The sequence below is a fragment of the Cupressus sempervirens genome, chromosome 11 (assembly GCF_028749045.1).
Source record: "Cupressus sempervirens isolate cs-2001-9-10 chromosome 11, ASM2874904v1, whole genome shotgun sequence".
Lineage (NCBI taxonomy): Eukaryota > Viridiplantae > Streptophyta > Pinopsida > Cupressales > Cupressaceae > Cupressus > Cupressus sempervirens.
The window spans coordinates 176556856-176701034 of record NC_143128.1 but is presented as its reverse complement, the minus strand read 5'-3'; the positions used below and the strand labels follow the sequence as shown (position 1 = coordinate 176701034).

The 144179-nt window shown below is 34.6% G+C and overlaps 2 protein-coding genes and 1 long non-coding RNA gene across 9 annotated transcripts; 1 reads left to right on the top strand and 2 right to left on the bottom strand.

Moving 5' to 3' along the window:
- The first annotated feature begins 9642 nt into the window (after positions 1-9642).
- Positions 9643-11567, top strand: LOC149528775 (UDP-glycosyltransferase 91C1-like). Its single transcript, XM_089810316.1, has 2 exons — positions 9643-11173; positions 11347-11567. The coding sequence occupies exons 1-2, from the start codon at positions 9765-9767 to the stop codon at positions 11366-11368; spliced, it is 1431 nt and encodes a 476-aa protein (XP_089666442.1). The 5' UTR covers positions 9643-9764; the 3' UTR covers positions 11369-11567.
- Positions 11568-37500: 25933 nt separating this feature from the next.
- On the bottom strand, positions 37501-134877 carry LOC149528773 (uncharacterized). Of its 7 annotated transcripts, XR_016358633.1 has the most exons (8): positions 134371-134871; positions 132864-132980; positions 132597-132713; positions 88167-88329; positions 87775-87882; positions 78093-78213; positions 77138-77878; positions 76793-77006 (listed from the first exon to the last, which is right to left on the bottom strand). It is a non-coding gene; the product is annotated as an uncharacterized LOC149528773 (long non-coding RNA). The 7 variants fall into 7 exon arrangements; XR_016358628.1 differs by having other exon boundaries at positions 77138-78213; positions 134371-134877; XR_016358634.1 differs by lacking the exons at positions 76793-77006; positions 77138-77878; positions 78093-78213 and adding an exon at positions 37501-37792 and having other exon boundaries at positions 134371-134818.
- LOC149528774 (uncharacterized) lies at positions 74700-76793 on the bottom strand. Its single transcript, XM_089809487.1, has 5 exons — positions 76718-76793; positions 76185-76582; positions 75852-76075; positions 75561-75748; positions 74700-75463 (listed from the first exon to the last, which is right to left on the bottom strand). The coding sequence occupies exons 2-5, from the start codon at positions 76410-76412 to the stop codon at positions 75312-75314; spliced, it is 792 nt and encodes a 263-aa protein (XP_089665613.1). The 5' UTR covers positions 76413-76582; positions 76718-76793; the 3' UTR covers positions 74700-75311.
- Positions 134878-144179: the final 9302 nt, after the last annotated feature.

Below are 144179 nucleotides of genomic sequence, written 5' to 3'. Positions count from 1 at the left end.
TCAAAGGTCTACCTAATATCAGCTTTTCTAAGGGAGAGTGTTCATCTTGTTTAGTGGATATGAATCTCAAGGAGAAGTATGATAAAGGGAAGTCTTCTCGAGCTCCAGTTGTTCTTCAACTAGTTCACATGGTATTAGCAGAACCCTTTGTCGTGACGTCAGTTAGCCAAGGCCACTACATACTCACATTTTTTGATGACTTTTCAAGATTCACTTGGGTCTTCTTCCTTCATCATAAGAATGAAGTGTTTCATAAGCTTCAAGACTTCAAGACTCTTGTTAAACACAAGTCAAGGAAAGCCATCAAAGTATTAAGGGTGGACAATGAGAACAGATATGTAGATAGAAGACTAAATTTTTTTTGTAGAATTGAGGGGATTGATCTTCAGAACTCACTAGCATTCAGTCCACACAAGAAAAATGTTGCAAGAATGAGGATTAGGACTCTCAAAACCATGGCAAGTTGCATGATAAAAGCCAAGTCTCTTGATACTACACTTCAATTTGAAGCCATTAGCAGTGTTACTCACATACTTAACAGATCTCCTCATCTAGCCTTAGATGGCAAGACTCCTTTTGAGGCATGGTGCGGCAGAAAACCAGTTGTCAGTCACCTTAGAGTCTTCAATTGTCCAGCATGGGCAAAACTTTCTTCCAGGAGTTGCAAGGCACCAGCATCTAGGCCTTGTACCTTTATTAGTTATGAAGACAATGTAAAGGCTTATAGACTAATGGATCCAGAGACTCATGAGATTTTTGTGGAGAAGGATGTTCAATTTGAGGAAAGTTCTCCCAGCTTGTCCTCTACTCCTCTCCACACATCATACAAAGTGGAAACTAATAGTGACACCAACGATAGTGCTTCAACAGGTTCAGATACGTGGGGTTCTTTTGATAGTTGCAGTGAGAGGTCACATCAGTTTAGTCCACATGCTTATATTGCAACAATGAAAGGTCCATCATAGCATGGTACATCTTGTCTTCCAGCTCTAGCTTCAGTTGACTTGGGAGATAGACTTGAGGACTTACATCTTCTCATTGATGATGATTCTTCTATAGTTGTTGCGAGGGCTCACTCTGACCCTCATGTCCATTCTCTACATGATCAATCTACATAGGTTGGCGTGATTGTGGATCCTTATGAACAGCAATTAGTGGAGGTCTCTTTGTCAATAGAGGAGACAGATGATTTAGTGGAACAGGTTCAACAAACATCCTTGCTAGATCTGCATTCATTATTTTTAGCACAGTTTGAAGGGGTGAACTTTAGCATCAATACAGTGATACTTAAGCAGGTTTTAGGGCGAGCACACATCTTTAGGTTGTACCTTTGCCATTGTTTCTTCCTAAGGGGAGGAACACCATTCTGCATTCTTGGACTAGCTTCTTCATCGAAGCAGCTTTCACTTATTGGCATTCTTTTTTTGGGGGGAGAGCCTATTCTGTCTCTCTTCCTTCTTTCATTCTCTTATGTATATAGTGGATGTATGACATAATGGGGGGGTCTTGATTACTCCATCCATCGATACATCCTTACTTATCTCTCTTTTTGGGGGAGGGTTTTTCCCATGAGGTTTTCCCTCTTTCCCCGATTTATGGGAGATTGCATCTTCATTATGTACATGGGTACCTAATATGGCCTAGTAGCCGGGACCCATTATGCATCTTCATCCTAGTTCGTAAGCTTAAGGTCATTCCCCTAAGTTGCACTTAAGGGGGGGTGTTGGTGTAAATGCGTACTTTACTATTTACACTTACTTAAGTTTACTTAAGTTTAATGCATTATTTTATTATTTTTATTTGTGAGACACTTAGGAGTTTGCGCACCTTTTTTGAGTTGTCATGTAGACAAAATAGGAGTACACAACTCTATTTTAGCACATGGTGTCTACAACACTGTTTTCCATATCATACCCTTGTAGGCTTATCCTCTCATCACCACGCTTACTTTCGTGCTTAATGGAGGATAACCCATATTTGGTGGACATGTGCTTTGTTGTATGACACATCATGGTGTTGATTATGAGACATTTTAGATGTATCTCAGAGGCCTTTATATACAAGCACTCCTAGTGTGCTTTTGAATGACATATTGAATACATTGTCATTCTGATCATACTCTCTCTCTCTTTGGTCTACTGTGTGCTTGTGTTTGAGTTCTTAGTTCCTAGGTGAATTTTTCTCTTAGGAAAATTCTTACACATATCAATAGTAATTTAGGTTTATTTTGTATTGAGTTGGAAGAATTAATATTAATATGATTTTCTGTCTTCAAAAAGAGGACAAATGTTCTCACTTGAAAAATCACTAGTGAGCTGATAGAATTTATAAATATATATTTAATAATGAATAGAATTGAAATTTTAAGACAAATAGAGAATGGACTTTGATATCGAAATGGAAGATCCATCTACTTTTATATTGAAAACTAACTTAACATACTCCATGTGATATATAGCATTGATGCATAGAATCATCTATAATCCCTCTTTCTAAGATACTTCATTTACTGTAAAGATAGCTTTCTCAAATAGTAATACTTATGTAGTGCTACATTTTTATAATGATACATAGAAGAGGCCATGCCATAAATAATTCTTGCTGAAGAATTTTGTACATGACAGATTAGTTTTACATTTGCCAGCACTTATGGTCCTCCTGCATCAAGTATATAATAAGTGGTGATATATGATGCTTTAGCCTAGCTGCTAGTTGAAGGTGAGGAAGATTGCATTAGTTCTTTGCCATCTCTTCCAATTGTTGCTTCCTTTGAAACCTATTCTAGCTGGGTTTTTCGGTATTATATTAGATTCACTCTTTGGATAGATAGACTTATCCATCTTTACTACTTCATTCATTCAAAATGTTAACCCTCACTGATGCATGCTAATCTACTTGGTAGGGAGAGCATCCATATCAAGATTTCAAAGAGACACCCCTTACATAGTACAATCCCACCAAGGTGCTTATGCACGCAGTTGAACAAAAAGTTATTATTTTATTAGGAAGATCTAGAAAATTTGTAAGCAATAATGTTATTATTACAAGAAGTTATATGATGACCCTCCCATAGCCATTACTACAAAACCTATCGATATATAGTAAATTTGTAATAAGCATCTTTGTTCTGAAGGATATAGATAGAAAATTGACAATTTATCCATTTGAATTTCATTTAGAAATGTTCAAGCATTTAACACTTATGACCATTTTGGGTATATATTAAACTCTTGTATTAAATTTCAAAATTATATAAAGGAAAAATTATTTGTGAATCTAATTATATTTTAATGCTTGAATATGTAAATAAGAGATCAAATTTCTTTTGTCTAAAATGATAGCTAGGAGCATAAGAATTACCCCTTCAACATCAATATGTCCAATCCACAAATAAGCACTATCAATCTTGAAGAGGTGGAAAAGCATATTAGTTTTAAACCAAATGGGGGAAATTTAGAAAATAAATAAGTTGCTCCATCACAAGTGGTGGGTGGTCTTATTTACAAAAGTCTATTAATATGTAATTAGTTGGATCAAGTCCTTATAGATTAAAATGGTCCATGTAGTAAAGGGCCATGGCTTGTTCACCATTGTCTTTCAATGTGAAGGTATTTTTAGATGTAGTTTTCAATTCGATTTCTTATAGTCTCTTAGCTATAGTCACACGAGATTGTAACAACCTCTCAAACTGTATGAATAGAAGATTTATGAGGAATTAATGATAGATTAAGAAATCATACAAAAATTAAATGTCATATGTTTCTTCTGTATAACAAAAACAATAATGTAGAACACTAAAAAAAATGCGGCTTTACTTAAAACAACATAAAATTTATTTAAAAATAAATACCTCTTATTCAAACAAAAATTGAAAATAATTTCTTCATAAAAAGATGTTTAACATTTGAATTAAAAATAATAGTTAAATAATTCTTTAATTATAAGTTTGATTTAAACTAATGTTTTAAAAGTTAGCTATACCAATTTAAATTTATCATAGTGAAAAACGTTAAAAGAAATTTTTTTTTTAAAACAATGTTAAAGAGATAAACTCTTTCAAGAAATAAACTCTTAAATAAGACTCACTTTAGAACTCTTTAATTGAAAGTTAATTGAAAAGATTTTTAAGAATCATCCAAAAAAAAAACTAAAGATAAATTAAAAGGAGGCCCGCATAAGGAAGGCTTACAAATTCCTAGAGAGTTTGTATGTAAAAAAGAGAATTTGTATGTAAAAAAATTCACCTTAAAATGCCTTGAATGTAACTTTAATACGAAGCTATTAAATCTGCCACATGAGATTAAGTAAAAGCAATTTTTTTAGTAAATTAATTGCAACAAATTTCTACAATCCATTATAGTACGTTCAAGCTTTTGGGTGAGATTGTGTGTAACTTTTATTAGGATCAACATTTTAGATCATACTCAATGATCCATCATCGAGATGATGAGAGAGCTAAGAATGTAGAGAAATGATATGTTGCAGACTAGGCTTAATAAAAAGAAAAGAGAGGGGCAAGGAAGAGCAACATGCAAATCAATAGGGTTAATAACATTGTTCTTTCCTCTTTTCAATTTCTCTACTCTTTCCCCCCATTTCCCCCTTGTTTTCCTCATGCCCTTCCTTTGTGTGGTTCCTTCCCTCGCCCCCACCCCTTCTCCATAGTTTTATTTTCAGCTCTTTGTCTTTTATTTTTGTCCTCTTTCTCTTTCTCTCCCCCTTAGTTTTCTTCCATTTAAACTTTTTTTCAGAGTCTCTCATCCCCTTGTGTCCCAATTCGTTGTTCACACACACACACACACACACACACACACACACACACAAATACACATGTGTGTACATTAATACATATGTTTGGATGTATGTAGGCACACATGTGTACATATGTAGATATATGTGTGTATATATGTATACATACATACATAGATACATATATGCTTGCATATATTCTTTCACACACACACACACACACACACAAAGAGATATATGTACACATGCATACTTTTGTATGTATTTATAAATAGGTTCTTATTAGGTTCTCTTTTAATTGCAGTTCATACACTTTATTTTAATTAATATCTCATAGTTTTCATTGGTTGCCACTCCACTCACCTTTTAGATGTATTCTCTTTCTTTCTTTAATAAAAATAAAATAAAATAAATTTTATATATATATATATATATATATATATATATATATATATATATATATATATAATTAATTAATTTTATTTTAATTTTATTATATAGTCTTTATACTTTATGTCATGTTTTTCTTGTTTGGTCTTAAATAGGTTTTTCTTTAAGTTTGATGTTTTTGACTTGTTTTCATTTAATAATTGTAGGACTTATTGTCTTGACCTCTCTTTTCACTTCTTCTTTTTTTTTAAAAATAATTTTTTAATTTTAATTAATTATTTATTTATTTAAAAAAAATTATTTCACTTATCCTAATTTTGGTTTTATATTTTTTCTCTTGATTTGTGTGTTTGTCTTCCTTGTCTCTCTTTCTTTTCTTGTTATTAAGCCTAGGTCTGCAACATATCATTTCTCTACATTCTTAGTTCTCTCATCATCCTAATGATGAATCATTGAGTATGATCCCAAATGTTGATGCTAATAAATATTACACAAAAAGATTTAACGCAAATTTAGTAAAGTTAAAAAAACATAATGAGGTTAAAAGCTATTAGCAAGTGTCATGCTATGCATTCATAAAACCATTAGTTACTACCACGTCTAACTGTAATTTCAACTAGGTGTTTAATTGGGTTCTTCTAATGTGAAGTTTGCAATACTAAGGAGCTAAAATATGGAGTCTACAATAACCTTGGACCCATACAATGCCAAATTTAGAATAAATGTGATCACATTTCAAAAATTATAGCACTTTGCTAGTAATATGGAAAATCTTATTCAGAAAAATTCAATCACATTTTAGGAGATTCCTTGTTATTTATCAAGTTTTAGGCAACTCCTCTGCAAATCAACTGCTTATAGTTTTTTGATATTTTAAAAAAAAAATTGATAAAATGGTGCAATAATGGCTAAGTATTTGGCCAGAGCCATCACTCGGGCTACTTCCAACAGATGTTAGATACATGATCGACACAATTTGTGGCTCTTCTAGGCTTGATATCTAAAAGGAATTATGAGGTGAAATGATGGCCCTAAGACTAGATTGATGGATTTCCCTTTACCCTAAAATGAAGGATTTTGTATCCTATTTGACGAGTAGATGGGTGGGGAATGTGTGAGTCTAGTTTAAGAATTGCAAGGTCTCCAACTTGATATTTATGGGCTCCCATGCTCCTGCATCTTTCCAACAATATAAAAAGTAAATAACAGAATTCATTTCTTGCTCAGAATTTTAAAAACACCCACTAACTCACCAATCAAAACATGGTGTGCTGAACATTATCTAAAAAAGGTTTTCTGCATTTTATCTAAAAAGGGAAAAAAAATGTTTCCATTCCACAATCCATATTTCACACACAATTTTTAATGTTGCTTCATATACAAAATAAAGCAATCCTCATTATTATTGGCACAAATCAGATACTGATACAGATGGTAACAAGAGCAAAACTACCAAAAGGCAAGTTGCAGTGATTTGCAATCCTGACAGAAAAACCTGTAAATAGTTCAAACCCAAGTTGCACATGCCAAACAAATTTTGAAATGAATAACATAGAGAATTAATTAGTTGGCAAAGTCTTAAGATACCCATATGACCAACCTAATGCTAAGGGCCTATTGTGCATTGGTAGGAAAACCAAATTTCATAGCTAAAGAACTTAATTTTCTTAATTTGTTTTGAGTCTCAACCTCAGTAAGAGATAAAATTTAAAGGAAGGGAAACACGATTGTAGAGATTCACTATAACTTACAAAATTATTTTGATTAAGAAGGAAAAAAATCAAAAGATTTTCTATCTAGAGAAACTTAAACTAAAAGCTAAGTAGATCTGAATTTTATAATGCTAAAAAACAGAGCTAGGTAGTGTATGGGCGAAGGGAAGTATAAGATAGTATAATAATAATAAATGGAGAATAATAGAGGCATTGAAGCCTACTTGATATAGCCTTGCTAAGTGGAAAAGAATGGGAAGAGGGCATAATGGAATCATCGAGTGGGATGATAAAGCAGAGCTTGTTTGTGATGAGGCATGGAGAAAGGATGAACAACTATGATCCACATTGGGCCGAATCAGCGCCAAGGCCGTAGGATCCTCCTCTCATGGGCAAGGGAATATTGCAGGCATGGAGGACGAGGCAAAGGCTTAGAAGGGAAGGAGGAAATATAACTAGGGTGTTCTACTCCCCTTTCTTGCGCTGTCTCCAAACTACAGCCGAGGTAGTTATCTATATCTCCAGTGCTAGCACCTATGCTTGCATTGTTGATACACATCACCATGATTTCTGTTGACTTAATTAAACAATAAATTTGCGGAAAATGGTGCTTTATTATCTTTGTAACTTGCCTCATTAACATTATGATGCATGTATGATTTCTGGCAAAGACACCGACTAGCATAAATTATCAATAGAAACAGATCGATATTCAAATAGTTTGATTGTTTCATACAATTTTAAGTCAACCAGATACTAAAACAAAAGATCGATATTCAAATAGTTTGATTGTTTCATACAATTTTAAGTCAACCAGATACTAAAACAGAAGTGAATCCATAGTGACTGATTATTCAGTCAAGATATATGTAACATGTGAATTCTAACAATATTTTGTTGACTTAAAAACAATATTATGAATGGACGGGAGGATAACATGTGGACAAAATTTATAATACGGACTTACTTTGCAGTGATGCGACCATTGAATACTGTTTTTTTCGCCATGTGATGAGTACTAGAAAATTCGGGCTGTGGGCTTAATTTGCAGTGATTCGACTATTGAATGACGTGTTTTTTTGTCCTTTTGCTAAATGCACCTTATAATGAGTACAGTAAAATGTTAGTACGTCTAGCATCGATTATTGAATAAATGCAGGAAAAAGAGCGTCTCTCACGGACTCTACTCTACACTTACGTAGCTCATTAAACTTTGGGTCATCTACTGCTACAACAAGAAGGTAGTTGTTTTTTCTTTCGTCCCTCTTGCTCATTATCGAAAAAGATAAAACATAATAATAGAACATAGGGTTAAGGAGGAACACTCTCAAATTATCTATAGATTACCACAAGTGACATGGACTGAAGTGTTCTGATTTGCAGCAAATGAATCATTGTAAAGAGCTTTAGAATATTATTTCAAGAAAAAAGAAATGGGGATATAAAAAAGAAATCTCTTAGTAGACATTTTTCCGCAGTCTCTTATATCATGAGATCAGTTTGATGTCATCTCTAGACTAGAGTGAAATCGAACTACTTAAACATCACACACTAGGTTCAATTCCTAGACTAAAAGTGTTAAATAGTCAAAGTTGACTTTTTTTCCCAAGCTTAATTCTTCCCTTAGTGTGTGATGTTTAAGGGTCGCTGAGGGAAACTACTATCCTAATGGTGCCAAATATATAGTTTATATTTATATATCTTGATAAATGGAATGAATAGGCAAAACCATGGATCTCCTCATACTTAGCAACATATATGAATGGCCTTATATAATATCTATCTTGGTTAAATAAGAATTCCTTTTCCCATCTTTATGCTGCATATTAGGCTTATATGACTTTCCTATCATTACTAGAATGTAGATTAGTGTCATAGTTATAGATTAGAGGATAAAACATATGTAATAAATACAAAATATATTTATCTAGTACAATAGTCCCTTGATAGTAATTGCTTGAAGATGCAAGTAAGCTAGGTATAGGATAGTAACTTACTAAGATGTGAAGGGTCCTCTCTGAGTCATTTTATTTTCAGGGGGTTGCTAGTCATTGGTGCCAAATATAAAATCTTTATTTATATCTTTTTAAAAAAGAATTCAATGGACAAAACAATGGTTTTCTCAAATTTATATATATCGAAGGCAATTTAAAATATACGTCTTAGGATAAATAAAATGTTTGTTTTTTAATCTTTATACTACAAATCAGTCTTATAAAACTTTTCTATTGTAATTATAATGCAAATTTACATTATATTTATAGGTTATAAGAAGAAATGTATCCTATAAATATAAACTATACATTCCATCTACTACAATATTACTACAATATTTTCCAATAGTAATCTCTTGAAGTTTCATGTAAGGTGGGTATAAGAAAGTATTTATGAGAGAGAATATCTCATGATGAGAAGCGTTTTTATTTCCAAGTTGTTGATCACCACATTAATGGATGAACCTTCTATCTTCTACATTTTGATATATAAATATAATGAAATAATATTAAGATTAAACATTCAAGAAAACTTTCCTTGTATGAATATATTTAAGAGAATTACAAATAGACCATTTCGTAGTAAATATTTTAATAGTAAAAAAGTTCTCTTACTCACACCAAAAGAATGACTTTAGTATATATAAAATTAATTTAAAAAACTGTAATGACAAATTTTTATATTTCTTTAATATTAATAATTGAAAATTTCAATAAGTGAACAAGCAAGAAGTGAGGAATAAAAATGAAGTGACATACGCTTAACATTCAAATCCACCTAACAACAAGTCGATATCCTAATTGATAGCCTAATAACTTAATAATCAATATGGCCAGGTGAGTAGTGTTAATATATGGATAGGAAGCACGGACTGGCAACTTGTGTGGTTTACAATCATTCCTCGTCTGTTCCCTTATTATGCTGGATAATCCGCTGCATTTCAATCGACCAATGGAAGGGCCTTCGATGGAAAACATGCAATCTGATTTCAGTAGTATGGAAGAAGAGAAGCGGCAGCTCCATGTTATGATGGCTCCTTGGCTCTCAAAAAGCCACATCAGAGCCTTCTTAGAGCTGGCTAAGAAATTATGTGCTCACGGCATCAAGATTTCATTCCTCTCTACTCCCCTCAATATCAGATGGATCAGGCAGCTACAACCCCTGCCACAAATTGACCTGCTGGAGCTTCCACTGCCCTCCATAGATGGACTCCCGGAAGGCGTTGAGTCGACTGCAGATTTGGAGCGAGGAGGATCATTTGACTTGCTTATGAAAGCCATGGACGAGCTGGAGAACCCATTCGAAGCCCTATTGGAGAGGGTTTCGCCGGATTTCTTAATTCACGACATGACACTCTACTGGGCTTCTCCCATCGCCGCCAAACTGAGCATTCCGGCCATATTTTTCGTCATAACGTCTGCCTCGAGCTCAGCGTTCCTTGTAGGCCATCAAGCCATGGTAGAAGAGAAGAGCGTAACACTCCCAGATCTGACCGTCCCGCCGCCCGGTTTCCCCTCGGCGCATATTCGCCATTCATCCTTTGGAGCTCGGAGGCACGTCGGTATATTCCAAAAGAAGGAAGGACTCCTTAACATGGCGGCGCGGTGGAGCATGTGTTTTAAGGGCAGCTGGGCGATAGCCGTCAATTCGTGCGTAGAATTGGAGGGCAAATACTTGGAATATATAGAAAGAGCCACCGGCAGGCCCGTGCTTCCCGTGGGGCTTCAGATGCCCGATCTAACGCCGACACCGGCAGATGACCGTTGCTTGGCCTGGCTTGACTTGCAGCAGCCCCGTTCTGTTGTGGTGGTTTCCTTTGGCAGCGAATGTACGCTCACAGAACAAGAACTGGCAGCCTTGGCGCTGGGCGTAGAAGAGAGCGAGCTTCCGTTTCTCTTTATTCTTCTCCACGCGATGGCTGAAGAGTTGCCCAGAGGCTTTCGAGAGCGCACGCAAGGAAGAGGAGTTGTGGTGACGGAGTGGGCGCCTCAAGTGCACATTTTGGCCCATCCGTCTACAGGAGCGTTCCTCAATCATTGCGGTTGGATATCAGTGAGTGAAGGATTAAGGTTTGGGGTGCCATTTGTGACTCTTCCACTGCGCTACGAGCAGGGCTTAAATGCTAATCTCGTAGCACAGGAACTCAGGCTGGGTGTGGAGGTCAGTAAAAATGACCAGGATGATTCTTTTTCCAAGGAAGACGTGAGGAAGGCTGTTTGCAGGTTAATGAAGGAGGAGGAGGGCAGGGAGATCAAATCTAACGTTCAAGAGATTAGTAGAGTCTTGACCGACAACGACTGCCAAACCTATCGATCTGACATTCACAAGTTTGTTTCTTTGCTCAAAGAGAAAGCGTCCTACATTTAACAAACTATTTGAAGATTATGTAGCTTCTTCTTGTTTTTATTATTTCTAGTATCCGCTGTTACTAATATTTGGTTTGGGCTTGTCTACTGCTGTTATCGATACCATGGAAACTTTTATGATTGACATTGAAAAGACGGGTCGCAAGATTATACTAGCAGTCCACTCCTGGGAAACACAAACTGGTATCTACTGTGTTTCTTTTGAAGATCTGGCTAACAATTAAGTTTCAGAAGGAAACAACACATTTACTGGGTTCCCTATTATTACCTGGAATTGGTATTGGGTACAAATTTTAATTTTCCTTTTAAATAGCATACTGGCATGTTAGTTTGGCGAAGTTATGATTTTGCCTTACATTGGGTTGCAATTGTTTGTCTACCTTTAAATGATATCCAAGGTGTGAGTGTCTTCTGCAAGTTTGTATACTTGAATATCTAGTAGGAAGTTTTGCAAGAGTTGCAACTAATTTTTTTTTTAAATTGCAGTTTGTTTCAGTCTATTTAAAGAATATTAGATTTCTGTTTCTCTTACCAAGTAACAATTATAATTTTGTTTCCAATCTAATAGTTTAATTAATAAAATTAATTATTTTTATTTTTAAAACTGGTAGAAAATTAAGTTTATTTTTTAAAAAAATTATTAAATTTAAATTTAAAATAATAGATACATACATTTTGTATTTAAGTAGTTTGAATTATCACTTTAATTTAAAGTAGATATTTCGAGTAACTTTTTTCTCTCTTTAACTAAAGTCTCAACTTGAGCAAATAATCAAAATTTGCTTTGCTTTGATAGATTATGCAACCATCAATCATAATTGAACAAATAAAAAACACAATAATCATTTTCCCATTCTCATTATATCACTCACATTTTCACAAATAAACCTTCATTGTTGCTCTCCTTTCATGAGTTGGTTTTTATAAGAAAAAGCAACAAGAGGGTGCTGACCCCTGGTACAAATAGAGGACAAGCCCAAAGGGCCAACACTATATATAGTTAAACAACTTTAACAGCACTTAGTGTCAAACAATCTAGTAAAAGAACATCTTATGCCTACCCCTGTCAAAAACAAAGGTCCAAACCAGACACAACCCGCAATCATAAACCACATTATATAAGACAATCATCAGAGAAGCCCCCATACTAATCACATTGCTTACCCAAAAATAATAATCAAGCACCTAGGTGAGCCCTTCAAAACCAATAGAAAACACTTGGTGTAATGGACACCCTTGGATGTCCCAAAAAACTAAACCAAATTGCTGAAAGGAATTATGTCAAACAGTTTGCATTCAACTTCGTAAAACCCCTTATAACTCTGGAAATCAAACGTTTATTTGTTTGTTGTGTTTTGTGCATGGAATTGGTATCATACAACATAAACAAGAAATAAACTACAACAATATGCAAAGTGGAAATGAACTACTGTTAATAAAATGTTATTTTCAGAATTCATAAAACCAAATACATGGCAGATTTATCAACTCACTAATTACTTCCGCAATATTGTCATAATACTCCAGCCCATGCTTACGAACTTGCTGCTACAATACTTTGTCCTCCAATCAGTCCACTACCTTCATAATACCATTCCCTCCAAGCGGCATAAGCGTCAGACAAGTAGTGAAGAAGATATGAGCAAAATATCAAATCTGCCTGTAGCCAGAAATGCAACTAAACTGCCTGATAATGAAGCCAAAAACAAAGAATTCCAAAGGCCAAACCCCAAGGGAATGACGTCTAGAATGTTACAAGAGAGGATAGACGTCCTCAAATGCCAAGAACTGAGCTGCAACTCACATACCAATTTCTTCTCATATTCAACCTGCCTAATGAAGCCATAGATGCTTCCTTTTATTCTATTCCCATGGGTCCGCTCAACTCATATGGGCAATGTGGGATAAAAGATGTGTAATATAAAACATATATTAAAATACCCCTTATGTCTCCCTTGGGTACACATCACCATAAAATAAATATTAAAGTAACACTTTAATATTTTACAATTAAATTAGACGTTACTTTAATAAAACTTCAGGCATTAAAATGTATTAGCAATCGAACTCCGAATAATGCGAGTGATAGCTCATCGGAAAGCTCTCATCGAGGAGTATCGAATCCATTCACCAAAATTGACCTGCACTGTGTCCTGCTGACTTACTAAAAATAGTAAGTATGCCTGAAACTGAGTAAATCAACTTCGTTTTGGCCCAAACTGGAAATGACTAGGCCAAAACACTCCAAGATCCCATTAAACCCTTCGTTAGCCCTCGGGACCATGTAGAACAAGGCTAACACACACACACTTGGTCAACTGCTAAAATGGGAACATTACAGTCCGCCCCCCTTGAAATTGCTTGTCCTCAAGCAATCTCAGTCCAGCCTGCTGAATAACCTGCTCACTCTTCCATGTAGAATCTTCCTCCGGCAGGTCTTTCCATCTGACCAAATACTCCTTCACTATCCTGCTTCTAAGCTTCCTCTCTCTGGTATCCAGAATAGCCTCAGGTACTAACACAAGCTTCCCCTCCTCATCCAAAGGGGGTAAATCTGCAGAAGGCACTACACTCTGACCAATGGCTTTCTTAAGCCTAGACACATGAAACACATTGTGCACTTGATTGCCTTCTGGAAGCTCAAGCTCATAGGCGACTTTGCCCACTTTGCGAATCACCCTGTATGGACCATAAAATCTAGGTTTCAACTTTTCAGCTCCGCTCTTCTTGAGCGATGACTGTCTATATGGTTGTAGCCTCAAGTAAACCATATCCCCTACCTCGAAGCTGCGCTCTATTCGGTGCTGATCAGCATACAATTTCTGTTGATTCTGGGCCTATTGTATATTCTCTTTGAGCACTTTCAGGATGTCCTGATTATCCTGCAATAAGTTTTTGGCTTTGGGCACTCTACTGTGCCCCAAAACTAAATCCATGAAGCTAGGTGCTTCATAACCATAGAGTGCCATGAAAGGAGTCATCTTGATAAACATATGATAAGTGGTGTTATAACAATACTCTCCCATATGCAACCATCTGATCCAAGCCTTTTGTTGTGTAGTTACATAGTTCCTCAAATATCCTTCCGCCCATTTATTCACAATCTCTATTTGCCCATCTGTTTGCGGATGATAACTAGTGCTAGGTGTAAGATCTGTACCACACAACCTAAACAACTCTTACCAAAAAACACTCATAAACTTACTATCTCGGTTGCTGACAATGAATCTGGGCAACCCATGTAACCTGAATATCTCTTTAAAGAAAAGCTCTGCCACTTGTGCTGCTGTGTAAGTGGACGGAATAGCAATGAAGTGAGAAAACTTCGTCAAGCGGTCCACCACCACATAGATGCAATCCCTTCCCTGTACTTGTGGTAAACCAGTGATGAAGTCCATCGAAATACTTTCCCATTTCCTATCAGGAATGGGCAAGGGCTGTAATAAACCTGCAGGAAATGTGTGTTCTCCCTTATTCTGTTGACAAACCACACACTCCCTGACATACCTCTGAACATCATCCTTGAGCCCTTTCCATGAAAACCGCTCTCGGATCTGCCTGTAGGTCTTGAAGACCCCCGGATGTCCAGCTGTGGGTGCATCATGAAATGCCTTCAGTATCGCCTCTCTCAAATGTGATGATGGAATCAAATAAACCCTGTCTTGAACTCTGATCAATCCATCTATCACCTCATAGCGATCATCCTGTATGGTACCTGAAATCAATCCAGAAGCCCAAGCATCTCCGACATACTCTGCTATAATCTGATCTCTCCAATCTCCTGAAATCTCTGCCAGAGCACATAAGTGAGGTCTCCGAGATAAGGCATCAGCCACCACATTTTTCTTACCTTTGACAAACTCTATGTCAAAGTCATAAGCCTGCAATTTAGTCACCCATTTTTGTTGCCGGTCATTAAGATCACGCTGGCTCATAAAGTATTTAATACTGTTGTGATCAGTCTTGATCACAAAACGTCCACCTACCAAATATGATCGAAATTTGGCCAATGCATGCATTATGGCCAACATCTCCCGGTCATAGACATAATAACTTTTCTCAACTCCTCAGAGCTTCCTACTCTCGAATGCAATGGGATGCTTCTCCTGCATCAATACTGCTCCAATCCCATCAACAGATGCATCACAATGAAGCTCAAAAGGCTTCGTGAAATTCGGTAGAGCTAGTACTGGACATGAAGACATTACCTGCTTGAAATGCTCAAAACACCTCTATGCTGCCCCTGTCCACACGAAGGCTCCTTTCCTGGTAAGATCTGTCAAGGGTGTAGCAATCTGTGAGAATCCCTTAACAAACCTCCTATAAAAACCACATAAACCAAAGAATCCCTTAAGCTGTGTAAGGTTTGTGGGAGTAGGCCATTCTACAATAGCTCTAATCTTTTCGGGATCAACCCGAACGCCATCTGCACTAATGATATGCCCCAGGTAAAAGAGCTCAGTCATGCCAAACTCACATTTAGATTCCTTGGCATACAATGAATCTCTCTCCAGAATAGATAACACCTCCTCTAGATGATGTAAGTGCTCCTCCCAGGTCTTACTGAAGACCAAGATGTCATCAAAGAAGATCAAGACAAATCTCCTCAGCTGCTTCCTGAATACCTGGTTCATACAACTTTGAAATGTAGCAGGTGCATTGGTTAGACCAAATGGCATAACCATGAACTCAAAGTGGCCATAGTGACATCGGAAGGCTGTTTTCTCAATGTCCTTTGCTCTCATCCTGATCTGATGGTATCCGGATCGCAAATCAATTTTGGTGAAGAAGCATGCCCCATGCAACTCATCAATCAGCTCATCAATCCTAGGAATGGGATACCTGTTTTTAATTGTTTTCTTATTCAGTGCCTTGTAATCGATGCACATGCGCATCGTCCCATCCTTTTTCTTTACCAATACTACTGCTGAAGCAAAAGGGCTCTTACTGGGCCTGATATGCCCCATCTCCAACAAATCCTTAATCGCCTTCTCTATCTCATCCTTGTGTTTCTTAGGATGACGATAGGGAGTAATCATAACTGGTTTGGCTCCCTCCTCGAGCTCAATAACATGTTCCATCCCTCTGTCAGGAGGAACCCCATGAGGAATATCGCTAAATACTTTAGCGTGTCTATCGAGTATCTTCTGGACATCTAGTGGATGACTCTTTTCTTGTGGCTCTGGTGAAGTTGGCATAATGTGGCACTCTGCCGCCCACTCTATGTCATCATGACGAAAAAGTCTCTGCATTCTCCTCAAGGAAACTATTCTGCAACCTCCATATGAAAGCCCTCTAAGTACCACAGTTCTCCCCTCATGTTGGAATCTCATCTCCAATTTCACCAGATTGAGTGTGAACTCAACTAGTGAAGCCATCCATGTCATGCCGAGGATGACATCATAATCTCCCATGTCCACAACATAGAACTCATCCTCCAACTCGTAGCCATCTCCAAACCTGATGCGAAGATTAGATATCTTCCGAGTGCATAATAACTTATCACCGTTAGCCACCATGACTCTAAACCCATCATGCTCCTCTGTCTGTAACCCTCTCCTGGCTGCCAACTGTGCATCTGTGAAGTTATGTGTAGCCCCAGTGTCAATAAGAGATATCACTTTCTGCCCCTGGATAGTACCCCTGACCTTAAATGTGATTGCCTTTTGGGCCCCTGTCAAGCATGCCAACGATCTATCATCCTTAGGAATGTTGCTCTCCTCTATAGTGTTACCCTCATCTGAATCGGAGTGCTGATCCTCCCCTTCTGACTCTGACTCTTCTGCTGAAAAATACTCCATTTGATTTGCCTTAGCCTTGAGAGAACATTTATGAGATAAGTCCCAAGGCTCTCTACAATGGAAGCACAGCTTCTTCTTTCGAAGTTCATTCAAGGTTTCATTGTCTAGTCCTTTTGATCCTTCTTTGGGTTTGCTATACTCTTTCTGAAATGATTTTTTGTCTTTGTCCTTGCGGTAGGAAGAATCTGTTGAATGGTTTTTTCCTTTGTATACCGAAGGGGCTAAATCTCGTGCCCTTTTAGTTGCTTCAGCTAACGTGAGTGGATCATGTCCCTTCACCCAACCTCGTAATGGATCAGCAAGACCATCACAAAATAACACCACCAATCTCCTAGGAGAGATATCAGTAACAAGTACAGACAAGCGCTGAAACTCGGCAATGTAAGCATCCACAGAACCTGACTGTTTTAACTGTGCTAGCTCCTTGAAATGTAACTTGGGATCCTTAGTGTCAAATCACCCAATCAATGTTTCAGTGAATTCCTCATAGGATGTAATCTGATTATGCCCCAAAGTCACCATGCCATGATGCCACCATTCATGTGCAATGCCATCCAAGTGCATAGCCGCATACTTGATAGCCTCCTCCTCAGGCATAGGATTTAGCTGCAAGTATGTATCTACCTTCTGCACCCAAGCTCGTGCAGTCAACTTCCCTGAAGCATCATAATAAGGTAAAGAAAGTTTTCCAACTTTCTTCCTCAGCTCAAAGTTTTGATTCCTCCCTCCTGCTTTAGGCATGTGTCTCATCCTCAAGTCCATATAATCTCTAAGACAAATATTCGCCTGAAACTCTGGTCCACTAGCCTCCTAGTCCCTCCTGAACTGATCCTGTAACTCGATAATCTGCGGTTCGTTTACTGGATGAACTAGATCTCTGGGTGGAAAAGTGGGTAGAAGAGGTCTCGAGCTCGCAGTCCATGCTGGGCGTGCAACGTGTCTAAAGTTATCAGCCTCATTCCCATTATTGCCGTGTCCATTATTACCATTAATGTTATTCTCAGGACCATTGTTGTTGCCTTGGCCTTCATGGTTATTGTTTCCCCCGTTGTTATTGTTTCCCTCGTTGTTATTGTTTCTGTTGTTGGCATCACCTGGATTAATATTGACACCCATCTGTCTAGCCATGAGCTGCAACATCATGTCCATTCGCCTATTTTGCTCCTGCTGCATACGCTGCCCCTGCTCTAATGTATCCAGTAACTGTTGGAACAGTACCTCCTCCTGATCTGGACCAGCATTTCTGCCTCCGCCTAATCCTGTATTCCTGTCATCTCGATCACCCATATTATTGTCCTGATCACAGAATATCTCCTCTGTGTCTGTATGGTTGAATTCAATGTCCCCCTGCACGGATGTACTAGACTGTTTGCTTTGCAAGTCTGAAATCCTATTTTGTCTTGCTCTGGTATCGCGGAAATTATAAGACCCCTGTCGCATGCTCAAACATAAATGCTTAGCCTGTGTTTTTTACTTACTTTTTCCCTCTATCCGGCTGTTCCAAATTCCCTATAAGACCTCCACAGGATGGCAGGACTTATAGCTCTGATACCATTGTAATGGACACCCTTAGATGTCCCAAAAAACTAAACCAAATTGCTGAAAGGAATTATGTCAAACAGTTTGCATTCAACTTCTTAAAACCCCTTATAACTTTGGAAATCAAACGTTTATTTGTTTGTTGTGTTTCGTGCATGGAATTGGTATCATACAACATAAACAAGAAAGAAACTACAACAATATGCAAAGTGGAAATGAACTACTGTTAATAAAATGTTATTTTCAGAATTCATAAAACCAAATACATGGCAGATTTATCAACTCACTAATTACTTCCACAATATTGTCATAATACTCCAGCCCATGCTTACGAACTTGCTGCTACAATACTTTGTCCTCCAATCAGTCCACTACCTTCATAATACCATTCCCTCCAAGCGGCATAAGCGTCGGACAAGTAGTGAAGAAGATATGAGCAAAATATCAAATCTGCCTGTAGCCGGAAATGCAACTAAACTGCCTGATAATGAAGCCAAAAACAAAGAATTCCAAAGGCCAAACCCCAAGGGAATGACGTCTAGAATGTTACAAGAGAGGATAGACGTCCTCAAATGCCAAGAATTGAGCTGCAACTCACATACCAATTTCTTCTCATATTCAACCTGCCTAATGAAGCCACAGATGCTTCCTTTTATTCTATTCCCACGGGTCCGCTCAACTCATATGGGCAATGTGGGATAAAAGATGTGTAATATAAAACATATATTAAAATACCCCTTATGTCTCCCTTGGGTACACATCACCATAAAATAAATATTAAAGTAACACTTTAATATTTTACAATTAAATTAGACGTTACTTTAATAAAACTTTAGGCATTAAAATGTATTAGCAATCGAACTCCGAATAATGCGAGTGATAGCTCATCAGAAAGCTCTCACCGAGGAGTATCGAATCCAATCACCAGAATTGACCTGCACTGTGTCCTGCCGACTTACTAAAAATAGTAAGTATGCCTGAAATTGAGTAAATCAACTTCGTTTTGGCCCAAACTGGAAATGACTAGGCCAAAACACTCCAAGATCCCATTAAACCCTTCGTTAGCCCTCGGGACCATGTAGAACAAGGCTAACGCACACACACTTGGTCAACTGCTAAAATGGGGACATTACACTTGGTCACTAATAGAAAAGAAACAAGACACACTTATCAACAAAATTGTCTAGGCATCAAGTAGCATGTCCTTCCTTCACCATCATAAGCACATCTTTGAAGCAAACAAGACCATCCATTTAGATCATCATTTCCCAATAGCTTCCACCCTACTTCATGCTCCCTTCTCACCTCGATAGCGAAAGGATTCACCTCAATAGAAGTAGAGGAAGGAAAGATCACAATACCAAGGAAAGATCTATCAAACATGTCATCAATCTTCTTCATCAAAAATTCAAATATCTTCTTATAATCTAACCACTCTTATAGACCACAAAGACTAGAATAGAAATCCGCCAAACTACCCAAGCATATTGAAACCTTACCCCCCAACAATATGGTGGTAGCATCAGTGTTCTAGTCCCATCAAACTCATCCTAAGAGAGCTTCACATCAACCCAAGATATGGTGTAGGGATCAATAATGCATAAGGAAGGAAAAACACTTTTCTTCCCTCCAACTTCTCCAAAAGTAGAACACACATAGATCCAATCCACAAATAAGAACACTACAAATTTTCACACCAATCCAACAAAGCGTATGACCTAGCCTTCCACCAACAACCACTCTAGCACATAACATCACCCCATTAATAGGTGATGCCTTCACCTCTATAATAACTAAGCATTAAAGAGACAGGATAAAAAAGAAACCCTAAGCCTTGAAAACCTCCTGAAGGATCCAAAAAGGCCTAAGGAGAAACATCACCTCAATAGAAGCTAGCATGGGAGAAAAAGAAAGAAGTAAAGGGACCTTCCAAAGATGAGAACAATAAGAAACCAAACCCCATAAGGGGAAGAAACCCCATACCTGCAATTTTTACTAAGAAGAGCACCAAAAAACATAGGGTAGAGCCTCCTAAATTCACAAGCCATACTGCCACTCTTCAGCTAAGGATTTAGATCCAACCTAGGGTAGCCCAAACCAAAAAGAGTCTCCTCAACTAAATCTTCAGAATGATGAAAGGCAAAGACCATACCACTAGAGTTAGATCTCCCCTAGAGACCAATGACCCATAGAATCAAATATTTGGGTTTGACTCAACACTAGAAACTTCTCTAGAATCCCCATCATTGGGATTGCAATAGCCATCTAAATAGTGTCACCTGATCAAGCAGGTGCACAAAGAAAAGAGCAAGTTGTAGGAAGGAAAAACTCAGATCATCCCACAACCAAGGTCCCTCTTCACCACACCTTCCACTTGCTAAAAACCAAAACCTCTTGCCCTCTAAGAAGAACAAAAGGAAGGCAACCAAATCTTCCCAATCTACTAACTGTATGGGTCTGTATCCATAGAATCATTGCTTTGATCAGAAGAATCATCTACATTGAAACCCCTAGTTGCTCCTAGTCCCTTGCTTCTATCGTTCAAACAGTTCACTGCTCTCCCTCTCCCACCCATCTCCCCTATCAAGGTTGGAAAAGAGAAAATGAATTTTATTGTATATGCTATCCTTTCATGAGTTGTTTATGTAACATGTATTTTTTTAAAAATTACAACAATTTAACTATTGTCTTTATTTTATAATAGATTTATAATAAGCAAGTAATGTATAAATAATTCTAAGAGAAATTTTATATTTAATTTTATTTACGTGTATTGGATTAGATGATATTTTTACAAATATTATAGACATGTAGTAAGTATATGGTTCATCCTAATGAAAAATAGGTTCTTATCAATTGATAGAAAATGTAGTTAAAATAATGTTGAATCTCAACAAGAACTCAAACCTTTAAAATTCTTGCAAAAGTGAAATATACTTTTTCAAAAGCTAATGAGAAAGAAATAGTAAAAAAATGGAATAATTAGGACCCAAATAAGATTCATAGAAGGAAATTGTATAGCATTACATTTATAAAATATTGAAAGTATTACTTTTTTATCACATTTATTGTGCATTAAACATGTACAATAACATGCAGTATATACAATATTAATATTTAGTTGTGATAAAACTATTGTGGGAGGAACTAAACATAGATTCACATGTATTATAGTAAAATATTTAAAATGAAAGCCAATTATGACATATGGAATTATAAAATACTAATGTTCATTTTGTTTCAATGACATGTTTCTCTATTATGATTGGTGTAGCTGGGAACTCAATCTAGTAAGTAGTCATTTTCTAAATGATAAATATTCACGAGTTATACTTAAAGTCAAGACTTCCATAAAGTAACAAAAATGTTAGATAAAAAAACCTTAAGTTGAAATTGCTCAATAATTAGATTACAAAGAGGAATATCTCTTTAATTCTTTTCTTTTTTGAATCTACAATTAAAAATGTTATTATAAATGAGAACCTTCCATGGTTCATTCTCATTAAAAGATTTAACAATCCACTTTACCGCTAGAGCTACTCGTTGAGCCTTTATGTCTCTAATACAAAGACCTCCTAGTTTTTGGGAGTACAACACCATTTACAACTAACATGGTGTCTTTTGTTGTTTCCTAATCCATCAAACCTCATAATTTATCTAAGATTCCTTTCAATATTGTTAAAAGAATGATTAGAAAATGATACAAAAGAAGAATAGTAAATAGAATGGGAAGAAAGAGCCTTCTAAACAACCTCAACTCTACTAGCTAAGGAGAGCATATGAATTTTCCATTTCTATATTTGTTTTTCAATTTTTGAGTAAACACATTGCCACATATCTTTACAAGAAGGCTCAATGGAAAAAGGGACACCCAAATATCTCACAATGTTCTTAGGGCCATTCCAAATCCAACCATTATGAGAGATCCAATTATGGGGAAAATTAGACCAGCCAATCACAATAGATCTATGGAGAGCAATCTTAGAAACAAAGGTAGAGAAAATTAACTTAAGTTTGTGGATCACATTATCAAAATTAGATTCATCAAGTTCAAGAAAAAAGGTTGTATCAATTGCAAATTGGATATTGAGAAGATATTCTTTATTGGGAAGAGTGATGCCTTTAATGGGGAGGGGGAGGGGTGCTAAATCTTGATCTTTTAGAATATAGAACAGAGCATCAACAACAATAACAATGAGATAAGGGGCTATTGGACATCCTTTTCTAATAAACCTTTGAAGAACAATAGGGTCTAAAAACTCATAATTGATAGATCAATCATAGTGGAGGAATATTTAAATAGAATAGATATCTATCTACAAAAATATGCAGGAAAGCCAAAAGCTTCAAGCATACCTAACACAAATGTCCATTCAATTCTATCACAAGATTTTTCAAAATCTAACACAATAATGCCAACATTTTTCCTAGAATGTTTTTTTTCCAATGAAGAGCTTCCTAGCTAGTAATAAGATTCTAGAGGATATATCTCCCTTTGATGAAGCCATTTTGAGTAAAATATAAGATGATTTTAATAAGAATACACAAAATTCTATTGGCAATTATTTTGCCCATGATCTTATAATAAAGGATCATAAGGGTGATAGGGCACCAATATACTATTCTTAGGTAAGAGCTTGATAAGACCCCTATTAATGTTAGTCCCTAGAGTGCCTCCCCAGAAATATGTAGCATACATATTAAGAAGCATTTCACAAATCCAGTCTAAGTTTTGTTTGTGCAAATCAATAGGTTGACTATCAAGCTCAATAGACTTCTCATTCTCCATACTATTTTTAGAATCCTCAACTTCACTGATTTCAATCTTGGCATTCATCTTCTTAGCTTTTGAAAGAGAATTGTTTTTTGGAATAAGTTTAAGACAATAGTCAAGGGCTATGTTTTGAAGAGAATAACTCTTTGTAGAAGCTATAGAAGATATTTAGAATGACATTATTATCTCTTATAGTCTCACTATCAATCATAATTTTATCAATAAACTCTCTCTTTTTCCTAGCTCTAATTATATTAAAAAATATTTTGTCCCCTTGTCACCTTGTTTAAGCCAATTCATTCCAGTACTAGACTTTTTCCCTTGAATCTCATACTTTTGACAATTTGTCAATTCATTTCTAGCATACACAACATTGAGCTCAAGTTCTTTGTCCTCTTTATTACTTTGGATCAACCGTTGTGCATCAATGAGAACTTGTTGATAATTCACAATGTGGACCTTCTATACATGGCTTTTTTTTCCAACTATCTAAAAGTTTTCTTTTGAATAGGAGGTTTTTTTATTCTACACATCAATTTGCGAGAGGCCTTGGCACTTATTTTTGGTGATATAATCAACCATTTGAAAACCATAAACAATATCCCTATCTTTGAGCAAGGATACTTTCAACTTGAAATTATTCATGTTTTTGGGTTTAGTCCTCATGGCATTAATTATCATCAATAGATAAAATTTGTATTCCATGGTCAAAGGATGAGAAAAGTGTATGCCACATGTTAAAGATATTGCAAACACCTTAATGGGAGCATTAGCTTTAACAAAAGTATACATGCATCCACTAAAGAATGTTTCCACTATGAGATGCCATGACGAAGAGAAACATATCAAAGGAAATGAGCACATTAAAAAAAAAGAGAACACAAAGGGATCTACCAACTTTGTGGTTACTAAGTTCATATGATAACATGTAATATTATATCAAGTATGAAAACATCATCATTCCCCAAGGAAGTAGAAGTAGAACACCATGCACACAAGAGTTAAAAGAAGAGTCTTTTGGGACAATAATATAGAAACCAAAAATAATTTATGATACCATATCATAAGCAACCAAGAAGACTATACAAGTTCACTAGTATGAGTAATAGTACAAGTACAACATAACATGTAACAACATATAGAAGAAATAGATACAAATAGAAGAATGTATACAATAAGGCGATTATTTTAACCTCTTGAGTTCTACAAAAAAAAAGAATCATCTAAAGCAATCAAATAAAAACATATAACAAAAACACAACACAAGAACACAAAGACTACCATGATAGATGAAGCCACATCAAGTGTTTTGTTTGCTTCCTACCCCCCTCCCCCCATCTTAGGTTGAAATGCTAGGGGAAGGATAATGACTTGCTAGAGTTACAACATACATTACACTGGGAACCACAACCAACTCCAAGGAAGGAATTTGGGAGTCACTAAGCTCATTACTAAGAGTGATTGCAAGCTTTATAGAAAGTATGTTACAAAAATAAATATCCAGATATATTAATTATTCATCACTACTAACATGTTCATCATCTAAAGTATCCTCCATATCAAGGTTAATAGAATCTAAAATATGAACAAAATCATCATGTTTATCCATGTGCAAAGTGTTACCTTATTTAGCTTCCCCCAAAGAATTAGGCATGGTTGGATCAAAGGATGGAAAAGGGTGAGAAGAAGATGTAGGATGAGAAGAAAGAGAATGAGCTTTAGCCTTAGATTTAGCTTGACACTACTTCTGATTTTGACACACATGTTGATTATGAATAATGTTACAAGATATAATAGGAGGAATAGGATAAACTACCTTAGGTTCTAAAGATGGAACATCAAAAAATTTATAAAGTATCCAAAGGAACATATATAGAAGGTAAAACAAGTTAAAAAGTAGAGGGATCAGATGTAGTAGGAAAGAGAACCTATCATAACAACCCTTAAGAAGTCCAAGTTCCATGATCTTGGCTAGTTTATATTTTTGGTAGTTTTTATAGAGATGATTAGGATGAGTAGTCAGTTTTTAAAATGACATGGCCAATAAAAATAAATCTTAGTACAATTCTCTAGGACGCAATGGATTACAAAGAGAATGATTAGTAGTGATAATGTCTCCATTATGAGGAAATTTAAGGCATTTATGAATAAGAGAAGCTAGGGCTTTCATGGAAGAAAGCAATGGAATACCAAGCTTAATTTGAAATTATTCATAAGTAGGAATAATAAAAAGGTAATAAAATCCACTTTCCTTGATAGACTAATAGGTAAAGTTATAGAACCTTGAGGATGATAAAGAGTAGGGTACCATTAAAAGTTTGAATCCATATAGAAGTTGAATCATGGATATCTCTATGCAATCATTTTTTTTTAAAAAGTGTTATTTCATGATAGCATTCACAACAAACAAAGGATCAACCAAGGTACCATGAGAAGGAATATGAGCAACTCTAGTAGTAATGTAAAGAGGACCATTAGGTTCTTTAAAAGTATTAGACTAACTAAAGCTAATAATAGGTGTTTGTTTAAGTTTAGGGGTAGAAGAAATATGAGGTTGAGGTGCTATGTTAACATGATTAACCACATGATTTTCTTCTTATATAATATCATCATAATTAATATGTTGATAGGAGAGAAAAGGTTGATTTATAAAATTTAGTGAGTGTGAAGGTAAAGGATTAGCATAAATATGCATATTCTCATTAGGTAGTACAATACATTTATTTGTGTTATTTATTTGATCATCAACATATATAGACTTAGAATCAATAAGGTACTAAATAGTATTCTCCAAATCATAATACATTTGAATATCATGACTTAGTTGATGGTGACACTAACAAAAATAAGTTGAATCAAAAGACTTAAGCACTAGTTTACTAGGATCAATAGGATGGATAAGAGGAATATTAAGAACTTGAGCATGAATCAATTTAGTTAACAACTCAGATGATAGTTCAAATAATTGAGCGTACTGATGATTAGGATGATATATAGAAGAAATAGTAGATGTGCATCTAGATGTAGTAGCTACTTAATCATAAAATATATTTGTATACTTGATTTTGATGAAATTCTTAAGTTTAGAGAACTTGTTTGAATTTATGACAACATCATTCTTATCACTAGAAATAATAGTCATTGAAGTAGAGCTCTTGAGTTGAGTCACTTGTAACTATCACTGGTGAAGCATTGTGCATAGATATAAAAATGAGGTATACTCAATAAAGAGAATCTTATCTTAATGCTTCTTTGTAAAATAGATTTAAAGAAATGTTGAGTATCATGATCAGGCACACAATAAGAAATATGAGCATATAAATGTTCAAATCTACCAATAAATTTAATTACTTTCTCTTTAATATTCTTCTTGCAATGCATTAAATCATTTAAAGTAATTTTTGGACCAATATTATTTTGAAATTGTTAAATGAAAGCATCACAAGACTTTGAGAAGAATAAATAGAATAAGGGGTCAAAGAGCAATACCATTGCAAGGCTCTATCGTTAAAAGTATGAAGAATTTTTTCAGCTATAATCCTACAGTTGTAGGAATATTATACTTAGATTGAGTTAATAGAGAAAGTTGTTGTAAAGTAGTGATGGTTCGAATTAAAGTACTAATGGTAGGATTGAAAGATACACTAGTTGACATATGTATGCTAGATGGATTAAGAAATTTATAAGAAGTGGAAAGAATTTTTAGAAATAGGGATTACTATGGGGGAGGGAGGCGGGGGGGGAGTGGTGAATTAGTAATATCTAAAAACTTTAGTCACCAACTAGATATTATTTCTTACTTTAAACCATGCATATCAAAGCAATAAAATAATGCAGAATAGTAATAGTAACAATGCATAAAGATAACTCATAATACCATATTTTGTTAACTAGGGAAACCTTGGCCAAGGGAAAACCTCACTGGAGATGATACTCATTAGATAATTATATATATGTTCCTTGTTAGAGGATGGACACTATTAGGAGTCAATAAGAAAATTCGGTATAAGGATCCCCTATTAGGAGACTTTGAATCCCTATTAGGAGATTCCAACCCTGTTAGGAGTTGTGGTATAGTAAATGCATATTGAGCCCACTACCCAAACAAGTAATCAGACTTCTAGAATAGGTATTGTATCTTCTTCCTTGACTAGTCTCTAATCTTTACCTCAATCTCATATTACTAAATAGCTCATATAAAACTTTGCATATATCACTTTTAGAAAAGGTCACATTAGCACTTGCAAGCACAATCATAATTCACAATTCACAAATACTACACTTTCACACTTCTTATCGCAAAAAGTCCTTTGCATAAAAACCATGCCTTTACACAAATTTCTACTAGGTCAGGTAAGAGCACAAACCACTTTTCCAACTTAGAGTAAATATCTAGGATGTTGGCCCTAATTTGACAAGTAATTATTTTATAAACAAAATAAAATTTTCCTTCAATTTTGCTATCCTATTTCACTTCAAACATGATTATGTCTCTTTTGTATAGTCCATAGTTATTTTTGAGGTTATAAATGTCATCATCAACATGTATACTATCTTCATCTAACTTTTCTAGTCATAATATGATGTCGGCAACAAATTATAAACAAAAACAATATACTGCTATAAACCAAATTCTATATTTAGATAATTTTCTAATTACCAAACACTAAGTATCTTTATTTCTAATGTTTCCTATAATCATGTACATCATGTGTTGCCATAAATGACAAAATTTACATATCACTATTAGCCAATTGGCAACAATCTCCCCCTTTGGCATTGATCGCAATAGAAAAGGAAAAATTGGCTAATTGACAAAACTTAACACAACAAAAATAAATAACACCTTACATTACATCTAATACAATTTTTCCAACTTTACATATGCTCCCCCTTACAATATACTTTATAATATTCTCCCCTTTTTACAATTCTTCTCTTTATTCTTCTCCACCAAATGACTGATGAGTTGCCCAGAGGCTTTTGAGAGCACACACAAGGAAGATGAGTTGTGGTGACAGAGTGGGCACCTCAAGTGCACATTTTGTGCCATCCTTACATAGGAGTATTCCTCAATCATTGTGGTTGGATATCAGAGAGTGAAGGATTGAGGTATGGGGTTCCATTTGTGACTCTTGCATTGTGCTATGAGCAGGGCTTAAATGCTAAGCTCATAGCACAAGGACTCAGGCTAGGTGTGGAGGTCAATAAAAATGACCAAGATGATTCTTTTTCCAAGGAAGATGTGAGGAAGGTTATTTTCAAGTTAACGAAGGAGGGGGAGGGCAAGGAGGTTAGATCTAAAAATCAAGAGATTAGTAGAGTCTTGATCGATAATGACTGCTAAACCTATTGATATAACATCCACAAGTTTGTTTCTTTGCTCAAAGAGAAAGCATCCAACTACATTAAACAAGCTATTTGAAAATTATATAACTTATTGTTGTTTTTGTTATTTCTATTATCCATGGTTACTAATATTTGGTTTGGGATTGTCTACATACCATGAAATTTTTTATGATTGACATTAAAAAGACGGATTGTGAAAATGCAATAACATTAGAACTCACAGTCCTCTCCTGGAAAATTCAAATTGGTATCTACTTTGTTTCTTTTGAATATCTAGCTAACAATTAAGTTTCAAAAGGATTGTTATTTGGTACAAATTTTAATTTTCCTTTTAAATAGCATACTATATGGTAGTTTTGGCGAAGTTATGATTTTGCTGTAACGCCCCGCCAAGGGATCCAAAAGAATTAACCTAAAGTTTCACTAAGTTTGCTAAACATTTTTTTTTTTTTTAAAGTAAGAATGTATAACATACACATCAAACACATAGTAGCGGAAGCAATAACATGTAATCATCGACAAACATACATTGCAAGTTACATTTCTTAAAGATCCCAAGACGTTGAGTCACGTTTAAATTTAATTAAATCTAAGTCTAACAACTATCACATACATATGAAAGAATAATCAGAAAGTCCCATGTCCATAATATACATTTGTTCCGAATGCCTCTCGGCAAATTAATTCGGAATGCTCAATCATCCACTGTACAAGTCACAAGGTATGAAAGGCTTAAAAGAATATACATATGTAATAATAGAAATACATCAACCTTCATGAATCCATGATACAAAGTACAGTAAAGATATATACAAAACTATTCACCATACTTGATACGTCCATACATCCACAATGATAAAACATCTAACATAAAATCTAACCATCCATCATAATAATCCAAGGACATAGTGAAGGTAAATGCCAATCACGAAAACTCCAGCCACGGTGACCACGGAACAGATCTCAATGGTAAGAGTAAAAGCACTACCACCCGACCGCGTGGAACCTAAATGGTCCACTCCCACCGCGCTGAGGAGATAGTCTCAAGTCCCAAATAGGATAACAAAACCTATAATCATAAATACTCTCTAAGTCCAGGAAATCCTATAAGGATGCTAACTCAAGGGTTCCTAAAAAGATCGACATCTAAATCCCAGAGGTACCACAAGACACGTAGGAAACCTAATATGCAAGCGGGAAAGTGTCATCGCAAAAGTCACGTAGAAGTTACCCGAGCAATCCCTTAGGAATCCCGGGTCCCTACTGATCCCTGCGGCCACTAGTATCCTCTCGTATTGACGAGGCATACTATGGAATGCAAAGTCGTAACCAAGCGTTCTCTCTACCCCATCCTAGTCTGTACTAGCACTCAAGGCATGGGAGAGAACATACAATTATCTTGTTAGGTTCATTTTCTCCCATTTAGTGTAAATGTTTTCACTTATTAAATCAACTTACAATGGGTTACTCCAGGCAGCCTCTTAGGGCCCTGATCCCCATTGCAAGCCACTTCCCGACACTACACATAGATAACCTACCCTAGGCTCATGAAATCATAAATCAAAGAATCATAATAAAACCACTTCAGTCCTATACAAGCAACTGAAAAACATCACAAAAGATAAGCCACAAAATTACATCAGTTCTTCATGAGCAACAGATAAGCACCAAATAATAATCATATGACCACGACAGTTCTCTATCAGCAACTGAACGCATCAATTATAAATCACAAAATCCAATGGTTCTCCGATGAGCAACCAGAAAGTATCCCAATAGTAAATTACAATACTGATCGAAGACTCCAAAATGGTCAAGTCAAAACATGACATTATCAAGAACATAACCACCACTTCAGTCCTCTCAAGCGACCGAAAAGCAATCCAAATATAACTGATCGAGACTCAAAAATGGTTATCAAATATAACTGATCGAGACTCGAAAATGGTTAAGTTAGGTATCTCAAATACATACACCTCAGCTTCACACAAGGAAACTGGAAAACAATAACAAACAGTAAATACATCCATCATAGAGCATACTATCACATTACCTTGGTTGGTTTGAAAAGATCGAGAACAAATCATCATAACATCACATTCACAACCCCGAGCCTCTGGGGACAACCTAAACTGGTCAACGCTAAACCAACCCCATAACACTCAAACATAAACAATATATAGAAAACATCATAGTCTCACAATTGGTTTTGATTTGAAATATACAGTTGAGTTAAACAATAAGGTTTCAGTTTTCAATGTTTATTTTCAAGTAAAAAGTTTTATAGTTCAATTTGATTGATAATATACTATTGAGTAAATGTGAGGTTTCCATTTCCAGTTGAACGTATGTTTTAAACAGATAGAACCCATAGTTCACCTTTACAAATTAACCCGTTCCTATCTCCAAATGAAAACACCTAATTATCCCTAATTGATTTCAAGTCAAAGTCCTAAAACAATCTAAGGTAATAATTAAATTATTAATAATACTTGTTGAATTAAAATCGGTGTTATAGTATTAAACTTGCTTAAACAAATTTTTGATTTAATTAATCTTAATTAAGTCAAACTTTAAATAAGATTAATTAGTGATACATAAAGAATCATATTATATTTATTAATAATTTATTTATTTATAAAATTATTAATAAATAATAATATAATTTCAATATAATTTAAAATTTAATAAATTTTAAATTAATTAATAATAATATTAAATAAAATAATTCTATTTAAAACATTTTTTTTTTTTAATGATTTATAAAAATTTAAATCGATTCACTTCATTTAAATAAAATACGGCATTTTTAAAGGCTCGTCGGCCTGCCGTCCACCTGCGGCCGTAGGTGTTACTGCTGCCGCAGGTAGCAGTACCACCTGTTGCAGCAGCGTGGAAAAGCGTGTGGGGCGTGGGAAGTGGTGGCCCCGCCCCACCCAAAAATATTTAATTAATTTTTTATTTTTTTTAAGTTTAAATCTCTAACTTTGTTTTTTAATAAATGTATAAATAAATTAAGTTTATTTTAAATTAGATTTATTTAACAATATATATAAAATAATTAATGTTTATTTTAAAATTAATTTTATTTAATTTTTATTAAGACAATATCCTCCAAGGAATATATATATATATATATATATATATATATATATATATATATATATATATATATATATATATATATATATATATATATATATATATATATATTTTAATTAGAACTTTCAATTTTTACATTCAAAGCCCTTACTCAAATCTTAATTTCTTAATCTAGAAAACAAAGGTTCTAATAACTCTTCCAATCTCCATGAATACAGAAATTATTGACGAACAATTAATGAATTCACAATATTGAAAGGTTAAAACTTTCATCACAGAGAAATCCGATTTACAAACCCCAAACACGAAGAAGACAGGAAAGGATAATTGCGTAATAAATCGATAATCAATAACACAAGACCCTACCTGATCCTGATGCTATTATGCAATCTCCAGGAACTGTAATAGAATTCGCTCTTCTTAATAACCTTCTTCTAGAAAACTTTCTTGGTATCAACCTTCTGAAATTTGCTTCCAAAAGTAGTCTCCCCAAAAATTTCCGTCCAAATATGTGTATCTCAAAAATGAACCCCCAAAGTTGTGATAAGCAATTTCTCCTCAAATCGGGGCACTAATTGTGCGTTTACCTGAGAAGACTCTTTGCACAACTCAGTTAACTCCAAATTAACCTTTATTATCTTTTCTTTTATTTTGCATTCATCTTTCATGCACATTAAGTTGAATTATAAAATAACTTTATTTAATAATCCACTTGACTTCTATTTTAAATTAATTTATTACTTGAATCTCATGTGCACTTTATGAAATTAAAATAACGTTATTAATTTCTATTATTTAATCTTTTAATTTAATTCTCATATTTAAACTCATGCTTAGATCATGCGATCTAGAATTCTTAATAATTTTATATCTTTCAACTTTTAATTTATTTTAGAACTTAATTGATAACATATTTAATTAATTTAAATAACAATAGTATTTAGCATTTATTTAAAAATGAACTCCAAATATATTATTATTAAATTAAATAAATATTATCCTGTTCTAAATTTATCTTTGAACTTTAACCTTTAAATTTAATTCTTTTATTTAATTAATTTCTTAATTAATTAAATATTAAAGATATCATAATAATTCTCTATTAAATTAAATCATTAATTAATCTTTTTAATTAGACTTAATTAATAGAAAACACATCAAGGACTCATATAACAGCATACGAAAACCCATCATAGAAAAACACATACTAAATCAAAACAAAAAGGGTATAATCCCGAAATTACATCATTTGATGCATTCGGAGGGTACTTAACTCAAATACTTGTCCTAATTATCAATTAGAACAATTGGCTAAAGGGTTTAGGATTTGGACTTAAGAGTTTATCTCCCTTCTCTTACCATTGAGACAATGCGATAGGGTACACTCATCCTGGCAATTCAGGGAAGTCGATACCCGGTACCTGCAACCTACATAAAATCCACGCATGTACAAACACAATATTCTAAGCTAAACAGACAATGGCATGAAGTGGTGCATCGTGTAGATCCCGACTAACAGGTGACTACGACTCCCTTCCTTAACCACATCAGAAACACCATACATAAATAAAACAAACACGCACACCATACACATGCAGTATGGGGTAAGTATCCATAAGAAAGCACGTGTGGTAATAAACCATCTAACTAATCATCATCGATAACTGAAAACATTGAATAATCATCATACATGCATGGAATATATAGAGTACCAAGTAATCTCATCATATAATAAACTGAGTGTAAAACAACATCTGATAATCTCTAAAATAATAATACTAATCATCAAACATCAATTGGCCTAAAAGAGTTTGGCAATGATAACAGAAATGCGACTTAGGGGCAGGCACTACATTTGCATTACATTAGGTCACAATTGTTTGTCTACCTTTAAGGGCCCATTTGGCTGTAGGAATAGGAATAGGGGAACAGGAATAACTATTTTGGAATACTTATTCTAGAATAGAAAATGGGGCTACATATTCCCATTCTTTGTTTGGTTCAGCCAATATTTGATGGGGAATTTGCCGACCCCAAAATTTATGTTTTCTAAAATAAATAAAAATGGAATAGGAATACATATTCCAATAACACCTATTTGGGTGGAATTGCAAAATTTCATTTTTGGGCCAAAATTGGAATAGGTATTCCTATTTTACTTCGTATTCCAATTTTGATTTGGTGCATCGAAATGAAGAATTCAAAATTTTAAGAATTTACATATTCCTATTATGCTTGTATTGCCATTGCCAAACGGTCCCTAAATGATATCTAGGGCATTAGTGTCTTCTATAAGTATGTATACTTGAATGTCTAGTTGGGAGCTTTGCAAGCATTGCAAATATTGTTTTTCAATTGTATTGTGTTTCAATTGATTTAAAGAATACTAGATTTTTGTTCACCTTATCAAGTAACAATTATAGTTTTGCTTCTAATCTTATAGTTTAATGAATTTAATTGTTTTGTATTCTTTAAAATTTATTTCATTATTAATACTAATAGAAAATTAAGCTTATTTTTCAAAAAAATTGATTAAGTTTGAATTTAAAAGAATAGATATATACATTTTGTATTTAAGTCTCAATTTGATCTAATAATCAAATTGACTTTGATTTGATAGATTTTTCGATAATCAATCACAATTGTACAAATAAACAATAGAATAATCATTTTTCCATTCTATTATATCTCTCACATTTTCACAAATAAACTTTTATTATTGCTCTCCTTTTATGAGTTGTTTATGTAACATTGTTTTTTTAAAATACAACAATTTAACTATTCTCTTTATATTAAAATAGATTTATAATTAAAAAGAAATGTAGGAATAATTCTAAGAGAAATTAAAATTTTAAAAAAAAAATCTGCATTGCATTAGATGATATTATTACAAATATTATAGACATGCAATAAGTATATTGTTCATCCTACTGAAAATTAGGCTCTTATCAATTGATGAAAAATGTTGAATTTCAACAAGGACTCAAACCTTTAAAATTCTAACAAAAGTCAAATATACATTTTTAAAAGCTAATGACAAAGAAAAGGTAAGAAGTGGAGTAATTAGGACCCAAATAAGATTTAGAGAAGCAAATGCTATAGCATGATATTTATAAACTATTGAACTATTATTGTTTATCACATTAACTGTGTATTAAACATGTACAACAACATGTAGCATATACAATATTAATATTTAGTTGTGAGAAAAGTTTCGAAGAAACTACATTGCTTTATAGTCTTGTTTGGATATGTCATTTAATTGTTTATATCTATTATTTGTCTTTAGATGAACTAGTTAGGGCTATTATTAGTTCCTACCATAGACTAGAACTATAGAACTATTGTAAATATTTGTCTTAACTAAAATTAATTGTTTTAAACTTCAGATTTTCAATGATTTTTATGCAAAAAAAAAAAAACTTGAACAAAAATTGCTGAGATATTTATTAAAATAGATATATGTCTATTTAAATATTAATATTAATCATTATCAAAGCCTACATTAATTAAAATTATTTTCTAATTAATTAGTTTTACTTGTTAAGTTCGAATAAAATCAAACCCAAGACCTCTCATATGATAGATTGACAAGCTATTGTTTGTGTTGTAGTAAACATGTGACTTCTACTAAGATTTATAATTTTTTCCTTATATATAATTCAATTATGAAGAAAATAATGTTATCAAAATTAATTTTAAAAAAATGCTACGATAATATTATAATTCAAATCATCACTTTTATTCTTAAGAAAATAGACATCTAAAATTGTTTACAATAAATATAAATTTATGTAATTTATAAATTTAATTTACTCTAAATAAAATGGATTATTAAATTTAGAACTCATTTATTTACAAACAAATTTTAATTAAGATTGCCAACATTTTGTCAAGAACATATTTTCTTTGCATGCTTTTTATTATTTGTGTTTAGATGAACTACTTATTTAAATATATTATATGAATTACTAATGGATATTATTTTAGTTTTTAGGTGATATAACTGGTTGTGGATTCTAGAACAAAACACTAATATCACTTGGTCTCATATAAACAATATTCAAAATAGAATTACAATATTCTCATTACAAAAAAATATTTTTGCTTTATAATAATATAACTCATAACTATTCATTAACGACAAGTACTAGCCCCTATATAAGAGTAGGTGTTTCAAATTATGTAGTACATATATTATTTAAATGAGTTTATAATAAACCTAATAGCTTATGTATATAGATAGAGAGATTACTATTCAACTAAATGTTCCAAGGCAACAAAGTTTATTATCAAAATTCATAATTTATGTCGTGAATGTTGATAAATTATAATTGACATTTATAATTTTAGTATGTATAATATGAAAAATTAAAATTTAATATGTATAATCTTTAATCATTAATTGATAACATACTCTAATTAATTCACAAAAATAGACTTGTAAATTTAACTTTCTCTATCTTTGGTAGCTTTAAAAAGAGAACAACAATAAGATCGTTTTTTTCCTTAAATCCATTTAATTACTTTTAGAAAATAAATTTACTATGTACAATATCACATCCATAAACTATAACAATACTAATTAAATAAAATATTAAAAATAAAATGATCTAATAATTTATTTTTTATTGACAACTTAATGACAAAGAGACAATATATACATAAATAAAATATCTTTCTAAATTAGAATATATTCTAAATAATTAACTTAAAAGAGGAATAGAACACTACTATATATTTTTACATACATATTAAAACATTTCTATAATCTTTATAATTTTGTATGTGTAAATTTTGAAAAAAAAATTCCTAATTGTAGGTAATATTTTGATAAATTTACACACAGATATATATATACTAGATAATAAATTTAAAACAAAAATCTAAATAGAAATAGAACATGTGTAAATAGATTATAATTTTAAAATATGTAACAAAGATAAAATATGCTTATGGCTCAAGAGTGAGTAAAATGTTAATTTAAAATTGCAGAGTTTTTATTCGTAAAGATTATTTTCATACTATAGGAACACGTCTTGGCTAAGTAAAATATCAACTAATGTAAAACAATAGAAATAAAATTTTACTCCTTTGCCATAACCACCTTCTTCTTGCTAACCAGAAATGTTTTGACATAATAAGTAAAACATCAACAGTGACAAAAAGATTTTACTCCTTCCTTGTAAACTATTTGTTGAATCTGAAAATAACTAAAATCTGCTACAACTCCCATGGTGACCTAAACCAATCAGCTCCTACTCCTGTGGTTGGAAGACTTGGACTCCACACTCCCTAACTCTGTCCTCGCGTAAGGTAAAGACAAAATTATAAAGGAAACAAGAGGCAAGTTATTGAGGCTGATAAGAATCTCAAAATATCTTCTCGTCTTAACGTAAATACAGATGAGAGAAAGAGTCACGAAAAAAATGCAGAGAGGAAAAATGTTGTTTCAAATACGATTAAGGAGACTCTATTAAAAGGATTTGTTTGGCTCTTTGGTTACCTTCAGTTATAAAGAAAGCCATTCAAATGCTTCTCAAATCAATTTTTTTTTTTAAAAAGAAGTGAAGAGGGAAAGAATAAGTTGAAGAGTTTTAATTTATTATTTTATTATTATTATGCATTTTTATACACGTTCATGTATATGCATTGATGAAGTGACATCATTAGATTATAAACTTATAATTTATTGGTGTCACCTCATTTTTATATACATGTGTTCATATTTGAGGGTGTATAATAATGATTAAATAATAAATTCAATTAATAAATCTTCAAAGGTACGAATTTCATATTTTTAATTTTAAGTTTTATTATATTATTTTTCTAATAGCTCATGCGGTCCCATAATGCAACATGTTGTCAACTCTCTATATCCTTTCCAAGGTAGTCTTAAGTCAAACCTATTGATCCTGATGACTGGACCCATCAACTATCTCCTTCTGATGATCCCGTTTAACAATGCTTCCCCTCTCTTTAGTCTTCTTTTTGCAATCACTCAAACAAAGCATTCTTGCCAAGACATCAATTCAAAGATATATTAATCGTAAAGTCCAATCAAATAATTGTTGATCAACTAATGACAATTATAGATTTCATAACGTCTATAATAACTAACTCATTTCACATGATCATGAATGAAATAACTTATTATCAGCTGGTACAACGTTTATATTTATCTCTCTTCACATGATCGAGAAAGAATAAATTGATACAACATCTATAATTAACTAACTCGTTTCACATGATCAAGAAGAAAATAAATTGATACGTCTATAATTAACTAACTTGTTTCACATGATCAAGAAATAAATAGTTTTTTATACCAATGGCTATGATCAATTTAAAACTTAGGGCAAAATTTGGGATGTAACAGTTATGACTAGTTTAGGCAAAAAACTATTTTTGGAGTTTCTTAAATAGACACCTCAAACCACTTGAAATTCGTTGAAGAAGTTGTTACACAGATATTTAAAGACTTTCACATGCTTGGAAAGGCATATTTACAGATTTGCACGGACTGGTTTTGAGAAGAAGGCTGATAATCAATGAATAAATATCATTGTTTTGGTGCATTTTTTAGCATCTTCTTGTATGATTTGGAGTTACCCTTAAGATCCTTTATTACAAAGATATGTACTAAGGTCTACAACATCTGCTCCATTTTTTTTTAAATTCATTCCAAGGCCCATAAGGTTTTGATTTTCACATGTCTCTTCTTACAGGCTATAGAAAGTGCATTGTTCTTTGTGATTTTGAAGGTTTTAAGATGTATGGATCCATTCTATGAATTCTAGGGTCTAAATTTCTAGAATGGATTCCATTTGAGTTGTATTATATAATTAATAACCAAAAATTGCAGGAAGTGTGGAGTTAGAGAGTGTACACTATGAAGTCTAGTGGGAAATGTGCATGAAATATGAACCAAGGCTATACCAGCAACAGGCCTTCTTGAATAAGGGTGTTATTTAATGATTGGTGGTGGTTAATTGTGTCAAGGAGAAGGTGTAGTAACTTTGGTTAAGTTTCACAAGTGTTGGGAGAGGGGTTTTCTAGAAAGCCCTAATTTTGAAGGCAATTTGGCAAGGTTTTTATGGTTGGGTATTTAAATGGAGGCATAGGGGCAAATAACCTTGAAAATATTTAGTTTTTCACCAAAATACAACACTATTGAAAGTTTGGAAGTTTGGGAATACACCTAGATAGGGATTTCTTTGTAAAAGTTCCCTAGTTAGGCCTAAAATAGGTGGAATCAGCAAATTTTCTCTCAGTTGTTCCCAGACAACCAAAGGTAAGTTTGTCATGAGCCTGAATAATAGATAATGAGATAATGTTGTCATATTAAATATGATAATATATATATATATATGTAATTATTTCTCTACTATATGATGAATTTGAATATTAAATCGACAACACTACTTATGATGAACCAATAACCCAAAGAAAGGAGCAAACTATGGAAAAGGTGGTATTGGGTAAGGAAAGAGAAAAGGTGTCGCATTAATTTCCATAAAGTAAAGGTTTTATGAAGACCACTCAAGGGCATGCCATGGAGGCAAGAAATAGTGCCACATAAAGAAGAAGGTGAATAAATCATTTTATAATCTGCCATCATGGACTCAAATTGCAACTTGTAGGAGATAGTACTACATGGTCAAATCACTTTCGCATTGCCTGGCAATGAACTGATGGGTTAATGAGGTAAGGGGATAAGTTATATATTTTTAATATTATTATGGAATATTATTAATATGAAATATTATTTTATGAATTATTATTACTAACATATGAATTGTGATTAATATAATTTGTTCTTGTAATGAATATTAAATATGAGTACCTACTACCAATATTTAAAATTGATCGACATAATTCTTAAAGAGTATTTTCTAATATAGTTACGAATAAATATAAAAATAGAATTAGATATTGATGATGATAATAATAATAATAATATTAATTTCCAACAAAAAACCACAAAGGGTTTATGGGATTGAGCATACAAACAAAAGAGTTGGCCAAAGCAGGAGCACCAAATATTGGAATTCAAGATATTTTCTTCATGTTATAGATCAGATATTATTAACTCTATTCTTACTATTATTTAATTAAGATCTAATATAATTATAATTAATATTACTAATAAATTGTGGGTAAGTCTAAGATTTATTGTATTAGATATGTAGTGGATAGGGAGTGTACATAGGGGGACGAGTAAATCACTCACATTGGGGCTAGAGGACCCCACATAGATCATGTCTGAACTTGAGCAGCTGTAAATCTACCATCCATTACCAAATTTGATATATGGGGATTATGAACATTATCTAGAATTACTAACAGTATTTAGTGAGGATATTTAAGAGTTAACTTTAAATAGGATTAAATCTACCGAGTAATGAATTCTAAAGCATCTCATTTGCTCTTAAAGATCAATTTAAGTTGACCGAGGAGAAGGAGTCATTACAAAGTTTCTGATATGTTATAGTACTCCCAAAAGGGCTTCCAGATTAGTCATCTATTTGGCAATTGGCTTGAAAAGTTTTAGAGAAAACTAAAGAAATTAGGAAAAAGAGGGCTAATTGGGCTAGTAGACCTAGTTGATGGGAAAAATTGAGTTTGCATACTTGTTGAGTGGTTGGGATTTTGAAGTCTATTGTTTCACATCACATTAGGTTGGACGAAGTGATTGGAGGCCTTAGAATTGTTGAGCTGAGGTGGGTTTGAGGTTTTACCTTTTGGAGCCATAAGGTACATTGGAAACAATTAGTGAATACAAAAAGCTTGAAGCATTTAATAAACCTATTTGTCTTCTACCCCTAGACTACATCATTTTGGTAGCATCTCCCCTCTCCAATTGGGTTTCACACAAGGTTTGATTATCCAAATCCTCCTTCATCCCCAATTGAAGAACCCATGAGAGAAAAGATGATGAAATGTGAATATCCAATTTGAAGCAATGTTTTGTCGTCATAAGTTTTTTGTCAAAGATCTCATCTACTCACTTCCATAAGGGAGGATAATATATCTCTCATTCACTTCAAGCTAACTTTAGCCTCAAATCTTGCAACTAATTATGGCTATGTAGAGAGAGATTGGCTTCCATGTTTCTTCTTATTCAAAGCTCTATTCACCAAAGCACCTAGGAGCCCAAAACACTTCTACACAACAATAGGTACCAGGTGTTAATCCCTTTTCATCCCACAAACTGGCAAAACTTCCTCTAGACACTTCCAAAGCAATTATCAATGCAAAACATTTTTAACCCACTTCATCCTTGACATGTGCAACATTAATTTGTGATGTGAATTCAAATGATGTCCATGCAGTTACCACCTTAGCCTCCAAATGTTAAATGCATATCAAAATCAAATGTCCTTGAAATGATAGAAGATTATTCAAATTTAAATTTGAAATGAGCTTATAAAATGACAACTTTCAAGTTTAAAAGTCCACGACTCTCCACTAGGCCAAGGGATCCTACCTGCAAGCCACCTCTCCCTAGAGACTACATTGTAATTTCATGTCTCAACCAAGGTGCTTCCCTACTAGATTGCAAAATTCTTCTATCAACTCTTCCTTGCCTTGATCTTATAGTGAAAATCCAACTTTTGTAGTTTACAAAGGATTTTAAAAGGGATTTAATTAGTCTAACATGCTTAGTAAAATATCAAACTCCTAAGTCCCCTTTAATAATGGCATTGATTATTATTAATGAATTACCTTCTAGATGAAGCTTGGCAAAATTCAAAATATTGAATTTCCATGCTTGTTTACTAAAGGCAATGATTTCCCTCCTAACCATAGACAATCCATGATTGTCTCCATCTAGCACTACATATATTTAATAAGGCAAATCATATATTTTTTATCATTTCATCCATCTTCAAGAGAAGAAAATTACACTTTCTTTATACCAATCAAATGGGATTCACAATGGGATGCCACACTGTCAAAGTTTGGGCCCCTAATTAATTTAATACTTTTAATATATAATAATATAATATATGTTTAATAGAATTGCTATGACATAATAACATAAATAATTACATAATAAAATAATATAATAGAATTATTATTTGACATAATAACATAAATAATTATATTGAATATAATTATTATATTATTAATTAGAATAATCAATATAAATCACCATAATTATATTATCACAACCTTTACATTATTTATGTCACCTTGAAGAAATCCAACCATAGCTACCAAAATCAACACAAAACCCTTGTCATTTTTATGACAATAAGAGTAGCCACTACCGTTGCCTTGTTATTACTTCCATCCATCAATCTTCTTACAGTAATCACCAGTATGTTGAGCCCAACCCAAAATGGTCTCAAGTTGCCCTTTGAGGCTCTAGCAAACTTGTTTTTTATCCAGCCTTTACCAAGCGAAATCCATGACACCACCATGATCCTGAAGGAGGATGAATCCTCTGAGACCCATTAACAAGGCAACACATACAATGTCTTATTTTTTTAAGCAAAGTATTTTTTTTTATTTTCCTAATTATTATTTAAGAGATTTTTATAGTATTATCCCTCACTAATAGCAATCAAAAAATATACATAGGAGTGGAGACACAAATGGCCAAGTTCCAGTGCTATGAACACGGTAGAGTTTAAATGCCTTTGGGCTTCCGAAAGGTCCATGGAGGCCATGGTATTATAGTCAGCAAGTGAGAATAATTGAATGTTTTATTTATCTTTATTATGCACATTTCCACAAGTTTTTAGTTTAATGATGAAGCTTGGAAATCCATATGGATAATAATAGGTAGGTGGATGTAGACAAACCTATGGAAACTCATCATTTTTCACGTTCAAAGGTGTAGGCAATGTTGTGCCAATTTTTAACAAAGGCGAGACTTTATTTTTCATCGCTCATTATTTTCAGGAACTCCTCTGCCAAATTGAAGTCAATACATGGGCCCAAAACCTCCTTTTACAACACCTTTACCCTTTCACTTTCTGTATTATCTTTTGCATTTACTATTTTGTTTGTGCCCACCCATAAGAACAGTTGTATTTTCCCGATAACTATAACTAGATAGTTCAAGAGATTTTCAACGAAAGATGTACAAATATGTAAATAAAATAGAAAATGAAAATTGGAATTATGTCAAATATTTGATCTCAGTTTAGTACGAGAAACAATGCATTTTTAACAATTCATTTTTTCCTTTTATGTTTCATTAATTTTAACTAGTGCTTGCACCTAATAAGGTGCAATGATAACATCGATAGTTAAATATGAATTTAATAAAATATTCCCAATAAGTACAAGTAGATAGTTGAAAAGGTTTTCAACAAAACACGTACTAGTATGTAAATGAATTAGTAAACAAAAATTAGAACTTAGTATGAGAAATGATGTTTTTTAACAAAAAAAAATTATGTGTTTCATTAATTTTAACTAGTGCTTGCACTTAATAAGGTGCAATGATAACACCGATAGTAAAATATCAATTCAGTAATATATTGGAAGGTAGCAATCTCACAAAAAAATTATTATAACAAGCACACAATAGCAACAAAATTGATCAGCAATTGGGACAGGATCTCTGATAGAGATAGGATGTGATATCACTATATATAATTATGTTGCTTCAAAATAACTGACTAACTCGGAATGTATCTATATTAGATTGATACATGTGTCTGTCTGTAATATTATAGCTGCTTGTGTATACCTTTCTAATACTTGTAATATAAATCAGAAGAATGAATTACAAACGTATCAAACTGAACAATAACCTTGACTGCATATATATCTCTAAATGCTATTGAGATTGAATATTGCCATTGATTGATATCAATCTTCATAAGGCATTATCAATTATATATGAGAGATCATGTCCCTAGATGGATATGATCATTAGTAAATATTCAATTTACACAATCCCAATTAAGTTAGCATTCGGTAGTTTGCAATTAGATTTATGATAAAAGTTTAGTAAGATACTATATGATACACACACACACACACACACACACACACACACACACACATCCTTATGAGATATATATCAATTTTTATCAAGTATATGAGAATTATAATACAGAACAATGAGAGTGTGTATATATAGTAATCACAGATACATGTACTTAATATAATGTGTACTTCACTTCTACTGAAGCTATACTTCAATTCCAAGTAACCACTCCATCATAATTTACATTTGTATGTTACATGTTTGATAAAATTTACACTAAGTGTTGATTGATAGGTAAAGCTATAATTTTTAAAATTGAAAGCAATCATTGAATTATTTGCAAGTTGTTATTTTTAAAAGATCATACATCTTAATTTGCATGACAAAATGTTTCTGAATATCCCCTTGTTTTCAAAAAATAGTTGCAGCTTTTGTTAATAAAAATATTGATTTATTCTCAGTGTTCAACCAACTATTTCATTAAATGCATGTGAGCTAAAAATCAAAAAGTGGCATGTTCTTAAAAAATGATTGTAGGGACACAGATGCTACCTTTCCAACTTGTCTGTCGTTTTCCTCTCCTAACTAAGGTTCTTGCCCATCTCCTTTTGTAATGGTTGTGTTGGTGTGATGGTATTGCTTTAGACTTCATTTATGTGTAGCTTATCCTTCTATGAATTCAAATTTTCAATTTTTGTTAACTTTTCCCTTCTGATTCTGCGATTTCCCAATGTGTTTCTCTAAACGGTGGCTTGGTGATATAAGTACATTTGAGAACGTGGTGCACAAGTTATAGTGTTGGCTTCAGATATTTGGATGGGATTTGAACAAGGGTGTCAACATCGATATTGGAAAATATTGTTCAAGCATGCTCCTGTGACAACAAATGCATAGTTGTCCCATTAAAGAGTAAAAAAACAACAGCAACTTGCTCTTCGATACTAGCTTTGTCAGCATTTATATAATTGAATTTGTCACGAACAAATTCCTTCATTGTGTGCAGAGTGGGCGTCATGTTATCAGTAACATAAGTTATATTAATCTCATTTACAACTGTCACATTCTTCTCAAAAGCAATAGTTTAAGAAGTTGGAAAGGGGTCATGTGGTGGGGGAGAGTCCATAATAGATAACAGAGATAATTTATTGATTTTACGTAACTCCTAGACCTCTTCTCATAAAACACTATCATCCCAATAGAGAGATCATGGCACAAGAAAGGGATGACAGGGAAACATAGTAGAGACAGATTCAAAATCAAGAATAGAGTATTTTGGGAAGTCGTATCTATAAAATTTCAATCTATTAAAACATGTAAAGCCTTAGAAGAAACAGCTGAGACGATACAGAAAACCCAAGTTACACTGAGAGGGGAAAGGGTCAGAGGCTCTTGTTTATTAAAAGCCCCGTTCAATGATCTAAAGCAAACACTACAACTTTTGTGTCAACTTCCCAACTGTACTTATATCACTAAGCCACCATTGAAAGAAATAAATTGTGAAATTGCAGAATTGGGAGGGAGAAGTTAACATAAATTGAAAAATTGAAGTTAACATAAATTGAAAAATGAAGCTGGAGCAATACCATCACACCATTATAACCATTACGAAAGGATATGGAAAAGAACCTTGATCAGGACAGAAAAAAGAAAAACCAAGTTGTAAAGGTAGAAGCTCTGTCGCTACAATTTTTTTTGACAACTTACCACTTTTCTATCTTTAGCTCACATTTAATGAAACAATTGGTCAAACACTGAAAATCAATCAATATTTTGATTAACAAGAGCTGCAACTATTTTTTCAAAACAAATGGATATTGAGAAACATATTGTAATGTAAATTAAGATCCATGATCATTTAAAAATAGCAACTTGAAACTTATTCAATGAATCCTTTCAATTTAAAAAATGATAGCTTTATCTATCAATCAACAATCAGTGTACATTTTATCCATCAGGTAACATAAAAATGGAAAGTACAGTGGAGTGATTACTTGGAATCACTGATGATGTCCCAATAGTTGATTCTATTTAAACTACGGTGATCAATTTTTGTAGCTGTTGAGTGCTTGTTATAATAAGTTCTTTGTGAGATTGCTACCTTCCAATATATTGTTGAATTGATATTTTACTATTGGTGTTATTATTGCACCTTATTAGGTGCAGGTACTAATTAAAATTAATGAAACATAAAGAAAACAAAATCACAGTTAAAAATACATTATTTCTCATACTAAACAAACAACATACGTTTGACATAATTCTAATTTTCATTTCCAAGAGTGATTACTTGGAATCACTAATGATGTCACAATAGTTGATTCTATTTAAACTACAGTGATCAATTTTTGTAGCTATTGAGTGCTTGTTATAATAAGTTCTCTACATGATTACTACCTTCCAATATATTGTTGAATTGATATTTTACTATTGGTGTTATTATTGCACCTTATTAGGTGCAGGTACTAATTAAAATTAATGAAGCATAAAGAAAACAAAATCATTGTTAAAAATACATTATTTCTCATGCTAAACAAACAACGTACATTTGACATAATTCTAATTTTCATTTCCAAAGTCATTTACATACTAGAAAGTGTTTTGTTGAAAACCTCTTCAACTATCTACTTGTACTTATTGGGAATATTTTATTAAATTCATATTTAACTATCAGTGTAATCTTTGCACCTTGGAAGGTGCAAGCACTAGTTAAACTTAATGAAACATAAAAGAAAGAAAAAATCATTGTGAAAAATACATTGTTTCTCATACTAGATAAATGTCAAATATTTAATGTAATTCCAATTTTGATTTCCTAATTGATTTGCATACCAAAACATGTTTCGTTGAAAACCTCTTCAATCGTCTGCTAATAAAAAAAATACAACTGTCCTAATGGGTGGGCATGAACAAACAGTAAAGGAAAATGTTGATAGAGAAAGTGAAAGGGCAAAGGTGTTATATAAGGAGGTTATGGGCCGCTATATTGACTTTAATTCGATAGAGGGATTGTTGAAAGGAATGAGCTGAAGACAAATAAAGCCTCACCTATGTTAAAAATTGACTCAACATTTTCCACACCTCTAAATGTGGCAAATGTTAAGTTGTCATAGTTTTGCATCCATCCACCTACCTCTAATTATCCACATGGACTTTCAAGATTTGTCATCAAATAAGAATGTGCAAAAATAAAAACAAATAAACAATTCAATCATTCTCACCTGATGACTGTATTAACATGGTTGTCATTGACCTTTGGGAAGCCCTAGGTCTTTTAAACTATATAGTGTTGATAGCACTAGAACTTGGCCATCTGTCTCAACTCTTACGTACATTTTTTAGTTGCTATTAGTGAAGAACAATAAAATAAATAGCTCTTAAACTATAATCAAGAAAATGAAAAAAATATACTTTGCTAAAAAAAAAAATAAGATAATGTATGTGATGGCCTGTTAATGGGCCTTAGAAGGTTCTTCCTATGTTAAGGATCAAGGTGGTGTCATGGATTTTGTCTAATAAAGGGTAGATAGAAAACAAGTTTGTTGGAGCCTCAAAGGGCAATGTCATGTCCCCTTTTCAAATAATTAAAAAATAATAATCTTTGCTAAGGCAGGCCAGGCCCAAGAAAGTGAAGTTTCGAAAAAAGGGAGTTAATCTTTGGAAACCGTTGGACTAATAAATGAAAATTATTATTAAAATATGTTTCATTAACCTCTCTTGGACGTGAGTTACATTTATGCCCTCTTTTAAGGGGGTTTGGAGGCATTTTGGGCACATTCCAGAACTTGATTTTCGTTCATTCTTTGTTATTCTTCAGAGGCTGCCAAACCTGTGGAGAAGGAGACCCAAGAACGAGAGTTTGCAGGTTTTCAGAGAGACCCAAGAATAGGAGTTTGCAGGTTTCCAGGAAGGCTAAGGACGGGAGTTTGAAGCCATTCCATGTGCATGCTCATACAGAGTTTGCCTTTGTGCTGAACAGTGTAGATTTGTGGGTTTTGGGGTGTGTTTTTTGCATGAGTTTGGTGTTTTCAGTTGAGCATTTCATATCAGTTTGGGTTGCTGTTGTATTTCAGACTTTAAGGTGTTAAAATAGAGCTGAATATATGTATTGGGACATGATTAAACTTCTGAGATATATTATTAGTATTTTTGTGGTGTTTTCGGGCATTTTTGTGTTAATTTCGGGAGCCCGATGAGCATAGTTTTTGTCCTACATTTGTGAAATGTTGTGTAAAGGCTATACGGATCTGGAAATGTCATTTTGCAGGCTGTTATGCTGCTGAAATTTCTTTAAAAATGTCCATTTTCAGATTTATTAATAATCTATGAAGTTGTGAAGCTTTTGGCACTATTTTCAGCACACCCGATTTGGGATTTCTTGAGAAATTTGGTGGATCTTTGTGATATTAGTTGTTTGATCTTGAAAATTTGATTAGAGGCGTGAAATATCATACAAAATCAGAAAAGGGACATTTCAGTGGTATCAGAGCCATGATCTTGCCAGCCTGAGGGTTTGTAGAAGTTTGCAGGTCAGTTTTGACAACTACCCAGATCTTGCATTTCAGTTTTGAGAACTACCCAAATCTTGCATGTCATAATTTATGATTGCATGTTGCTTCTAATCAGCTGCATGTCAAAATTTATGGTTGCATGCTACTTCTAATCATTTTCATGTTAGTTCTTGGTGAATTTGGTGGTTGTAGAAGTTTGCATTTCAGTTTTGACAAGTACCCAGATCTTGCATGTCAGTTTTGACAACTACCCAGATCTTGCATGTCATAATGTGGTGGTTGCATGTTGCTTCTAATTAGTTGCATGTCAAAATCTATGGTTTCATGCTACTTCTAATCATTTGCATGTTAGTTCTTGGTGAATTTGGTGGTTGTAGAAGTTTGCATGTCAGTTTTGACAACTACCCAGATCTTGCATGTCATAATTTGGTGGTTGCATGTTGCTTCTAATCAGTTGCATGTCCAAATCTATGGTTGCATGCTACTTCTAATCATTTGCATGTTAGTTCTTGGTGTTTGAAGAAGTTATATCCTATTGGGGTTACACTCTACTTTATCTAGAATGGACAGGTATAGTACAGAGTCTCAGAGGAAACGATCTTGAACAATTGATAGCCAGAGTCAAAATAGTAGAAAGGATGGTTATTTAGACATTCGAGATAAACTTATGAAAATAAGCCATGACATGTCTAAACAGTTGGTTGAGCACCACCGTATAATGAATGACATGTTATCTGACCCAGCTAAGGTGGATAAGTTGACTAGATTTCTATTTGGCAGATTTTCTCACAGGACAGATGACACAATTCCCAAGAACTTGCATGAGGAGTTTGAGAAACTAGCTGATAGCCAGGTAGAGGTCTCAGATTCTACTCTGCCATAGGAGGTGGTGGGAAAGGATATTACACAGATTGATAGTAATGGTCAACTTGATACTCAAATTGAGACAATTGTTTACAGGTCGTCAAAGGGTGATGCCACAGGTATTCAGGATGGTATAGTTACAACAGGCAGTGACTACAGTGTAGTGGGTTTAGATGAGGATTATGAGGATGTTGTTCTGCATGATGGTGAGATACCTGGTGTGGATGAGCAGACATTGAGCATTCATGACTTTTCTGAGAGAGAGTACCAGGCACAGTTAGATGCTTCATCACATGAGGTTGAGGCTAGTAGTACTTCACATGATTTATCCCTCCAGCTGAAGGTGAGTGAAGACAGTATTGTCACTACATTATCTCATCATGACAAGTATGTGGAGTTAGTTGGTATTGGTCATATTACTCAAGTCAGGATTTTGCTTGAGTTACCAGCTAATTCTAGTTTACAGATATGGACTCGAGATTGTTATATTGACATTTGGGGTTCAGTTGACTGTAAATCATTAACACTTTTTGGTAGCAATGGTTTGGGTGCTACCATGGATTTGATTAACAAATTGCACAGTGTTGTCTTTTCTTGTGCCAGGAGCTTATCCGATGTTGGTATTAGTTTTTATACACCGGTGTTGGGCTTTGTTCATATATCCAGTCGACCATACTTGCTGGAATGTGTTGATGATATTTCATATTTGGCAGTATGTACAGATGAGTCCCAGGATCATATTGGCATTGATGACATCCAGGAGGATGCAGTGGGCAGTTTTGAAGACTTAGTTTCCTTGGGTATAGAGGAGTTGGACAGCAATGCTAATGTTTTTGATACTCCGTATGTTGATATGAGCTTTAGATTTGATTCACAAGATATGGATGGTAATACTCTAGAGACTAGTAACTTTGAGGATACTCCTTTAGACAATGCATCAGAGGAGATTTGTAGGAGACAATCAAGCCAGTGCCATCATGTGTCTAATCAATTGAGAGTTAGTGACCGAGACATTGCTATCACTTGCCAGCATTTCGATGCTGCTCGTCAGTTGTTAGCAGTTTATGGATGGGGTTCTCCTACTAGTGATGAGCAGGAAGGCAGTTATCTTTCCTTGACAGAGATCCACTCTTCATGGGAGGCTATTCAAATTTTGAGACAGAATTATATGCAGTTGGTAGCCGATAGAGATTATCTTATGAAGTGGGGTAGTACAGCATATGATGCATTGTTGGCCAAGGAAGATGAGGTGAGTGAGCTTACTGAGCAGCTTGAGGTGACTTCTGAGATTCTTGAGAGTACACGGTTGGCTTTCAAGGAGTCACAGTTTCATTTGGCTAAGGTGACCATGGAGTTAGAGCGACTACAGTCTTTACCTGATTCTATACAGTCACAAGCTGTGGTGTTTGGTGAACCAAGGATGACCATGGCCGAGATTGTCAGAGATAGTGGAGATGGGGATGCATCCATCCTTGATACTAACATTGGCATATCAGGTTCATTCCCACTAGAGTCAGGTTCAGTTGAGTTGGGTGTTGTAGCAGATTGTTGTATGCCTGACATGGTGGTGGCCTCTAGTACTGATGGCACAGAGACTAGAGATGTATCAAAGATCGTGTGTGATGTTGGTGAGTCGACAGTTGGCATGGTTCCTTCTAGTAATACTACTCCCTTGGTGATATCTTTGGAGGTAGTAGTCAGTTCCAACATGGTTAATGATCAATTGCAGTTAGTTTCATCTGGATTACAGTCTGAGCCACTGACTGAGATTGGCGCATTCTATCGGCATTACACTATGAGGTACGCTCATCAATTTACCTTTGATGACCATGTTGATGAGATTATGATACAGAGATGTACTTTGGTTCCTAGTGCTTATCATCAGTCATGGAATAGTTTGATGCCTCGGGATGAGAGTTGTGATTGTCACGACATGGCGATAGGTCCTGCAGTTGATAGCTTGATAATACATGACTTAGAGCAGGAGTTTTGGAGTGATGCTTCAGCAGGTGTTGTTATTGATTCTACTCCTTTGGCTATGACATCTCCTGACTTAGCTAGTGATCAGTCACAGTGGGTTATATCACTTGTTCATGGTGAGCTCTTGAATGAGGTTGGTTTTTTTAATCAACATTATATTGTAGGGTATGTACATCAGTTAGCAATTGATCCTTGTGTTGAGGAGTTGATGGTGGGAAAATTTGGTTTGGGTTCCATTTCTTGTTGTTTATCTTGTGATGGCTTTTCACCATCAGGGGTGCATGGGAGTTATGGTTATGAGACAGTGGCTGATGATCTACAGAGTTGTGTTGACTGCAGGAGTTGTACAGTGTGTGGATTCTTCATACTTGGTATAGTTTCATTTGAGAGCATTCACCATTGTTGTAGAGTTGGATTGTACATTCCGTATAGGCCAGTGGAATGCGTTGATGGTATTTACTGTGTTGGTAGTCCACTTTACTTGGGTTTTGATGTTCTAAGAGTTTGTGTCTCGTGGGTTTCTAACTGTGGAAGTTGTGATTTTGGAGTTTGGTTGAGCTATAATTGTCAGTTTGATTATGGATTCCTCTTGGTCATGTTGCAGAGGATATTGCAAGAGCCTGTGTTAATTGGTAGTAGTATAGTTCATGACTACATTTGGGATCCAGGTGGATTGATTGGTTTATTATTCAGCCATTGCTTGAGGACAAGCAATGTTTGGGAGGGGAGGACTTGTCATGTCCCCTTTTCAAATAATTAAAAAATAATAATCTTTGCTAAGGCAGGCCAGGCCCAAGAAAGTGAAGTTTCGAAAAAAGGGAGTTAATCTTTGGAAACTGTTGGACTAATAAATGAAAATTATTATTAAAATATGTTTCATTAACCTCTCTTGGACGTGAGTTACATTTATGCCCTCTTTTAAGGGGGTTTGGAGGCATTTTGGGCACATTCCAGAACTTGATTTTCGCTCATTCTTTGTTATTCTTTAGAGGTTGCCAAACCTGTGGAGAAGGAGACCCAAGAACGGGAGTTTGCAGGTTTCTAGGAAGACCCAAGAACGGGAGTTTGCAGGTTTCAAGGAAGGCTAAGGACGGGAGTTTGAAGCCATTCCATGTGCATGCTCATACAGAGTTTGCTTTTGTGCTGAACAATGTAGATTTGTGGGTTTTTGGGTGTATTTTTTGCATGAGTTTGGTGTTTTCAGCTGAGCATTTCATATGAGTTTGGGTTGCTGCTGTATTTCAGACTTTAAGGTGTTAAAATAGAGCTGAATATATGTATTGGGACGTGATTAAACTTCTGAGATAGATTATTAGTATTTTTGTGGTGTTTCCGGGCATTTTTGTGTTAATTTTGGGAGCCCGATGAGCATAGTTTTTGTCCTACATTTGTGAAATGTTGTGTAAAGGCTATACGGATCTGGAAATGTCATTTTGCAGGCTGTTATGCTGCTGAAATTTCTTTTAAAATGTCCATTTTCAGATTTATTAATAATCTATGAAGTTGTGAAGCTTTTGGCACTATTTTCAGCATACCCGATTTGGGGTTTCTTGAGAAATTTGGTGGATCTTTGTGATATTAGTTGTTTGATCTTGAAAATCTGATTAGAGGCGTGAAATATCATACAAAATCAGAAAAGGGACATTTCAGGCAACCTGACACCAACTGGGGTAAGGTTGAAAATCTTGGTGATTAGTGCAAGAAGATCAATGGGTAGAAGTCATAACAAGGCATTGGTACTAGCTTCTCTTATTACCATAAGAATGGCAAGGTTTTTTGTGTTGGATTTTGTAATCATTGATGGATTTCCTCAAGCTGACATAAATAACATTATATATAATATAATTATTAATAATAATGTTGATGATATAATTATTATATTATTGTATTATATAATTATTTATGTTATTATGTGATATAATAATTCTATTATAATATGTATTATATAATTATATATAATAATAATTATTATTATTATATTATAATATATAATAATGATTATATTAATTGGGGCCCCAAACTTTGGAAGTGTGGCATCCCTTCTTGAATCCCATTTGATTAGTATAAAGAAAGTTTAATGATAATCTTCTTCTCTTGAAGATAGATGAAATGGTTAAAAATATATGATATAGGTTATTAAGTAGATGTAGTACTAAAGGGAGACAAATGTGGATTATCTATGGTTGGGAAGGAAAATCATTGTCTTTGGTAAATAAGCACAGAAATTCAACATTTTCAATGTTGCCAAGGTTCAACTAGAAGGAAATTCATTAATAATAATCTAAGTTGCCGATTTAGATTCTAGGTCTGGTACGGATACAGGGTTCGAGTCCATGGGTACAACGATTTATTCCGCCCCTTGTGGATTTAGGTTAGTCCATATATGTATGTATGAATATTCAATCATCGAAGTTACATATATAAAAATAAGACTCATAAGTACATATAGCCAATAAAATAATAAATAAATAATTGTATTACTGATATTGATTCAGCTTATAAGCATTACAAATTGACATCAATCCGAACATGATCAATAAACACAACTATGGGCTCACTTTTACAAATCTATCAACAGTAATGTACTCAGATCTATAAATAAAAAAGAGAAATTCCTGACCTTCAAACGAATCGAAGTAGAATGTTGTTCACTACTGTCATAAACTACGGGCATTACATAGACTAATTTTGACTTGAATAATATTATCAAACTATTGCAAGACAACATCTAAAGCTGATACAAAGAGCATGCTGATGAACAAATCATAAATACATACATAAATTGACCTGCTGCCCTGTGGTACTTCCTGGGTGCCCAAGTTCATTGTGGGTCCTTCAGAATGCATGAAGTACCCATAAGAACCAATAACAAATCTGTACCAGTACCAGGACCTAGGCCTAAACAGCAAAACCCGGTAATTGAGATAATAATCAATGTCATTATTAAAGAGGAATTTGGAGTTTGATATTTTACTATGCATATTAGACTAATTAAATCCCTTTTGAAATCATTTCTAAACTTCAAAAGTTGTAGTTTCACTATAAGATCAAGGCAAGGAAGAGTTGATAGAGGACTTTTGCAAATTAGTATGGAAGAACATTGATTGAGACATGAAATTATAATTTATTCTCTGGGGAGAGGTGGTCTACGGGAAAGATTCCTTGTCCTAGTGGAGAGTCTTGGGCTTTTAAATTTAAAAGTTGTCATTTTATAATCTCAATTTCAAATTTAAATTTAAATACCCCTTCTATCATTTTTAAGACATTTGAAAAGTAGTAATCATGAATTGGAGAAAAATTTCTTAGTCAATGGGATGAAAAGAAATTAACACCTGGTTCCTGTTATTGTGTAGAAGTGCTTATGGCGCCTATGTGCTTTAGTAAATAGAGCTATTTTGGAAATATTCATGGTCAAGATGCTCTATTTTCGAGAGATTCATGGGGTGGGCTTCCTTCACCCGATAGCCTTAACTTACCAGCTAATATTAAAAATACCCTAATAAATCTATGGGGACATCATGTAAGAGACTACAAACATATTATTAATGATAACCGACATGTAGGTTGGAAGTGGGAATCCATTGAAGAGACAATTTTGACAACTCAGGAAAAATAAATTTATGAACAATTTCTCAAAAATAGACAAGTTAATTACAAAGATAGGAGGGATAAATTAATTCAGGGTTCCTGAAAGAGTGGAAAATATAGTGTCCAAAATGGATATGAAATGATTATTAATTTTCATCAATGGGAAAAGAAAGGCATTCCACTCAATCTCTTCTGGGACGCAGCATTCCCCCAAGGCAGGTATCTTTTTTTGGGTAGCTTTGCAAAAGAGAATTCTAACGGCTGGTAGGTTTACCAAGTTGGGATTTGAGAGGCCTTAAAGATTTTCTTTATGTGAAAATGAATCTGAAACTATTGAACACTTGTTGTTTCAATGCCCCTTTGCTAGAAAATGTTGGAAATGGTTATGTTAAAAGTGTAACTAGATAATAGCTTTTCCCGTAAACTTGAGGAATTTTCTAAATAGTTGGCTCAAACAAGGGTTTTCTAGGGTTTACAGTAATTTATAGAAAATTTCTCCATCCATATTTCTATGGGAAATACGAAAGGAGAGGAATAGAAGAATATTTGCCAACGAAAGTTTGGATTCAACCTTGTTTCTCAATAAAGTGGAAGCATACATTAGTGAGATAACAAATAATAGCCTCAAAATTTATCATAAGGAAGAAGGTTCTTTTTTTGAGTGGGATACAAAAATGTGCAAAAATTGGTTTAAGCTTATTAACCCACCTTTGATATATTCAAAAGCAACTAAACAAGCTAAGGTGGATTACAAATGGGAACCTCCTCTAGTAGGTTTGGAAAGACTTAATTTTGATGGGACATCAAAAGCCAATCTAGGTCTTCTTGGATTAGGATGTAGTATACATTCAGACACAAGCTCTTGGATAATCAAATGAACCAAGCCCTTAGGAGTACTCTCTAATAATGTAGCGGAAATAGAGGCCTTGATTGAAGGTCTAAATCTTAAGCTTAGAAATAAGCATTAGAAATTTAGCCATTGAAGGGGACTCAGAAATTATTCTAAATAAGGAAAAGAAGTACTCTTAATTGAATATTAAATTTCAAATATAGTCGATAAATTTGAAGAAATTAATATTAAACATATATATCAAGAAGTAAATAAAGAAGCAGATACATAAGCCAACAAAGGAGCAGATGGTGAGAATTCTCTCCTAAAGAATTATTAAGCCATCCAATCCTAATCTTACAACCTTAAAATAATACTCAAAAATCAATAATTCTATTATAATACATTCATACAAATCAACGCTCTGTATTACCACATGGATTAACATTTAATAAGATTATTAATATTGCCATTTTAAAGAAGGATAGGAACTTGAAGGTATTGTCTAATGCATGGATAATCCATCAATGGCTAAAATGTTGTTAAACATTAAATCAATTCAACTGATTATAATGAAAAAGGTGTAATTACAAATGATACCATGGTAATTAGGCAGGATATAATGTAATTGATAAAAAAATGAAAATGTCACTTATGATGGAATAGGCTAACAATAGGATGAACAATAAGTATATTACATTTTAAATTCATTTTCTTATTGTATCTATTAGCCTAAATGCAATACTTGAGTATAAAAATTAGTTATATGATTGATCACGAGAATCTTCAATTAAGAAAATATATTATGAACTATACATGATTAGAATGAGTTTATTTAATATAATACAAATATTACAACCTGATTATCAGGGTAAGGTCATGATCAAAATGCTTAGCCATCATAATGGAAATATATAGAAAGCTTCCTCTTTGAAGTAAATAAAATAGTTAACCTTTCGATGCATTTAGACTAAATTTCATGTATCATTTAGACAAAGATGGACATGTCATATGAAAAACATATTTTAATTCAGATAAATATTATAAAACTTTTTATCAATTTCTTCTAACGATCTTGGTCAAGAGGAAAGTGTATACAAGAAAAAAGTAGACAATCAAATACGAAGTCAAAGCAAAAAAGTGCAACAACTAAAAAGGAAATTGCAAAGAGAAATATACAAAGGAAAAGCTCAAATCAAGTGAATTGAGGAATAATCCTTATAAATTTCATAAATAGGGGAATGCCTCGATATATTTATGTATATTTAATGGACATAAGTCCTTGGGTGAGATTGGAGATTTTCTTGACTCCTTTCTTTCCTTTCAATGCCCGTTTGAATGGAGAAACCATAAATGAGCTTTATAAATTATTAATAAATTTTTTGGCTTCCGTCCTAGAAATACAATAGAGAAAATCATTACACATTTTTTTACTAGATAAAAAAAATAGTACTATAAAAATATTCTTTTTCAAAAGTATTTAATAAGAATTGTAAGTTATCTCTCTTTGGTTTAAATAAAAACATATAGAAATCTTTTATTTTTATCAAAATACAATATATTTCAATTCATATCGAAGTTAGACTTTAATATCTTTATACCTCCTTACAAAAATCTCGATACTCCTTTACGATGCTCCTCGAATAAAAATGTTTTATGTTCTTCTTTCAAATGAATCATCCCTTATTTATATCTTAGGTATAAGGTAATGCAAATTTTTAAATCAAAAATCACGTCTTAAAAAATGGTTCATACTTCTTCAAATAATAAAAGGTAACTAATATTTACTTTATTATTTTATTCTCATATGTTACCAAGCATCTTAATCGCACTTCTACCTCTTCATTAAATGCAATATTTTGCTAATACAACTCTTAACTGAATAAGTTAATTTATAACTCTGCTATGAAGCATTTCAATTATACAAGTGCTTGTTAAGTCAAACTGATTAAATCTTTTGTTGTTTCATAACCTGTTAATTACACATGGTCTTTCTTCTATTGCTTCATGCTGACACTAATCTGCATCTGGTCTTTATATCAAATGTCTCTACTACATCCAATATTGTTGAAGTTATTGGCTTTCATTACAGGGCCCTCCATCTTCAAAAATGTCATGGAAATATGATGTAGAGAGCACAACTAAGAAGCTTCAAATGGGTTTCCCACTCTTGAAATCAACCAACTGGCTATCAAATCTTTAACCTTATTACAAGGTTTCAAAACACTCCAATCCTCCAATGGATCAAAGAAACACACTCTCCAACTTCACCAAGAATCCAAGGACAAAAAACCAAACTTGCCCACTTTATGGGTTTTGCACCAATCCCCTGCAACTAGGTCAATACTAAGAAAAAACCCTAGAAGTTTTTCCCAAGGATTCTAAGAGGTTAAATTATCTTAGAGCACCTACTTACCATAGACTACACCACTGGTTTGAATCATATGCTTGCACAAAGCCTCCGATTTGGCCTAGTAGCCCTGTGAGCTCCTTTTAGCCCTCCTGGAATAACTTTTTGGATCTAACTTCACAAAGCTTCAAAAAAGACCCAAAAAAAATTAGGTTTTTGAATACCCTTTTCAAATTTACTTCAAACTCCAAAGCATCAAGTTCTAGCCCCACTCCAACATTCCCTTTCCTTCACAAAGCAACACAGAGCTAAGTAATCAAGTTAGGCTTGGTTTACAAAGCAACTAGTAGGAAACAGGATCATGGAAATGAACTCAATACTCAAGAATGATTGGAAACACTAAAATAATTTATTTCCAAATGCTCAGCCCTTCACCAAGTCCCAATTTTTGCCATTCACAAATCAGCACACTACAAGAGGTCAAATCCTTCATAGTACTTGACCTAGGGCTTGATTGAAAAAATCACAAAACACATCCTCTAGTTTTGAAACCCTAGAATCTTAAAATGGACCCTACCAACTACCATTTCCCAAGTGGCCATGAAATTCCAACCAAGGAAATTGGAGTTAGAGGCCCATTTTTGCTGTGCACCAAAATGCTATCCCAAAAACCTAGTTTCACTAAAAATACAATAACTTGAGTTAGAAAACATGTAGAATAATGAGACCAGAAGAAAAAGAAAGCTGATTCAAAGATCTATCTCAAATGTCCATCAAATCTAGTCTGAAAATATGCACAGTTCATTCAGTGTGCAAACAACAGTAAAAATGATGCCAAAACTGAATTTCCTTCTTTGCAACTTCTTCCAATACGTACATTAATACCCTCCAGACCTCACAAATGAAGTATATATCTATGTATATTTTAACAATAACAGCCAATATTTTAATAGTTATAACCCTTTTCCCACTAAGTTGCAATTCTGAGCAACTTTTACAACTTTCAACAATGAAACTTTGCACAAAAAGTGCATTTTTAACATTTTTCATTTGATTCTACTTTTAGGACTTGGAAAAAGTTCCAACATACCTAAAACCAATTAAAACACCTAATCCTAGGCTTTCTTGACCAAAAACATAAAAATCCTGAATTTGCCTACTGAGCTCAACTTTTGCTTATAAATTGCATAAAGTGCCTTAAGTGCATACAAAATGGTGTCTTTCTTTGACAACCATGGACTTTTCATCCAAGGTTTGTTTATTCTAGCATAAGTAGGTGAAAAAAAAACATGAAAACCAAAATATAAACCAAGTGCCTTGGTGCTCTACACCATACTCCCCAGGTGAAAAGAAACTCAAGTCTCTTGAGTTGGAATGTCTTCAAGTCTGCTCCCAAGCTTGATAATGTTGTTCTCTAAAAACCAACTTGCATCCTCTATTGGTTTATTTTCCCACTTGACCAAGTATTCATAATATAATTTCCTCCTTGTCTTTTGTGTTTGCCTTTTGTCCAAAATGGCTTCAATGGTAGGTTTAGGCACCTATGGTAGTTCTTGTAGTAAATATGATTCTTCTTGCTACTACACTGCCTCAACTTCCTCATTATCCTTTAGACCATTGAATGCATAGATATATGCCACATTAAAGATAGGAGAGACCCCTAAATCAATAGGCAAGTCAATGTGATAGGCATTGTTGCCACATTTCTTCAGAATTTTGAATGGTCCTCTCTTCTTCATCATTAACTTAGTATACTTCTCTCTTGGCAATCTCTCCTTCCTTAGGTGAATCATTACTATATCCCCTACCTGAAAATGTAAGTCCCTTCTCTTCTTATCAGCATGTGCCTGATACTTTCTTGCTGAAAGGTCCAACTTATCCTTAACTTGCTGATGGATGTCCTTCATAACCTCTGCAAAATCTTCAGCTTGTGCACTCCTCTTGTGACTATCTCCCAAGTCTCTCAACTCCAAGACTCCTCTTGGATGGCCTCCATATACAATCTGAAATGGAGTTAAACCTGTACTTCTATTCATTGAATCATTATATGAGAATTCAGTCTGTGGAAGAACAACATCCCAAACAAATCCATGTTCTTTGGTTAGACATCTCAGTAGGTTACCCAATGACCTATTGGTAACTTCAATTTGGCCATTTGATTGGGGATGTTATGCTGAAGAAAATGATAGTTGTGTGCCTAGCCTCTTCCGTAATGTTCTCCAAAAATGTCCAAGAAATTTAGAATCCCTATCTAACACAATGTTCAATGGTAATCCATGGAGTGACAAGCATCATGAGTTTGTTTACAAGGTACAAAGTGAGCCATCTTAGAGAACCTGTCAACAACAACAAATATGCTATCAAATCCACTTTTAGTCCTAGGCAACCCCATGACAAACTCCATGCTGATGGAGTCTCGTGGCTTAGTGGGTGTAGGTAAAGGAGTATACAGTCCAACATTGGATGATCTCTCTTTGGCCTTTTGACAAATAATACAGCATTCTACAAACTTCCTAATATCTGCTTGCATCTAAAGTCTTATCAATGCCAAAGTGTCCTACAAGACTCACAATGTTTTTCTTTGACAATGTTCTCCCTAATTGATCCTTTAGGTACACAAAGCTAATTACCTTTAAATAATAATCCATCTTGCACTATAAACTCAAAAAAATCAGTATGATACCTTTCATTCATTGTTTGACAAACCTCATATGCCTCCTTGAAGTCTTCATCTACTGCATACATGTTCTTCATGGCTTCAATACCAACACTACTCACTTGAATTTCTTTTACTGTCAAATTCCTCTTGCTAAGGGCGTCTGCAACTTTGTTTGTTGTCCCCTTCTTGTGTTTTATGGAGAAAGTGTAAGCTTGGATGAATTTCATCCACTTCATGTGCCTATGGTTCAGCTTTTCCTGTCTATTCAAGAAGCTAAGAGCTTGATTATCAGTAAACACAATAAATTCTTTGGGCAAGAGATAATGCCTCTACTTTTTCAAGGACTAAACCAAAGCATACATTTGTAAATCATAAGTTGAATACTTTTGTTTAGCTTCATTTAGCTTTTCACTAAAGAAGGCTATGGCCTTCCTTCTTAGCTTAACACTCCTATTGCCTTGTTACTAGCATCACATTCCACTGCGAACACCTTGCAAAAATTAGGTAATGCTAAGATTGGTTGTTAAGCAACTCTCCTCTTAAGATACTCAAATGACTTATCTGCCTAATTGGTCCATATAGATTTACATTTTCTCCCCCCTTTTATAGTATCAGTCATATGGGCACAAACACCACTAAAGTTCTTCACAAATTTTCTATAAAAACTTGCAAGACCATGAATTTTTTTTACCTCAGTAGCTATCCTAGGTGTAGGCCAATTCAGAATTGCTTCTACCTTGGATGGATCCATCTTTAACTGATTTTTGGAAATGATGAACCCAAGGAACACCAACTCTTCCTGCAAAAATGAACACTTCTTCAAATTTATCTTCAATTTCTCCTTATGTAACCTTTCAAGAACTAACTCCAAATGCTTTAGGTGCTCTTGCCTGCTCCTACTAAAAACAAGAATGTCATCCAGATAAACAACACAAAATCTGTTAATAAAAGGCTTTAAGACTTCATTCATAAGTCCCATTAATGTGCTAGGTGCATTACATAGGCCAAATGGCATCACAAGCCATTCATATAGTCTATCATTTGTCTTTAAGGTTGTTTTCCATTCATCATTTTCCATTATCCTGATTTGATGGTAACCACTCTTTGAGTCCATCTTTGAATAGTGACTTGCACCTTTCTTTTTAGGAGCTAGTACGACAGGTATAGCACAAGGACTAACACTCTTCCTTATGAAGCCCTTGGCCAACAATTCTTCAATTGTCTTGCTAATTCTGCATTTTGTTCAGGGGTAAGCTTGTAGAGGCTGCCTTATTAGGTAATGTAGCACCTAGTATCAAGTCTATGCAATGGCTTTTCTCCCTTTTTGGTGGCAAACATTCTATTTCCTTACTTGCAACAACACTCTTATATTGTTCCAACAACTCCCTAACCTCTCTAGGTCCTACTTGATGCTCTATGCTCTTGGCTTGGGGCATAACTTTAACTTCTTTCTTAGGTTTGACTATGATGGAAAAACATGGTGTTTTCTCCTCCTTAATGATCTGCAAAAATTCTTTACCTCTTACCATCATGACATTAGTCACCCTATGGCTTCCATCATTAGGAAGTGGCCTCATAGTGTAGGTTTCTCCACCCTTGGTTATGCTATAAATGTTTTGTTTCCCATCATGCCTAGCATCTACATCATACTGCCAAGGCCTCCCTAAAAGTAAATGGCAAGCATCCATTTCAGTCACATCACATAAAATTTTATCTTTATACTCCCCAATCTGAAATTCTACCCATACTTGTTCACTGATCAAGGCATGTTGCTCCTTGTTCAACCAAGACACTTTATAGGGGTAAGGATGAGCTATTGTTTGCAATCCTAACTTGTCTACCATCTCCTTAGAAGCCAAACTATTAGTTGAACCAGAATCAACAATAACTTCACAAACTTTACCACTTACCTTGCATCTGGTTCTAAACAATGGCCTTCTTTGTGGTGGCTCCTTATCAATGGGTACCTTCAAAAGAGTTCTTTTCAGCATGAGGCACTCTCTTGTCTCTGGATCTGTTGTCTTGGGATGAGAAATTGTACTTTGTGCATCCTCATCTTGCAACAAATTAATTCTTCTTTCACTTGGCTGCTCACTGATCCTTGCTTCTCTAGACACCTAAAAGATTGGTGACCCACTTGATTGCAATTCTAACACCTTCCTGTGAAAACACTTGTTCCCCTTACACCAAATTTGCCTCTTTGATTAGGTCTCCTTGCTCTAAAGGAACCTTCGTTGCTGCTATCATTCTCAGCCCCTTGACTGCTGCTAGCTTCCCCTTGGTTTCTTGGGTAGTTTCCTTTTCCTTGAAATCTACCTCTTCCTCTACTACTTTATTCACATTTTCTTTTTTGTTTCTCCTCAATCCTGAGAACAAGCTGATAACATTTGTGGACTGATTCTACTGTCACCAAGGTTAGTTCATCTTGTATATTACATCTAAGCCCACTAATATACCATGCAAGCTTTTGCTTTTTATTTTCATACAACTTAGCTCTAAGAGTCAAAGTATGAAATTCTTGAGTATAAGCACTTACATCCATGTCCTTTTGCTTGAGGTTATGCAACTTTTTTGTGAAGTATCACTTCATAATGCTCTGGGACAAATTGCTTCATGATTTCTAACATCATCCTCTTCCATGTGGAAATGGGTTGCTTCTCCTCTTCTACCCTTTCATTTTGGAGAAAGTTCCACCAACATAGGGTTGGTCCCTTCAACTTGGATTTTGCCACTTTCACCCTCTAATTTACAGGTATCTCCTCTACTTCAAAATGGTTTTCAAGAGCCTCCAACCATTTCATGCATGCCTCGGGTTCCAACTTTCCATCAAACATAGGTAAATCCCTTTTGTCTTTTCTTCCTACCCCCTGTAGAGTTGCTACCATGATCTTCTGATCTTCAGTCATGTTAGGCAAGTTATCTCCTCCTTCTTATTCAAACTCCTCATGGTCTCCTCTCTATACTTTCCCTTTCAACTTATCAATTTCTCTTTTCATCGCTCTATTTTCCTCTCTGACTGCCCTGCTCTCAGCCATTTGTTCTTTCACTATTTTTGCTAACTCAATGTTGGTTATCCTCAAAGGGATATCTTCTCCTTCTACCATTTTTCTTTCCCAAAAGATACTTTGTGGCTCTGATACCACCTGATGTAGAGAGCACAACTAAGAAGCTTCAAATGGGCTTCCCACTTTTGAAATCAACCAATTGGCTATCAAATCTTTAACCTTATTACAAGGTTTCAGCACACTCCAATCCTCCAATGGATCAAAGAAACACACTCTCCAACTTCACCAAGAATCCAAGGGAAAAAAACCAAACTTGCCCACTTTATGGGTTTTGCACCAATCTCCCACAACTAGGTCAATACTAAGAAAACACCCTAGAAGTTTGTCCCAAGGGTTTTAAGAGGTTAAATGATCTTAGAGCACCTACTTACCATAGACTACACCACTGGTTTGAATCATGCACTTGCATAGGTCCTCTAACCCTGATTTTGCCTAGTAGCCCTATGAGCCCCTTTTAGCCCTCCTGGAATGGCTTTTTGGATCTAACTTCACAAAGTTTTAAACAAGACCCAAAAAAAATTAGGTTTTTGAATACCCTTTTCAAAGTTACTTCAAACTACAATGTATCAAGTTCTAGCCCCACTCCAGCATTCCCTTTCCTTAACAAAGCAACACAATTTGGCATTGATGAAGCGTGATCCCGCCCGGAATCTCCTATTCCAGTTGATAAGTGATCAAGTTAGGCTCGGTTTACAAAGAAACCAGTAGGAAATGGGGTCATGGAAATGAACTCAATACTCAAGAATGATCAAAAATGCTAAAATAAATTATTTCTATATGCTCGGCCCTTCACCAAGTCTCAAACTCCTGCTATTCACAAATCAACACACTACAAGAGGTCAAATCCTTCATGGTACTTGACCTAGGGCTTGATTGGAAAAATCACAAAACACATCCTCCAATTTTGAAGCCCTAGAATCTTCAAAAAGACCCTACTAACTACCATTTCCCAAGTGGCCATGAAATTCCAACCAAGGAAATTGCAATTAGCGGCCCATTTTTGATGTGTGCACCAAAATGTTGTCCCAAAAACCCAGTTTCACTAAAAATGTAATAACTTGAGTTAGAAAACACGTAGAATGATGAGACCAAAAGAAAAAGAAAGCTGATTCAAAGATCTATCTCAAACATCCATCAGATCTGGTCTGACGATCCGCAGAGTTTGTGTAGCATGCAAACAGTAAAAATGATTCCAAAACTGAATTTCCTTCTTTACAATGTCTTCCAATCCGTACATTAATGCCCTCCAAACCTCACAAATGAGGTATATATCTCTCCTATGTCTATTTTAATGGCTACAACCAATATTTTAATAATTATAACCCTTTTTTGACTAAGTAGCAATTTTAAGCAACTTTTACAACTTTCAACAATGCAACTTTGCACAAAAGGTGCAATTTTTACATTTTTCATTTGATTCCACTTCTAGGACTTCGAAAAGGTTCCAACATACTTAAAACAAACTAAAAACACCTAATCCTAGGCTTTCTTGACCAAAAACATTAAAAATCCTAAATTTGCCTAATGAGCAACTTTTGCTTATAAATTGCATAAAGTGCCTTAAGCATACAAAATGGTGTCTTTCTTTGACAACCATGGACTTTTTCATCCAAGGTTTGTTTATTCTAGCCTAAATAGGTGGAAAAAAAACATGAAAACCAAAATATAAACCAAGTGCTTTGATGCTTTGCACCAAAATATGTAAATCTTCATTGCGATACTTGTTTATTATTCATGCTTAAGTATATTTAAAGATCATTGTTTATTGTCATCCAAATTTGATTTCATATACATACCATATATTCCAAAATAGCATATTCCCCACAACTGTTGTGCCAAGAACATTGAACAAAAACCTTCCAAGCTTGTCCCACATTGCTCCTATGTCTTTGCTGCACATACGCTATTGACATCACCTCTCTTGGTTGGCATAAACAATTGATTATTGTTTGTCTTGTATCCTCATTACAAAGGTTTCATTACCAACATTCAAAACTGTTGTCTTTCATTTCCAACATAGTCTACCTCCGAACCCATTCTTGTGTTGGACACGTAAGATATTGGGATATCATAAGCATTTGTTTTTTCTTAGTATCAAGTTCCTGGTGAGGATGTGAACGTGTCTTCACACTTACGCCTGCAGGTTTGGAATTCAACGCTATCAAATTCTCTTTACAGGGCATCCATTCATGCTGTTTGTCTTTGTATTGTGTCACTGGAATCTAGGGAATATGTGTTGCTGTTCATTTTCAGAATTTATTAAATTGACTTGTCTCTGTTCTGTAGAATATACACCATCAAAGCTTTTTAATATCAAACCCTTATTTCTTTGGCCCTTTTGTAATTAGTTTCAGATTTAAGGAGTATTTGTGGAGCATGCTTCAGTTTCGAGTCTCCAAGAAGAAACATGTATTGTGGAAACTTTTTAGGATCTAACCAGCACCACTGAGCAGTTCAAAAATAAATTAAAAATGAAATTTTTAGAATATCGCTAACTGTAATCTTCTGTAATTTAGGTGCTACAATCCTGCGCTCTTTTGAAAATTGCTCCATTTTCAGTTATGCCAGTCTACTGGGTTGTCTTTACTTGTTCTGATCTTTAGTTGCATGTCATAGTTTAGGTGATTGTCATTTTCAGTTGCTTCATATATTTTGCACACCCAGCACATACATTTCAGTGTCATTTTCTGTTTGAAAATGGTTAAAACAGAGTTGAAAAAATGTCTACAGTTGATAGGTCTATGCTTGAGTTGATGCAAGAATTGTTTGACCCTGGTTCTGCGAGCTCTTCATGATACTTTTAAAGTTAAAAAACTGATAATATTGTCAAACTGAAATACATTCATTGTCATATATTTATTCTATCTTCATCTTTCTTCACAAAAATGGAGAGCAAAAAATAGGGCTCCTAAGAAAGGAGACGGTATTGTTATTGTAAAATAAGGAGCAATAAGTTACAGTTGTTGGTTATCATTCTAATTTGCAGCTGCAAATGAGAAATTGCAAACTACAGGCAAATTGGCGCAAATCCCTAAAACCTGAAATTTTGTTTAAAAAATTCAAATAAATCATATGTGGTGCGTGTTTGCGGGTTGAGAGCTTGAAGGAGCAGGTTGAATCATTTTAGACATTGCTGAGTTTGACGAAATCATTTTCTTCAGCAGCTAGAGTACCTTCCCAGATTGTTTCTGTATGCATTTCATAGTCGTTTTGTGCTCATTTCTCTAGTAAACGATTGTCTGGATTCTTATATGTATCTCATTTGGAAAAAAAAATAGAAGTTGCAATGGCTGATCATATTGTTTCAGAAGTCAGATTGTTGCAAATTTGCTTTTAAATTCTAAAACCCTTAAAAATTAAAAAATCATAAACTTTCAAACAACAAAAGTCTGAAAAACACCTATAGCAGTTAGGGACTGATTGGGGTTCTTACATTGACCTTGTGTTGTGTATTTTGGAGCTCCTTCACCATTTTTAGAAGGTCTACTCCAAGTACTTGACTTGCTGTGATTTGCATTAAGCTGCTCTTTCAGTCATGCTTTATCAAATCTTGAGCATTTTCCTTTTTTGACATTATATTATCTCTACCATTTAATGACATTCTACAGCTCGAACACCATTGCTTCCTGGAAGCTTTTAAAAGCACAGGTATTTCACCATGAATGTTGAGTCAGGGTTACTTTGAAAATATGTTGTATATATTTGTTGTTTCTTGCAGGAAATCACACTTTCTCATATGGCCCGAATTTGAGAAATGCTTAAATCTCCTTTTGTAGAAGGCTGGAAAACGTGGGTTTCACTGTGTAATATTATTTGTTGTAGAATATCTGAAAAACCCTCTTTAAGATGGCTCGACCCCTTGTATTTTCTTCTATTGTGTTAAAGATGAAACCACTTTTTGGGCATTTCATGAAGTTTTTGTGTAGATTTGCATTAGTGTATTCTTTTCTGTATAATGCATGTTGCAAGCTAATAAACCCCTTTCTATTTCTTCCATCTTGAAACCCCACCTTAAATATATTTTTTTCTGGAAAAATTCTTTGCAAAGTTTACAAGTGAAGAACTTGATAAAATATTGAAGGAGAATCTGAAAAATGGGAATCATTCTTTAAATCTCTGTTCTCTTTTGATCCTCTTTGTAGAACGAAAGCTTCAATTCATGGGCTTTTTGATACTGATTGTTTGGTGAAAATCCATAAAAATTGTCAAACCCTTTCACTTATCTGCAAGTAACAATAATTTGCAGAGCCACAAGCTTTATTTTTGTTCTGTTGTTCATTATGCCATTTGATAAAGCCACAGATCTATAGCTATTTGATGAGGCTTATTGTAGGTTTTCATTACAGGTTTGGATAAAAACAAGAATATATGTCATGGCCATCTTATATCTCTTTATTTGATAACAAACTCCTGTTGAACATCTAGGCAAAATACAGTCAACAACCCACTTAAGATAATTGATCCATTTTGTAATTATTACATAACCAGCTACTGGTTTTATTGGATCTGCAACATTTTTAAGTATTTCTCTTTTTCTCATAACATTGTCTCTTGCATCAGGTTTTTCTCTTAGATATGTTTCTTCTTGATTTTAATTTTCCAGTTCTGACTACATGAAAATTTATTGAACTGTCCTCATGATGTTGTGTATGTTATTATGCATTTTAATAACCCCTTGCATCCTTTTGTCTCTAACATTGTGACTTTTGACTATTTGACAGAACATGAGTACTGAAATGTAACTTTCGCTTCCTTGTTTCATGCAGATATAACATTAAAATTATGAGCAATCTAATGTAGGTTTAGCACTTGAAATGACCCCATCTCTTCGAAATTCTAGGAATCTGATAACTTGAGACTGGGCATTCTTTTATTGGTTAGGTAAAACTCATACATTATTTGATGCTTGTCATATGTTACACTAGCACTTTAGGTCTTACACAACTGTGTCTAAAATGGATAACCATAGGTATTCCGAAACTCATATACACCATGCATTTTATATAGTATCTCATCTTTACATATTTGTCATTTATTTAATAGGACTAAAAATTTATTTCTTTTCCTTCAAAATGCTATGTAAATTGTTGATCACAGTATCCTCTTTAGCTGTTCCATTGATGAATATTGATTTTCTCCATTGAATGTTGTGTAAATAAGAGACACATCATTGTTGTCACCTCCATATTCATCCTTTCACTAGCTGCATTCATAATGTTGCCCTGGCAAATATGCTTCTGAATAAGGTTTGCAGCTCATTATTGATTTTTGATGTATGACTGTTGAGTATGAAATTTATGTGTTTTCTTTTGCAAAGAAACTTGTGCATATTTTCTTTACCAGCATGCTTGTTATGATACTTTTCCTTCTTACTGCTAATGAGAAATATATGAGCATTTTAGATCATCTACCTGCCTAAACTGTGATGGTCTCCCCTGCTATATTTTGTACCTTTATTTCTATATGTGGTTGTTCAATACCCATCTCATGATGCTATCTTTGCACTGAAATCTTTGTAGAAGCTTATTACTGCTATGAATAATGCTATTATTTTCCTTTTTTACTACTCTTGCAGCTTCTCTATAGCATACTCCTCTGCCTGTCGAAACTCCTGTGAATACCTTCCTTGCTCCATCCCTATTTTCACACTATTACGAACCTTTCCCCTGCTATTCTTTCTTCATGAAAATTTGATCTATGCCAACTCCATGGTATACTTTCCTTATCTTTCTGTTTTCTGTTGTGCAGTGAGACAAAAGGTTCCAAACATGGGAAGTTTGTCCCTCTAATGCTTCACTTTGTATCTTGAAAGGAACAATACAATTATCAAGAATGATATACTTCTTTGTGTTGGCATAACTGTCCTGAACCCTGAAGACAGACTGATAGACTCAATTATCAAAGGTATTGTCATTGATGTCAACACACAGGCAGGAACTAAGACTGGTATGGAGCAATGACGGCAAGGCACACAAATGTGCAGCTCTAAGTTCACAAGGGTGATCAAAGACAAGATGTGCAGGCCCAGCAGAGAGATGACAAAGGTGATCCACTTAGATAAAGCATGCTCAGTGAAGTCCATGAAAGAAGAAGGATGCCAAAGAGGAAAGGAAAGTAGATTGACCGATGAGAATACAAGATGGTTTGGCCAGGTCAGCAAGGATACCTATGATTGTCACGTCAAGAAAAGGGTAGGAGTGTACTCATCGTTGTACTGAATGCTGATGGGCTAGTATATCGAGGAACAGTCGGGAGAATTCAAATCTGAAATCTTTCCAACAAGATAAAGTCGTCAAGGACACATGACACCCGTGACTCCTGTACTAACACACTACATCTAACAAGGGTGGTTCACTTTTGCTACGGGAAGTCAAGCTAGCATTAGGGGTGAGAATTCAAATTTTGAATTCACAGATTAGGGCTTCGAAGCGAAGTAAGAAGGGAGTATAAAAGGAGACAAAGTCGAAAGAGAAAGATTATATTGTTGGGTGATTAGCCAAAGGGCCAGAAGACCCGAGCTAAGTGTAAAATCAAGGCATGAAGAAGAGTGACAACGAAGTCACCACTGAAGAGATAATGTGCTCAGGAGAAGCTAGTAAGCTCGAACGACACAAGTGTAATCGTGTGCAAGAGCAAGGAGAGCCAAGCACATGGGTGATTGAATTTTGAAGTAAGCAAAGCAAGAAGGAAGTATAAAAGGAGACAGAGTCGAACGAGAAAAGATTATATTGTTGAGTGGTTAGCCAAAGGGCTAGACGAGCCGAGCTAAGTGTAAAATCAAGGCATGAAGAAGATTGACAAAGAAGTCACCAATGAAGAGTTAATGTGCCCAAGAGAAGCTAGTAAGCCCGAACAACACAGGTGTTATCGTGTGCAAGAGCAAGGAGAGTCAAGTGCACAGGTGATCGGAGTCTAAAGTTGCAAAGCCAAGAAAAGGTAGAGCATGCTTCCAAACAGGTCAAGAGAGGTGAAGAAGGATCTATTTCAACCTAAGTGTAGCAGCTACATTATTAGATCATTCCCTATTGTTTACTAATCTTTACAACAGTAAATCCCATCGAGGGTAGACCTTAATAAGTTCATTGTACTAAATCCCTTAACAAGGTACCGCATTATGTAATAACCCTGTTCGGTTATGCTTCTAGCAATACCACTTATTCAGACATTTGACATTTCAACAAACACTTGGTAGACAATTCAACTATCACTAAATATATGGTATTTAAAATTCCAAAACACAGTATCAGAATTTGCAACAATTGTCCACAAATTCATTTGACCTTAGCCTTATACATTGTTCAAATAAATATCAAGCACTAGTATATAAATCTGCCATGTGAATTTGCACATTAAAATCTGAAACAACAAATGACTCACAACAAATTCTGAATTTATTCATTTAGTATGCTTTAGACAATTCCTGCTTGCAATCACATCAAGATTTTATCACTAGTAAAACCACAAACGTCCAGCCTTGAGAAATCCAAATAAAAAATTACCAAAAATTAGAGATATAAATTACCAAACTCTCCAAGATAGAATTGCCCTCTCAACCACAGTCAATACAGTAAGAGAAGACACTAAATTATTCCAACCAACAATCGCTTTTCAGCCACAGAGAATACAGTAGAGAAGATTCAACCAATATCCCAAAATATAGTTAAATCACTATACTTCAACACTTATTCAAAACAACTCTCAAAAACTAATTCACAATACCTCAGTTGTGAATTAAAAACCACTTCTAAGCATCAAAAACCTTAGGGTATGTGCAGGATCATGGTGTGCCAAAAAGTGGCGATCTGAAAAATATGTAGTTCTGAAATGCCTCAAAGAATTTTAAAATCTATTCCAACTTTTTTTCCACCCATCCTGATACTAAATGAAAACAATTAATACCTTTATAATTCCTACTATATCTTTCGATACCAACCTTATATGGTGATCTTTAAAACATCTCGAAAATGTGTTTTTGGCATGTTTTTATGTGTTTTTTACTTCAAGCATGTAGTTGACAACTTTTTTTTAACCAAAATTTGATGTAATGAAAAGGGTTTCTAAGAATGTTCTTAGATTTTCATAAATGTAAGGTTTGTCAAATTATGAGTTTAGTAAGTAATTATTACTTATTTTTTAATGGAGTTAGCTACAAAGTGTTGATTGACATACTGGTTGAAAAATAGCTATAACTTTCAAACCGTATAAGATTTGTGAAATCCAAAAGATGCGTCACATTCTATGCTTCGACTAGTATAAGAAAGAAAAAAAAGAAAAACTTAATTTTGATTTTTTTTGAACTAGTTAAGGTGGTCAGACAAGGGAGTTTTTTTATTCTGAAAACAGTATAGTAGAAAATTCATAATTAATTATTTATTTGGAATAAAAATTCCCAAAAATATGCGTCACATCCGGGCATGAGTCTACTTTTTATATATAAAATTATATTTAAAAATATTATCATTTGATTATGATTAAGGTGGTCAGACACACACCTACTTTTTATTTTCGCCCTGAAATTTTTGTAGTACTGCATTAAAATCCAAACTTTTGACCAATCAAATAATTTTTTCTCCAGATAAGGCCTTGTAGTTTAGAAATTAGATTCAATTTCCTACATATTATTTTCTTACAACTTTTTGATATAAAGTCCAGAACCACTTTAAAATTATGTGTCAAGTTGACATAACCCTGATTTGCTGGTTTTCCACTGCCACTTAAGGCCATAGTTTGGTACACCATGATCCTGCACATACCCCTTATACTTCAGCAAGGGCATCAAAAATCAGAACTCAGAAAAAGGTCACAAAGGCATCAAAAGCAAATAAAATATCCAAGCATGCTTTTTTCAACAAATGGGTTTGTATTTATAACCTCCAAATTCTCTTTTGTTGCCAAAATGTAACTTCACTCAAGAATCTTCACTACACAACATTAATTAAAAGCTTCCTATAGATTATCTCACTTGACTTGGCTTAACTAATTAATAAATGACACTTTCCAATGATAACTCAACTCTCAAGTGAAATTATAAAGTTAAATTATAACTTTATAATAAGCCATTTAATAATTAATAATAATTTGGCCACTAAAAATATAACAACTCCTGAAATACTCATCATTTAAACATGTCATCTGAAATAGGAGTCATACCTATTATTTCTCCATGTGACCAAATGCACTTTCCAAAAATAGAAAGGGTCCATCTCGATCAACACCAACTTATCACAAATAGTAAGTACACAAAACTAAGCCCAAACAAAGTCCAATCTGAGCCAAACGAAGACCAACCTGTAGTTTACTGAAATGTGGAGAAGATAAGACCCTCCCAAGCCAAGACACTGCCACAAAAGACCCTCTATCCACAATAATTAGCCTATGAGGATTACAATGATAGGCTAATCCCTGAAACTCCAATGCTGGGAAAAATGGTGACATTACACATTAACTTTTGTTCAAAAGTTCTTTAACCAATTTGCTCCTAACAGGGCAATACTTTAATACATCTTATGGAAATCCCTTAACAGGGTGGCACCTAACAATGTCTATGTGATTTTTTAACAGAGATAAGCTCTTGATTGGGCTCACTTCAAGAGAGTGCAAGTTTTGTGAGGATCGCCTCACACATTGTGGTTTTTACCCTAGTTGTATATCCATGAGATAAATAATGTGTTATGTGTTTCTACTTCCATTACCTTTATTTTTTCTTAATCCTAACTGGATAAGTTATAATCTGCACAAACTCGTAGATAAGTGTGAAGTGTGATAGAGAGTTAAAAGTTTGGGCTAGTATATTGACTCCCTCGTCCCCACGAGAATACTACCTAATGGTAGGATCAACAATTGGTATCAAAGCCTAGGTCCTCTAAAGTAACGAGTATAACGAGGGAAAAGATCAAGATGCTTAAGAGAGATGCACTGAAGTTTTCCAAGGAAAACTATAGCTCATAGTGAAGGAAGATGCACTTGCATCTACAAACTCTTTTTGATGCCTACTATACCAATGTAGAGGTCAAATATATTGTATCTATTGGTCAACTCAGCCCAGACTAGTTGAAGGAAAAGGAGATACACACAACCACAATAGATGCTCTAGCAAGCGCCATGTCATGCTCTAAATACAAAGATGTTGAAGACCTAGAAACAACATACGAGATGTGGGAGAAGCTCAAAATCATCCATGGCTGCAATAAGCATGTCATGAAGCCTAAAGTTGAGAGTCAAAAGGGAAAGTTTGATGACATGAGGATGCAAGAAGGCAAAGATATTGAAGCATACAGTGGGCAGGTGAAGAATGTCATGCTAGCCATCAAAGCATGTGGTGGCATACCACAAGAAAATAGGACATTATGTTGCCAGATGCCCAAAACCTAACAAGAAAGAGACCAACAATTGAAGGGAGAACAACAATTGAAAAGGAAGCAACAAAAAGTGGCCAAACTCCAAAGGAAAGGAGAAGAAGCAATGCTATATTGCTGAAGAAGGTCTGACTAATGAAGAGTCAACTAGTGATGATGATGAGGATGAGGATGTAGTGTCCTTTCTTAATATCATAGAAGAAAGGGTAGAGAGAGCCTTGATAACTAGTACCAATGCTCACAAGAACTAAATAATTAATAGCGGTTGCTCACACCATATGTTTGGTGACAAGAGAAAGTTGCACCAAGTCGAGGCCTACATTGGAGGAATGGTGAAGTTCAACAACAACTCACCATGCACAGTCATATGTAAGGGTATTGTAGCCCTGGATGAATCCACCACTTATGGAGATCCATATCTAGTGGAAGGATTGTAATATAACCTATTGAGTGTGGCCCAGTTGATGGACAAAGATTATAAGTTTGAATTTGACGAAGGGTTCTGCAACATATTTGACAAGAGAGGTGAACTCTTAGCTTCTAAAGAACAAAGAAGAGGCAATCTTTTCTACCTCAATATATCTGGAAACATAGTTGGAAAACTCGCCAAAGGCAAAAACTTGACAAGCCCCCAAAAGTTCAAACGGGAAAAACTCGGCGATTTGAAAAAAAAAACTCGGGAACCTTAAAAAACCTTTGAAATTAAATTAAAAATACATTTATTTTACAAATTTAATGAGAAGATGCATCTAATAAGTTATTTAAAGAAAATACAAAAGAAACAAGCAAAGTTTAGATATATATAAATGCATAGTGTGTACAAAATTGCATTCTCATGTGGAATGCTCATGGCAGGAAGCAAAATAGTAAATAGTTTTAATCTGTCAAACTTGAAGTAAATACTAAAAGTCTAAATACATCAATACAATCACATCTTCCTCTTTCCAGTTGCACTAATAGAAAGCGAGGGGGTCTAGTCTTCGAAGAAGTGCCCTGCACTGGGATAGGGCGTGAGCTACGTGACTGTGAACTCTATGGTTGTGCCTCCTCGTTCGACATCCCTACTAACTCGCTCGACATCCTAGAAGAGGATGCATCTCCTCCTATATGTGACACTGGTAATGCCTCATCCTCTAAGCCTGAATCATCATCGTCCTCGTCCTCATCCTCAATGTCATCCATTGTGAAATGAAAATCAGTTCCAACATCCCCCTCCATGGCCTGCCTCTCCAAATCAGCAATCTCATCTGGTGTAAAAAATGGACCTGGCTCTGTGTTGTACATTAGAATAAGGATCTATCTCATCTAGATTAAGTGGACCAGGTAGTGTTGAACTCTGTGTCTTTTTTATGTGCAACTTAAGATTATAGTGAAACAAGGTCATTAAGTTATTCTGTTTCTTTTCTTTGTGTGGATGGACTCAAATAAGCTCCAATTGCGCTCATAATGGGATGAGCTACAAGGTTGGCATAGAACTCTGAGAGCAAAATTCTTTAAATTGGGGGTATTGCCACCCCAACTTGCCCACCAAGAATCTGCAAAACAAAATATAAAAAGTTATAAATCAATAAAATAAGATAATCAGAAACACAACTTATCAATTAGAAAAAATTTTGAAGTTCGACGCTTTACCTGGGGCTTGAGTAGATCTTGTTCTCTTTGCTAGCATAGAAGAGAAAAAATTACCCCTCCATTCCACATAGACTTGTTGTTCGGCCACAATAAGGTCTCTCTCTACTTCATTGGATATCATTCTCTCAATGCATTTAGAGAGACCTTCCATGACCTCTCCATTAGGACCTGAGTAGGAATCATCAGCCCTAAAACAAATAGAAAATGATATCAAGTCTTACTACACAACCTTAAAAAGTAAAGTAAAATAAAGTCTTAGTAAAATCTCAACTTCAAGGACAATCATAGTACCTAAATTTGGGGTTGAGGAAGTAACCTATTGCATGAATGGGTTGGTGGAGCATATTGTTCCACCTCCTATCAATTATTTCCCAAATGGGATCAAATCTGAGACTGTCCCCATGATAGTAACTTCTAACAGCCTCTTTGGCCCTATCCATGGCCTCATAAAGACCTCCCATTGGGGATTGTTGCCCATCACATATGCGCAAGACTAGAACCAGGGGCAGAGACATCTACATTTGAAATTTTAAAAATATAAATTAGTTAATAGCATAGTAAGTTATGAATTAATAATGAAACTTGAATAAACTAAAAATATAATGTTTTGATTCTTGAAGTTACCTCCACAATCTCCTTAGCCTTTGCAAAAAAACTATCATCAAAAAATATGCGTGACATAGCCTCTCCTTCGGGCTTCTTTGAGTAAGATGAAGCAACCCAATCAGCACACACAAACATTTGTTTCAGAGCCAATATGTGGTCAAGAATACTTTGCAACGTCAAGAAGACCGTTGCAAACCTTATCATAGCAGGTCTCACCAAATCTTTGCCTTTAGTCGTCTTTCTCATCGAACTAAGAACCCATGGGTGATTATAGATATATTTGGTGACTCGCCTAGCATCTTCCACAATTGGACTCACCCAATCAAGTTTTCCTATGTCCTCCAAAAGAAGGTCAAGGACATGTGCTGCACAAGGTGACCAAAAAAGTGTGGGATGCCTCTATTGAAGAATTCTACCTAAAAGATTAGCAAAAAATCAATAATTAGTTACAAACTTTCCATACTTAGTATTTACATAAAATCTAAATTGAATAATACTATAGCATTACATTCATGATTCATATTGATTCGAACATAAAAAATTTAATTTACTTGCTGCCACATATGCTGTTGCATTATCTGTGATTATTTGCACCACATTCTCTACTCCCACCTCCATGACAACATTGAAGCCAATGTGTGTGCATTTTTCACTTTGTTGGAGGTGTCAATAGATTTTCAAAACACCACATCATCTTTGCAAGAAACCAAGAAATTAATAATAGTTACACTTCTTCCATCTATCCACCCATCAGATAAAATGGTGCAGCCATACTTCTTCCACTCTTTCCTTTTGTCTTCTATCAATACTCTTGCCCTACCAGCTGCATTGTCAAGCAACCTACAAAATTTAAGTGTAATAAAGTGTTAGTAAAAAACGAGAAATAAGTTATAACAATTAAGATTTAAAATATAACAATGAACTGAAGTGAATCACTATTATTTACAATTACTAAATAGTAAAATACTAACCTTCCACTCATATCCTTGCGATTAGGTGGCTTGTACCCCTTGCCTAATATTGAAATTGCATTCACCATATTGACCCAATAGGGACTATCAGCTGCATACATTGAGATATTGTTGAAAAATCAAAAATCAGCTGCCACAATATCAGTTTTCTCATGCACATCCTTGAACCATGCATTGCCCTCTAATGATGGTTGTGCTCCAGGTGTGTTCCTGGGCACAAAATAATTCCCTATTCCTAATGCGGATGGTGATGAAGAACTAGGACTTGTAGAAGAAGTGGAACCAGTAAAAGAGACATTTTGTTTGCAGATATGTGGGCCACGAAGAGATCCTAGTATGTTCTCAAGTGCTTCTTCTTCTTGCATATCAAAAGAAGCTCCTTGAGATTCAGCTATGGCTGCCCTCATAGCTAATTTTTCCCTCTCCCTATTCAATTTTTTCTCTTCAGAAACTGTAAGTAGGGCATTGATGAATCTTTTTTCTTATTTAGTTACTTTGAGACAAGGATTTGAATCATATTTCTTTATGCCTGCAAGGTGGTATTTGAAGCAGTTTATGCCTCCAGAAATAAGTCTCTCACATGGAATGCATATCACTTTCCCAACATCATTTGGAGCTTCATAGGCATACTGCCATGCCTTATCTCTTGCATTTTTAGGCCGAGTGCCTATATATCCAAATGGGTATGGTGTTTGAGGGCACTCATCTTGCAGCTTTGTCATATTTTTTAATGCTTGACCACTGCCCTACACATAAATTTATAGAAAAATGAATAAACAAAATTGGAACTTAGAAGTTAGAACAACTAGGGTTTCAAATGATTCAAACTTCAAACTTCAAACATAGAGTTAAAATGATTTTAAATGATTTGAAATCATTTAGAAACAACAATGAAAACAATCGAACATTTGTTAAAACTATAAAAAGTTTTCAAACTATGATAAAATGAACATACCTGGAAAGAAATTCATCTTCTAAAATCAGTTAGAATCCTCTAAAATCCACTCAAATCCGCCTTGAATCACTTGCAATCAGCTAAGAATGCCTCCAAACCTTCTTCTCTCCACACCTTAAGGCTATAGACAACACAAATGCAACAAACAATGAGAAAAAAATGACTTTTTGCCCTTTTAAACCATCACAAGACATGAGCTAGGCAAGCTGCGAGTTTTAACAAAAAACTCGTTGACTACTTGCTGAGTAATCGGCGATTAATTTCATCCCAGTCGAGTTTTTTTTTGGCGAGTTAAGTGGTCAAAAACTCACCCAGCCGAAAAACTCAGCAAGTGTTTGAAACTCGCCGAGTACTCGGTGAGTTTTCCATCTCACCCAGCCGAAAAACTCAGCAAGTGTTTGAAATCGCCGAGTACTCTGTGAGTTTTCCATCTATGTCTGGAAATACTTGTATGGTAGCTAAAAATGATAGTAGTTGGTTGTGGCATAGAAGGCTATGTCATTTGAATTTTGAATGCATTGTCAAAGTAGGAAGGAAAAACTATGTAAGGGGTTTACCCCCTATTACCAAACTTGACAGTGCTATGTGTAAAGATTGTCAATTAGAAAAGTTGGCAAGTTCTAGTGCTTCTAGCAAGTCACGTGGTTTTGAAAATGTTCTAGATCTAGTTCATACTAACTTGTGTGGTCCCATGAGGATGAAGAGTGTATCTGGTGATAGATAATTTATGTTGATTATTGATGATTTTTCTAAAATGATGTGGATTATCTACTTAAAGGAGAAGTCAGAAGCCTTTCACATGTTCAAAGTCTATAAGGAAAAAATGGAAAGGTAGACTGGTAGAGCATTGAAGTGCTTGAGATCAGACTAGGGAGGTGAGCTCACCTCACAAGAATTTGGAAGTTCCTACGAGGAGCATGGAATCAAAAGACAAATGTCAGCTCCTAGAACACCTGAACAGAACAATGTTGTTGAAAGAAGAAACATAACCATCATAGATTGTGTTAGAACACTAATGATTCAAAACAATGTTACAAAGATCTATTGGACATAAGTTGTAAGAATAGTTGTGTACACCTTGGATAGGGTAAAAGTGAAGAAGGGAACAAAGAAGACTCCCTATAAACTGTGGTTTAGTTATACACCATCCATCAGTTACTAATAGAATTCGGAAGAAAATCACTGCATCAAGAGGGATGAATACTAAGGAAAGTTTGAGTCTTAAGAGTGATGAGGATATCTTCTTGGGATAATCTACCAAGAGGAAAGCTTACCAGTGTTTGAACCTTTGGACAAACAAGATTGTGGAATATGCCAATGTAAAGGTGGATGAATTCTCAGAGGTATGAGGAAGATAGCAAGAAAGAACCAAAAGACTACAAGCAATTTGAGTACATCCCACCAAGTGATATAGTGGAGAGAGTATCGGTGGAGGAGGAACCTGTATAAGAAGTCGTATTGGCTCAGGCAGAAAGAGCTCAACAAAAAGAACTAAGAGTAGAAGCACCTGAAAAAGAACTGGTGCTAGCGAAGTATGTGAGGAGGCACCACTCAGCTGACCACATCATTGGAGACAAGGATGCTAGAGTGATGACCAGGAAAAAGGAGAGGGAGATAGTGTCTGCTCTCACACATGGAGCCCAAAGTAACAATGGAAGCTCAAAAACATGAAGTATAGAAAAAGGCCATGGAGCAAATGGACCAAATTGTGAAGAATGATACATGGACCTTGGTTGCCCAACTAGAAGACAAGAATGTCATTGGTACAAAATAGGTCTTCTAAAACAAGATAAATGAAGATGGAGAGGTAGTTAGAAACAAGGCTAGACTTGTCTACAAAAGTTATGCACAAGAAGTGGACATAGACTATAGAGAGACCTTTACACCTGTGGCCAGATTTGAAGGAGTCAAAATACTCCTAGCATTTGTAGCCTATAAGAACTTCAAAGTATTTCAAATGGACATAAAGCCTAATGTTCTAAATAGAGTTGTGGAGGGTAAAGTGTATATTGAGTAACTCGAGGGGGTTGAGAATGAACAAGGAAAATACCAAGTATGTAGAATGAGAAAAGTCTTGTATGGATTGAAACAGACACCCAAAGCATGGTATGAGAGACTGCACCCATACTTAATAATGATTGGGTTTATAAGAAGTGACAATTGTAATTTATACATGAAGCAAGAGATGTATGGAAGATTGTTGATTGCAAAAATCTTTGTTGATGATATCATCTTTGGAGGAGATGATTAGCCAAATTCTAAGTTCACCAAAGCCATGAAGAGAGAATTTAAAATGTCCATGATCAAAGAAATCATGTTGTTCATCGGACTTCAAGTATCCCAATTGAAAGGAGGGATACTCATAAAGTAGACAAAATATGTGAAGGAAATACTAAAGACATTTGTTATGGATGAAGCAAAATAGATGGGTACTCCAATGGTGACTTTTTACAAACTCTCAAAGGAGGATGCAAATCCTAAGTAAATGAAACACTTTACTGATCCATGATTGATAAACTGCAAAATGTTGTACATAGCAGGTCGGACATAGAACAAGCAATTGGAATAGTTGCCAAATTTTTTGCCAACACAAAGGAATCAGACATGGCAGCTATGAAGAGGATCTTTAGATATCTAAAGGGTTCTGAAGAATATGGCTTACGATATCCTTGCAAGGGAAACTTTGAGCTCAGCATCTTCATTGAAATTGACTGGGCGAGGAACATAGATGACTGAAAGAGCACAATTGGTGTGTATTCTTTCTTGGAGGAAGACTTATTGAATAGGATAGGAAGAAGAAGAACTGCATATCACAGTCAATAGCTGAGGTAAAATATGCTACTACAATAATAAATTGCACTCATGATGTTTGGATAAAACAAATGCTTGAACAAATTCAAGAGAAAATGGAGGAATCAGTAGTTATCAACTGTGATAACACAAGTGCAATAAACATATCCAAGAATTCGGTAATGCACTCAAAGACAAAGCATATCTCCATAAAGTACCACTTTCTAAGAGAACAAGTGCAAGCAAAATAGGCCAGGTTAGAATATGTACCAAGGAGAAACTAGTTATTATCTTCACAAACCCTCTTCAAAAAGATACCTTCAAGTATCTAAGAGAAAGGTTAGGGGTCTTACCCCTATCCAGCCTAAACTAAGGCCAGACAAGCAAGCATCAATCCATGATCAAGACACGGAGAAGTCTAATGGTAGAGTCTAAGAGCAAGGGACTACTCCACAGGGGAGTAGTCAAAAGAAAATAAGAAGAGAGAAGATGGTTGCCTTTGACATTGTTGTCAAAGGAGGAGAAGTTAAGAGTAGAAGAAAAAGAGAAAAAGGGGGGGCAACGAAACAAAAAAAGCTGAGAAGAACACAAGAAAGAAGATGAATGAAGTTGCAAGAAGAACGGACAAAGCATGTGGATGCATTATCTCAGAGGGAGATATTGAAAGAATTAATGAAATTGAAGGCAAGGCACCAAAACAATATGTTCCAAACTAAGTGTTCCCATCAATGCCAAAGGGGGAGATTGTTGGCATAACTGTCTAGAACCCTGAAGACTAGCTAGTAGACTCAATTATCAAAGGTGTTATCATTGATGTCAAGACACACAAAGGAACTAAGACCAGTAGGGAGCAATGATTAGCAAGGCACACTGAGTTCACAAGGGTGATCAGAGAAGAGAAGATGTGTGGGCCCAGAAGAGGCGATGACAAAGGTGTTGCACTAAGATAAAGCATGCTAAGTGAAGTCTATGTGAGCAAAAGAATGCCAAAGCAAAAAGGAAAGAAGATCTACCAATGAGCATAAAAGATGGTTTTGTCAGGTCGGCAAGGAAAAGATGGAATAGGATACCCATGACTACCATGTGATGAAAAGGGTAGGAGTGCACTCATCATTGCACTTAATGATGATGGGCCGATATCGAGGAATAGTTAGGCAAATTCCAAGAAGATCAAGTAATTGAGGACACATGACACCCATGATTCTTGTACGAACATGTTACATCTAACAAGAGCAGTGCACTTCTGCTACGAGAAGTCAAGATAGCAATAGGGGTGAGACTTCAAATTTTGAATTCACATATTAGGGCTTCTAAGTGAGGCAAGAAGGTAAGTATAAAAGGAGACAGTCGAAAGAGAAATGAAAGTGATTAGCCAAAGGGTCAAAAGAGCCGAGCTAAGTGTAACCTCAAGGCATGAAGAAGAGTGATAGAGAAGTCACCTCTGAAGAGTTAATGTGTTGAGGAGAAGCTAGTAAGCTCGAATATCACAAGTGTAATCGTGTGCAAGAGCAAGGAGAGCCAAGCACACAAGTGATCAGTGTCTGAAGTTACAGAGCCAAGAGAAGACCGAGCATAGTTCCAAATAGGAAGGATCTATTTCACGTTAAGTGTAGTAGCTACATTGTTAGATCATTCCTTGTTGTTACTAAGCTTTACAATGGAAAATCCCATTGAGGGTGGACCCTAATAGGTTCTTTGTACTAAATCCCTTAAAATGGTAAAATGTTAACTTGTGTCCAGAAGTCCTTTAACTGGTATGCTCCTCACACGACAAGACTTTAATAGGTCTTATCAAAATCCTTTAATCAGGTAGCACCTAACAGTGTCTTTGTAATCTTTTAAAAGAGATATGGTCTTGACTAGGCATACTTCAGGAGAGTGCAAGCTTTGTGAGGATCAACTCACACACCATGGTTTTTACCTTGAGGGGTTTCCGTGAGATAAATGATGTGTTATCAATTGCTAAGTTGTAGCATGCACAAACTTATTGATAAGTGTGAAGGGTCATAGAGAGTGAAAAGTTTGAACTAGTGAGTATAGTAATTCATTCCCCCCCCCCCTCGCCGCCCCTGTCAATATAATGACCTATGGTAGGATCAATACTTTGTTTTATTATAGAACAAAAGGTTACATGTGAGGTACATGTCCCTTTCATGCTCATATCTAGTTAGCAATATGCAGATTATTTTCATGCGGTTCTGATTTGACACATAATTTCTGACCTCTTGCTGATATTTCATTTTTATGAAAATGTACATGACTGTAGAGTAGGATGTATATACATGAGGTGAGGTACACACATTGCTTAAATCCATTGGATCTAACTCTTTTCTCTATGTATGCAGGATACAAAATGGGTGTACTTGGATTACGCATGACTCAAGGAAGTTGACAAAACGACACAACCAAGACAACACAACACAACCAGTCATTATAGGAAATGACTGGTTCTCTTTGACCCTCTCCATATAAGTTTTACTTTACTTTTATGTTTTTCACTTGTATATAATAGGAAATATTAATATGATAGAGGCTACTCTCACAACCTTGTGTGAGAGAAACATTCATATTCAACACACTATTTCATTTTTATCAGTTGTATAAAGAGATGTAAATATCATTGTGGATGTCTAATACCAAAAATATATGAGCTTTATTTTCTATATATATGAAAATAATTTACAGGAAGTACTAGCTGAATATAAAGGATAAAGGGATGTGTACCTTAGTGAAACATGGTGCGATGATCAAACTAAATAAAACATATGTGAAAATTTAGTAACAGTGCATTAGCCAAGAATCAGAAAAGCCCATGTGAACCACTCTGTTAAAGAGTATGGAGAGGAAGGAACACAAAATTGTATAGCCAATCTTGAAGAGTTACACCTAGAACCCTTGCTCGTCAACAAATCGACTGCAACTCATGGATCTGATAGCCTCACAAATGCTGGAGGAAGTGAAGAGGTCGTAGTGGATGTACTAATATTACTGGTAAGAATCTCAAGTTTTTGATATACTTAAATATTATTTAATATTTTTTTCTAATACTAATTTTAAAACCGGATCGTACAACTGAGGATTTATACATGTTCCTCCATAAGTGGTTTGAAATTTTTCTTGAATATTGAACAAATGGCTATGCAAGTAACAGTTTTGATTTGTTTTTCTATGTACAACCCTAAATCAAACAACCTCTTTTAAAAGCCAACATATTTAATTGTCCTTATTGTGTCAAGAAAATTTGATCCACAACTTGTAGAGCTCATACTAGATAAAAATAAAATGTCCTCCAAGAGGAGTTATATAAATTTTAAAGATTTCATGGTGAGTAACGCCGTCAAATGTATTGCTCAAATTTTATTACTTTTAATTTGTCATTAGGTTAACATATAGTATAAAATATTCAATGTAGGTGGGAAACAAATTAACTGATAAAGAAACTGATTGGTGAGGTTTTACAGACTATGTATGGAGTTATGCAATTGTATCCAACGAAACCCACCAACTCATTCTCCAAAATTGTAATTTTGAATCAAAATCTATTTAAAAACAAAACATGTAGGGATGCATTATCTGACATGTATGGTGAATACAACCATATAGACATTTCTATTCTTTATACTCCTACATGCTTTCTCAAGATCAATACAGATAGAGGGAAGATGGTAAGACTAAGTAAAATTTTTGAAATTTATAACATTTGACCTTTCCTTTTTTTAATTGATTAACCATAGTGTAATAGTTTTATGATACAATTGTTCTGACAGTCAAAGATAGTTGGATTTTTGAAAATTTTACAGTTCTTAAATTTGCAGTGTCGTTTTTCAGTTCTCTACGCAAATGATAAGGATGATGGTTGTTGTGGTGTTGTGTACACCCCTTGTAATGTTTTTGCCCAAGTTTATTACAATAGACATGATGTTCAGAAAGCTCTTCATGTCAATGTACCTTAAAATGTCAATAAATTTAATATCATTATTTTTTTAAAATCTCTCATTAAAATTTATATTAATAGATGAATTTTATTGAAATTTTTTTATACAATTTCAAATAAATTGCTCGGAATCTATTATATTCTTTTGAAAAATGATAAGTTGATTTCAAGTGTTCTTTTAGAAATGAATCAAACGATCTTTGACTAAAATGAATAGAGTTTTCCAAAAGGCAACCATGATATCCTCCAATGGGTGCACAGATTATCGCGACCTTGTATTGTCATCCTATCTTAAGCTTTTGGAGGCAAGTCACCATTTATGAGTTTACAAATATCTGTATCAATATAATAAATTTATACAAGTGGTACAATGACGTAGGAATTTTTTTTTTAGCAATCTCAATGATTTCTTCTTTACGAGTGCAAATTTATGAGATTAATGAAAAGAAAAGTCATCAATTCTAAACAAATACAATGTCTTGTTTTTTTAATCAATGATAAAAGTTTTTATATTAATAGTAATAGAAGTTTTACAAAATAGTTCGAAATAATACTTGTAATCCAGTCTGTCATGATATCTATCCCTACCTCCAAAATTACCTTCTGCTACTCGAACAATTGTTCTCTAAATATTCATGCCCAATCCTATACAAAATGGGTCAACTTACTCCAACTATGTGTGAATCATGCCCATGCCTATACAAAAAGTGCAAAGACTAACTGTCACCCTATTGTACAACTACAAGTAATAGTTCTATTGTTAACCTCTTAAAGCCAATATATAGGTAAATAAATAAAATCTAGATTTACACCACTAGATTTATTTAATGGAATAAAGCATCTAGAAAACTAGAAAAAAAAAAACATGTGCATGCACATAAGTGCTTTTGGCATATACCGTGCATGCATGTGTTTTTCTTTTCAAGTTGTCTAGTTTATTTATCCCATTAAATACATTTAGTGGTGTAAATATAGATTTGATCCATCTACTCAAATATTGAATTTAAGAGTTTAACAATAGAGCTATTACTTATAGTTGTACAATAGAGAAAGAGTTAGTCTTTGCAGGCATAGGCATGATTCACACATAGATGGAGTAAGTTGGCCTATTATGTATAAGATTGGGCATAGATATTTAGAGTAAAACACTGTTTGGAATAGTAGAAGGCACATTTGGACGCAGGGATAGATATCATGACCGATTGGTTATTGAGTATTATTTTGGACTATTTTGGAAAATTTCATTACTCTTAATATAAAACTTTTATCATCAATAAAGAAAAACACTATATGTGCTTAGAATTGATGGTTGTTCTTTTCATTAATGTCATAAAATTGCACTCATAAATTAGAAATCGTTGAGATTCTTAAAAAATTAAGTGTACATCATTGTATCACTTTGTATAAATATATTATATCGATGCAGATACACATAAACCCATATACGGTGAACTACCACTAAAAGCTTAATACAACACAACAATACAGTGTCTTAATAATTTATCCACACATTGAGAATGTCATGGCTGCATTTTGGGAAACTCTATTCACTTTAATTATAGATTGTTGGATAACTATTTCATTTCTAAAAGAACATTTGAAATCACCTTATCCTTTTTAAAAAGAATCTAATAGATTCTAAATAATTTTTTTGAAACTGTGTTAGACCTTTTTCAAAAAAAATTATCTATTAGTGTAAATCTTAAATGAGACAAAACTTAAAAAATAATGACAATATTTATTGATGTTTTATGGTACATAATTGGGTGTCACTATCAAAAGATAATCTTCCTTGAGCACTCTCCATTTTTGGAGTTTTGAGGCTCTGATAACTTGAAGAGCTTTCTGAACATTATGTAGATAAGCAATAACCATCATCCTCATCATTTGCATAGAGAACTGAAAAATGACACTGCAGATTTCAAAACTCTAAACTTCTCAAAAATCTGATTATCTTTGACTATGAGAATAATTGTATCATAAAAAAATTACACTACAGTTAATAAATTTAAAAAGAGAGATTAAACATTACAAACTTTTGTAACTTTACTTGGCTTTACCTTCTTACCTGCATCTATGTTGTTTTTGGAAAAGCATGTAAGAGTATAGAAACTAGAAATGTCTATATGGTTGTATTGACCATACATTTTAGACAATGCATCCCTACATCTTTTTGTTTTTAAATAGATCCTTTAATTCAAAATCATAATTTTGGAGAATGAGTTAGTGAGTTTCATTGGATACAGTTGCATGGCTCCATGCATAGTCCATGAAACCTCGCCAGTCATTTGCTTTACCAGTTAATGGGTTGCCCACCTCAATTGAATAGTATACACTATATGATAACCCCATGAGAAATTTTAAAAATAAATAAAAATTTGAACAATACACGTGATGGCCATACTTGCCATGAAACCTTTAGAATTTATATAACTCCTCTTGGAGGAGATTTTATTTCTATCTAGTATGAGCTCTGTAAGTTGTGGAACATATTTCCCTAACTAAATAAGGATAATTGAATATGTAGGTTTGTAGAAGAAATGGGTTAATTTAAGATTATACATAGAAAAACAAATCAGACCCCCCACCTACATAGCCTTCCCATATAATATAGAAGTTGTGCGTTCTATATTCAAAGAAAATTCAAGCCATTCATGGAGGAACCTATATGAATCCTCAGTTGTACTATCCAATTTTCAAATTAATATCAAAATAAATACTATGTAATATTTAAGGAAGTATATCAAAAACCTAATATTCTCGCCAGTAATATTATCTTGTAATCTCTTATAATATGATGATTTACTAGAATAGGAAAAACCAACTCCCCCTAGAGACTCCAAAAATAATAAGTTTGTGTTTGTTCATCAAACAATAGAATTGTGAGCAATGTTTCAGATGCATTAGACCTGAAAATATTTACTGCAAGAACATAAGAAAATCAACCTTAAAAAATACCTTTGTTCCATGAATATTCATTGAAGGAAAGTCTTGTGCCATTATCATTAAAAAGGAAAGGCCCAATCTCTTGTGTTGCTCCATAACCCACAGATGAGTACCCTAGACCTGTTGTAGCAATGTCATTTTACATTATTGGAATAAAGCCACACAAAAAGGAGTAGCTAATAAGCTAAAGCCAACACATCAATAAAATTAGGTACCCCTTTTGGATGAATTTGATCATCAATACATGGAAAATCATAACAAGCAATTGGTTTCTCTTGTCATCCAGCCAAACTAAATAACAAGTAATGCCCTACTGATAAAATCTTTTATATGTTGTCAGACTTATACTATGCAAATTGGCATGCTAGTTAATAGGCTACTATACAAATTGATTAAACTATTACCTCCATTGAGCCATAAGATGAGTGATTTCTTCAACTTTTTTCTGCCTTGTAGAACCAATAAAACAGAGCCTTGTGCAATGTAATTTTAATGTAAAATGCATAATGAGTGAAATTGACAAGGGGTTGCCCTGGTAAATTGCTCACTGTGGCTGGTTCTTTTCCTCTGCACCCATTCAAAAGTTAAACTTTCAAACAATTAAGCAAAACTTATAAGATGCAATATGTGAATGTAAATCTAGAGAAGGGAAAAAAATCAGGTGCTCATCACAATGATATTACCACTGCTATTATCTCCTATGCTCTCTTTCAAAAGCTAAAATTTTAAATACTTGAGAAAAAATGTTAAGATGCATTTTGTAAATTTCAATCTAAATAAGAAACATAACTTAGGTGTAGATCATAGTGATAATATGTAATTAAGCTGGGTGCAGACATATATATTGATGAATCTATAAATTAATAGAACAAATGCATTCAGAAAAAAATAATAACTCAAAAAAATATCAGTTTTATTTTAACACTTTGAAATTTAGGTAACAAAAGGAAAATAATTAAGAACAATGAAGTGAAATTCATAAAACTGTAAATATATCTTTTCCTTAGAGGTTTTATAAACTTTTAATGAATAGATTAAAAGGTATAATAAGAATAAGATCATTATTTTTTTTTGAAAATTTAACAAATATGGTAGAGATATAAAAGTAGAATTGATAGGGTCATTTCTTAGCATTTGAGATTTTTCTTGCTATCAACTGCTTGCATTTAGGCTAAGGATGGAGAGCATGCCTCCAACAAGTCTTTTCTTTGGGCCCTAATAGTGGCTCAGGAGTGCAACATAATTCATAGTGTTAAGCATGATCTTCAAAGATCAAAATAATCTAACACTCTACTTGCCCACCCAACCGACACCAAAGTGATTCTTGCAATGACGGTCAAGTGGTCAGCCAAGCTTCTGAGGTTTCAAAGGCTTCTAGTCATCTGTATGATTCCGCTAATCAAGTTATATTGAGGACAATCATACAAAATGGGAACAATGTAATGTTGCTCCTACAAGTAGAGTAGTTCGTGAACTTGGAGCTTTATCAGTTGAAACTTGTTGCCTTGATAATTAAACTAGTCAAAATTTCAAAATTTTATCATTTTTTAAAGTCAAAAAGGACAAAGGAACATTAAAGTTTTCAACGTAAAATGGTCCATTATTTCTTGATATTTTGGTGATCTAATGTTCCCACAACCTCCATCCATTCACTAGCTCCATCTTGCATTTCAAATTTCAAAAAATGGAACTATGAGTCAAAAGTTATGTCATTTCAAAGTTAGAGTACTAACTTCAAATAATTTAAAATTTAAAAATCAAAACCGTAACTTTTAAAATAAGGTGAAGAATTAGAATCTTCAGTTTTTAGAGTTCATGGTTCGGGGAGAAGCTTTTTCCTAACAATAGATCTTAACTAAAAAGTTAAGGCTCTAACTAAACAAGGTTGAGAAATTCAGAAATACAGTTCTTTCTCTAAAATCCTAACTTTTGAGAAGTTAGAAAGTTAAGGGTTTCAAAAATCTTAACTGAACTTCGGATTTGAACTTTTCTAAAGTGCAAAATGGTCCATTTCTTGTAGATGCGCCTGCAAATTTTGGGAAAAATGAAATAATAGATTCATGACTTCATTATCAAAATAGAGGATTGCAAATGAAGAGACTATGTTGTAAATACAATCAACGAAGGTTCAATTTGGGCACCAATATGAAGATTCTGAAACAAAATTCAAACATCCATCAAAGAACAAAGGAATGTTGTTCACCATGTGTGGGGATCATTGCTTGAGTGTATGTAGAGAGAAGGGCATGGAGAATGAGGTATCCTTCTCTGAGGTGAAAGTATTTCCCCTAGTGAATATAATTCATTTGCGTTGAAAATTGGCAGTCACAAAAAATACCATTTAAGAATAGATAACTTTGTTCGGGTTCCTATTAGATATTAAAGAAAAAGGTCTTCAAATACTTGATGTGACCTCTTTTACCAATGACAATATTTTCTATTTCTCTCATATATCCAAGGGTATGATAAATTTCATTATATTCTAGGCCTTGCTTTATGGCATATTTACAACACGTTTTGTTCCTAGTTGTTCAACTTGAATAATGGTATTATGTAATGACTTGGACATATTTGCCTACACGATATATATGTAAATTGAACTCCCAAGTTGAGTTGCTATCTAGTTGGGATTTGACATTTCTTCCTCTAGATTTGGATTAGGCAGACCCTTAGTGATCCAGGAGCATCCTGGGTTGCATTTCTATCCTGCATATTTACCGAGTTCTTAGTTGTTGCTGAGTTGCAATGTCTTGAATTGTCGAGTTCTCTAAATTTGTTGAGTTCTCTATGTTTGCCGAGTTCGCAGTTGCAGCCAAGTTATCCTTTGGTTGCCGAGTCAGAGTGGTTGTCGAGTTCTCTTTGGTTGCCAACTTCCTTTGAATGTCAAGTTCTTTTTGGTTGCCGAGTTCCTTTGGTTGTCGAGTTCATCGAGTTGCAGCGTTTTGTTTGTTCTTTCATTTGTCGGGTTGTACTATGTGCAGTTTCTTGTTGGAGCTGACCTTTTGCATTTAATTTTGTGGTAGGTATTTGTTGAGAGCCAACTTGTGGCTTGTTCTAGCATTTAATATAAGAGTTTTTTTTTTTTGCATTTGCAATAGGTCAACTTGTGGCCGAGCATGTATTTAATAAGGTTTTGGTAGAGTCTTGGGGTATCGAAGTTAGGAGTAAGAAGGAAACCTGAAAAATGCGAAGATTATCATTGTAGATTGAATCTGAATTTGTAATGTTGGCCATAACCCAAAAGGCCTTACAGTTGGGCATGTATTTGATGATTTGATGAATCTTTGAAAGCATTTGTTCCTCTATCTCCCATGTTTGTTGTTGTTTGTGTTCAGTTTTCGCTGTGTTTACTCTCGCACGTGGCTTGGATAGTTGGGTGTGCCCTTGGCCCTAGTTATTTCGGCCCTCCCTGCATCAGGTGGTATCAGTGGTTGAAGTTTGTCCTTGTGGAGATTGGATCATGTAGAACGCTAAGTGAATTTGGTTGTGGGGTTGCAAATCTGCAGATTTGACCTATAACTTGCTCATGGTAACAATCTTGCAAGAACCTAATTGTAAAGATGGTTTGCAATAGAGGAAATGTTGACAATGTCGTATTGGATATATTGAGACAAATTGCAGTCAAATTAGATGTTGTAGAGACAACCCAGAGAAGGGGAGCACATCTTGATGATGTAAGTGATCATGATGCAACACCACCAATCCTTAATCCAGAACCTGAAGAAGATCAAGATTAGTTGAGGTTGTTAAGAGTATTGTCTAGGGAAAATTCAAAGCATGCAGTAGAAGTTGTTCCTTATAATGGAAAATTGGATAACAATGTTGTGTTGGATTGGATCTCTGAAATGGAGAAGTTCTTTGACTATGAAAACACTCCTGATAATAGGAAGGTGAAAATTGCAGTTACAAGATTGAAAGGACATGTCTCACTATGGTGGGAGAATTTGCAGACTAATAGACGAAGCAGAGGAAAGGAGAAGATCAGACCTTGGTTGAAGATGGTGAACAAGGTAAAGAACAAGTTCCTTCTTGCTGATTGCCAAGTTAGCTTGTTGAGAAAGATGCAAAATTTGAGACAAACAGACATGACTATGAAGGAGTATACTGAGGAATTCTATAGATTGGTTATCAGATCTGGACATGTGGATGATGATGTTGAGAAAATTGCTAGGTATCTAAATGGATTGAGATCTAGAATTCAATATGAGGTAAGTTTTGTGAAATTGGAAAGTGTGGAGGAAGCATATCAATATGCCTTGAAAGTTGAGGAGATCTTGACAAAAAAACATGAACAAAGACAAAGAGGTAGAGGTGGTAGATTCCAGAGAGGCAAAGGTAGATCTTATGGAGAAGGTGGCAAATCTAAGAATTTTGTGCAAGATAAGGGCAAATCAGAATGGAAGAATGATGATAAAGGGAAGACCGAATGGAAAGGTGGTGATTCCTATCGAGGAGATACTGGTTCTTACCGAGGAAGAGGTAATTCTTATTCTAGAGGTGGTTTTTGTAGAAATTATTTCAGATGTGGTAAAGAAGGGCATAGATCTTTTGAGTGTAGATCCTCTAAAAGTGGGCAAGGTAACAGAAATGTTGTGGTTTAAGGAGACACTGAGGGTTCACCAAGTGGACCTGAGGCTGGAGAAAATCTGATGATGAGAAGAATCTGATTTAATAAGGTTAGTGATGAGGAACTTTTCATAAAGAGAACTCTTTTCAAGACCAAATGTAAGATGGTTGGAAAATGTTGCAAGGTGATCATTGATAGTGGAAGTTCTACCAATTTGGCATCAGAAGAATTGGTTAGAAAGTTGTAGTTACAGGGGTTGGAGCATCCTAAACCTTATCATGTTTCATGGATCAAGAATGAGCATAAGGTATTGGTAAGTGAACAATGTATTGTGAAGTTCAAGATTGGACATTATTTTGATGAAGTTCAGTGTGATATTATGCCTATGGATTGTTGTCATATTCTGTTGGGCAAACCTTGGCAATATGATAGATATGCTATACATGATGGAAGATTGAATCAATGTCCTCTTTGGGTGAATGGGAAAAAGAAAATATTGCTTCCTTTGATTGAAAGTCTAGGTGAGATTAATTGTACTACTGTGAAAATTTGCATGGTTAATGGAAAGCAATTTGAAAAGGAAATGAAAAACCAAATTTCTTTTGCCATAATTCCTAGGAGACCGAGTTGTGCCAGTAGCAGTCGAGCGTCAGAAACTAGTGCTAACTAAGTGCCAATCAGTAACAATCGAGTGACAGGAGGTAGTGGTAACCGAGTGACAGCAGAAACTAGTAGTATTGAGCCAGTGGAAATTATAGAATTGTTGAATGAGTACAAAGATATTGGTGCAGAAGACATAACTGATCGTTTACCTCCAATGAAAAGTATAAGTCATTGCATGGATCTAATTCTTGGAGCTAGTTTGACGAATAAAGCACCATATAGATTGACATCTACTAAAAATAAAAAACTTAACAGATAAGTGCATGAGTTGTTGCAGAAAGGTTTGATCGGAGATAGTTTGAGTCCATGTGATGTACCTATTGTATTAGCACCTAAGAAGAATGGAGAATGGAGAACGTGTACTGATTCTAGAGCTATTAACAAGATCACAGTGAAATGTAGGTTTCCTATGCCGAGGATGGATGACATACTGTATTTTTTGAGTGGAACACAATATTTTATCAGGATTGATTTGAAGAGTGGCTATCATCAGATCGAAATCAGAGAAGGTAATGAATGAAAGACTACTTTCAAAACAAAAGATGGTTTGTAAGAATGGTTTGTAATTCTTTTTGGTTTTTCTAATGCACCTAGTACTTTCATGAGGTTGATGAATGAAGTTCTCAAAAGATTCTTGGGTAAGTTTGGGATTCTTTATTTGGATGATATTCTAATATTCAATAAGACTAAGGAAGAACATCTTGAACATGTTAGACAAGTATTGCAGACATTGAAAGAGGAGAAGTTGATGCATAATCTGAAGAATTGTTCTTTTATACAAGAGGAGATTGTGTATTTGGGATTTTTTATTTCAGCTAATGGTTTGAAAATGGATCCTGAGAAGGTTAGAGAAATTTTGGAATAGCCTACACCTGAGAATGTGGGTGATGTAAAATCATTTCATGGTTTGGCTAGTTTTTATAGGAGGTTTATAAAGAGTTTTAGTTTTGTCTGTAATGGTATGACTGAGACAACGAGAGGAGATAAAAAGGAATTCAAGTGGACACATGGAGCTGATAATAGTTTTGAGACTTTGAAACAAAAGGTTTTTAAGTTACCTATATTAGCTCTGCCTAATTTCAATAAGGTATTTTAAGTTGAATGTGATGCAAGTGTTAGTGCAATAGGAGCTATATTAAGTCAAGAAGGTAAACATGTTGCTTTCTTTAGTGAAAAGTTGAATGATGCTAAAAGGAAGTATTCTGTGTATGATCAAGAGTTTTATGCTATTGTTGAAGCCTTGAAGAAGTGGATATATTATTTGATTCCTAAAGAGTTTGTGTTGCATACTGATCATAAAGCCTTATAGTACTTGAGAAGTCAACATAGGTTGAATCAAAGACATATGAAGTGGGTTGAGTATTTGCAGAGTTTCACATTTGTGATTAAACATAAGAGTGGAGTCACTAATCGAGTGGTTGATGCATTGAGTAGAAAAGGTTCTTTGCTGACTGAGATGAAGGTAGAAGTTCTTTGTTTTGATGAGATAAAGGAGTTGTATGATACTGATCTTGATTTTTCTAAGATGTGGAGAGAGTGCAGAGCACCTAGTTTGACAGAACAACCAAGAAATTTTGATGAGTATTTTACTCAAGAAGGTATGTTGTTTAAGGGTATTCAATTGTGTATTCCTAAGAGTTCTATGAGGTTGAATTTGATGAAGGAAAAGCATAGTAGTGGATTTGCTGGACATTTTGGAATTGAAAAGATATTGAGTTTGTTGAAGGATAAGCATTATTGGCCTCTGATGTATAAGAATGTTCAGAAGTTTGTAAAGAGTTGTCGAGTTTTTCAAGTTGCAAAAGGAGTATGTCAGAATACTAGTTTCTATACACCTATTTCTGTTCCTGAGAAACCTTGCAGTGACATCAGTATGGATTTTGTTCTTGGATTTCCTAAGACAATGAAAGGGTATGATTCTATATTTGTTGTTGTGGATAGATTTTCTAAGATGGCTCATTTCATACCTTGTAAGAAGACATCAGATGCCAAGCTTGTTGTTGAGATTTTCTTCAAAAAGATTGTTAGATTGCATGGATTACCAAAAAATATTATTTTTGATAGAGCTAGTAAGTTTGTTGGTTACTTTTGGAAGACTTTGTGGCAAAAGATGGGTACTGAGTTGAAGTTTAGTTCTACTTTCCATCCACAGAAAAATGGATAGACATAGGTTGTGAATAGAAGCTTGGGTAATTTTCTCAGATGTTTAGTTGGAGACAAACCACATAATTGGGAGATGGTATTGGCACAAGTTGAGTTTGCATATAATAGTTTTGTGAATAGGAGTACAGGAAAAAAACCATTTGAAATTGTCACTGGAATACAGCCTAAAGGGATATCATATTTAAGAGATATTGTTGGTGAAGAGAAGTGTTGCAAGAGAAGAGTTTGCTGATTTTATGAAGCTTTTGCATGAGTAAGTAAAATTGAGATTAGAACAAAGTAATCTGAAGTATAAGGAGAATGTTGATAAGTCTAAAAAAATCATGTTTTTGAAGTTGGTGATGAGGAGATGGTTCATTTGAAGAAAGGAAAATTTCTTATTGGAACATATAGTAAGCTGAAGATGAAGAAGTTTGGACCTTGTAAGATCTTGAAGAAGTTTGATAGTGGAAATGCTTATGAAGTTGAGTTACTTGATGACATGGACATATCTCTTTTATTCAATGTTGCTGATATGTATAAGTTTCATATCCTAAAAAGCAGATTGAAGAGGTTGAACAGATACTAGATCAGCAGGTTGGTAAGAGCACAAGAGGAAAAGATTACTATGAGTATTTGGTAAAGTGGAAAAATAGACCAGTTGAAGATGCAACATTTATTTCTCAATCTAAGTTGAATTAAGCTCAAGTTGTGATATCTCAATGATTCAAGAGAATAATTTCTTTCAACCCCGTTTGTCTGACACAAGAGTATCTTGGGTTACATTGCTATCCTGCATATTTACCAAGTTCTTAGTTGCTACCAAGTTGCAATGTCTTGCATTGCCGAGTTCTCTATGTTTGTCGAGTTCGCAGTTCCCGTCGAGTTATCCTTGGTTGCTAAGTCAAAGTGGTTGTTGAGTTCTCTTTGGTTGTCGAGTTCCTTTGAGTGTCGAGTTCCCTTGGTTGCCAAGTTCCTTTGGCTGCCGAGTTCACAAAGTTGTAGCATTTTCTTTCATCCTTCGTTTGTCGAGTTGTTTGTGTGTGGTTTCTTGTTAGAGCCAACCTTTTGAATTTAATTTTGTGATAGCTATTTGCTTAGAACCGACTTTTGGCTTGTTCTAGCATTTAATATAATAGTTTATTTAGTTGTATTTGCAACAAGACGACTTGTGGTTGTGCATGTATTTAATAAAGTGATGGGTAGAGTCTTAGGGTATCAAAGTTAGGAGTAAGAAGGAAAGCTAAAAAATGCAAAAATTATCATTGTGGGTTGAATCTGAATTGTAATGTTGGTCGTAACTCAGAAGGCCTTACAACTGGGCATGTATTTGATGATTTGATGAATCTTTGAAAGCATTTGTTCCTCTATCTCCCGTGTTTGTTGTTGTTTCTGTTCGGTTTCTATTGTGTTTACTCTTGTAGGTGGCTTGGATAGCTAGGTGTGCCCTTGGCCCTGGTTATTTCGTCCCTCCCTGCGTCACTTAGTCTTACTTTTTTAAGCTAGCCCAATATGTTGTTTCAAATTATGTAGTAGTCGCTTTTTCATTTTGACCTATTCTAGGTTATGTCTTGGTGAAGCTTTCTCATTTTAGTTTCCCCTATTTTTGGGCTCCTCTACATATAATCATTTGGAGCTGGTATTTTTCCCATGCTTTTTTGATCTATTCTTATGAGTAAGGTTGTTGTCTCTTGATCTCTTACAATTTTCTTTGTGTATCTTTACTTTAAATTAATACATTATTAAGTGTTAAAGCATGTAGCTTCGGTTAGACATTGACTGTGATCAAAGACTATATACATATGTGTGTGTGTGTGTGTGTGTGTGTGTACCAATATGATTTACACACTGATATATATTGTAACAAATGGATTTTCATATTGTTGTCTTGCATTTTGTCACCACAAAATGTTGGTAACGGTACGAAACTTTTTCAAGCTTAGTTTTGCATTTCTATGAATTTAGTTCATTATTTAATTGGTTAGTATTGATCAACCAATTAGTTCTAATTGATATAATGAATCCTTTTACTGAAGGCATTCATCAAGTCTTTTTCGTTTTGCTTTCTGTCAAGTCTTTGCTTGATTTTTGAAGCCTTTCCAATCTGTTCTTTGCTTTTAAGTTTGTGTTTGCTTGTTTTTAGTGTTTTGGTTTTGCTCATGTCACGCCTTTCGATTTCCCCTTTGATTCGATCTAACTTAAAGATTAATCGAAGTTGTCAGTCAAGGGTTACGCCCGTTTTAGTGCCTCAAAAGCGAACATTTTAGGTGCAACAACACAAATTAAAAATATGATGTTATATTTTCAATTTGACATTCACTTTTTGAAAAATATAACATTATACTCACTTTTTGTTATGTTTTTAAGTTACTTTTACTTTAAATTTATAACTTAAAGTGACTATAGTGCACTTTATGTTATAATTTTAAGTTGAATTAATTTTTAATTTTTCACTTAAAGTAACTATATAACTAAATAGTTTCATTTTAATTTTTGGTTTTAAAAATCAAATACTTATTTAAATGTTACTTTTAAATGATGTTTATGTATTATATTTCATTATATGATAAATAAATATTGTTTTTGACCTATTTTGTAACATTTTTATAATTTTAAGTGAATTAAATGACTTAAAGGCTTTCATAAGTGGACATTTTATATGCAATTATATGTAAAAGCTATCAAAAGTGGACCTTTTACATGCTATTGCATATAAAGTTTACTTTGGTGGACATTTTTTATGTCATTACATCAAAAGTTCACCATAAGTGAACCTTTTTTATGCCATGACATGAAAAGTGGAGTTTTTATGCTTATGCATCTAAAAAGTGAAATGCATTTTAAAATATGCATTCCCCTCCAATAGGTCTGATTTTCACTTAGAAGCAAATTTTAAAATATGCATTGCACCCAAAAAGGTCCTATTTTAACTTGATGCATATTTTAAAACATGCATTGCACCTAAAAAGGTCCAATTTGGAAGGAAAACACATTTTAAAATATGCTATGCATCCCCAAAAGTCCGATTTTCAAAGGAAAGCATGCATTTGGCCTCCAAGAACCCAACTTTTTCCATAAGTTGAGATTTTCTTAGTGGAATTGGATGGAATCTTCTCCATTCAAGATGCTTTTCCTTGGCAATGAATTTCTTTGCATCAAGAGTGGATTTAACATGCTGAAAATTTGTTTTTGAAGATCAATCCTAGGGCATGTTTTTTAAGAAAAACTCCAAATACCTTCATTTTTGCTCATAACTTGAGTTTTTCACAATGGATTTGAATGGGATTTGTTCCATTTGAAACATTTTTAGATGGCAATGAGTTTCCTTGCTTCTAAAATGGATTCATTTGCCTCAAAAATGTTTTTGGAAGCTTCATAATGAATCACATTTTTGCTTAAATGCCTAAAAAATTGGGGTTTTAATCCACTTTTAAGCATTTTGAAGCCACTTTTTTGCATTTTGATCCATGTATATTCATTTGGTGAAGTCATTTTTGCATTCACAAGTCAAAAATAACTCAAAAACCTGCATTTTTTGGCCACGTTTTTGCAAAAACGACTTATATTTTTGCACAAAAATGTCATGTTTTTGTTCAAGAAACTCAAAAAATTGCATTTCCGGCCCATACCTTTGATCAAGAGGGATTATTTTGAGTTTTAAATGCATAATATTTTCTTTGGAGACCATTTATTTGACAGTTTCATGTCAAATTCGACCATTGAATGTCCATTACATGCAAGTGCGAAAAAAGTCAAAAAGTTGTTTGAAAATTCGGGTTTAAAAGAGAATTGGTTTTAAGTCTATAAAACTTGTTATTTTGGCTCTTTCTCCTTCATTTTTGGCACTTAATCTTCATGTAAGTGGACTCTTTCTAACTTGCTCATCAATTTATGCTTATCTTGCTATTTCTATGCATATTATTGCTTGACTATTGCCATTTGTCCATATATATGCCATGAAAAGTGCATTTTCCTTTTAAAAATGATGAAAACTCTCATTTTCACACTTTTGGAATTTCCTCAAACTCCAAATTCAAATTTGCATGTTGAAGTGGCTTCCTTGTTGACATGTTTGAGTCTTTTGCCAAAGGCATGTGTTTGATTTGTGCTTGTTTTTATGTCTTGCTTGTTTGCATTTCTATTTTTTCTTCATTTTGGAAGAAATTGCAAGTTTTTTCCCAATAACTTGAGCACGTTTTACTTTACTCTACTTTCCATTTCATGTGAAAGCATCATCACATTCCACATTTCACTTCCCGTGTCATTATGCATTTCATCTCATCTGTCATTCGTACTTACATGTAAGCTCATCCTCCATCCACATTCGCATGTCATCTCACTTTTCATTCCTCATTACATTTTGTATTTACATGTAATTCATTTTCTATTCAATAACATCTTGAAAGCCAAGTCAGTTTGTAAACATCAAAAATCTTCATTTGCACGCATTCCCATGCATTCCACTTTAATATTTCAAAGCATTTCCATGCGGGAAGCACTCTACTTCAAAAAAAAAAGGTTAAAGGTGCTGATGGAAAGTTATTCCGAGTTTAAATCTGGACATCGTCAAGAAGGTTTTCAAAGTGTCAAAGAATCCAGAATGTGTCAATCTACAAAAAAGAATTCACGACAACTTGAGCGAGAAAAGCTTGATCACATCAAGTTTCCACATGACAACGGACAATTCAGCAAAGAGAGTCAAGCTATCAAAAGACACAAGACCATGGTTATCAAGGTGAATGCAGTGGCACAAAAATACAAGAACTCTCAATCCTGTGATCATCTGGGATTGCATCGTCAAGTACAAGGCCTTTTCAGGACAATCCCTAAGATTATTTCTTTCTCTTCCGTCTTCTTTCTTCTTCTTTCATATTTGTAGTTGGAGAGGATGCATTATATGGAAAAGTGTAATTACATGTAATACAAGCTACATGTATGTAAAAAGATGTAATGCAAGTTGCATGTGCAGTTTCCTATAACCCTTTATTTTCTTCTATAGTTAGACTAGGTCAAAGTTGGTTGAGTTGCCCTCACTTTTTCTTCCACCTTTTTCTCAACTTCTTTGCCTATATAAAGGAGTGCCCCCTCATTGTAAAATCATCTTTTGTTGTATGCAAGAAAGCTCTACCACATTTGTGCAAACATAACTTTGATTCTGTAGTACGAATTTGGGAGAAAAGTGAATAAAAGAAGCAATTGAATTCGAAGTTTTGTCTGGAAGTAATTGTGATAGAGCAAATTAGAAGCTTTGACTATAATTTGTGCCTATTGTCTTGATTCATGTTATTATTGTGTGTTCAATAAAAGAGCATAGTGATTTAAGAAGCAATCGAAGCCAAAGCTTTGACTAGGAGTGGTTGTGGAAATATATAGCTAGAAGCTTTGTCTGTAGCTTATATTTTCTTCTTAATTCACAAAATAGTTAAATATTCTTACTTTTACGAGTCTTTGTGCCCTAATTGTAAAGCTTTTTCATATAGAAGTACAATCAGACTTAGAGCCAAACTGGTACATTTTTAGTTAGCCTTTGAGTTAGTAAAGGTTTATCGGTATCAATGTTTCCAACTCTTGATAAAAGTGTAGTTAGAGATTCACCCTGCCCATTACTCGCTCCACGAGTAAGTGGATTCTTTCTTGTAAGATAAGAAAAAAGGATATTGATAACACCCATTTTATGAAATCTCTTAACTTCTTGCTTACCTTGAGTTGATCCAAGGAACGGTGAGAAGGGGGAGCCTTCCCTTTAAGGTAGGATAGACTCTGTCACACACATTGTGGCTGGTCATCCTATTTTGCGATTGAATTTTTACCCAAAACTGTCGGTTGCAAAATATCCACCCAACACATCTAAAACAAAGAAGGTTTAAACTAAAAACTCCCAACATTCATAAATAAATAACTAAATCTTTTTCACATGACATTAACTGGTTTTAACAATTAACATAAAATAACTATGTTCATGATCAATTGAAATAACGAGTTTTATGATTAAGTATTCACAACTATATTCATGATTAGCTGAAATAATTAGATTAATGATTAACTAGCAAAACTGTATTCATGATCAACTGTGATAACTAGATTAAAGATTAACTATTCACAACTATATTCATGATTAGCTAATAATAAATAGATTAACGAATAACTAGCATAACTATATTTATGATCAACTAATTAACAAAACAAACACAAGTATAGTAAATGCTTAACAAGAAAAGAAGGAATGCAACATAAGAGTATCATCGGACGATCTTTGGCTAGTTGTGCAAGCCTCAGCATTGATAAGAGAAGCATTGACATAGGCTTAATCTCCCAACCTCAGACTATACTTATTCGCACATTTTCTATTAAATTAGAATGGCCCTCGCTACCTTGGGATTGGGCTTGGGATACCTTGGGATCAGGCTTGGGATATTCTTCAGTCTAGCCACCTGAGCATCCTAGTGTTTTGAATGTTCACTCAGTTATGAAATAGACATGCTTACATAATTGGCGCTACTAACATCAAACGATCATTAGATAGCAAGCATGCCTATAAACTACCTTGGCCAAGGATTTTTGATGGGTTCAACGACCAGATACGACCAGATCACCACCGCTCGACTTGCAATAGGTTTCATTACAAGGATGAGCATGAGCTATTAAGTATATTATCATTTAAGTTAATCATGTCTATTTCTCTTTTGCTTTCTTGCAAATTATTTCGCCTCTTCACCATACATGGCTACCTTGCCAGTGAGTCCCAGGTGTATTAAAAGTTTATGAGCATTCTGCTCTTTTTACACCTCTTCACCATTCCACAACTTCTTTTTCGGTGAATCCCAGATGCATTGGTAGTTTATGAGCATTATGCTCTTGATATCTTTTATCATGAATTGTAACATTATAAAACTTTCTCTTGAGATCAATATCAATCATAAAGGTTCCTGATACATTTAAAAGAACTTTTCTTAAAGGGAAACATATCAACTTCTTTTATGATGATTCTGGTTACATTGAAAGTAAAAAGACAATTCATTATGAATTGCAGTGATTATTCAGCAAGTTAAAAATAACATGATCATAGACAAAGAAAAGACATTTGGTTGCTATAGAAAATGGACATATTGAAATCGTAATCACATGCCCTGATGTATATACTGAATATGTTGAATCTCTGCAATCCGAATTGACAATCTACTCTCCTTCAGATGTTGCAAACATAACTATGCAGTATACTTATTTCTCAGAGACTGAGTTCATACGACAAAGTTGCTACTTGAATAGCCGTTTAGACTAGAAGGAGGGGCTTTGATTCACAAGATTGTGTGATATTAGTGCTGAAGGTGACAAAATGAATAAGGAAACACAAAGATAAAGAAAGAAGTCGGGTGTGCGGAATGCTAATGTTGATTTGTGTCCCCCGGCAAGGCAAGCGAGCATATATATAAAAGGGTGTCAGACTTCATACACGGCTCAAGTTAAAAGAAAATCCGTGCCTTCTTGACTTCCACCGGTTTCGAGATTATATGACAATTCGAATTGCCAAATATTTAAATCGATTGTATGAGAAGGGAAAATAAAAAGGTTGGAAGAAAGAGTTGGAAAGATTATAATTTCAAATATATATATATATATATATATATATATATATATATATATATATATATATATATATATATATATATATATATATATATACGTTCACGTAAGTATATCAATGAGGTGACATCACTTTATCAAGTTATTTTAATATAATGGTGTCATTTCATTTTTATATTTATATGTTTGTATATAAATATATATATATATAATACTAATATAATGAAAGATCAACTAAAAACCTTTGAGGTATGTTTTATATTTTAATTTGATTATTTTATGTTTAGATTATTTTCTTAATAGCTTATGCGGGTCCCATAAATGTATCTTGTGATCAAGTTGTTGCGTCCTTTCCAAATAAGTTTAAGGTCATACCTACCGTTCCTAATGACTGAACTAAGTGAACATCCCATTCTGATGATCTGTTTAGCAATGCTTCCACACTCTACATCTTCTCCTGCAATCACCCATGAAAACACTTTCGCCATAATAATAATTTCATATAAACATAATAATAATTATTTTAAATCAAGCAACTACTAATCATCTAATAACAGTTAATGGTTAATGACCATCTTCATTAACAGTTAATACAACATATATAAATAACTACCTATTTCACATAATCATGAAAGAATAATCCATTAAATCCAACGGTTATGAACAAGTTTTAAATTAGGTCAAAGTTTTGGGATGTAACACATATATATGCATATATATTATATAATCTCATTATATGTCATTCTGCAAATGATCGATGCAGTTGAAACAAATGAACATATATATATTTTATCTAAGATCATATCTTAGACATGATCGTAACATATTCTAATCCCTTTGATTTAAGATCATTATCAGGCTGCATATGAATCGAGTTCATTATGATCGGTAATATATGTTTAGACTTGTGTTAAGTCTAACTAACTCAGAATGGGTATGACAAACCAAAACCAAATAGGTGTGACAGTGGATGGTCATGTCTCCATTCGGAGACATGCCCATTCACTCTCACACCCCTCCTTGTTATATATATACTCGATCCGCTTGACATTGCAAGGCATCAAAATCTATTAATGCAAGTATATCCAAGGAACGTAAGCATCTCAAGTACAAGAACATCTTTGTTATTTTTGTGGTAATATATACAAATTTTGAAGCAAATCAAATTCATCGACATCAGTGCTTAAAACAACAAACAAAACTGTGCATCAATCAGCCTTATATTAAAATCTGGTAAGAAACTTTACATGGTATCAAAGCCTTGTTAAGGAGAGATCTCATTAAGTTTAAGAGATCAAATTTCACATTAAGTTGTTGGCCCTCATTATTCTTCAAGATGACAAACATGTTAAGATTCAAACACCACCTTACAAGTGCCTACGACTTTGAATCCTAGAAACTTCATATAATGATGCTATTAAAAGAAAACAAATTAGAATCCTTTGTAAAAGAAGAAAAGGAAGAACCTAAAGATGATCTAAAGAAAACTCTATGGATCGAGAATAATGAGAAGGCCACATAAATAATAGTGGATGTTGTTCAAGATCACATAGTGCCTATTGTGACAAAACATACAATAGCATATCGCATGTTTAAAGCTCTTGAAAATGCATTCATTGTACATAACACTAGTAGAAAAGTTTCTCTTAAAAGACAAATGAATAATATTTTTATGAATAAAGGAGAAACAATAAATGTCTTCTTCATGAGAAACACAAAATTGAGATATCACTTATCTTCAGACAGTTATGAGATTGACAAACAAGAGTTATCCCTAATAGCATTAGGAGGACTACCAAATTCTTGGGAGTCATTTGTACAAAGTATAAGTGCAAGATCTAAAATTCCAAAACTAGATTGATTAAGATCTAATTGTCTTCAAGAAGAGTCGAGATTAATGACTAAAGGAAAACATAAAACCTTAGATGAGGACACTCATGTTCTTAACACTAACTCTCATATGAAGGGTAAGAGAACACCAAAAGGAAAAGAAACTTTCATGGAAAAGGACAGTCAAAACAAAAGAAAGACTTGTCTAAATATCAATGTTTCAGATGTGATCAATATGGACATTATGCACTAAATTATCATGATCGATCAAACTTCAAGCATCATTTTCCAAAACTGATAAATAAATCGAAGGTCAAGATTCTGAGAAATATGTCGTTTACTCAGCCTTGTCTAGTCAAATATCAACCAAGTCCAACACTTGGATAATTGATAGCAGATCTTCAAGGCACATCGTTGAATATCAAGATAACATAGAAAGCATGTAAGTAGAAATAGATGAAGTTACAATTAGGGATGATTCTGCACATTCCTTAAAAGGAATTGGGACCTGTACCATGAAATTAAACTCCGGAAAATCTATTCAACGTTTTGGAGATCTATATGTACAAACTATTAAAAGGAATTTAATATCTATATCAGCACTTCGAAGATGATGGTTATAGAATTACATTCATGAAAAGAAAAATATTAGCATGGGCAAAGAATTCAACTATAAAGAAGGCTCAAACAATAGGAGCAAGACAAGGATTGTTATATGAGCTTTGCACTAAGACAAATCTTGCACTTATTCATGAGACTTTAGATTCAAATGAAATCTGGCATAGAAGATTAGGTCATATCAACTTTCGTGCTCTAACATCTATGGGGAAGTTTGTAATTGGAATGTCCAAATCAAGTCAAATTCACAAATGAATCCTACAAAGGTTGTGCCTTCGAGAAAAACACAAAAAAGACATTTCCTCATAGTTTGAGCAAAACTAAAGATGTGTTAGAACTAGAGCAGTCTGACCTATGTGGACCCATGTCTACACCATCCATAGCAAGGTTCTTGCACTATGTGATATTTGTTGATGATTTTTCAAGGAAGACATGAATATACTTCCTTAAGTGCAAACAATCTGAAGAGATTCTTTCTAAATTTAAAGAATTCAAAACTATCACTGAAAACTCATTAGAAAAGAAAATTAAAATTCTAAAGAACAGATAACAGGAAAGGATACACTTCTGAAATATTTAAAGAATTCTGCAAACTTGTTGGGACTAAGGGAGTTTATAGTTCCCTACAACCCTCAACAAAATGGAGTTGCTGAAAGGAAAAATAGAACCATCATAGAAGCTGCTAGGGCTATGACAGATGATTAAAACTTGAGCATGTCATTTTGGGCTGAAGCATCTAATACAACAGTCTATCTTCAAAACAGATGTCCTCACTCACATCTGGACAACAAAACTCATGAAGAAGCATTTTCAGGAATGAAACCTATAATTAGCCATTTAAGGATATTTGGATGTCCTGTGTATGTTCATGTACCTAAGGAAAAAAGGACAAAGTTACCTATTGGAAGGAAAGGAATTCTTATTGGTTTCAGTGAAATAGTAAAGGGTTACAAAATCTACATATGTAATGTCCCTTGTCACAAACATACTATAAAATTAGGAAACACCAATTTTTCACCTAATTCTTTTTATGAATTAGGACCTTGATTGTAGTTATAACTTAACAATATAATTCCAATGATATGTCAATGGTCAATATTTATGCTCCTCAAATGTACACAATCTTAATGAGTTGGACTTATAAAGGATTTTTCACTAAATATACTTATAGCCTCCTCTGTATCAGGTATGATGGAACAAATATAAGGGACGAGTTTCCCTTAAAAATCATTTATGGTGATTATATTCATATATTGGTTCTCGAATAAGTTAACCTTTCAACTTAATCAAATTTAGATAAACTAGAGAGAATATTTCCAAATCTAGTATATGACTTGTGATTGTCTGATATCTTTATGGTATTTTAAGTGTTGACATACATATCCTTTCTTAGATTATATATTCTTCCAATCTCTCCTCTTACCCAATTGTCCATTCTGAACATGTATCTTCTGCAGACATAATTATTCTCTACATTCTTTTACTTTTACCAGATCTATGTTAATATAATAGTTAATAGTTCTAGTACTATGCAAATTGATTATCACAAGGAAACTCTCTAAACCCATATCACTTGCACATTCTTAGGTGATTTCTTACTTCTATCCAAACCATCAATAGATACCTTGTGCCTTATCTTTGGATGAGTCAATTTAGAGGATAGTTGTCCAAGTATCAAACTAAGATAAAAAGTCTTCCATTCCTTGCTTTGACTTTCAGCGAATTGTCCCTGATTTCCAGCAAAAACACTCCTCCTATCTGATGTTATGAACTCGTATTTGAGGAAGGGTGTCTACTAGGTGAGATTTTTGGAATCATTTGTTGCAATGTTTACTATCGATTTCTCTAGTTGGATGCTGACTTATCTAGTCACTCACAGTCGATGTTGACTGATAATATTACCGTTCCCTATATATTCATTAGATGTGATTTCGTCTATGCTACCTTACCTCTATCGATGGTACCCTGTTATTGCTACCTAGTTTTCCTGGTGATTCTGATGGCCCACGACTAAGTCAATTTCTGATAGATATTTCCTTGTATGGTAAACTTCCATCGAGCCTCCTTTTGTCTGACCTCTATATCCTTCGATCCATATCTTGTTGCTTATAGTTTCTTGATATTCTTCTCTGATTGTTACTATAAAGACTTCATAGGATGTCCCTCTCTGTGATGGTATCTATTGCGGATTTCAAAACTCCTTCCCTATTCACCATCCTTTTTTTTATGCGATGACTTGTTTGTTCTTACCGTAACAAGTGAATTATTCTTCCATCAGAGATCGCTTGTACTCCATGAACCGGTACCTCCGTGTTGGCTCAAGAAATCGGTGTTTAATGTCTAGTGTTGATGATGATAATGACCTGTAGATGAATGCTCACTTCCACCGCCTATATCCCCCTCTGCTTTAGTCATCTTCCTTTCTAATATATGAGTATGAGGTAGAGTTTGTGACTATTTACAGGCATATTGCTTTTATATTAAAATGTTTGATTAGTATATATGTATAATAATAGATTTATTATTATCATTCATAATATATTTATTTAAGAATTATCTACGTTATTTTATCAATAGAGTTAGTTATATTGTACTATTTTCATAATACTATTATATATCAATTAATATAATATTATACTATATCAATTTGATAAAAATAATATATTCAATAATATTAAATTATGTTATAATACTTTTATCATTATTTTTATTAATATTATATATTAAATTCAACCTTATAAATATGGTATTATTTATTTAATTTTATCAAGTGCAATTTTATTTATTTATTTATTTATTCCTTATATTAACTCTATTATTAAAATTGACCTTGGAAATGGGGACATTACAACATACCTGGACAGAACCAAATAGAACTCAGTAGAGATGTCATCTTTGAAGAAGATATTACTCTCAGAAGAGCCAAAGTTTCATATGAACTAGATACAAATGACTTATCCTGTTCCCTAGAAGAGGCTCATGCTCTTGAGATTCAAAGGGAGTACCCTGAAGAGACTCCAAATGAAAATGAGATACTTCCTAAGACTCAAGAAGAGAGTCTTGACAATAGTTTCAAAAGGCCACTTTGGGCAAGAAAAATTATAGGGGAAGGAGATGAATTTACAGCACCTTTAGGGACATTCAAAGAAAGCAAAATACCTCGAAAATTAACATACAATGCATTCATGTGTGAGATTCCAAACTCTAATGTAACATACGAATTTTCTTCAATAAGTTTTATTCTTGAATCAAACTAATTTCACAATTAACTGATTTTATTTCACATGACAATGATTTCCACAAACAAACAATAACTGAAGAAAACCCTTTTCAATATATACTACATGGTTAACTGAATTTTTGAAAATACAAAATGAGATATTTATGTATTGCTAACATTTAACTACTTCCAAAAATTCAACAGGAGATAAAGTAACAATTATTCTTGAAAAGAAATAACTATCTAAAATAGAAAATGAGATGTTTACGTATTGCTAGCATTTTAACTTCTAATAAATATTCAACTTAAATTAAAGTAACAACTATTCACAAAGTAAATGACTTTTATCTTGAAATGAAATAACTATCTATTTATTCAGAGGTTTAAAGAACATATAGTATAATTGAAGAAATTTATTTAACTTGTTGTCCAAGCCTCGACATTGGTGAGAGGAGAAGCATTGACATAGGCTTAACGTCCCAACCACGAACCATTACTTATCCCCACATATTCTAATTTAATAGAACGGCCCTCCCTACCCTGGGGTTGGGCTTGGGATGTTCATAAGTTTAGCCATCAGAGTAATCAAGTGGGTTGAAGTCCCAACAGTTATTCTCAAAAATAACTGAAGCATCTGGACAATCAACAAAGATCACTTGTTCGGCATATCTACCTAATTCTACCCTAGCCAAGGATTTCAAAATTGGGTCTACAAACCCGATCTCCACCAACTCAACTTGACAACATCTTAAATAACTAGAACATGCATGAGCTTTTGTAGTTTTTTTAATTTATTAATCAAATCTGATGTCGTTCTTTTTCTGTGCAGACTCTCTCTACACCTCCTCACCTTCTCAAGTTGTCATGCTAGTGATTCCCAGGTGCTCATGAGTCATATCCACTTTACACCTCTTCACTTATAGTGGCATTTCCCCAGTGAATTCCTTGGTGTGGAATATATATATATATATATATATATATATATATATACACCAGACAAAGATGATTGTATTAAAATTTTGATCAAAGTTATTATTCAAGGTTTTATGGCATATTCAAAGGTTGATACTTTAAACTAAAATAGAGATTATTAATGAGATGTTGGACAGAATAGTTGAACCAAAAATATTTGATTTTTCAGACTAAAAGGAAATAGACGACTTCACAACATATTCTAATTTGGAATAATTATAAACTAGTTGGATTCCAATGGATAGTTCAGGCTCATAGCCGGCTCAGTAATATGATGGAGAACATACATATATCGATGGTTTATTCAGACTAGGCATGTGAAAAGTATATTAAAAATATTTGGAAAAATCCTTACATGAGTGTAAATCTGGCCCTAAACTCTTCTACAGCAGGGAGAAAGACACAATCCTTGCTTTGGCCGTAGTCAGAGAGACGTGAGAGCAATATGAAAAGAAAGAAAGTAAAAATCTAGAAGTCGTAGTTTTCCTCCTTAACGTTGTGAGCCGTGAGTCATCGAAACTGTGAGGAAAAGATGAATGGATTGGTACACTCAGGAGGCTCTAACGTAAAGATTATCTAGGCTCATCGGCTTCCAACAATCACAAGAAACTATTCAAAAAACATTTGAATCGATACAGAGGAGAGAGGAGGGAAAAAAAAGAAAGAAAAAAAAGAGAGAAAAAAAGAAAAAGTTAAAGGGTTATTATTATTATTTATTCTTATCTACGTTCATGTATACGTACTGATAAAGTAGCATCATTAGATTATAATTTATTATGTATTGGTGTCATCTTATTTTTATTTACATATGTTCGTATTTGAGAATGTAAAATAATAGTTAAATAATAATATTTGATAATTCTTTAAAGGTAAGAATTTATGTTTATTTTACATTATTTATTATAATGTTCCTTTTATAGCTCATGCAGTTCCACCATGTAATATGTTGCCAAGTCCTAGTAACCTTGCCAAGATAGTATTAGGTCAAACTTGTCGATTCTGATGACTGGACTATTTGACCATCCCCTTCCGATGACCCCATTTAGCAATGCTTCCCCTCTCTCTTCAATCTTCTTCTTGTAATCATTCAAAACAACATTCTTGCCAAGACATCAATTCAAGACTTATAAATTGTTAATTCAAAATCATCTAGTGACCGTTAGGATTTCATCAATGTCAAAATAACTAACTCTTCTTTCACATGTTCATCGTATATACAATGGCTATAATGAACTAACTCAATTTCACATGATCAGGAAGAAATAAATCAATACAACGGCTATAATTAACTCACTTTCATATGATAAATAAATCGATACAATAGCTATAATTAACTAACTCGCTTTCACATGATCAAGAAAAATTAAATACAACGGCTATAATTAACTCACTCACTTTCACATGATCAAGAAGAAATAATTTGATACGATGGCTATAATCAATTTAAAATTTTAGGGCGAAATTTGGGATGTAACATCTAAACCTTCTAATATTTCAGAAGCTCTTAAACATCAAGTTTGGAAAGATGCAATGGTGGAAGAATATTAGTCAATATGAAAAAATGATCTAGACCTAAAGGAAAATTTGTTGTTTCATCTAAATGGTTGTTCAAAGTTAAGTATGCTGCATATGGTAGCATTGAAGAGCATAAAGCTCGTTTTGTGGCTAGAGGATTCTCTCAAAAGGAAGGAATCGACTTTTAAGAAACTTTTGCACCAGTTGCCAAGTATACCTCAGTTAGAACTATAATAGCAATTGTAGCAGCTAAAGGTTGGAAAATTCATCAAATGGATGTAAAAACTACTTTTCTAAATGGAACAATTGAGGAAGAAGTATACTTGGAACAACCAGAAGGATTTGTGACTCATGATGTTGCCTCTTATGTATGTAAATTAAAAAGGGCTCTATATGGACTCAAACAGGCTCCCCGAGCCTGGTATGAAAGGATTGATAAATATCTTCCAAGTCTTGGATTCACCAAGAATGATGATAATCCAAATCTTTACTTTAAAGTAACTAAAGGTGATATGTTGATTCTAATCTATGTTGATGACCTTCTGATTATAGGAGAAGACCATCTCATTAATCAATGTAAGAAAGAATTGACTTCTAAATTTGACATGAAGGACTTAGGGATTCTTCATTACTTCCTTGGATTGAAAGTTCGTCAGTTCGTCAGAAGTCAGGGAATATCTTCCTACATCAAAAGAAGTATACTATCAATATTTTGAAAAGATTTGGAATGTGGAACTGTCGATCTATGTCAACACCTATGGAAACGAACTTACACAAGCTAAAGGAAGCAAGTGTTGAATCCAGACTTATGAATACTCGAGCAAATATTTACTATGCAGTTAATGCATTAAGTCAATTCATGTGTGAACCTCAAGAAATACATCTTGTTTCTTTGAAGCATATATTAAGGTACCTTCAAGGCACTATTAGGTATGAATTTAAACATGAGAATACCAACTTGGAGTTACATGGATATATTGATTCTGATTGGGTTGGAAATATAAAAGACCGAAAAAGCACATCAGGATGTTGTTTCAGTTTAGGATCAGCTATGATATCGTAGATTTGCAGGAAGCAAGCTTCAGTCCCTCAGAGTTCTACTGAGGCACAATACATTGCAGTAGCAGTGGGAGCAAGAGAAGCAGTGTGGCTTCAAAAGTTGCTTTCTAATTTATTCCATGAGCCTCTGAAACCTACCACTATTCACTATGATAACCTAAGTTGTATCAAGTTGTCTGTGAATCCAGTATTTCATGATAGATCCAAGCATATAGAAATCCCTTACCACTACATAAGAGACATGGTAGAAAGAAGAGCTACTCAGTTGGAATATATTAATACAGGTGATCAAACAGCTGACATTCTCACCAAGCCTCTTCCTAAAGTGAAGGTTGATCATTTTAGAAAGAAACTTGGTATGGTTGAAATGTAAGTTTATGAAATTGGGTCTCAACTTTGTAAATTTGTATTATTTTTAATAAAGATGTTTTAAGTGTAAACTCTTTTGTTATATGTGTGACTATATGACTTATGGGCCTACCCTATGTACATTATTAAAAGATGACAATCTTTTATAATGAAATGTTGACTTTAACATTATAAGGTGATGACTTTATATGATTAGATTACTTTCATGATGAATATCATGTGACTTGATATTCATGGACAAGTCATGATAGTTAAAAGGACATATTGATAGATATCATGTGATGTGATATCTGTAGAAGATCAATATGTTCATTTTATCACAGTGGATATTATGTGATATAATATCTATGGATATACCATGATCTCTTATGGTAGATATCACAAGACTTGATATATGTGTATACATCATAACTGGAAAGAATATCATGAGACTTGATTTTCTTAAGTATATCACTAACTAGGTGATATCACTTTTCAAATAAGGAGAACTTATATACATGCACTTTATCTTCTCTAGCTAAGAGGGAGTGTTAAAGCATGTAGCTGTAATATCCCCGTCATAAAATAGATTTTTAATCAAACTATTGTTAATGGGCCAATTGATTTAATTTATCTCAGACCCATTTTTGCTTTGTTTTCATAGTTTATGTTGTCATCAGCTATCTTTGTACACCCTTGAAAAGTTTTCCTCGATGGGTATTTAAGCACGGCTTGTTGATAGTCTTTAGACATGCAATTTGGATTATTTTCTCTGTACTACGAATTCCTATTGGCATTCTCTATTATTCACCATTTTAAAAGTGAAAGACCTTCCCTATTTGGTTTATCCAGTTTCGGTGGGATTTAACCCTCACCCTATTTTGTCACTTGTAACACTTTGCTCAAATCTAGCAAATCGAAGCATCATCTTTTGACATTATTAATTAAAGGTTGTTTGTGTTTAAATCTCCATTCTTGTTTGGCATTATCTGATGAATTTAGGGTTAACAGTTTAAGGTACAAGACTAAACAATTTCCCCTTTGCACCACTCAATACAATTTCCATTTGCAACATTACACCTCATATGGCCTCCAAGATAAGTCTACTACCCTCGAACCAACCGTATGATCCTCCCACACCACCATATGACCCTTCCTATTCCCACCATATGGCCTCCCTACAAACATCGTACAACCTTCCTTATTATTGCAACCGTACCTTCCTACCTGCTGCCATAAGCTCACCATATGGCAACCTTGGCTCCCCCATACGACCATTCTCACCACCATCCTACCACTATCGTATGTCATCCCACATCCTGTCATTCTACAGCCTTCAACTTGTACCGTACTGACTCATTCGTACTTCCCTTACACATCTCTCCCTTCTCCACCGTATGACCTACTTCCAGCACAGCCTCCTCCACCGTACAGAACCCATTCAGGAACACACAGATTTCCATTCACAACCTAATAATTTGCTCATCATGTTTTAGACACTGCACTGCTAGCACAGAACATTAAAGTGGTAGCAGAGCTTCGATCCTACCAGCCTGTGGATAGTGAATGAGAGTTTATAGCCAAAAGAGAAGAAGAACCCATTCCGTTGATAGAATGGTTGTCGAACCAGAACCCACAGCTGTCGAACTTGTGGCACTATTGTGAGAACTTGCGAGGAACCAAGCACAAATCAATGATACTTAGCGACTCATGGAAGAGACTCTCAAAAAGTTGGCAAACAATAAATTATCTGGATAACAAAATGGTCACAGCACGAACTCAATGTCGGATAAAGAAAACCCTCATCTAGCACGCTCTCAACCTTCCATGTCTTTTACCCTGCAAATGGAGACACCACCCAAAGGGAAGCAGCTGACCTTTGAAGAAATGCAAGAACAACTGAGAGAAGACTAAACGAATGAGAATTTTCAGGAAAATATATCCTACAAAGATTATGCAGATCTGAGAATGAGATATTTGAGAGGCAAAAATAGAGGATATTTTAATGATGATCTCAGGAGGAAGTTGAGTAAAGTAGATCTGTTTCCATTTGACGAATCTAGATCCATGTCTGCGCAAGTGTAGGTAATGAAGGTAGATACTTTAAGCTTAATCCCATGCTAAAAAAGAAGCAATTAAATTTGCAGCCTTACACTTGGAGGGAGTTGCACATGAATAGTGGTATTACGACACTATCACACTGGGGTATGATCATGTAAATAACTATGTGGAATTCACTGAGAGATTGATAGATCAATTTGATGGTAAAGATTCAGAACTCAATTTCAAAGAGTTGGCACAATTGAGGCAAACTGGATCGGTTGACTAGCACATTGCAAAATTTCAGAAACTCTTTATTTTGGTCATGGACATTTCTAAAAGAAGATGGATAGTACTCTTCATGGACGGACTGACAAAACCACTTAAGAGTTGGCTAAAAGGGCTCAATCTTGCCACCCTGTCGAAGGCCATTAAGAAGGCAAGTAGTATGACATCATCAATGGCGCCATCCTCACGAAGTTACTCACATTCCAAACCGCCGATGTTTCCGAGGGATAAAGATAACAAACCTCCACTGAGAAAACTCTCATTGGACGAAGCTACCAGGTAAGAGCTCCAAAGGAAGACACTATGTTTCAACTGCAAGGGACCTTGGGAACCTAGCCACAAATGCCCCGAAAAATGAAAGATCCACTACATTGAGGTCATGTCCAATGATTAGGACGATAAAGAAGAAATACCCTCCGAAGACAACCAACATCACGACGACAACACGGTAATTTGAACCATACGGAAAGAATTGCAGAATTGGTATGGCATGGAGGAACTATCGCCCTAGCCAATAGCCTGAGGTGCACGGTATTTCGTGTATGGGGAACCCTTCAAGGACAAAGGGTTATGGTGATGCTCAATAGCGGAGCTACTCTAATTTTCATAAACTCATCTCTAGTTAAGCAAAGGGGTCTACCTACAGAGACACATGAAAGACTCCAGGTCAAGGTTGTCGGAGGGACTCTTCTGCCCTACACACACCTTGTTCCTCGGCTAAGTATCACACGATGACCGAGGATTTCTTCATAATGGACCTTGATGACATGGAGGTTATTTTGGACATACTGTGGATGGAGACACTTGATGAATACACTCAGAGCTTCAAACAGATGGATTTAACTTTTGTTGTCGATGGAAAGAAAGTTGTTCTCCGCAGAATGGCAAATGAGGTCCTGAGGGAAGTTTCTGCACATCAGATGGAGGCAATTTTACGGCGTGATCACACTGCTTGGGCTGCACATTGTTTTGTCTTGGTAGGAAATAGACACCTCCCCAGGATGATGATCTCCAGAATATCTTAAACGATAACGATAAAGTTTTTATAGACATCCCTTCTGGCATACTAGCTCATCGAGGGTTGAATATACTATTGAGTTGGAAGTAGGAGCCAAGCCTGTCATAACCACACCCTACCACCATCTTGAGAAATTCAAAGATGAGATCTAAAAGACAATTCAAGAACTACTAAAGAAAGGATGGATCCATCCCAATTCTAGCCCTTTCACGTCATCAGTGGTATTGGTCAAAAAGGACGGGACGATGGAAATGTGTGTGGACTACCATGCATTGAACAAAAATAAATAAAGAATAGATATCCCATTCTAAGGATACATGAGTTGGTGGATGAATTACATGGTGTAGTCTATTTTTCGAAAATAGATCCTTGTTCCAGATACCATCAGATCTGCATGAGGGAGGAAGACATGGAAAAGATGACTTTTCGTTGTCACTATGGGCATTATGAGTTCCTGGTCATGCCGTTTGGATTAACAAACACATCTGCTACATTCCAATCATGCATGAATCACATCTTCGACAAACAATTGCGTAAGTACTTACTGGTATTTTTTAATGAAATTCTTATTTATAGTAGTACATGGGAAGAGCATCTGAAGCATCTAGATGAAGTCTTAAGGATCATGAAGGATCAGTTTTTGTTCGCCAAGCAATTCAAGTGTGAATTCGATCTGACAGAAATATTGCATCTGGGACATGTTGTCAGTAAATATGGTGTTCAAGTTCATCAGAAGAAGATTCAAGCTATCCTTGAGTGGTCTCCCCCAAAATCACCCAAAGAGTTGCGAGGATTTTTTATACTATGCAATTATTACCAGAGGTTTGTAAAGCAATTCTCTCAGCTAAGCACACCTCTAACAGATCTGACAAGAAAAGGGTCCTTCCAATGGAGTGAAAAGGCACAACTCACTTTTGATAAGCTGAAGGAAGCAATGAGCACTTGTCTCGTGCTTGCTTTACCTGATTTCACTTGACCATTCATTATGGAGTGCAATACATCTGAAGAAGGCATTGGCATAGTACTAATACAAGATAGACACCCCATAGCCTATGAGAGCAAAAAGCTTACGCAAACAAAAATGCTTATATTCCATCTACGACAAAGAGATGTTGACCATCGTACATGCATTAACCAAGTTCCAGCAGTATCTGGTGGGTGCCAAGTTTGTCATTCATATGGATCACAATAGTTTGAGATATTTTTGAAGCAACGAAACTTGAATGAGAGGCAACAAAAATGGGTAAGCAAGGTTTAGGCTTTTGATTTTGACATTGAATATGTGAAAGGAAAGAACAATGTGGTTGCAAGTGCTTTGTCCAGGAAACCCACCATCTGCTTACTAACCCAAATTTTAGCTAATTGGAAAGCACATTTGTTGGTAGAATACTCCAAAAACACATTTGTCTATGAGTTAATTGATGGCAACACCCAGAATGATTGGTACAAAGTGGTGGGTGACATCATTTACTATAAAAATCAGATATTTTTAGTACTGGAATCCAAGTCGAAGTAGAAAAATTTGAAGGAGGTACACAACTCACCCTTGGCAGGACACTCAGGGTTCCTCAAAACATACAGACGTCTCAAAGAGAGGTTTTCATGGAAAGGACTTAAAGGAGACGTATTGCAGTATGTAAGAAAGTGTGTGGTCTACCAACAGAACAAATCCAAACATACTTTGTCTATCGGGTTACTGTAACCTCTACCAATTCCAGAACATAAGTGAGAAAGTATCTCGATGGATTTCATAACTAGACTTCCCAAGGTGAACGGAAAGGATTGTATCTTCGTGGTGGTTGACAGATTGACAAAGTATGCACATTTCTTCATCGTCCCCTCAGATTTTCAAGCCGCACAATTTGTCGATCTATTTTTAGATAAGTCTTTCATCTGCATGGGTTACCCTAGAACATTGTCAATGATCGGGATGGGCAATTCATCAGTTTTTTCTGGACAAAACTATTTCGGTTGGCAGGGACAGAATTGTCACCAAGTACTAGTTACCACCTTCAAACAAATGGACAAACGGAGATTGTGAACAAGTGGCTCAAAGGTTACCTTTGGAACTACGTTTTGACACAACAATGGGCGTGGGTCAAATGGATAGACCTAGGGGAATATTGTTAGAATACCACATGTCTATTAGGATGACACCATTAAAAACTCTATACGAGTATGAACCTCTCTCCTTCTTTGATACAATTTTGGGAGACAGTCATGCACCAAGGGCGAGGGACTAGCTTCAGGAGGGACAAGACATCCTAAGATATCTGAAGGAAAACTTGGCACAAAATCAACAAAAGATGTATGCTGACAGACACTGAATAGAGAGGAGTTTCAAAGTCGGAGACTTGGTCTACCCCTAGCTCCAGCCATACCAACAATCCTCATTGAAAGAAAAGGGAAAAGAAAAACTGAAGCAACGATTTTATGGCCCTTATCATGTAGTGCGCCGCATCGGTGAAGCCGCCTATGAGCTCGAACTTCCAAAGGGGAGCCATATTCATAATGTTTTCCACATTTCCTACCTGAAGAAAGTTGTGGGACAGAACATCACAATAGCTAGAGACATTTCACTGCTCAATAAGAGAAGGAAAGCTCATATTGGAACCAACATAGATTATTGAAGTACGTGAGAAGACCCTGTGGAACCGAACAGTGAAGGAATATTTGGTATGCTGGAAACACTTGCTACTAGACGACACAACCTGGGAAGGCGAGCACATTCTACAACATCCGATATTGCGTTTGCTTGAGGACAAGCAAATTTTGAGATAGAAGAACGGTAATATCCCCGTCATAAAATAGATTTTTAATCAAACTATTGTTAATGGGCCAATTGATTTAATTTATCTCTGACCCATTTTTGCTTTGTTTTCGTAATTTGTGTTGTCGTTGGCTGTCTTTGTACACCCTCAGAAAGTTTTCCCCTAAAAGGTATTTAAGCACGACTTGTAAATAGTCTTTAGACATGCAATTTGGATTATTCTTTGTTCTGCAAATCACTGTTGGAGTACTATGTTATTTTCCATTCGAAAATGAAAGACCTTCCCTATTTGGTTTATCCAATTTCGGTGGGATTTAACCTTCACCCTATTCCGTCACCTGTAACACTTCGCTCGGAACTAGCAAATCGGAGCATCACCTTTTGGCATAGCATCCTCCACCATACGGACCCCATTCAGGAATACACAAACTGCCATTCGTACCTAACAATTCGCTCCTCGTGTTTTAAACATTGCATTGCTAGCACAGAACATTACAGTAGCTTCATTCAGATAATGACTGTGATCAAAGACTATATATATATATATATATAAGCATACTGACATATAAAGAAACAAATATATAATCTCATTATATGTCATTTTGCAAATGATTGATGCAGTTGAAACCAATGAACATATATATATTTTATCTAAGATCATATCTCAGCCATGATCATAACATATTCCGATCCCTTTGATTTAAGATCATTATCCATCTGTATAAATATCATTATCGGGCTGCATATGAATCGAGTTCATTATGATAAGTAATATATGTTTAGACTTGTGTTAAGTCTAACTAACTCAGAATGGGTATGACAAACCAACACCGAATAGGTGTGACAGTGAATGGTCATGTCTCCATTCGAAGACATGCCCATTCACTCTCACACCCCTCCTTATTATATATATACTCGATCTACCCAATATTGCAAGGCATCAAAATCCATTAATGCAAGCATATCAAAGGAATGTAAGCATCTCAAGTACAAGAACATCTCTATTATTTCTATGGTAATATATACAAATTCTGAAGCAAATCAAATTCATTGACATCAATGCTCAAACCTGGAAACAAAATTGTGCATCAGTTAGCCTTATATTGAAATCTGATGAGAAACTTTACATTAAGGCTTAAAGAAAATATTCTCATCACTTGAATGCACCAAGTAGAATCTAGGTGCTTGCAAGGGAGCTCTTAGTAGTACTAGAAGGCTCCAACTTTTTAAAACTTCAAAGTATCACAGTATACCTTCTTTTCTTTTCATTTTTATCATTCCTAAGAACATGGTTACAAATTTTAAATAAATTCAAAGGAGGTTCTTATGGTACAATCGGGTAAAGTATACTAGTTCACATCAAACTAAGGTAAGGTCATGCCATGAGACTCGTCTAATTATCAACTATTTGTTCCTTGTTGGATTTTCTCTTCCCTACAGTCCATCAAAAATCTAAGCAATGAGGGCTTCCATCACCAGCATGAAATTGGCCCCAAGACCCCGTGCTTCTAGAATCAGTCCAATTCCCTAGATTAACACGGGTATCCCTCCCCTGCATGCAGCCAGCAATGCACATCCACTACCTACTGTGTACAATTGATAGTCTACCAACATATACATTCCTTGACTACTCATATAGAGAGGACTAGTCTACACACATTAGAGGAATACAAACCTCTACCTATGACCTCATAGTGTCTGAACATTATTCGTTGTTGTAAAGGTTGGTGCATGCACTTGGTCTAGCTTTATAACTATAAAAAATGACATGTTCCTAACTCAGATTAAGTAAATGACAATAAAGTAATCAAGGAGTACCTATGTAGATTCTTATAAGCTTGGGATTAAGTATCTTAACACATAACAATCTCAAGATCCAATGCATATGTCCTCAACTTCACATGTAACATTAAGCGGATATCGACTATAAATTAGTTAATCAAATCCATTTCCTTTATCTTTCTGATCAAAGCACATTAAGTATTACATACAACTTATTTGGTTTTATAAACTCTCCATTATTACTCATTTCAGCCTCAACTGAATCCTCCTGTAGGGGAATGCTCAAGCAAGGACTAGCATCAATCCCTATAGGTACCCCCACCCCCTATTGACGTATAGCATCAGTTGAAGTAATGATTAATGTTTATATTTTATTTGAATTATTCACATAACAATCTGTATAGTCATTGGACTGATATTATGAAGGCTATTATCATTATCGGGGACCTTATGGCCTGTTGCCGATTACAAAAAGGATATGTGTGAAGTTGTTTAAACAAACAAACTAATGTTTAGTAATGCATCCGTAGAGGCATGACCCTATGTGGCCAAAGGCCACGTAGAGTCATGACTCAACGGAGACATGACTCTCCACAATAATATATATGTGCAAAGCAAATTGTTGGGACAGATATAAATCCATGGCAATACAAGTCCCAGCAATCTGCCTACTTCTCTCTGCAGGTTAACACATTGAGATTTGTTGACTCTCCATTGGTGTTATAGACTCACATCGATTGTCATTTGAAGACCAAGATCTGTATCTTTGTTTCTGCAATCAATCAAGTAAGGATATCCATTATTGTTCATATCTGTTATAATAGTTTTATCTATCAAAGATCATTAAAACTAACATGGTATCAGAGTAATTCTATTAAGAGGGAGTTTTTTGTACCATATAATCCTCAACAGAATGGAGTTACAAAACATAAAAATAGATGAACTTTTGAATTAGCCAAAGCAATAATGCACAATCAAAACCTCCATACTTCCTTTTGGGCTGAAGCATCTAACACTGCAGTCTACATTCAAAACAGATGTCCACACTCAATATTAGAGAACACCACTCCTGACGAAGTATTTATGGGTTTTAACCTAGATCTAAGTCACCAAAGAATATTTTCAATAAAAGAAAACACCACTGCTGAAGAAGTATTTATGGGTTTTAAACCAGATCTAAGTCACCTAAGAATATTTGGGTGTCCAGTTTATATCCACATTCGTAAAAAGAAAAGAACAAAACTAGAACCATCTGGAAAGAAGGGGATACTATTGGATACAATGAAACAATCAAAGGCTAGAGCGTTTTTGTTCCGGGTCAAAAAAATAATTGAGATTAGTAGAGATGTGAAATTTGAAGAAGATATTGCCTTTTATATTTCTAGAAATAGTAATGAATATCTTATAGAACCTGTTCCTTGGGCCCGTTTGGTTGCTGGAATATAAATTAAGCATTGGTTCTAGAATTTGGAATCCAGTATATGAATAGGGAATTCAATTTGGGACCGTTTGGTTAACCAAGAATTCATTGTGAGAATATAGATTTCCTCCGTTTGGTTGCAAATTGTGGAATTGGAATACTAGCCAAAACAAGCATTATCTTTTTTATTCAGATTTTTAAGATGAATGAAATGTATGTTTAATAGTACAACTCACCAATGTCAAAGCTAGTCCGAACAAGATCAATGAAAATGAGAATTCAAAGAAGTTGCAGCAAATAGAATTATAGAGGTAATTCAACATTGGTAATAAAGAGGAGGTATATGGAATCACTATTTGAATGAAAAGTTAATATCCTAGTGTATGCAAAGCTTTCAATACTATGATATAAGGAAGATCCATTCCAAACCAGTTATCTACAGAGGTACCGTTCCTGCTATAAATTGCATATAAGCCAGTCAACCCATATAGTTGTAGAGACATTATACATATAGCAAATGATGGGTCATGCATACACAACAGCAATACCAATTGCTAATTCCAATTTAACTTTTTATGTAGATCACTTTAACAGCAAACAGCCACAGCATACACATAGAGATGAAATGAGCTTAACATGCCAAACGCCACATTTATAGGTAGCTGCAAAATTTATTTAGGTGTAGTTTGTGCAAATTTCTGTGTATAAGCTGTTAGAAAAATAAATAGAAATGTGACACCAAATCACAAGGGTTTTATTATGTTACGAAATAAAGTCAAAATAATAAAACTAGAGTTCCAGACACTTCCATGCAGATTCTCCCTTCTCGGCATCAGCTATCAACAAGTTGCAGAGATTTACCAAGAATATCATGAAGTGTTGATCCTATCAAACTAAAGAATTGATTATTAGTAATTGTTTTAGGCTTGAGAAGTTGTCAAGTCTCTCCGGAATGCTCTTCTTGGAAAAGATTGACATGGGATGTTGTGAAAAGCTGTAGAACATTACGGTGCCAACATCATTCATCAGTCTATCTCTACACAGTTGCAGAGCTTTGCAACTCTCCCCTGATTTTATCAAGCTGATAGAGCTAAGAATGAAACACAAAAAAATCCCAAATGGGTACCTGTGTGAGAGGCGGAAAAAACAGAGGCGGCAAAATTGTTGGGGAGACCAGCAGCGCGCAAGGATAGAACAAGCAGGAAAAATCTAGGTCAAGCAGACCTCAAAAAGCAATTCATTTCCATTAGGATGTAATGCTCATTTTTATCCAAATTGGAATTAAAATCAGCATTAGACCAATTCCACCTATTTAGGAGGAATACCAAATCCAAATTTTCGAGGGTAAATGGGCATACCGGATTCTTATTTTTTTCAATTCCAATTCTAATTTGTCCCACCCAAATAGCGAATTATAAATTTCTAGGAATTCTGTATGCTAATTCCATTCATATTCCAGCAACCAAATGGGCCATAAATAGATGAAAATCACCCAGCAAAAATTGAGAGGGAGAATGATATTGAACCATCTTCTACCACTACATCTAATCCTGAAGATTCTGAAAATGTTAACAATAAAAAGAGGCCACTTTAGGCTAGGAAAATTATAGAAGAAAATCAATTTGAACCTAATGAAGTGATTCGAGAAAGTAAAAGAACAAGAAAACAGTCATGCTATGCTTCATTATTAACTGAACTTATAAAAACAACACCTTCAAATGTTAAAGAAGCACTATCAAGCCAATCTTGGAAAGAAACAATGATTGAAGAATATAATTCCATACTAAAAAATGATGTATGGGATGATGTACCCATACCTAAAAAAATTAGTTCTTTCTTCTAAGTGGTTGTTTAAAATTAAGCATGTACCTGATGGCAGCATTGTAAAGTACAAAGCCAAATTTGTAGCACAAGGTTTCTCACAGAAAGAAGGTATCAATTATAAAGAAACATTTGCTCCAGTTGCTAGATACAATTCAATTAGAACTATATTAGCTATCACAGCATCGAAAGGATGGAAAGTTCATCAAATGGATGTTAAAACAGCATTCCTAAATGGTAAAATTGAAGGAGTTTATATCGAGCAACTAGAAGGATTATATACTAATGACAGTAAAACTCATGTATGTAAGTTGAAGAAAGCATTATATGGTCTCAAACAAGCTCCCAGAGCGTGGTATGAAAGAATAGAAAACTATCTAACAAAGTCAGAATATTTTTAAAATGAAGCTAATCCTAACTTATACTTCAAGATAGATGATGATAATATGATTATTCTTGTGTTATATGTTGATGATTTGTTGATAACGGGTGAAGAACATCTCATAAAGAATCGCAAACAAGAACTACTAGCAGAGTTTGATATGAAAGATTTAGGTCTTCTACACTACTTCCTAGGATTGGAACTCTGGCAAAAGGGTAAATACATTTTTCTAAATAAGGGAAAATATACAATTGATATTTTCATGAAAGTTAGAATGATGGAATGAAAACCAGCTTCTACTCCTATAGAAGTCAATCTACACAAGCTGAAGGGTGATATGATCAAATCTGAATCTACAGATCCTACTTACTATAGGCAAATTATTGGATCTTTAATGTATTTAGTGAGTACTCGTCCTAACATATGCAACTAACGCCTTGAGTCAGTTTATGTGTGCACCAAAGAAGATACATCTACATGTAGCTAAATACATTTTGAGATATTAAAAAGTATTATTGGCATGGGAGTCAAATATGATCAAGTAAACATCAACCTTCATGTATATATTAATTCTGATTGGGCAGGTAGTCCTACTGAACGTAAGAGTACTTCGAGATGTTGCTTCGATCTTGGATCTGGAATGGTTTCTTGATTCAGCAGAAAACAGTATTCAGTTGCATTAAGTTCTACTGAAACAGAATACACTACCTCTTCTTTGGGAGCTAGAGAAGTTGTATGGCTACAAAAATTGCTAGTTGATTTGTTCAAAAGACCTTGAAGCCCACTGTGATTCATTGTGACAATTGTTGTCAGTAATATCTATATTGCAGCTGATGGGTAGAATAGTATCTGAACGGGCGTGTGACGGTTGAGTCACCCCTTCGAAAAGGTATATGTACACCATCCGGAATGGACTTTGGATATTTATTATAATCATGGGAATCATTGTAAGCAAGCATATGCGTGTGGCACGGGAAATACTAAACTGCACACAACAAAGTGACCAGAGGCAAAGACTTCAACAACTCACCGAAGAGTACGGCAGTGGTGTCATAGGATGTGACCACAGTACCACGGGAGCACTGATGAACAAAGTGCAATCACCAAGTTGATCAAGAAAGAGGTTGAGAGAAGAAGCTCGAGAAAGGCAAAGGGTGATCAAAGAAATAAAGGAAGAATTGGAAAACTTATATACGCCAAGGGAGAATCTGGACGAAAGGGAAAGGACCAGTGTAGCTCAGAGTGTCGAAGGAACTCAAGCGTAGGGTGAACTCTTCGTCCTTGATACACCTGATGAACAAATACAATTTGGTCGAAACAACCAAGTCCTTGAGGAAGCTTTCACACCACTTGAGAATGTAGGTGTCCAGAGCGATACAGAAGTACAGAACAATGCAGGTATTCAGAGAGGCATGGGAGTACAGAACAATGCGGGTACTCAAAGCAGTACGAGAGTACAAAACAATGCGAGTACAAACAACAGTGCACAACAAAAGAAAGGAAGTGTACCGATGGTCGGTCCAAAAGAAAAATTACCCAAATTTAATGGTGATGGTATGGTAAATCCAATTAGACATTGCAAAACATGCAAAACCATATGGACAGCTAATGGCGTGACGGACGAAGATGATTGGGTCAAACAATTCCCAGCAACCCTACGGGGTGTGACAATTTATTGGTTTTCGGACGCCAACCCTCAGAAACTGACTACATGAGAAAACGTTAGAAAAGAGTTTATAGTAAAGTTTCAATTGCTGCGGGACAATAATGAAATAGTAACGGAGATATATAGTACCAAGCAAGGAAAGAATAACACAAACAATGATGCAACTTCGGGGGGATATTGCAACAATAATAGATGCAGAAGGGGTGGCAATAACAACGAAGGTCAGACTCGAATATAGTACGATGCGAGTGGACGGCCGATGATCCAGTGCCAAGCATGCAATCTTTGGAGCCACTTCGCTAGGGATTATACTACGAAGGAGACCCCATAGCTATTATGCAGAAGGTGTGGTCCAGGGGACCATGAAGATTCAAAATGTCCAAAACAAGGGGTAAATCTATTAAGCATTGAAACATGTGATGAGAAGGTACTAGCGGTCACACAGGAGCAGGCAAAGAAAGTGAAATACTCAAATGCAGAAGAAGAGAAGGAGAGGCTACAAAAAGCACGAACAGAGATAGAAAGGCAAATGAAAACAGGGAAATCAAAAGTCAAAGACACTGTTGAAACTTCGAAAAGGAACTTGGCAAAACAGAACATGATGGGGCAGATAATGCAAACAGAAATTCCTATTAAACTAAATGACCACCTTCTCACGATGCCACAGTTGCGTATGGATATTATGAATATGACACCATCCCCGAGAGTGACTACAGAAATGAGGGATAGTAATGAAACAACGGCAGCAAACCCGATGCTACTGGCACTTACAACAGGAAGACATTTGGCAGTAGTGGAGATGGGCATTCTGGGTACTGTGCTAACAGACACAATTGTAGATGGAGGATTGGGTGTGAATGTGCTATCGGAAGATATTTGGAAAACGCTAGGACAACCCACATTGTGGCCACCTACTTTCCAGTTAATCACGACAAATCAGCATGGGATAAAACCATTCAAAACTTTGATGGCACAGCCAGTAACGACTAGGACGCAAGCATTTTTACTAGATTTTGTAGTCATCCCACTGAAGAGAAGAGCGTACGACGCCATCCTTGGACAGAGGTGGTTGGTGCAAGCAAAGGTAAAACATGATTGAAAATGGAACACCCTATCCATGGAGCGTGGAGGCAGAAGATTCATAATTGACTTACATACACAAATGGTGGGAGAAGAAGTTGGATCATCTGATTCAGAAGGAGAGGACGAATGGAAGAAGCAAATGGAACCAGATGAGGAAGGAGTCCTACGGTTGGAAGGTGGATCGAAGGACGATGATCTAGATTCGGTGAACGGACTATTTCACTAGCAGATAGAGGATTACGAACTCTTCCCAAGCTGCAACATGTTGGGTGTCGAAGAACAAAAAGGAAGAAACGGGTTCCCGAAGGAGTATAGTGAACTAAAGGCAGGAGAAGTGTAGCTGGATGAAACACCAACCCATATATTCATTGAAGATAAGCCGATGAAATATGGAGGCCACAGTACAAACCATGAATCTGGGAAATAATACCGAACCAAAGAACATACTAGTGGGAGATAACTGGAATCTAGTAATAAAAATAGTTGCATTTAAAATAATACGGCCTTTTAAGAGAGCAAAGCAAGTACACAGTACGGACAAGTGAAAAGGAATTATGGCTGTATGGGCACGTGCGGAGGAGAGAAGGGAGTACGTTCGCCATAAAATAGGGTCGTCTGACCTATCAGGAGCGTAGGCAAGAAAGGAAGGCAATAAAGAAGAACAAAATGTTGTACGACCTAGGAAGGACGTCGTACGACCAAGGAAGACAGCAAGAAATCATAGGCATTCCACCGTATGGCCAAAAAAGCAAAGATATTGTACATGACACACCATACGACTCAAGAAAGGAATAAGTATCATCGTACGGACTCAAGGAGAACACAAGTTAATGGATCGTACGACCTTAAGGAAATCACGAAGACCATATGGCCGTAAAAGAGATCAATTCTAAAGTAGTGACCGTATGACTGTATGGATATAAGAAAACCCCTATAGCAAACAAGTCATCACTGCAAAACTGTACGAACGGAGGCTTAGATTGGATACCATACGGTTTACGGCCTATACAAAGGGTAAAGCTCAAGAAAACAACAAAGACCGTATGGCATTATGCGAATGCAACCAAAGAAAGCTTGATTGCAGGAGAATAGAAGGAACACCGTACGGTGTACAGTTGGCAGCTTGGTGAAATAGGAACATCGTATGACCCATTTCCGTATGGCTGAAAACTTGTGGGAAATTAGAACACCGCAGAGCGAAGAAAAGCAAAGAAACATCTTCCTTACGACTCAAAAAGAAGAAGGAAGCAGCGTACAGTGGTCCGTACAACTCAAAAAGAAGAAGGTAAGCATGGTGGTCCATACGGCCTGGGTACTAGGGAAATCACCGAACCGTACAGCCTTGAGGAGAAGAAATTGCTGACCATACAACCATGAAGGAACCCGTATGGACAAAGGAGAGACACCATACATAGAAGAGAAGCATGAGAAGTTGATATTGTATGGACGTGAAGGCAAGCCAAGATGGAAAGACCGACTTACGGCTTGGTACAGTGAGCATAAACCAAGGGTGATCATACTGTACGACCCGTACAGACGAGCAAGAAGAAGAAAAGGTCGGTTTGAAGGAGAGGTTATAGTACTGTACAGTCTGGAAGGATACCACACGGCTATTAGAAAAGGAGCGAACCCCGTACGGACGAGGGAAACGTATAGATATGGAGTACGATCACTGTACGACCTTGGAGGCAGACACCACATGACCATGGAGGCAAACACTGTACGGCCTTAGAGGCGGACACTGTACAATCTTGGAGGTGGACACCGTACGACCAACACATAAGTATATCATACAAACTAGAAAGGACTATCGCACGAAGTGCAAGTAAGGACTGCAGTATAGACGCGAAGGACTATTGTACGACTCAGAGAAAAGGGAACATTTGAAACACTGTATAGACATAGAAGAAGGGTGATAAGAGAGGTTCTTAAAAAAAAATGATGACAAAGAAAAATGTTTAGAATGAATAACGTATGATACCAAAGGAAGAGAAAGACATAAAAGGTATCAAAACATAAGCAGCTGGCAGAAAGAGTATGGGATCAGAAGAAAATCACAAAAAAGGTGTGTTCCATGGACTTTTCTGTGGGTTTGAGAGTGCTAATTTGGTCTTAGCACCGAGGGCGCTGCCCCTCTACTCCAAGACCCTGTGAGGGCGCTGCTCCCTAGACCCCTAGTCAGTGTAGTTATCAGTCGTGGGAAGTGTGACCAGTTGATGAGACTTGGAGCTACGATAGGCGTAGAGTGTCTATGTGCTAGAGGTGGAGAGAGCACTAAAGCAAGCCTTTCGAGAAGGGTGTTATGCTTTGAGGCACTCAGAGTAGGTGTTGGACGTGAAGCTGTCTTGGTAGATGCATAGAGAGCTCGAGAGGAGTTGATCATCCAGTTGGAGGTAGTAGAGTGATACTTGGCTCAGTGTACCGAGGCGTTGGAAGTAGAGAAGGCGGCACAAATGGCTATCAAGGTCAACTTGGCTAAGGTGACAATATTGTGTTAGTAGAGGCTACAGATGCAATATGTTTTGGAGACAAATTTGGTGCAAGCACGAGACGAATGTGAAAGTGGTGTGAAGGAAAAAAAAAATCTATCCCTCTTATAGTTAGTCAGTTAATGTATTTCGTTTTGTTAATCTATCTCGGTAATTTTGTAATTGTTGTCTAGAGACGACTTTTCTTTTGGGGGGGATGATATTGTCGATAAAATCTATATTGCAGCCGATGGGTAGAATAGTATCCAAATGAGCATGTGACGGTTCAGTCACCCCTTCGAAAAAGTATATGTACACCATCCGGAATGGACTTTGGATATTCATTGTAATTATGGGAATCATTGTTAGCAAGCATATGCGAATAATAAAAGGAATATTTTTGTGTTATATGTTCTTGTCTATTGTCTGAATGCATTAGTAAACCATTTACCCTATACGGTAAACAACAATCAGAGTTGTATTAAGCTTTCAGCTAATCTAGTCTTCCACAATTGTTCCAAGCATATTGAAATTCTTTATCACTACATCAGAGATATAGTCGATCGAGGAGTCATTCAACTGGAGTACATAAGTACTAATGAGCAAACAACAGATATCTCTACTAACCCTCTTGCTAAAGTGAAGATGGATACTTCAGAGGAAAACTTGGTATGTTCTAATTGTAATATTGTATATTGAATTTTCAATTTTCAATTTATATGAGTTTATGCTTCTATTGATGTTTAGTTGCATCAGATATGTAATGAAAGGTGATGATCTTTCATAGACATATATATTCAGAAGGTAATCATTTGTAAGTTGACGATCTTGCAAATGATAGGCCTATTATCATGAAAAACTCTAGATATTGTTTCGAACAATTAGAGATTATTGATAATGAATGTATTATGATTACTCTAGATATTGTTTTGGACAATTAGAGATCATAATATATGTTATAATGGTGTTCATAGCATGGTGATTTTAATTATTTGACAAGTCACTATTTCAGAGTGTTAAAGTCAGATAATGTGCTCAGATATTCTATTCTGAAATCTTTAAAAGGTGTATTACTTCTCCCTTGCTAAGAGGGAGTATTGATGTATAGCATCAGTTGAAGTAATGAATAATGTTTATGTTTTATGTGAATCATGTTCTTCAAAATAATATATGTGTGTGTGTAATTAAATTTGAATTATTCACATAACAATCTGTATAGTTGTCGGGCTGATATTATGAAGGCTATTATCAGTATCGGGGGACCTTATGGTCTGCCGTCGATTACAAAAAGGATATGTGTGAAGTTGTTTAAACAAACAAACTAATGTTTAGTTATGCATCCATAGAGGCATGATCCTATGTGGCCAAAGGCCACGTAGAGTCACGACTCTACAAAGACATGACTCTCCACAGCAATATATATGTGCAAAGCAAATCGTTGGGACAGATATCAATCCACGGCAATACAAGTCCCAGCACTCTGCCTACTTCTCTCTGCAGGTTAACACAGTCAAATTTGTTGATTCTCCATTGGTGTTATAGACTAAAGATCAAGACACATCGATTGTCATTCGAAGATCAAGATCTGTATCTCTGTTTCTACAATCGATCAAGTAAGGATATTCATTATTGTTCATATCTGTTATAATAGTTTTATCTATCAGAGATTATTCAAACCCTCCCCCTGCAAGCTTTAGACCACAAAGGTATCCTTCAATTTTGTTCTGCTCCAATAATCAAAATGAGCCCAAGAGGAAAACAGTCATAAGCAGGCCTGAAACAATACCTATACAATCCTCTGTCTTTTTTTGGCTCTAAAATGTGGTCTCATTGTCTTTACATGTGTTCTTTTGCCTGTACCAAAATAGAAGCTTGGGGATGTTGCTATTGCAACCGCCCTGTTGGACATGCGCACACATTTTAGAGCAAAACCAAGGTATGTGAGCTATTTGATAGAATGCCTCAAAAATATGTCACCTCATGGAATGCAGTGATTGTAGGATACATAGAAGAGATTTTGTTAAAAATGCTTTAAAAACTTACAAGACCACCTGTTTGATAACAAGAAAACATAATATGCTAAACAAAACCATCTTATGGTTTTATGGGAAGTGTGTTGTAAATAGACCTATTCTCTATGGTATGTCTCGATGAAGTTCATACAAATAATCATAACAAGTTCTTTCAAATCTGTGCAAGATCAGCTGGAAATGTAATGAAATCTCGTTTTTTCATCTGCTTTCAAATGCTTCATGCGAAACAGCAGTTGAATGTAAAATGAGAAAACCAAAACTCACCCCGGGTAAAGCCACCATTATATGAGTGTTAAACTAATTGATTTCTAGATACTATGTATGGGACTTCAAACTGCAAAATGATGTAGAGAATGCCACTACATCTAACAATAATTGCTAACTCTAGTCAGATAACTCAGTGTAAATACTAAATAATCACTATGCTTTGAGGCCTTCCTCAATAAAGCCAGCCTCCTGACAAGCCCATCAGATTTGTTAATTGCCACTGACTGGATATCACTGAGGTCGACTATAAGTGTAAACTGAGACAGGAATTTAGGGATAATTGTTTCTATCCTAAATCAGTATAGAAGCCCTTCCATCACAGAAATTGTACTTTCCCATGAGTTATTTTAATCTTTGACCCATAAGTTATATAAAATGGCTAATAAAAGTTAAAAACACCAGATTTAGGAATACAAAGAAAAAACATATAAGAATTACACAAAATTGGAATTTGTAAACAAAAGAGGCATGGCCATGCCAAAAGAAAGAAAAAAAACCTGTAAAGAAAACCAATCAAAATTTCAAACAGACGTTCAAAAAGGATTCAATGAAGTTTTCTTTTTGTTGATATTGTTGTGCTTGTGCAAAAAGAAATCCCCGCTATTTTTGTCTTCCTTTTTCAGGCCTTCTACATTAAGATATTATATGAAGATGTTCAGATAAATGTTGACAGCACCAAAAAGAATAAGGTTTGGATCAATCCAGTGAGGTAATGAATATCATGACAAACAGAAAATTTAAAAATCAGATAACTGGGCACATTAAGAAATAACCTTTTTAGAAACAGTTATATGTGTATATCCTCTCTCCTAGAGAAGCAGCTGGGTTGAGGGATGTGCATCCTTTGCCCATATCTCCAAAGTATTGAACAGTTCATATAAAGGATGATGAATCTCTCAAGTAAATGTTGAAATGAAAACAGCCATCAACTGACTTAACAAACTCTGCCCTCTAACTATGATGCACTTTTTATGCAGCTTTATAATTCACCCATTATTAATATTACTTTTTAAAGATATTACATCTCTGTTTTGAAAGATTCTCATTATCATCAAGGCTAAACTGTCCTAATAAGATGCAGTGTCTAAAACATACCAAATATTTCTGGATATCTCGGGTTGTCAACATAGAATTAACGCCAAAACTAAAACAATCAAAGGTTAAGGTGATTGGTCAACTTGCAATCCATATAACTGTTAGCTATCCAAGGAATTCTCCAGTGAGAAACTTATCAACTGCCAGCATTAAACCATTAAAGGCTAAACTAATTGGTCAACTTACAATCCACATAACTGTTAGCTATCCAAGGAATTCTCCAGTGAGAAACTTATCAACTGCCACCATTAAACCATCTGAAGTGTGTGGCACTTCTTTCATGCCATCTTTCTCAATAGATGTCTGCAAAAGACCAAGATTCAGATGAGAATTCAAGCCTTAATAATTACTATTACAGAGAATACAAAGAAGGGATCTGTTAGCTATAACTGTTAGCTATCCAACTATACAAAGAAGGGATTTGTTAGCTATAACTGTTAGGGGTCAACTTACAATCCATATAACTGTTAGGTATCCGAGGAATTTTCCAGTGAGAAACTTATCAACTGCCACCATTAAACCATCTGAAGTTTGTGGCACTTCTTTCATGCCATCTTTCTCAATAGATGTCTGCAAAAGACCAAGATTCAGATGAGAATTCAAGCCTTTATAATTACTATTACAGAGAATACAAAGAAACCTAAAAGAAAGACATAGATCAGACAACCCAAAAAAGAGATGAATTACAAAGAACCAGATCAAACATCTAACATCCAATCTTTCATTGATATCACTGAATTGGATTTGCCTTCAGCTACCAAACTAAGATTTCACTGCCAGGGCATCAACCTAAGCATGGTCAATTATATCCACTTCCCTACTGAATAAAGTTTTAGGTGTTGTGAGAAAAGATTCAAAGAGTGCATAATCAAGTACATCTTATACTCTGTTCTCTCTTTTTCACTTCATTTGGAATAATTTGTATATATGTTTTAAGTCATTCACTTAAAAGAGAGTTTGGTATTCAGTTGAATGGCGTAAACATTTATTTTAGCAGTAACTCTTATTAATTAATTCTGTTTAGGATTAGTCTGCTCCTTACAGGTATGGTTTGGGTTCCTCTTTAGCACCTGTATGAAGAGTATTTAATGGACTAAATTCTGATTAGAATTCTTATTTTGAGACTGTCCAAACACCAAAAGCATTTTGCTAATATTTTGTAACAGGAAGAGCCAGCCATTGGGAAGACTGGAAAACCTTTTATATCAATAGAATTTATTTACGGGGACCCAATTTATCACCCTCTTTTTTCTATCGCAACATGGCCATGGAACATATTAAAAACAATATATAACATAAAGTTATGTAACAGTCTCAAAATAAGAATTCTAATCAGAATTTAGTCCATTGAATACTTTTCATACAGGTGCTAAAGAGGAACCCAAACCATACCTGTAAGGAGCAGACTAATCCTAAACAGAATTAATTAATAAGAGTTACTGCTAAAATAAATGTTTACGCCATTCAACTGAATACCAAACTCTCTTTTAAGTGAATGACTTAAAACATATATACAAATTATTCAAAATGAAGTGAAAAAGAGAGAACAGAGTATAAGATGTACTTGCTACTTTTGCTTTTGCCACATCTCCAATCAGTGACTCGAGGGCATAGAGTTATTGCTGCTATCCACCTCCAAGCCCATTTAAAAATGACCACCAACAGAAACAAGAAAAATCGCAAAATACCAACCAAACTGGAATTCGAAGACAGAAAGCAAAATGAAACAATGGAAAGTAAACATTTCAAGCAAAATCAAAGAAGAGAAAATAAACATTTGAAGCAAAATCAAAGAATAGAAAGTAACCATTCGAAACAAAAACTAAGAAAGAGGCATGGCCACACCAAAAGTACGCAACTGCAGGCAAATCAAACAAAAGAAAATGAGGAGGAACAAGCTACAATCTGCCCTGCTTGTCAAGTACCCCACTATTTAAAAGAAATGACTTCCTAATCTTACCAACGGTCATTGCTTTTTTCGGCATTGATCTGCTTTTTCAATGGCCATTCCGACTGTAATTTGAGTGCAGGTAGAACACGCTCCTTCGCGTACCGTTGTTTGTAAAACAAAATGGACTGAATCTGCAGTTTGGAGGGCACCAGCTTTGATCCTGTTTTTCCTGTTTTTCAAACGGTCCTTTTTTTTTGTGTGATTCTTAAACAGATCTGGTAATATTGTGTATCATTAGAGGAATTTTCTAAATGGTGAATTGGAGGGCTGCCTTCAAAATTTCTCAAGTTCTACTGCTAGGCAACATTTGGAAAGCTGTAGGGTTTGGTGAGGCAGTTGAACCTATACCTTAAAAAGATAATGCGTGCATATTCATAAGCATGGGCGATGAAAAATGACATAGAACCTACTTCAATTACCCTTACCCTGACACATACATATTCTCCCTTATATAAATGGAATGCAACGAACATAGTCATCATACACTTGCTCCGTCTGTTACACATCCCCATCACCAATAACACTTCATTTGGATAACTAGCAATCGCAACTTAGTGTGCAATAGGTACGTTGTGAAATAATTTATATGCATTTGTAAATTAATTAATTAATTTTGATTAAATAATATATGAAGTTAAAAATACTTATTTTTTATTTAGAATTTCATTTATGCATAAAATTAATTTTGGTGAGAGTTATTTAGTATAATTTGATTTAAAGTTAAAATGGTCTATTGTTATTATCCTAAATTTGTATCGATATTAATTTAAAATATATAAGCTAACATGACTCACAACTACAAATACTTTTGAAAAAATGAGTCTATGTTGCATGGTTTACCTATATATCAACCTAGTGAAGTCCTTATTGATACATTGACTAAAAGAAAGTTTCCACCATTTTATTTGTTTTGGGCAAGAAACAATGTAGCTTCGTAACATGCAATCTACACCATGGAGAGAGTAATGAGACAATCCATATCGTCAACTTTAATATAATAGGTATTGCTTTGACCTAAATTTAAAGTGATGAAATTACGTGGGAGAAAATTATTTGTTAGAATTCCCAAAAAATATATTATAATTGCTTTCTATAATCATAGAATATGCACAATTTGTCTCTAAAACGTTGCCCATTTTCTCGTTGATTGTGTCAAATTATCTTCCCCATTTGTTTTTTATTTCAAGGATCATAGAAAGAGCACAGCTTGTCTAAAAAATGTTGCCTACTTTCTCCTTCACTGTGTTGGATTATCTTCCACACAATGTTTTGCTTTCTACGATCATAGAATATGCACAACTTGTCTAAAGAAATGATGTCCATTTTCTTTTTGAATGTGCCGAAAAAAAGAGTTTACAACAAGAAATGTATTCTATCACAATATATAATGCAGGAGGTTTTATTAGATATATCTCTCCCCACCTTGAGCCAAATTTTTAATAAATTAATATTGAAAGTTGATAATAAATGTAAATTTTTAAATATGTATCTCATCATTATTATATTTATTTTATAATTATAATCTCATTATCATATCATAATATTAAATAACTAATATTATTTATCAGTATATTAACTTCTATAAATATTTATATTATTATCTTATGATATCTTTATATCTATATATATTATTATTATTATATTTTTAAAATAAATTAATAATTTTTTTATTTATTATTATAATATTAATACAAAATTATCACATATGAATACTATAAAATAAAACTCTAATAATACTAGCATAGTATTATATAACTATATCAATATTGTCCTATATAAAACTATTAGACATTATTTATAAATATAAAATAAGAATAAATATCTATGAAGTACATAGTAATAATATAAAGAGAAATGATAATTATAATATGTATTAACTTAATTTTATTATTTAAATAATATATTACAAAAATAAAAAAGCATAGTATTTACTATTTTTTTCAACCTTTCCCCCATCATTGAAATGACTAGAATGGTGTGAAATACAAGTTGGGGCCATTTGGGTAGGCATCAAACACTTTATTAGTCAAATCATTTACTGTTGATATAGTCACATAGTTTTAAATCACTCCTTTGATACGTCTAGGGCTGAAATGAATTACATGGTCGTCAATGTCTATCCTGAAGTGTAGGTCGTTAATCTCCCATTTAAGGTTCTCCTTCTCATATAGGGAATGCCTACAGTGTAACAAGTCTTTTCAGTAGATATGTTAAAATGAGAGATGAACGTAGACATGGAACATAATTCACGTGTATAGGGAAGGTGCAACTTTGGCCTAGGCTTACGTCAGTAGTATGGACCTTGAACCTTATGTTTCAATGTTCTCCATTAATAATGTTCGTAGCAAACTGAATTTCTTGAATTGGCCCTTTTTTCATTTTTCAACCGTAGATGATTGGGTGGAAAAAATTTACACCAGGTAATTTTTTTATAAAACATACTTAAAATTTAGGCACTAGGTACGATGCAACTTATTTGCATCATTGAAAATCATGCCAGCCGTGCCAATTTGCTCACCCTATTCTGCCCTGACAATAAAGTACCCAAACAAAGTAACTTTTAATTTTACAAACATATGTCAAATCATACCAATAGTAATAATAATTTTATTTTTTATAGTGAAATAAAAATGTCATCGTTGAAATTGATTTAATTACTAGCTAATATATACTCTATATGTAAAATACTTTGAGATGCATCAAGGCGTTGAATTTTTTTAAATTCATAGTAAAAGTGAATAATGAAAAAATTCAACGCCTGGATGCATCTCGGCGTATTTTACATATAGAGTATATATTAGCTAGTAGCAGTCGCGGCGTGCATAACACATTGAATAATTAATTTGATTATGTTTAAAATATAACTTTACAATTATATCATCGTTAGGTTTAGTATTAGGATTACTATTACTATATATTTATTATTATAATAATTAGGGATGCACTTTAGTGTTAATGTGTTTACGAGTGGAAGTGTGCTTAGTTTTAATATTGAAGTTAGGGATAGTGTTAGGGTCACTGGACTTATATTATCATTGTGGCTATAGTTTATGTCATGATCAATATTAGTTGCTAGGGTTAGGATAAAAGGGTTAATGTTATGACTATATCTAGAGTTGATGTTAGGGTTAAAGTTTAACATTTAGGCCTAGAGTTAGGCTTGGGATTATGGCTAGAGTGTTTGTTTAGATCATGGTTTGTATTATGGTTAGGATTGAAATCTTGATTAGGTTTGAGATTATAGCTTAGGATTAGGATTATCTTCAAGGTTAGTATTCGCATCATGGTTAGTATTATGGTTAAGATTGAGGTTTCAATTGGAGTAAGATTAGGGCTTAGAATTAAAGGATTTTCATTAGGGTTAGGGTTTATATTATTTTTAGTATTAGTGTTAGAATTAGGATAAAGGTTTTAAGTTTATGGAATTGTTAGGGTCAATGTTGTATTTAGGATTATAATTTAGTATATAATGAAGGTACGCTCTGATACCACTGATGAAGGGCCACACCACCCTACCAACTCATAACCAAGAATGCAACAATATGAAGACAAAGAGAGATAAAATGCTTCCCAAGAAATTTTATTAAACTTGAAAATCCTTAGCAATTACAATAACCTTTCTGCAAGATCTCTCAAGATCCAATCCAAGCCCAAGGTAGTCCAGATCCACACTCTGGTAGAAACCTCCAAGATCTCAACTTGCACTTGCAAGCCACCAAGCAACCTCCTTGTTTCTAAACCGCATTCACTAGCCCTTATCCAACTTTATCCAAGATCCAAGCATAAACTGCCTCACGTTTGACACTCTGTCTACACACTCACAAGTCCATCACAATCCTGCTATAAATTGCCTCACATTCGGCACTCTATCCACAGACTCAGGAAAACTCACTCTTCACTTCCTCTTCTCTTTCACACCTTGAAGCCTTCACACCTTGAAGCTTTTCCTTCCAAAGCTTTCACCTTTCCAAGCTTCACCTTCCACAGCTTCTACTTCTCAAGCTACTCCTTCTTGAGCTTCTCCTTCTCGAGCTTCTACTCCTCGAGCTTCTCCTTCTCGAGCTTGATTTAAAAATGCTCATATGCCTTGCTTAAATAGGCACTTACCACCCAATGCATGACTTATCCAAAACCTTCTAGAATTCCACCTACACAGTATCCACAACCTTCTACAATATTCATAACTTTCTAAAAAAAAATCGGCAAACCTTGAAAAATGGAATGACAACCATTTATTTTTTATTTTTTCTATTATGCCACCTATGCACCTCGAAAATAGAAATCCCCTTTTTCTTTCTTTTCTCCTTTTTTCCCCTTTTTATTTTTTTTTCATTTCTCCTCTAATTTTTGTCACTTTCTCTCTCTTCTTGATTTTTTTTTTTTCATTTTTTTTTTCAATAATTTTTCCATGCAAGATGCTCCTATATCAGACTCCCTCGGTAGATAGAAAAGTGTGTCCCACACTTTGACACCAAAAAAGAAAGATCTACCACCATCTTCATCTTCACCAAAGGTTTCCACCTCAACGAGGACAACAAAACCACCATGCAAATCTTCCACATCTGCATTACTCTATCAAACACCAAAATCTCAACCATCCAATTAGCATGCTCACTCCCAGGAACAAATTGAACATAATTCTTCATCAACAAAACCTCATTCACATCAGCAACTAGTGAATCCACACCAGTAGCAACAAACCCTACATTAGCAACAACAAACTAAATATCAGCACCAACATGTAGATCTCGATCAATACATGCCAAACTAGCAATATCATTGCTCACAACAAGATGCTCTGCAATACATAACTCACCTCCAACAACAACCAGATCATCCACGGCCAAGTGCTCTGCAACATACAAGTCACCACCAACATCAACTAGATCATCCACGACCAAATGCTCTATAGTCTCCATGTCAGACTCAACCAACTGATCATGAAAATCAATCTGCATCCCAACATCAGCAAGGTTAGGAATATCCTCAACAAAAACCTCTAGTTGCTCTACAGGTTCTACTATTATACTCCACAAACTAATTAGAAAAACCATTTTCTTCCACCTTGACCTTCTTAGCTTGATCAGCCAATCTAGCATCCAACTGAGAAAACATCTTAGAAAATTCTTCTCCATTATATCATGGATTTTCGCAATCATCTTAGGGTCCAATCCTCTCAAAGCCATGTTCCAAGATCTTCGTAAACTTCACCCAACTAAGGTCCTGGTACAAACTGCTTCACACTTCGGCGATCTGCTTGTACACTCAGAAAAACCTGGCTCTGATACCATTTGATGACGGTATGCTCTGATACCACTTGATGAAGGTATGCTCTGATACCACTAATGAAGGGCCACACCACCCTACAAACTCATAACCAAGAATGCAATAATATGAAGACAAAGAGAGATAAAATGCTTCCCAAGAAATTTTATTAAACTTGAAAATCCTTAGCAATTACAATAACCTTTTTGCAAGATCTCTCAAGATCCAATCCAAGGCCAAGCTAGTGCAAATCCACACTCTGGTAGAAACCTCCAAGATCTCAACTTGTGCTCACAAGCCACCAAGCAACCTCCTTGTTTCTAAATTGCAGTCACTAGCCCTTCTCCAACTTTATCCAAGTTCCAAGCATAAACTGCCTCACGTTCGGTGCTCTGTCTACACACTCACAAGTCCATCACAATTCTATTGTAAACTGCCTCACATTCGGCACTCTGTCCATAGACTTAGAAAAACTCACTCTTCACTTCCTCTTCTCTTTCACACCTTGAAGCCTTCACACCTTGAAGCTTTTCCTTCCAAAGCTTTCACCTTCCACAGTTTCTACTTCCCAAGCTACTCCTTCTCGAGCTTGTACTCCTCAAGCTTCTCCTACTCGAGCTTGATTTAGAAATGCTCATATGCCTTTCTTAAATAGTCACTTACCACCCAATGCATGACTTATCCACAACCTTCTAGAATTCCACCTACACAATATCCACAACCTTCTACAATATTCATAACTTTCTAGAATTCTTCCCACACACCTCGATAAATGGAATGACAACCATTTATTTTTTATTTTTTCTATTATGCCACCTATGCACCTCAAAAATAGAAATCCCCTTTTCCTTTCTTTTCTCCTTTTTCCCCCTTTTTATTTTTTTTATTATTTCTCCTCTAATTTTTGTCACTTTCTCTCTCCTCTAGATTTTTTTTTTTTTTTTCCAATTTGTTTTTTCAATTTTTCTTTTCCAATAATTTTCCCATGCAAGATGCTCCTGCATCAGTATAACTTGTGGGTTAATATTCAAGTCAATGGTTAAGGATTTAGGATGACGGTTTATCATATAGGTTTATGATTTAGCTCAAGATTAGGGTTTAGGGTTTAGAATTTATAATCAGGGCTTAGAAATAAATTTTAAGATCAAGTTTTATCTTTAGGATCCATGGTTATGGTTAGGGTTAAGGTTTGTGTATGCATTTATAATGGTTTTTTAGTATTATGGTTGTAGTTAGGGTTAGGGTTAATATTAGGGATTAAAATTTATAAATATAGTTAAGATTCGAATTTATCAATTTTAGGATTATAGTTAGGTAAATGGTTTTAGGGTTAATTTTTGAAATAAGTTTAGAGTTTGGGTGTACGTCATGGTTAGGGAAAGGGTTAGGGTTATCATAAGGGTTAGGGTTAGTGGTATTATTAGGATGAAGGTTATAATTATGGTTAGTATAAGAATTATGATGAGGGTTAGGAGTAAGGGTATTTTCTAACTATGCTTTGGTTATGATTCAAATTGAGCTTTTCTTAGGATTCAAATTAGGGTATGGTTATCATGAATGTTAGGGTTGGGTTAAAGGTTATGGTTAAAGTTTAGATTAAATTATAGATAGGGTTAAATTAGGGATATATTAGTTTAATTAATGTTATGATTTAAGGAAAATTAAGGTTAGAGTTAAGGTTAGCTTAGGATAAGGTGCAAATTAGAGGGAAAATCTTTGGTTTATAGTTAGGGTTGAAGATATCTTTAAAGTTGAGAGTTTGGTTATGGTTAGAGTTAATTTATTGTTAGGATTTTATTATACTTTGGGGGGTATTAATAGAGTTCAATTAGGGTAATATATTATTTATATTACTCTTAGGATAATGTTGAGGTTTAAATTTCAAGCTGGGTTACATATCATTTAAAACAAGGGTCATGCTTCATGTATGTACATGTGTTTATGTATGCATGTATTTCAAATGTAATATTATAATTTAGGATTAGGGTCAACTTGTTTTAATTTTATGTAAGTTAGGCCTCAATTAGGTTTTGAAAAAGGCTTTTAGTGTAAGGGTTATAATTAGGCTCAATTTTAGGGTAAGATTTAGGGTTATGACATTGTTAGGGTTTATACGAGTAAAATTTAGCATTATTTAGGGGTTAATATTAAGGTCCATGGTTATGAATTTAGGATAAGGGTTTAGCATATAAGTTTATGATTTGGTTCAAGATTATGATTTAGGGTTTATCATTTATAATAAGGGTTTAGAAATGAAATTTTAAGATCAAGGTTTATCTTAAGGATCCATGCTTATGGTCAGGGTTAAGGTTTGTGTATGTGTTTACAGTGAATGGTTAGTATTGTAATTGTAGTTATGATTAGGATTAATATTAGGGATTTGAGTTTATAAATATGGTTAGGATTAAGATTTATCAAGATTATAGTTAGGTAAAGGGTTTCATGTTAGTTTTTGAAATAGGGTTAGAGTTAGGATGAGGGTTATAATTATGGTTAGTGTAAGAATTATGATGAAGGTTAGGACTAAGGGTATTGTTCTAACTATCCTTTGGTTATGATTCAAATGGGGATTTTGTTAGGATTCAAATTAGGGTCTGGTTATCATGAATGTTAGGGTTGGGTTAAAGTCTATGGTTATGCTTTAGATTAAATTATAGTTAGGGTTAAAATATAAATATATTAGTCTAGTTAATGTTATGATCTAAGGAAAATTAAGGCTAGAGTTAAGGTTAGCTTAGGGTTAGGTGCAAATTAGAGGGAAAATCTTTGATTTATAGTTAGGGTTGAAGCTAACTTAGAAGTTAAGTGTTTGGTTATGGTTAGATTTAATTTATTATTAGGGTTTTATTATATTTAGGGAGAATATTAGAGTTCAATTAGGGTAATAAATTAATTATGTTACTTTTAGGTTTAAATTGAGGTTTAGGTTTCAAGTTGGGTTACATATCATTTAAAAGTAGGGTCATGTTTCAAGTATGTGCATGTGTTTATATATGCATGTATCTAAAACTTAATATTATAATTTAGGATTAAGGCCAACTTGTTTTAATTTTATGTAAACTAAGCTTCAATTAGGTTTTGAAATAGGGTTTTAATGCAAAGGTTATAGTTAGGCTCAATTTTAGAGTTATATTTAGGATTTAATTTATCAAGTGACCCTTTTTTTATGTAGGATAAAAAAAATAGGATTAAAATTTACTTAAGATCTACTAAACAACCCTAATTTATTAGAAGTTAATGAAGCACTTATTATATTCTTACCAACTTTAATACTAACTTTTATATGTTAATATGATCTTTATATTTTTTAACATATTTAAACAATATTTTGGTTGCATTCAAATCAATTTAAATTTTATGAACTTTTCTTTTTCATTTTTAGTGATTTTAAAGTAAAATCTTGATTGTAGTAGATTTTTTTAATATGTTTTTTAATATTTGAAAAATACAATTACTAAATAGAAAATAGAAATATTAATAGTTTTATGCATGTCTAAATAATAATAATAATTATTCTACTTATTATCAACTTGCAACAATTGTTGAGCTAAAAAGAAAATGTTGAAAATAAAATAAAATCTAAAACTATGCCAAATAAAATGTGTAAAAAGAAGACAAAATCTAGTTTTGTTGGACTGCATCCACTCTTTAAGCTAATTAGTAGCAGCATCAAGATTGATTTTACATATTCTTTGGTTCATATCTAGTGGAGGACGAAAAGACAAGCTTGAGGAAGAGACAATTCTGATTGGACTGCGCCGTTGGAGCCATTACATCTTCCATATTCCAAATTTGTTACACTATTTACATTTAAACATATTTCGTTGTACAAGTCTCAACATGTTGAACATTAAGATACTCCACAAATTCAGATTCATGTACAAGTTTTACAAAATTCTTAATAGCATCTTGAAGACTCGCAACACGTTTTTCTATGTTTCTTGATGTATTTACATTTCTTCCAAGATCCTACTCACAATATTTGCCCCTTGTGTAGTGAAACGTTGTGAAGTGCTCTCTTCCACTCGTTGAGCTTTTGTTCACTGTACCTGCCCTTTACTTCATGCTTAGCAAAGGCTTCCGCAAACGCTCCTTTCTCCACCCATCTCATATCCGCAGGATAAACGCCATAGAAAATAGGAATGGTGGGTTTGCCAGTTTGGAGCATAAAGGATAGCTCAGCAAGACACCATGCTGATTGTGCATTTGTGGGAGAGAAAATTGCTATGTGAAGGGAAGCACTACTCATCTCTTTTCGCAATGCTGTAGGAATGTTGTCTCCCAACACAAGCTCTTTTGAATCAAGAAAGACCCCGCTTCCCCTCACATGGAGAGCATGGTAGATTGATTTGGCCAGCGTCTCTTCACGTCAGGTCCACGATGGTTGATAAATACAGGGCAGGGCAACTTCTTGAATGTTGGTGAAGAAGCAGATGGCGCAGCAATTCCATTAAAAGTATTTGTAGTCTCAATCTCAGATTGTTGAGCAGGGGACGAAGTAGACTCCATTGAACACAGACAAAGAAGCATTCAAAGCAGGATGAAGAAAAGTG

Excerpts from the sequence above, each read along its gene's own strand:
- LOC149528775 (XM_089810316.1), top strand. The coding sequence starts at position 9,765 with ATGCTGGATAATCCGCTGCATTTCAATCGACCAATGGAAGGGCCTTCG. Across the intron at positions 11,174-11,346 it reads TATCGATCTGACATTCACAA|ACGGGTCGCAAGATTATACT; the intron begins GTTTGTTTCTTT and ends GACATTGAAAAG.
- LOC149528774 (XM_089809487.1), bottom strand. The coding sequence starts at position 76,412 with ATGAGAAAGACGACTAAAGGCAAAGATTTGGTGAGACCTGCTATGATA. Across the intron at positions 76,076-76,184 it reads AGGCTAAGGAGATTGTGGAG|ATGTCTCTGCCCCTGGTTCT; the intron begins GTAACTTCAAGA and ends TTTCAAATGTAG. Across the intron at positions 75,464-75,560 it reads AAGATCTACTCAAGCCCCAG|ATTCTTGGTGGGCAAGTTGG; the intron begins GTAAAGCGTCGA and ends TTTGTTTTGCAG.